The sequence below is a fragment of the Bos indicus x Bos taurus genome, chromosome X, assembly GCF_003369695.1.
Source record: "Bos indicus x Bos taurus breed Angus x Brahman F1 hybrid chromosome X, Bos_hybrid_MaternalHap_v2.0, whole genome shotgun sequence".
Classification (NCBI taxonomy): domain Eukaryota; kingdom Metazoa; phylum Chordata; class Mammalia; order Artiodactyla; family Bovidae; genus Bos; species Bos indicus x Bos taurus.
Window position 1 is genome coordinate 143080233 of NC_040105.1, and position 144179 is coordinate 143224411.

Genomic DNA, 144179 nt, shown 5'->3' on the forward strand with positions numbered 1-144179 from the left:
GGTGAGCTCCCAGCAGAAAGGAATAAATTAAGAGAAGAAAACAAGCAGCTTTTGGCTAGGCTCAAGAGGAAACAGCAACAGTTTCACCGTTCTTTTTCTGATACTGATGACTCAAAAGAGAGAGTCAGTTATTTCGATCAGGGACCCTCCGCCCAGACCTGAGAGGTATGCGGCTCTCAAAATGATAACGCAAACGAAAACCAAACAGATGAAAGCTCGAGGGAAAAAGAAACAGCCACACAGTTCCGAACTTCAGGTTCCATTGTACAGTCAAGATGTCTTCGAGGTGCCAGAGAGCCCTCAGGAGAAGATTTCCTCTAACAGCACTAAGACTATCACAATAAGCAGTGGCAGTCAGAAGTCATCTAGCACTGTTCCTTCAGCGTCTACACTCGGCCCTCAGACTGTGTATGGATTTCAAGATGACTCCAGCCTTCCTGATGCCAGGCTTGGCCATCCACAAAGCAAATCCATTTTCACACAGAGGACCTCCCCACAGAGGATCTCCACACCAAAGTGAGGAACTGAGGTTGATTTGCCTTGGAGCCTTTCCATTATTTCTCCAGGAGAAGACCTACCTACTGAAATATTACCTGAAACTTCAGAGGAAGGTATGATTGATTATACCAAAAGCATATTTTCTCCTTTTACATGGAGAGACGAAAATACCACTTTACATCTATTTCCTTTAGACTATACTTCAAGCTCTAATGTGAAAAGACCATCATTTGGTGTTTTTCGCATTTCAATGAGAGAGAGCAGTAGCCAGACACCTTGCAGAGACCAGTCCACAGCAAGGAAGGATACGAATGGAGCTACAGGTGCAGCCCATGATGCTGATAAGCCACAAGGTGAGTCTCAGGCTTGCACTCAGGGTCTTCAATAAAGAGAAAAGTCAAGATACAGTTAGAAAAAGGGGGAAGTAGCTATCGCTCCTGGAGAAGGCAATGGCACCCCACTCCAGTACTCTTGCCTGGAAAATCCCATGGATGGAGGAGCCTCATAGGCTGCAGTCCATGGGGTCGCTAGAGTCGGACACGACTGAGTGACTTCACTTTCACTTTTCACTTTCATGCATTGGAGAAGGAAATGGCAACCCACTCGTGTTCTTGCCTGGAGAATCCCAGAGACAGGGAAGCCCAGTGGGCTGCTGTCTATGGGGTCGCACAGAGTCGGACACGACTGAAGCGACTTAGCAGCAGCAGCAGCAGTAGCTATCGCTCCATCTCTCTCTTAAGGAGACTGCTTTTCTTTTCCAAGAGGACAGTCTTCCTATCAATTCAGACTATTTAACATTTGTATTCAGACTATGTAACTGATAATTCCTGACTTTGATTCTACTTCCCAGAATATAATATACAGGCAATAAAATGTTGGGCAAATGACTAAGACTTTGAAACAGTGACATATTGCCAGTTAATAAAATTCAGGTACAAAGAAAGAAACAGTTTTTAGAATCCCTCAACTTCTATATAAAAGTGTAGAGATGACCATCTTTTTGTTGAAATTAAGCTGCTAGTGTCTGTGAGTCAGTGTGTGCCATGCTGAGTTGGTTTAGTTGTGTCCTAGTTTTTGCAACACTGTGGACTGTAGCCTGCCAGGCGCCTCTGTCCGTGGGATTCTCTAGAAGAATATGGCAGTGGGTTGTCATGCCCTCCTCCTGGGGATCTTCCCATCCATCGAGTCTCTTAGACTCTTGCACTGGCAGCTGAGTTCTTTACTACTAGTGCCACCTGGGAAGCCCTTATGAGTCAATAAGAAGGCTTAAAAAAAAGAAAGCCAAGAGAACACCTAAAAGGCCTGGGCTGTAAGAGTTCAACCCTGAAATACATATAAAGTGAAGTATTTACTGGACTTGACAAGGTAACTACAATACTCACACTGAGAAAGATTCAGAAGCAGATATTTTTCAGAATAAAATGAGTATGACTTTACAGATACCATACAGCATGACTTAAATTACAAAAGAGAAGATGTGACACAGACTGTATACTAGTTATTAAAATCTGCTTTTAAAAATCAAAAAGCGAGAGCAGAAGAAGGAAAAACCTCATTAAGAAAGATCAACTATTTAGCAAGCAAGGACAACATTTACAAGAGGATACAAGAGGAGGAGACCTTTTCAAGAAACAAACCAGTTATGGTTTTATCCATAACATAAAGCAGCCAGTTGGTTGTCACTGGTTATCACAGTGTGTGTGTATGCATGTGTGTGTGCATGCATACATGGGCAAGAGTGTGCGCATGTATACTGAATGGAGGAGGGGAGAACTAGTCAGCAATGCATGTCCCTTTTCTTCCTTTCTTCTCTCCTCCCTCTACCACCCTCCTTACTTTCCCTGGGCCGTGGTGGTATTCAACTCCTTTTTTCTTTACAGTTTTTTTTCCATGTGTCCTTGGGCTTGTAGAAAAAAAAAAAGTTATTCAGTGAATTCATGTGCCACAAAACTCACCCTTTAAAATAGAGTACAATACAATAGTTTACATGGTATATTTAAAAACTTGTAAAACCATCACCACAGTTTTAGAATATCTTCATCACCCTTTAAAACAGCCCATATATAATAGCAGTCACTTTCTACATTCCCCCACTTTTTAGCTTGTGGGGAGACAAAAACAATAAGCTGTGGTTGTGGGTGTTAATTTGATTCAATATCTCTTGGAATGAAGTACCACCAGGGTTGAATATTATCTCCCTTTACATATTTCTTTCCCAAAACGTGGAAGCTTATAACATAGCATCAACAGGGGAGGAGCCAAGATGGCAGAGGAGTAGGACGGGGAGAACACTTTCTCCCCCACAAATTCATCAAAAGAGCATTTAAACGTCGAGTAAATTCCACAAAACAACTTCTGAATGCCGGCAGAGGACATCAGGCACCCAGAAAAGCAACCCAACTCTTCGAAAGGAGGTAGGAAAAAATATAAAAGACAAAAAAAGAGACAAAAGAGGGAGGGACAGAGTTCCGTCCCGGGAAGGGAGTCTTAAAAAGACAGAAGTTTCCAAACACCAGGAAACCGTCTCATTGCCGAATCTGTGCTGAGCTTTGGAAGCACAGAGGGCAACATAACAGGGAGAAAAAATAAATAGACAATTAAAACTCGCAGATTGCGAGCCCTACGGTAACTCCCCCAGCGGAGAAGCAGCACAGACGCCTGCACATGCCATTAGCAAGCGGGGGCTGGGCAGGGAGGCGCGGCGCGGGCTGCATCGCTGAGAGTAAGAATCTGGCCTGAATACCCTGAGCGCTATCTGAGCGAAATAACTTGGGCTAGCAAACCAGACTGTGGGATATCTACCACGCGAAAAGCCAGCCCTAACCTAAGACACGGAACGAAGAATAGCCGGCTGCAGACCTTCCCCCTCCCGTGACAGGCAGCCAGAGCCAGAAGGGGGCAATCGCAGCCCCAGAGAGACATTATCTATAAAACTGTAAGCAGGCTTCTTTGCTAACTAAAACTTCTTGGGGGTCTGGACGGTCAACATCTGCCTGAGAAGGTGTGCCGGTTTTACACCCAGATAACCGAGTGGCGGGGAGGCGATAAGTCGCAGCATTGGCGCTCCCCAAACTCCTCATCACCTGAGCTGCTCGGACCTGGGAAGAGCACAAAACGCAGGCCCAACTGAGTCTGCGCCTCTGAGGACTACCCGAGTGCCTGAACCTGAGCGGCTTGGACCTGGGAGGTGCAGGCAGCCCAGGGCCGGCCTCCGATTGTTCCCGGCAGAACAACCTAGAGCCCGAGCAGTGTGGGCAGGGAGGCTACACGCGCCGTGAGCGGGGGCAGACCCCGTGTGGCTGAGGCATTGCGAGCGCACGCCAGTGTTATTTGTTTGCAGCATCCCTCCCTCCCTCCCCACAGCGCGACTGAACAAGTGAGCCTAAAAAAAAAAAAAAAAAAGTGTCCTCCACCGTCCCCTTTGTGTCAGGGCGGAAACCAGACACTGAAGAAACCAGCAAACAGAAGAAGTTATAACAGAGGGAAATGCCTTGAAAGCTACAGGCAATAGATTAAAACCCTGTGGTTACTACGGACTACATAGGAAAGGGCCTGTAGATCTTGAGAAGTATAAGTCGGACCAAGGAACTAGCCAAAAATGAACTGAACCCACAATACTCACAACAAAACCAAAGAAAGTCCTAGATATATTTTTACTATTTTTACGATCATTCTTTCTTTTTTTAAAAATTTTTAAAAAGAATTTTAAGTCCTCTATTATTCCTTTAATTTTCACTTTTATAACCTATTACTTTGCAAAAAAAAAAAAGACTCTATTTTTTTCTTCTTCAGCAAACTTCATATATATATATTTTATAATTTTTTGACCTTGTTTTTTTTTTTTTTTTCTTCCTTTCTTTAACATTGTATTTTTGAAATTCCAAACTCTACTCTAGATTTTTAATTTTAGCTTTTTGGTATATGTTATCAATTTTGTACCTATAGTTTTTTTTATAATTTCTGTGACTTTTTTTTTCTCTCTTTCTTTCTCTTCTTCTTTTATATAACATTGTATATCTGAAATTTCAAACTCTACTCTAGATTTTTAATTTATGCTTTTTGGTATTTGATATCAATTTTGTACCTGTATTTTCTTTATAATTTTTGTGACATTGTTTGTTTTTGTTTGTTTGTTTTCTCTCTTTATTTTTCTTCTTTTTTTTTTAACATTGTATTTTTGAAATTCCAAACTCTACTCTAGATTTTTAATTTTTGCTTTTTGGTATTAGTTATCAATTTTGTACCTGTATTTTCTTTATAATTTTCACGACCTTGTTTGTTTTTGTTTGTTCGTTTTTTCTCTCTTTCTTTTCCTTCTTCTTTTCTTTAACATCGTATTTTTGAAATTCCAAACTCTACTCTAGGTTTTTAATTTTTGCTTTTATGTATTTGTTACCAATTTTGTACCTTTAAGAACCCAATCTTCAGGACCCATTTTTCACTAGGGAGCGAGATTACTGGCTTGACTGCTCTCTCTCCCTTTGGACTCTCCTTTTTCTCCACCAGGTTGCCTGTGTCTCCTCCCTAACCCCTCTCTACTCTACCCAACTCTGTGAATTTCTGTGTGTTCCAGACGGTGGAGAACACTTAGGGAACTGATTACTGGCTGGATCTGTCTCCCTCCTTTTCATTCCCCCCTTTTATCCTTCTGGCCACCTCTGTCACCTTCCTCCTTCTTCTCTTCTCTGTATAACTCCGTGAACATCTCTGAGTGGTCCAGGTGTGGAGTGCACATAAGGAAGTGACTACTGGCTAGCCCACTCTCTCCACTATTGATTCCACCTCATCTCATTTGGGTCACCTCTAACTCCCTCCTCCCTCTTCTCTTCTCCGTGTAACGCTGTGAACCTCTCTGAGTGACCCTCACAGTAGAGAAACTTTTCATCTTTAACGTAGATGTTTTATCAATGGTGCTGTATAGAAGGAGAAGTTTTGAAACTACTGTAAAAATAAGACCGATAACTGGAAGCAGGAGACTTAAGTCCAAACCCTGACTCCAGGGAACTCCTGACTCCAAGGAACATTAATTGACAGGAGCTCATCAAACGCCTCCATACCAACACTGAAACCAAGCACCACACAAGGGCCAACAAGTTCCAGGGCAAGACACACCAAGCAAATTCTCCAGAAATTTGGAACACAGCCCTGAGCTTCAAGATACAGGCTGCCCAAAGTCACCCCAAAACCATAGACATCTCATAACTCATTACTGGACATTTCATTGCACTCCAGAGAGAAGAAATACAACTTCACCCACCAGAACACTGACACAAGCTTTCCTAACCAGGAAACCTTGACAAGCCACCTGTACAAACCGACACACAGCAAGGAAACGCCACAATAAAGAGAACTCCACAAACTGCCAGAATACAGAAAGGACACCCCAAACTCAGCAATTTAAACATGATGAAGAGACAGAGGAATACCCAGCAGGTAAAGGAACAGGATAAATGCCCACCAAACCAAACAAAAGAGGAAGAGATAGGGAATCTACCTGATAAAGAATTCCGAATAATGATAGGGAAATTGATCCAAAATCTTGAAATTAAAATGGAATCACAGATAAATAGCCTGGAGACAAGGATTGAGAAGATGCAAGAAAGGTTTAACAAGGACCTAGAAGAAATAAAAAAGAGTCAATATATAATGAATAATGCAATAAATGAAACTAAAAACACTCTGGAGGCAACAAATAGTAGAATAACAGAGGCAGAAGATAGGATTAGTGAATTAGAAGATAGAATGGTAGAAATAAATGAATCAGAGAGGATAAAAGAAAAACGAATTAAAAGAAATGAAGACAATCTCAGAGACCTCCAGGACAATATTAAATGCTACAACATTCGAATCATAGGGGTTCCAGAAGAAGAAGACAAAAAGAAAAGACCATGAGAAAATACTTGAGGAGATAATAGTTGAAAACTTCCCTAAAATGGGGAAGGAAATAATCACCCAAGTCCAAGAAACCCAGAGAGTCCCAAACAGGATAAACCCAAGGTGAAACACCCCAAGACACATATTAATCAAATTAACAAAGATCAAACACAAAGAACAAATATTAAAAGCAACAAATAACATACAAGGGAATTCCCATAAGGATAACAGCTGATCTTTCAATAGAAACTCTTCAAGCCAGGGGGGAATGGCAAGACATACTTAAAATGATGAAAGAAAATAACCTACAGCCCAGATTATTGTACCCAGCAAGGATCTCATTCAAGTATGAAGGAGAAATCAAAAGCTTTTCAGACAAGCAAAAGCCGAGAGAATTCTGCACCACCAAACCAGCTCTCCAACAAATACTAAAGGATATTCTCTAGACAGTAAACACAAAAAGGATGTATAAATTTGAACCAAAAACAATAAAGTAAATGGCAATGGGATCATACTTATCAGTAATTACCTTAAACGTAAATGGGTTGAATGCCCCAACCAAAAGACAAAGACTGGCTGAATGGATAAAAAAACAAGACCCCTACATATATTGTCTACAAGAGACCCACCTCAAAACAGGGGACACATACAGACTGAAAGTGAAGGGCTGGAAAAAGATTTTCCATGCAAATAGGGACCAAAAGATAGCAGGAGTAGCAATACTCATATCAGATAAAATAGACTTTAAAACAAAGGCTGTGAAAAGAGACAAAGAAGGTCACTACATAATGATCAAAGGATCAATCCAAGAAGAAGATGTAACAATTATAAATATATATGCACCAAACACGGGAGCACCGCAGTATGTAAGACAAATGCTAACAAGTATGAAAGGAGAAATTAACAATAACACAATAATAGTGGGAGACTTTAATACCCCACTCAAACCTATGGATAGATCAACTAAACAGAAAATTAACAAGGAAACACAAACTTTAAATGATACAATAGACCAGTTAGACCTAAATGATATCTATAGGACATTTCATCCCAAAACAATGAATTTCACCTTTTTTCTCAAGCGCACATGGAACCTTCTCCAGGATAGATCACATCCTGGGCCATAAAGCTAGCCTTGGTAAATTCACAAAAATTGAAATCATTCCAAGCATCTTTTCTGACCACAATGCAGTAAGATTAGATCTCAATTACAGGAGAAAAACTATTAAAAATTCCAACACATGGAGGCTGAACAACACGCTGCTGAATAACCAACAAATCACAGAAGAAATCAAAAAAGAAATCAAAATTTGCATAGAAAAGAATGAAAATGAAAACACAACAACCCAAAACCTATGGGACATGGTAAAAGCAGTCGTAAGGGGAAAGTTCATAGCAAAACAGGCACACCTCAAGAAACAAGAAAAAAGTCAAATAAATAACCTAACTCTACACCTAAAGCAACTAGAAAAGGAAGAAATGAAGAAGCTCAGGGCTAGTAGAAGGAAAGAAATCTTAAAAATTAGAGCAGAAATAAATGCAAAAGAAATAAAAGAGACCATAGCAAAAATCAACAAAACCAAAAGCTGTTTCTTTGAAAGGATAAATAAAATTGACAAACCATTAGCCAGACTCATCAAGAAACAAAGGGAGAAAAATCAAATCAATAAAATTAGAAACGAAAATGGAGAGATCACAACAGACAACACAGAAATACAAAGGATCATAAGAGACTACTATCAACAATTATATGCCAATAAAATGGACAACGTGCAAGAAATGGACAAATTCTTAGAAAAGTACAACTTTCCAAAACTCGACCAGGAAGAAATAGAAAATCTTAACAGACCCATCACAAGCACGGAAATTGAAACTGTAATCAAAAATCTTCCAGCAAACAAAAGCCCAGGTCGACGGCTTCACAGCTGAATTCTACCAAAAATTTAGAGAAGAGCTAACACCTATCCTGCTCAAACTCTTCCAAAACATTGCAGAGGAAGGTAAACTTCCAAACTCATTCTATGAGGCCACCATCACCCTAATACCAAAACCTGACAAAGATGCCACAAAAAAAGAAAACTACAGGCCAATATCACTGATGAACATAGATGAAAAAATCCTTAACAAAATTCTAGCAATCAGAACCAACAACACATTAAAAAGATCATACACCATGACCAAGTGGGCTTTATCCCAGGGATGCAAGGATTCTTCAATATCCGCAAATCAATCAATGTTATACACCACATTAACAAATTGAAAAACAAAAACCATATCATTATCTCAATAGATGCAGAGAAAGCCTTTGACAAAATTCAACATCCATTTATGATAAGAACTCTCCAGAAAGCAGGAATAGAAGGAACATACCTCAACATAATAAAAGCTATATATGACAAACCCACAGCAAACATTATCCTCAATGGTGAAAAATTGAAAGCATTTCCTCTAAAGTCAGGAACAAGACAAGGGTGCCCACTTTCACCATTAGTATTCAACATAGTTTTGGAAGTATTGGCCACAGCAATCAGAGCAGAAAAAGAAATAAAAGGAATCCAAATTGGAAAAGAAGAAGTAAAACTCTCACTATTGGCAGATGACATGATCCTCTACATAGAAAACCCTAAAGACTCCACCAGAAAATTACTAGAAATAATTAATGACTATAGTAAAGTTGCAGGATATAAAATCAACACACAGAAATCCCTTGCATTCCTATACACTAATAATGAGAAAACAGAAAGAGAAATTAAGAAAACAATTCCATTCACCATTGCAACAAAAAGAATAAAATACTTAGGAATATATCTACCTAAAGAAACTAAAGACCTATATATAGAAAAATATAAAACACTGGTGAAAGAAATCAAAGAGGACACTAATAGATGGAGAAATATACCATGTTCATGGATTGGAAGAATCAATATAGTGAAAATGAGTGCACTACCCAAAGCAATTTATAGATTCAATGCAATCCCTATCAAGCTACCAACAGTATTCTTCACAGAGCTAGAACAAATAATTTCACAATTTGTATGGAAATACAAAAAACCTCGAATAGCCAAAGCGATCTTGAGAAAGAAGAATGGAACTGGAGGAATCAACCTACCTGACTTCAGGCTCTACTACAAAGCCACAGTTATCAAGACAGTATGGTACTGGCACAAAGACAGAAATATAGATCAAAGGAACAAAATAGAAAGCCCAGAGATAAATCCATGCACATATGGACACCTTATCTTTGACGAAGGAGGCAAGAATATACAATGGATTAAAGACACTCTCTTTAACAAGTGATGCTGGGAAATCTGGTCAACCACTTGTAAAAGAATGAAACTAGAACAATTTCTAACACCATACACAAAAATAAACTCAAAATGGATTAAAGATCTAAACGTAAGACCAGAAACTATAAAACTCCTAGAGGAGAACATAGGCAAAACACTCGCTGACATACATCACAGCAGGATCCTCTATGACCCACCTCCCAGAATATTGGAAATAAAAGCAAAAATAAACAAATGGGACCTAATTAACCTTAAAAGCTTCTGCACATCAAAGGAAACTATTAGCAAGGTGAAAAGACAGCCTTCAGAATGGGAGAAAATAATAGCAAACGAAGCAACTGACAAACAACTAATCTCAAAAATATACAAGCAACTCCTACAGCTCAACTCCAGAAAAATAAATGACCCAATCAAAAAATGGGCCAAAGAACTAAATAGACATTTCTCCAAAGAAGACATACAGATGGCTAACAAACTCATGAAAAGATGCTCAACATCACTCATTATCAGAGAAATGCAAATCAAAACCACTATGAGGTACCATTTCACACCAGTCAGAATGGCTGCGATCCAAAAGTCTACAAATAATAAATGCTGGAGAGGGTGTGGAGAAAAGGGAACCCTCTTACACTGTTGGTGGGAATGCAAACTAGTACAGCCACTATGGAGAACAGTGTGGAGATTCCTTAAAAAACTGGAAATAGACCTGCCTTATGATCCAGCAATCCCACTGCTGGGCATACACACTGAGGAAACCAGAAGGGAAAGAGACACGTGTACCCCAATGTTCATCGCAGCACTGTTTATAATAGCCAGGACATGGAAGCAACCTAGATGTCCATCAGCAGATGAATGGATAAGAAAGCAGTGGTACATATACACAATGGAGTATTAGCCATTAAAAAGAATATGTTTGAATCAGTTCTAATGAGGTGGATGAAACTGGAGCCTATTATACAGAGTGAAGTAAGCCAGAAGGAAAAACACCAATACAGTATACTAACGCACATATATGGAATTTAGAAAGATGGTAACAATAACCCTGTGTACGAGACAGCAAAAGAGACACTGATGTATAGAACAGTTTTATGGACTCTGTGGGAGAGGGAGAGGGTGGGAAGATTTGGGAGAATGGCATTGAAACATGTAAAATATCATGTAAGAAAGGAGTTGCCAGTCCAGGTTCAATGCACGATACTGGATGCTTGGGGCTAGTGCACTGGGACGACCCAGAGGGATGGTATGGGGAGGGAGGAGGGAGGAGGGTTCAGGATGGACCTGTGGCGGATTCATTTTGATATTTGGCAAAACTAATACAATTATGTAAAGTTTAAAAATAAAATAAAAATTTAAAAAAATAACATACCATCAACAATCTTTGACTTTTACTCTAAATCATACATTCTAAGTAGTTGAAGGTTGTAGTTATTTAAAACTTTTATTAATGTACTTTAGAATTCATATCTAGCTTTTGATGTGTTTCAATCTCTCTGGCAAGTTAACTATCAACTTATTTTATGTTTTTATATCCTGCATTATTACAAAAATATTTAATATAGTATTTACTAAAAACAAAATGGAAAAGAAGTAAAATTTACTGTATTATGATTTGACTTTTGCTGTAACTCATACATTCTAAGTACTTGATTCTAGTTATTTAAAGCTTTTATTAATGTACTTTAGAATTAGTTATTCATATCTAACATTTGATGTGTTTCAATCTCTGGCAAGTTAACTGTCAACTTATTTTATGTTTTTATAACCTGCATTATTAGAAAAAAATGTTAAATATTTACTAAAAACTAAATAGAAAATAAGTAAAATTTAACTACTGTATTATGCTGATCAAAACTGGTGCTTTTATGTTCTTCATGCTGTTTGCTTTTTTTTTAAGTATTTATTTATTTATTATTTGGCTTCCTGGGGGTCTTAGGTGCAGCCTGTGAGATCTGTTTCCCTGTCCAGAGATTGAACCCAGGACCTCTGCATTGCCAGTGCAGAATCATAGCCACAGGGAAGTTCCCAGGGATTTTGTTTGTTTTTTTCGTTTTTTGGGGGGGAGTTGTTTGTGTGTGTGTGTGTGTGTGTGTGTGTGTAGCAAAAGTAGAAAAAAGAAAGGGGAAGGAATTGTGTAAACAAGTGTGGTACTGGGAATGAGTTAACCTTCTGATTGTACTTCCAGAGGACATGCAGTTTACAAAAACCCTTTGCTTGTATTCTATCATATATAGTAAAGAGGAAATGGTAAATTGTAAATAATACAATTATACATCAAGGTAAAGAGAACAGAGTCTGGAAAAGAACCTGACATCATACAAAACTGTGTAATGGTCCTATGAAGATAGCAATAGCATTCCTTACTCTCAAAGAACCCTTCCTGTCTTTTTGTTTGCGTTTGATTTTCTAAATCCTGGGTCAAATAAAGGGTACAATGTTAAATATGACTTTTGGTTATTGTTATTTCCTTCTCTTTACCTTGGTCATTTAATGTATTCTATGCTCTGCATGAAAAAATACTTTAGCACTTCTAAAACTATTGCCTGACTTTAAAAACTATTTTTTTAAAATTCCTGTTATTAAAAAGAAAATTTGATAACCTTATTTCTTTTTACAAACACTTGTGTTGAGGGCTGACTTTCAACAGATCAAAACAAGAGAGCTGCTCTGCTACATTCAAAACCCCAACCCAGAAGCAGGTCATCTAGAAATGGTTTAGCACCGGGTTCCCCCAGGTTCCCCACAACTGAGTGGTGCAGTGTTGGGCGAGGGGGCTGCTGCCTTTCTGGTCACGCCCGTGTTCCAGGATGAAGAGTTCTCTGTACTGGACCCGGTGTCAACACGTGGAGGGGCGTGCCACGCCATTCCCCAAAGGACCTGGGCAGTGGCCCCATGGTGGGGACGGTTGGGGACTGGCTATCTGAGGCCAATCGAGGCTCCCGTCACATTGCCAGAAACTAATTTTTAAATAAAATTATTTCAAAGGCTCAAATCTGTATGACGGAAATGAATCTATTTTAAGTTAAAATATAGGAACATTCTAGGGTCAAAGTCTACCAGCTACTCTCCCCATGCCCAAGAAAAATCAGCGAGAGAGGAATGCTAAAACTTAAATCCTTGACACCTCCCTTCCCAGATCTAGCCTACGTAGTTTGCCCACTCCACCAATTAGCCATGCGGTCACTTAGATGCAGTCAATCATAAAGAAGGTCAGTCATGAATGCTGCTGCTGCTGCTGCTAAGTCGCTTCAGTCATGTCCGACTCTGTGTGACTCCCATAGACGGCAGCCCACCAGGCTCCCCCGTCCCTCGGATTCTCCAGGCAAGAACACTGGAGTGGGTTGCCATTTCCCTCTCCAATGCATGAAAGTGAAAAGTGAAAGTGAAGTCGCTCAGTCGTGTCCGACTCTTCTCGACCCCATGGACTGCAGCCTACCAGGCTCCTCCGCCCACGGGATTTTCCAGGCAAGAGTACTGGAGTGGGTTGCCATTGTCTTCTCCACAATCATGAATAGTCACTGCAAGGACTGATGCTAAACCTCAAACTCCAGTACTTTGGCCACCTAATACAAAGAACTGACTCATTGGAAAAGACCCTGATGCTGGGCAAGGTTGAAGGCAGGAGGAGAAGGGGACGTCAGAGGATGAGGTGGTTGGATGGCATCACCGACTCAATGGACATGAGTGGACATCCAGGAGATGATGATTGACAGGGAAGCCTGGCATGCTGCAGTCCCTTGGGTAGCAAAGAGTCAGACACAACTGAGCGACTGAACAACAACACTTAGTTGGGAAACCACCTCTCAGATCTACTCTTTCCCCATCCTCACCTCCAGTGTTCCATTCAGGTACTTATCGCCTTGCTCTTATAGGTCACGTCTGTGTGTGTGTGCTGTGTGCTAACTCGCTTCAGTCGTGTCTGACTCTGCAACCACTCAATTGAAGCCTGCCAGGCTTCTCTGTCCATGTGGATTCTCAGGCAAGGTACTCGAGTGGGTTGCCATGCACTCCTTCAGGGGATCTTTCTGACCCAGGGATTGAATCCTCTTCTCCTGGGTCTCTTGCTTTGGCAGGCAGGTTCTTTACCACTAGCGACACCTGGAAAGCCCTTGAGTACCCAAAGCACTTGACAGATGTCCTCTACTGTAGCAAATAATAAAGAGGTTTGTGGGCATGTCCATTTCTCCCACTGGACTCAGGTTTCTCTAGGCCAGAGACTGTTCAGGGTGATTCCAGGATTTCCACCTAGAAGGAGCGTAGGGCCAGCATTCTGAATGGAAGGGACAACAACCAGGGGCTTCTGGGTTTATTTGTGATGTCTGGAGGGAATACACCATGTGGCACCACAGAGCATATAAAGATGGATGTAGCCTGATCAGTATGGGTTTAATTGACTCACAGGTTCTTTGCTCTTCAGCAAGTGCTTTTCTTCTAGAAATTTTGTGGGGGTACACTCAAGGTAGTGCTGTTAACACAAGAGGCCTGTGATGGGATCCTCTGAATTTAACCTAAGGCAGAGGAGCAAGGTTCTGGGTGAGTCTCCATCTACATCTTCACACTTGACAGTAGTGGTTTAAATTGACTCTTTTTTAAAAAAATACTTTATTGGGTTATAATTTCCCATGCTGTCTTAGTTTCTGGAGAAGGCAATGGCACTCCACTCCAGTACTCTTGCCTGGAAAATCCCATGGGCGGAGGAGCCTGGTAGGCTGCAGTCCATGGGGTTGCTAGGAGTCGGACTCGACTGAACAACTTCACTTTCACTTTTCACTTTCATGCATTGGAGAAGGAAATGGCAACCCACTCCAGTGTTCTTGCCTGGAGAATCCCAGGGACGGGGGAGCCTGGTGGGCTGCCGTCTATGGGGTCGCACAGAGTCGGACATGACTGAAGTGACTTAGCAGCAGCAGTCTTAGTTTCAGGTGTACAGCAAAGTGAATCAGTTATACATATATGCACTCTTTTTTAGCTTCATTTCCCATATAGGCCATTACAGAGTATTGAGTAGAGTTCCATGTACTGTATAGTAGGTCCTTACTAGTTGTCTATTTTATATATAGTAGAGTATATTTGTCAATTCCAATTTTCAGTTTTATCCCTCCCCTTACCTCCCAGTAACCATGTCTGTAACTCTTTTTATTTTGTAGATAAGTTCATGTGTAGCCTTTTATTTTTTAGATACCACATATAAGCAATATTATACGATATTTTCTTTTCTCTTTATGACTTCCTTCACTCTGTATGACAGTCTTCAGGTCCATCCATGTCTCTGCAAATGGCACAGTTTCATTCCTTTTTATGGTTGAGTAATATTCCATTCTATACATATGTCACATCTTCTTTATCTATTCCTCTGTTGATGGACATTTAGGTTGCTTCCATATCTTGGCTATTGTGAGTAGTGCTGCAATAAATACTGGGATGTACGTATCTTTTTGAATTATGGTTTTATCCAGATATTTGCCCAGGAGTGGGATTGCTGGATCTCAGAAGCAATAAAGATACTTTCATGAGCCAGGTGGTAACATACATAATAAAAGTGGTGTTTAGAAGATCTGGTGGTCTAAGATGAATCATCAAGACTTCCTTCATTCTTGCCTAGAGGGAAGAAGGTGGAGGAAAGATGATTCGAGGTTTTGGCAGTCAGGGACAGAGTCAGCCTCTAGGCAAATTGCAGGCTCCACCATCAGATCCCAAGGGCCTGGAGGCTGATTTACCCCTGGGCTCTGCTATAAAGAGTACATGGCGGGGGTCCTGGCAACCCTAATCTCTCTTTCTCTCCCCTTGAGAGCATTCAATATCCCCTTCAGGGGCTCCATGGCCTTCTTCTATGGAACTGACTCTCTTCTGCTTTCTGACTCTTTGGAGGAAGGGCCTCTGTGCCTCGTTGTTAATCCAAGGCTCCTCCTTCGGCCTCAGATTGGGGTGCTGTCATTGGGGCCACTAGCCCAGGTCTCAGCCAGGAACGCTGCTACCTTCTCACTGTACTCTCCACCCTGGAGGTAAGCCCTGTTCAGGTCCTGTCTCCTTCCCGGGCCCAGCTATAACCAGTCTACACACCATCAAGCCCAGCCTTCCACAGCCCCATCTGTGCTGGTGCCTCAGGGCTCAGGACTTTTCAGTTTAAAGATTCAAATACATCATTTGCATGTTAGTTGCTTGCAGCTTCAGGCCCTGAAAAGTCTCCATTGTTTGTCTAGAATGTGTTGGATAGTTACTATTTACGTTTGGACACAGAAATTTCTAGTCCCTCATGCCTCTTTGTCTCTTCTCTGCCCCCTCTATCCAAGGTGCCTCCCTCTGGTGGGGGCTCTTTGCATAACTGTGACATTGCCCCCAGGCATCAGTGTGCTAATTTGCACTTCCCACAGGTCACTTTGCCTATCAGGCTGTTTGACACTTCCTTCAGCAAGCAAGGAATGGAAGTCTCACTATTCAAGTGGAAAACACCAGGCTTGGGGGAGGGCAGGGGAGCAGCAACACCTATCTTGGTTTGAAAGTGAAAGTGAAGTCCCTCAGTCATGTCCAACTCTTTGCAACCCCATGGACTGTAGCCTACCAGGCTCCTCTGTCCATGGAATTTTCCAGGCAAGGGTACTGGAGTGGGTTGCCATTCCCTTCTTCAGGGGATCTTCCTGACCCAGGGATAGAACCTGGGTCTCCTGCACTGCAGGCAGACACTTTACCACCTGAGCCACCAGGGAAGCTAGTTCCCCAAGGAAATGACACCATATCACCCACAGCTCCTTACCTGGATTGCCCTTTCTGACTCTGCTACTTAAAGCAGTCTGACTGCAGCTAGACCACTTGGTGGGTCGCATTCCTGGTGCTGGGCCATGGTTGTGGGCACTCTGGCCCAGCCTCCCCAATTCTCAGTCACAGAAACCAGGACCAGAACTTGACTCCTTTGCATCCTCACTTCTCAGGATGGTACCAAGCCTTGCAGATTTGATTAGGTTTGCTTTATGACACAATGCATAGCTGATATTTGTAAATGTTCCATGAGTGTTTGAGGAACAAGTCTCCAATTATGGAGCCCAGTGTTCCATGTGTTTTCATTATATCAAGTCTGTGGGTTGTGTTGGTCAAATCCATGCACTTGCTGAGTTTTTGTTTTTTTTTTTTTCTTATTGAACCTGCCAGTCACTGAGACATGTTAAAATCTCCCACAATGATACTCTGATGGTGGATCTATCAAGCTCGCCTTACAATTCTGTTCATTTTTGCTTTACAAAGATGTATTTTTGAAGCTATTTCATCAGAGGCATGCAAATCTAGAACTGTTATAGCTTCATAGTGAACCATCGAGGGCTTCCTCAATGGTAAAGAATCTGCCACTACTGGTAAAGAATCTGGCTGCCAATGCAGATTCATGGATTCGATCGCTGGGTTGGGAAGATCCCCTGGAGGAGGACATGGCAACTCACTCCAGTATTCTTGCCTGGAGAATCCCATGGACAGAGGAGCCTGGTGAGCTACAGTCCAAAGGGTTGCGAACAATTGGATATGACTGATGGATTGACCACGTAGAGAACCAAGTTATTAATCATTAAGATGTAATTTTCATTAATGTATGAATGATTTTGGCCTCAGGGTCTGTTTTGACTACTATTAGTCTAACTTCATAAGCTTTCTTTTGGTTAGTAGTGTGTACCTTGTATGTTTCCACACATCCTTACTTTCCTGTCTCTGCTATTATGTTTTAGATGTGCTCTTGGAAAAAATATACAGTACAAATTTCTTTCTTTTCTATCCCATAGGTAATCATTGTCTTTTAACTGTAGAGTTTAGTTCTAGTATATTTTAATTTATTTCTACCATCTGGTTTTGTGCTTTCTGTTTGTCCCATTTTTTTTTTTGTTTCTGTTTATCTCTTTTGATTTCTTTTAAATGTTGTGTGTGTGTGGCTGGGCGGGGGAGGGGGGCTCTTCATTGCAAGAGCATGTTTTATTTTTTGTAAAATATGCATACTGCAGGGTTTCTTGTCAGGATTAAATGAGATGAAGAAACTCATATGAAATATTTATCCAGTGCCTAACACAGAGTAAGCACAGCTAAATGGGAAGTATTATTAGAGGTTCTAGTACTCATTCATCTTTAGTTTTCCCTTGTCTCTTGCAGTTCCACTTCTGTTGTTCTCCTTTCTGCTGACAATATTCCATTTGTTTTCAGTCTGTTTTCTTTCATTTCCCCTTTCCAGGCATTTGATTTCCTGTTTCTGCTCACTCTTCAATCCCTAAGGCAGCTCCGTGGTGAAGCCCTTCAGGGAGAAGTCTGTGTGCTGTGGTTCTGTGGCACAGTAGGTGTGGGAGAAGACAGTGGCACCTTGACTGAATCCCATTCCACAAGGTGATGGAGGTCCTGCCCAACATAAGGGTGCATTTGCATGTCATTCTAGGCTGACCACGGTGCAACTGAATCTGCTGCAATCATCAGTTTCTATGAAATGGGTATAAGGCCACAAAACCCACCAGCCAAGAAACAGTTTAATTCCTTGTGTCTCTTCCTAGAGAGGATGGCCAGATCCTGGCTGACTACTCTTAAGTTGTCCCACTGTGAGGGTGTGGGTGTCACCACACTAAGAATTTGAATATGTACTAAGCAAAGCCTGGAAAGAGGAACCATTTGTACTCAAACAGATTGTGGTCAGAAGAAAACTTTGTCATCATTGTTGTGACAGACCGCAACTAAATTTAGCAAGCTACATATTTTGTGTGTGTGCATGTGCATGTGTGTGATGCCTGGAGAAAGTAACACATTATGTTTCCAAAAGTGAAAACTCCCCAGACTAAAAGGAAAACCTTTTTCTCACCTGGTATTTGATTGCCATGATGATTCCTCACTCCACTTACTTCATATCTCTGCTTTTTCTGTGTCCTGTGTTCAGTTCAGTTGTTCAGTCATGTCGGCTTCCCTGTCCATCACCAACTCCTGGAGCTTGCTCAAAGTCATGTCCATCAAGTCAGGGATGCCATCCAACCATTTCATCCTCTGTCATCCTCTTCTCCTCCTGCCTTCAATCTTCCCCAGTGTCAGACTCTTTTCCAATGAGTCAATTCTCATGTGGCCAAACTATTGAAGTTTCAGTTTCAGCATCAGTCCTTCCAAGGTATATTCAGGACTGATTTCCTTCAAGTTTGACTGATTTTATCTCCTTGCAGTCCAACGGACCCAAGAGTCTTCTCCAACACCACAGTTCAAAAGCATCAGTTCTTTGGCACTCAGCTTTCTTTATAGTCCAACTCTCACATCCACACATGACTGCTGGAAAAATCAAAGCTTTGACTAGAAGGACCTTTGTTGGCAAAGTAACGTCTCTGCTTTTTAATATGCTGTCTAGGTTGGTCATAGCTTTTCTTCCAAGGAGGAAGCACCTTTTAATTTCATGGCTGCAGTCACCATCTGCAGTGATTTTGGAGCCCCCCAAAATAAAGTCTCTCACTGTTTCCATAATTTCCCCATCTATTTGCCATGATCTGATGGGACTGGATGCCATGGTTTCAGTTTTCTCAATGTTGAGTTTTAAGCCAGCTTTTTCACTCTCCCCTTTCATTTTCATCAAGAGGCTATTTAGTTTTTCTTCACTTAGCATGATATTCTTTCAAGAGAAATTATGTCACTAGGGGAACACTGGAACTTGGTAGAGTTTTGGGTGTTTTTCTGTTCTCTGCTGGTTTCTATTCTTTGATTAAAATAAACTGAGGTGTTGAACATCCATATTTTGAATGAGCTTCCCACAAATATGAGTGTCTAATCTTTTTTCTTAATTAATTTATTTATTTTAATTGGAGGAAAATTATGATACTGTGATGGGTTTTGCCATACATCAACATGAATTGGCCATAGGTATTGCATTTCCCCCCCAATCCTGAACCCCCTTCCCACCTCCCTCCCTACCCTATCCCTCTGGGTTGTACCAGAGCACCGACTTTGGGTGCCCTGCTTCATGCATAGAACTTGCACTGGTCATCTATTTTACATATGGTAACGTACGTGTTTCAATGCTATTCTCTCAAATCATCCCATAATCTTTTGATAGCAATTTAAGAAATTAATTTATTTATTTTAATTGGAGGCTAATTATTTTACAATATTGTAGTGGTTTGTGCCATTTTGTATATACTTTTGTTCTTTATAATAAGCATTAAATAGATGCTGTCAGTAGTTTTTGAAATTTGTTCCAAAGGTGCAATATCAACTTACAATGTGAATGAGATACTATACATCCCTGTTAGCATGTACAGTAACAAAAGGCCTCTCTGGGATTCACAAGTTCTAAAAACACAAACTATATATAAAGTATTATAACTATCTTCACCAAAGAGAATGCTTCTGCCAGTGTGGAAAATAGGAGCAGTTTAATTTCTTGAAATCCACAGAAAAAATGTGGAGAAGAAGGTGAGATAAACATATGCTGGAGCTTCCCTGGTGGTCCAGTGGTTAAGAATCTTCCTTCCAATGCAGGGAACATGGTTTCCATCCCTGGTCGGGGAACCAAGATCCTATGTGCCCTTAGGCAACTAAACCCGCATGTTGCAATGAAGACCCAGTGCAGCCAAAAACAATAAAACCCCAAAATATGTGCTAGAGACCTGGTGCAGAGTGAAACACACCTAGAGACGTGAGACAGTCTTAGGAAAAAGTAGGAAAAGGAATAGAGGAGAGAGAGGGAGGAAATGGGAGAGTGGGTATTAGAATTTTTTATATTTTTAGGTGCATCAACTTTTAGTTGCACCCTTGGGATCTTTGACCGTCATTGTGGCATGCAGTTTTCTTGTTTTAGTTTTTTTATTTTAGTTGCACCAAGAGGATCTAGTTCCCTGATCCGGGATTGAACCCAGAGGCCCTGTATTGGGAGCATGGAATCCTAACCACTGAACCACCAGAAAAGTCCTGGGTCTTCCAGTTTTAGTAGTCAGGTAAGAATTTGATTTGAAGTGACTCTGAGGGGGTTTTACCTCCCCTAACATGTTCTAGGCCTGTAGCTCTCAAATTTTTTGATCTCAGGACTGCTTTAAACTCTTAAAAATTCATTGTTCATTGGAAGGACTGATGCTAAAACTGAAGCTCCAATACTTTGACCACCTCATGCGAAGAGCTGACTCATTAGAAAAGACCCTGCTCATGGGAAAGATTGAGGGCAGAAGGAGAAGGGGACGAGAGAGGACGAGATGGTTGGATGGCATCACCGACTCAATGGACATGAGTTTGAGCAAACTCCTGGAGATTGTGAAGTACAAGGAAGCCTGGCATGCTGCAATCAATGGGGTCGCAAAGAGTTGGACACAACTGAGTGACTGAACAACAACAATCACCTTAAAAATATTAAGCTAAGTGAGAGAAGTTAGTCACACACAAAAAAACACATATTGAAAGATGTCTGGAAGATGCAAGTACTTAGAGACAGAAACTAGTTTAGTGCTTGCCTAGGGCTGGGAGGAGATGTGGGAAGAAAAGAGGAAAGGCTGCAAAGTGGTGTTAATGGACACAGGGTTTTTTGAGGCAGAGTGATGATAAGGTTTTAAGTTGATTGTGGTGATGATCATACAACTCAATGGCAACACTGAAAATCATTAAATTCACTTTGTATCTCAATAATGCTTTTGTTAACAAAAAGATTAATGAAAACCAAAATCATAGAAAAGTCTCTTGAGGAATATCTTTCCTGATTGACCTAGGAAATTAACCTTTTATGCCTCCATGTGGAAAGGTTCATGGATTTTCTTGTATTTCCCGTCCACATTCAGTAAATATTTATTGCAAATTTTCTGTGGGCAAATAACACTATTGAATGACACAGTGATCTACAAAAAAATGTTTTCTTAAAACATGGTGTCTGCCTTTCAAAAGCTTTCTCTCTGATTAAGGAGACAAGCCATTCACACACGAAATGAAATTAAGGCAGTGCCACATCGGAGGTCAATTATTGACTCATGTCCATTTGCCACACACAACAAACTGAAAGCATTATTATTGTAAATTTAGCGATACTGAAAATAAGATTTCACAGTGGTTAAGAGCAAGGGCTCTGGAGCCAGACTGTCTGGTCTGAATCTTGGCTCCATCATTTACCAACTGTGTGACCTTGTGCAAGTTACTTAACTTGTCTGTGCCTCAGCGTCCTCCTGTTGAAAATAGGGATGATTATGATAATAATGGCACTACTTCAGAGAGTTGTTGTGATGATTAGATGTGCTAATACCGATAAAGTGCTCAGAACAGATCCTCGCACATAGTAAACACTCAAAGAAAGTATCAGTTACCATCATTTCCAGAAAACTGTGGGTGACCTCTTTGATGAATATTGAATATTTGTGCAGTGAAAAGCTTTAAACCTACATTTTAAAGATACGTCTTAACAGAGGTGTAACACTTTGCTGGACATTTTGGCAAAACGTATGATAGGGTACCATTCAGGATATTATGGTCTTATTGACTCCAGGCATCTATAATGTCCCGAATCCTGACTGAGCATGAAGTACAGGCTCAATAAGTATTGGAATTCAAAGAAAAAATTTAAATTAAAATGTTAACATTTTGGATGAGGCAATTATGTCATTTTCAGCCATTTTCTATTTTTTTTTCTCAAAATGACTGGACTACTTTTCAGTTCAATTCAGTTGCTCAGTAATGTCCAACTCTTTGTGACCCCATCGACTGCACCACGCCAGGCTTCCCTGTCCATCACCAATTCCTGGAGCTTGCTCAAACTCATGTCCATTGAGTCAGTGATGTCATCCAATCATCTCATCCTCTGTTGTCCCCTTCTCCTCCTGTCTTCAATATTTCCCAGCATCTGGGTCTTTTAAAATGAGTCAGTTCTTCACATCAGGGGCCAAAGTATTGAAGTTTCAGCTTCAGCATCAGTCCATCCAATGAATATTCAGGACTAATTTCCTTTAGGATGGACTGGTTGGATCTCCTTGCAGTACAAGGGACTCTCAAGAGTCTTCTCCAACACCACAGTTCAAAAGTATCAATTCTTCAGCACTCAACTTTATAGTCCAACTCACACATTCATATATGACTACTGGAAAAACCATGGCTTTGACTAGTTGGACCTTTGTCGATAATGTCTCTGGTTTTTAGTATGCTGTCTAGGCTGGACATCGCTTTTCTCCCAATGAGCAAGCGTCTTTTAATTTCATGGCTGCAGTCACCATCTGCAGTGATTTTCGAGCTCCCCAAAATAAGTCTCTCACTGTTACCATTGTTTCCCCATCTATTTGCCATGAAGCGATGGGACCAGATGCTATAATCTTAGTTTTTTGAATGTTGAGTTTTAAGCCAGCTTTTTCACTCTCCTCTTTCATTTTCATCAAAAGCCTCTTTAGTTCTTCTTCGCTTTCTGCCATAAGGGTGGTGTCATCTGCCTATCTGAGGTTATTGATATTTCTCCTGCCGATCTTGATTCCAGTTTGTGCTTCATCCAGCCCTGCATTTCGCATGATGTACTCTGCATATAAGTTAAATAAGCAGGGTGAAAATATACAGCCTTGATGTACTCCTTTCCCAATTAGAAACCAGTATGTTGTTCCATGTCCGGTTCTAACTGTTGCTTCTTGATCTCCATACAGATATCTCAGGAGGCATGTCAGGTGGTCTGATGTTCCCATCTCTTTCAGAATTTTCCACAGTTTGTTGTGATCCACACAGTCAAAGGCTTTGGCACAGTCAATAAAGCAGAAATTGATGTTTTTCTGGAATTATTTTGCTTTTTCTATGATCCAACAGATATTGGCAATTTGATCTCTGGTTCCTCTGCATTTTCTAAATCCAGCTTGAACATCTGGAAGTTCACGGTTCATGTACTGTTGAAGCCTGGCTTGGAGAATTTTGAGCAGTACTTTGCTAGCATGTGAGATGAGTGCAATTGTGCAGTAGTTTGAGCATTCTTTGAGATTGCTCTTCTTTGGGATTGGGATGAAAACTGACATTTCCAGTCCCGTGGCCACTGCTGAGTTTTCCAAATTTGCTGGCATATTGAGTGCAGCACTTTCACAGCACCATCTTTTAGTATTTGAAATAGCTCACCTGGAATTCCATCACCTCCACTAGCTTTGTTCCTAGTGATGCTTCCTAAGGCCCTGTTGACTTCACATTCCAGGATGTCTGGCTCTAGGTGAGTGATCACACCATCGTGGTTATCTGGGTCATGAAGGTCCGTTTTGTATAGTTCTTCTGTGTATTTTTCCTACCTCTTCTTAATATCTTCTGCTTCTGTTAGGTTCATACAATTTCCGTCCTTTATTGTGCCCATCTTTGCATAAAATATTCCTTTTGTATGTATCACTAGTTTTCTTGAAGAGATCTCTGGTCTTTCCCATTCTATTGTTTTCCTCTATTTCTTTTCATTGATCACTGAGGAAGGCTTTCTTATCTCTCCTTGCTATTCTTTGGAACTCTGCATACACATGGGTATATCTTTCCTTTTCTCCTTTGCCTTTCACTTCTCTTCTTTCTATAGCTATTTGTAAGGCATCCTCAGACTACCATTTTGCCTTCTAACATTTCTTTTTCATGGCGATAGTCTTGATCACTGCCTCCTGTACAATGTCACAAACCTTCATCCATGGTTCTTCAGGCACTCTGTCTGTCAGATCTAATCCCTTGAATCTGTCACTTCCACTGTAAGGGATTTGATTTATATAATACCTGGATGGTCTGATGGTTTTTCCTACTTTCTTCAATTTAAGTCTGAATTTGGCAATAAGGAGTTCATGGTCTGACCGACAGTCAGCTCCTGGTCTTGATTTTACTGACTGCATAGATGGTTTCCATTTTTGGCTTCAAAGAATATAATCAATTTGATTTAGGTATTGACCATCTGGTGATGTCCATGTGTAGAGTATTCACTTATGTTGTTGGAAGATGTTTTCTATGACCAGTGGGTTCTCTTGATAAAACTCTGTTACTGTTTGCCCTGCTTCATTTTGTATTCCAAGGCCAAATTAGCCTGTTACTCCAGGTATCTCTTGACTTCTTACTTTTGCATTCCAGTCCCCTATAATGAAAAAGGCATGTTGTTTGGGTGTTAGTTCTAGAAGGTCTTGTAGGTCTTCATAGAACCATTCAACTTCAGCTTCTTCAGCATTACTGGTCAGGGCATAGACTTGGATTACTATGATATTGAATGGTCTGCCTTGGAAATGAATAGAGATCATTCTGTCATTTTTGAGATTGCATCCAAGTACCACATTTCAGACTCTTTTGTTGACTATGAGGGCTATTCCATTTCTTCTAAGGGATTCTTGTCCACAGTAGTAGATATAATGGTCATCTGAATTAAATTTGCCCATTCTAGTCCATTTTAGTTCACTCCTAAAATGTCAGTGTTCACTCTTGCTATCTCCTGTTTGACCACTTCTAATTTACCTTGATTCATGGACTTAACATTCCAGGTTCTTATGCAATATTGCTCTTTTCAGTGTCAGACTTTACTTCCATCACCAGTCACATCCACAGTTGGGCATTGTTTTCACTTTGGCTCTGTCTCTTCTTTCTTTCTGGTGTTATTTCTCCATTCTTCTCCAGTAGCATATTGGGCACCTACTGACCGGGGGAGTTCATCGTTCAGTGTCATATCTTTTTGCCTTTTTGTACTGTTCATTGGGTTCTCATGTCAAGAATACTGAAGTGGTTTGCCATTCCCTTCGTCAATGGACCACGTTTGGTCAGAATCTCCACCATGACCTCTCCATCTTGAGCGGCCCTACACGGCATGGCTCATAGTTTCATTGAGTTAGACAAGGCTGTGGTCCATGATAAGTTTGATTAGTTTTCTCTGATTGTGGTTTTCATTCTGTCTTCCCTCTGTGGGATAAGGATAAGAGGCTTATGGAAGCTTCCTGATGGGAGAGACTGACTGTGGGCAAACTGGGTCTTGTTCTGATGAGGAGGGCCATGTTCAGTAAATCTTTAATCCAATTTTCTGTTGATGGGCGGTGTTGTGTTCCCCCCCCCCTGTTGTCTGATCTGAGACCAAACTGTGGTGGAGGTAATGAAGATAATGGCGATCTCCTTCAAAATGACCCATGCACACACTGGCCCACTCAGTGCCCCTGACCCTGCAGCAGGCCACTGCTGACCCACGCCTCTGCCGGAGACTCCTAGACCCTCACAGGCATGTCTGGGTCAGTGTCTTGTAGGGTCATGACTCCTTTCTCCTGGGTCCTGGTGCACACAAGGTTTTGTTTGTGCCCTCCAAGAGTCTGCTTCCCCAGTCCTGTGTAAGTTCTATAGTCAAATCCCTTCAAAGTCAAACTCTCTGGGGGTTCTCAATTGCTTTGCCAGATCCCCAGGTTGGGAAATCTGTAGTGGGTCCTAGGATTTTCTTAATAGTGTGAGAATTTCTTGGGTATATGTTGTGCAGTTTGTGGGTCATCTGCTCGGTGGCTCTATGGTGGGGTTAATGGCAATCTCCTCCAAGAGGGCTTATGCCTGTATGACCAAGGACTACTTTTATTTGTTTATATACTTTATTGTTAATATTTCAAGCCTATGGAAATATATAGAGATTAACATGGTGAGTGCACATATACCCATTACTTAGCTTTATTAAACTGTAATCCTAGGAACTTCCTCCGTGGTTCAGTGGCTAGGACTCTGTGCTCCCAGTGCAGGGAACCAGGGCTCAATCCCTGGTCAGGGAATTAGATTCCACATGCCAAAACTAAAAGTTCAAATGCCACAACTAAAAAATCACACATGCCACAACTCAGGATCCTACATTGCACAACTTAAACGAAAGAAAGAAAAAGATCCCTTCTCCTGCAATGAAGACCAGGCTCAGCCAAATAAATAAATTTGAAAATCTTTTTCAAATACAATAAAAAGCATGGCTGGAGCTTTTAAATAAAAGCAACTAATAAATAAAAGGTCACTTTAAATAAATACATAAAAATAAACTGTAACCCTGTGCCTTATTTACCTGAGTTTCCTTTCTTAAGAATTAAAACATTACAGATTTGACACCCTGTATGCATGTTTCCCAGTCTCTCAGACACCATCTCTTCCTAGAAGTGCTGTTATCTTGAGCACTTTTATATTACTACTACAGTGAGGGTATATAATATAGGGTTTTTTGCATATTTTAACTATATACACAGAGAATGAACTTATGCTTGGAAGGGATAGTTAAGGACTTTGGGATTGGTATGAACATACTGCTATATTTAAAATGAGTAACCAACAAGGACCTACTGTATACATGGAACACTGCTCAGTGTTATGTGGCAGCTTAGATGAGTGGGAGTAGAGTTTGGATACATGTGCACAAATGGCTGAGTCCCTTTGCTGTTCACCTGAAACTATCACAAAATAAACAGTTAAAAAAAACTATATACAAATGGTGATCTGTACATATATCATTCTGAAACACCTTTTTCATTCAGCACTTTCTGAGACTCCTTCATGTTGATACATGTGTCACGTTGATACATTTTTCTTGCTATAGAGAATTCCAGAGTGTGTATGTCTACTTATCCTTTCTCTTGATGAAGGACATTTATATCCTTTACATTTTTTCCCTATTCCAAATGGGGTTGCTCTGAAAATTCTTGGGCATCTGTATAGATTTCTTTAAATGTCCATCTAGAAGAGATATCTGCATCTTCAACTTGACCAGATATTGCCAAATTGCTCTATAAAGTACTTCTATTCTCACCAGCAATGCATGGAAGTTTCCATTGCTTCAATCCTTGCCAAAAGTTGATATCTGTTGTGCTTTTAAAAGTTTTACCAGTTTGATGGATGTGAAATGATATCTTATGGAAAGCATTTAGAATGTTGCCTGGCACATAGCAAGGTCTCAGTAAGGGTGAGTTACTATTTTAATGACCATATCCATAATCAGTACAATAATCAATATGGGTTGGGCACCTTTTCATTTGTTTGTTGGTCATTAAAAGTTTTCTGTAAGGTACCTCTTCATGTCTTTTTCCCATTGTTCTACTAGATTGCCTTTTTCTTATTGATTTATAGGATTCTTTATATTTTTCTTGCACTAATCTTTTGTTGCTTATGTATTCTGTGGCATGTCTTTAACTTCATTTATGGTTTTTTTAGTCATTCAGAATTATGTTTTTAAATTTAATATACTCAGATTTATCATTTCTCCCTTTGGGTTGTGCTTTTTATATGCTATTTAAAAAAATCCTTCCCTATTAGTGGGGCCTACCAGGTGGCAATAGTGGTAAAGAATCCACGTGCCACTGTGGGAGACACAAGAGAAGAGGCTTTGATACGTGGATCAGGAAGATCCCCTGGAGAAGGAAATGGCAGTTCACTCCAGTATTCTTCCCTATTAGTGGTTATGAATTCCCAAGGGAACTCTATTTTTCTGGACAGAACCCAGGCCTAGGTAGGCAATCCTTCATTTAGTCTCCTCTGCCAGTGGATACATGTTTTCCCCTAATTTTCCATTTCAATGAGGGAATGACTAGTTAATGCTCCGAGGCTAGTATGAGGGTCTTGGTCCCAAAGCCTTGACTCCTCTCTCTGTATGTACATTGAACTGATTACTATTAGGTTCAGATGAGAGCTGAATCTGATACTCCAAAATAATAGAGACATTGATAAGAGTAAAATTGTCTCATATACCAGTCCAGAGAAAGGCAGTCCATGCTGGCATAGAGTGTTTATCTTCACCATGTCCTCAGGTATCCAAGCTCTTTCTATCTTGTTGTTCCAGTCTATGTGGCCTCTGTATCTCAGGTCACTTCATAGTCCAAGAAGTCCCTAGCTTTCACGTTTACATTCCAGCCAGCAGAAAAGAGCAAGAGGTCAAGAAAAAGGGACATAGCAGCTATCTTTTAAGGAAGATTCTCAGTCACTTCCCAATGACATTTTCTTTAATATCCCATTGGTCAGAACTTAGTCATGGTTGTCTTTATTCTGGGTGACTGTGTCCAACTGAAAATTAAGGAGTTCAGATTTATATACAGAGGAGAATGGATATTGGGGACCTAAGTCTTGGCCACAGAGATCGAATCTCAAGTCATTAGATGACAAGTTGCCCATATACTACTCTAGTTTTTAGTTCTCTCATCCTTTCTGGTGCCTTATTTTCTTGTACTCTCAACTGTGCCTTTCAGACATTCAATAATTATTTATTGAGCATCTACTATGAAGCCAGGAACTGTTTTCAGAGCAGGACTTACACCAGTGAAGATGACAAGAGCCCTGCCTACATGAAGCTTACATTCTAATTGAGGGAGGCACACCACAGGCAAACCAGAAAATGCAATACTGTAATTCAGAGGGTATGAATTGGAGAAATGGAGAAAAGTAAAGCATGTTTACTAAGGGGATGAGGACTGTTGGGAGTGGAGCAAGCAGTTACTATTTCAGGGAAAACTGACATTTGGGTAGAAACCCTAATGAGATGAGGAAGAAAGCTATGGTGTTATTTTGGGTAAAAGCATTTCAGGCAGAGGTAAGGCGAAATGCCCTGAGGTGTAAGCGGACACTCTATGTTCAAGGAACAGCAAGAGGGCATGTGTGGCTAGAGCATGGTAGGAAAGTGGAGAGAGAGAGAGAGATCAGTGGTATACCAAAGATGCCAAAGCACCAGATCAGCCAGAGCATAGCAGGATTTTGCTTTTATTGGAGTAAGAAGAGAGATCATTGGAGGGTTTAAACAGAGGGGAATGCCATGATCTGACTGGCGTTTTATTTATTTATTTTGGCCTCACCACGCCTCATGTGGGATCTCAGTTTCCCAGCCAGGGATTGAACCTGCACCCCCTGCAATGAAAAAGTGGAGTCTTAACCACTGGGCAACCAGGGAAGACCTTGCCTTAAGTTTTATGAAGGCCACTTCAGCTGTAGAGTTGAGAATAGACTCTAACGTAGTAAACGGTGGAAGAGGGGAGATAAGTGAGAAGACTACTGTGGTTGGCCAGGCAGGAGATGAAAGTCACTCAGATTAGGATGGTAATAATGAGGTGGCAACCCTGGTGGCTCAGTGGTAAATAATCTGCCTGCAATGCAGGAGACAGGAGACCCAGGCTCAATCAGTGGGGTTGGGAAGATGCCCTGGCAGAGGCCATGGCAACTCACTCCAGTATTCTTGCTCAGAGAATCCCATGGGCAGAGGATCCTGGCAGGCTACAGTCTATTGGGTCGCAAAAAGTTGGACACGACTGAAGTGACTGAGGACAGCACAGCACAGCACAATGGAGGAGACAAGAAAGGGTAAAATTAGAGGTATATTGTGAAGGTTCAGCCAAAAGTATTTGCTGAAGTATCAAGACAATGTGTGTGAGACAGAGAGAGGTGGTAGAACCAAGTCTTAGGTTTCTGGCCTGAGCAAACATTGAGTGGTGATATCATTTACACAGAAGAAGAATTCTGGGAAACAAACAGGTTTGGGGGATGCAAATCAAGAGACCTGGTTAAATTTAAGATACACAAGGAGAGACATCATGATACAGTTGACCATAGGATTTGCAAGTTTAGAGATATCTAGGTTGGAGATACGCCAGTGGGAGTCACTGGCATATACATGGCCATGAGATATGAGCAGATCAGGAGGAAAGGCATAATGGAATTTGGGAGAGTTGGTAGTAGGAAGTATGGGGACATCCTCTTCTGATTCATATTTTTTCAGTGAAATCAGGAGAAAGATCATTTGCTGACAGTGGTAGAGAAGAAATTGGAGGTTTGAGGAGAGGGGAAAGTGAAAGTGAAAGTGAACGTGAAAGTCGCTCAGTTGTGTCCGATTCTTTGCGTCCATGGACTGTAGGCTGCCAGGCTCGTCTGTCCATAGAATTCTCCAGGCCAGAGTACTGGAGTGGGTAGGCATTCCCTTCTCCAGGGGATTTTCCCAGTGTGAGATATCTATGTATGATGTTATATTTTATACAACATTTCTAGATGTTTCTTGTGGGAGGGAGTTTTGTGTTATCCAAGGAGCAGTTTGCTGTCATAGCTCACTTTTATAAAAAGAAGAAAAGGTCATTAAAAAAGACATGTAGACACCTTAAAAGACATCCTAATCATCCTATCTATCCTTGGCAACATAGAAAAAAGAAACAATCAGAAATCGAAAATGTTTCTTACAGACATTCAGTTGCCAAGAGGGAGTAGGCTGGGGGAGGGAAGTTTGGGAATTAGTGATTAGCAGAGACAAACTATTATATATAGCACGGATACACAATAAATTCCCACTGCATAGCACAAAACTAATTTAAGTATCCCATGATAAACCATGTGGAAAAGAATATGAAAAAATATATATGTGTGTGTATAACTGAATCACTTTTCTATACAGCAGAAATTAACACAAAATTGCAAATCAATCACACTTCAATAAATAATTTTAATCTAAAATGCTTCTTAAATTCCAGCAAATGAATAAAATCAACCAAAACCAAGCTTCACCCAAGAGCCAACAAGATCCAGTACCAGATACACCATGCTAATTCTCCAGCAAAACAGGAACACAACCCTGAACATTAAAAGGTTGGTTGCCCAAAGCAATGCTAAACCCATAGACAGCCCAAAACTCACTACTGGGCACTTTATTGCACTCCAGAGAGAAGAGATCCAGTTCCACTCACCAGAACACAGACATAAGCTCCCCCAACCAGGAAACCTTGACAAGCCATTAGTCCAACCCCACCCACAGGGAGCAGACTCCACAATTAAGAGGAACCATGAACTTCCAGTCTGCAGAAAAGGCACCCCTAACACAGCAATTTAAACAAAATAAAAAGGCAGAGAAATAGTCAGTAGGTGAAGGAACATGATAAAAACCCACCAAACCAAACTAAAGAGGAGGAGATAGGGAGTTGACCTGAAAAAGAATTCAGGATAATGATGGTAAGATGATCCAAAAAATCTTGAAAACAAAATGGAGTTACAGATAAATAGACTTGAGACAGGACTGAGAAGATGCAAGAAATGTTTAAAAAAGGACCTAGAAGAAATAAAGAAGAATCAATCAATCATGAATAATGCAATAACTGATATCAAAAGCACTCTGGAGGGAATCAACAGTAGAATTACTGAGGCAGAAGAGAGGATAAGTGAGGTGGAAGATAGAATGGTGGAAATAAATGAAGCAGAGAAGAAAAGAGGAAAAAAAGAATTAAAAGAAATGAGTACAACCTTAGAGACCTCTGGAACAATATTAAATGCCCCAACATTTGAATCATAGGTATCCCAGAAGAAGACAAAAAGAAAGGGCATGAATAAATACTTAAGGAGATAATAGTTGAAAACTTCCCTAATATGGGGAAAGAAATAGCCACCCAAGTCCACGAAACTGAGAGAGTCCCAAACAGGATAATCCCAAAGCAAAACACCCCAAGACATATATTAATCAAACTAACAAAGATCAAACACAAAGAGCAAATATTAAAAGCAGCAAGGGAAAAGCAACAAATAACACACAAGGGGATCCCCATTAGGATAGCACCTGATCTTTCAATAGAAAATCTTCAGGCCAGAATGGAATGGCAGGACATACTTAAAGTGATGAAAGAGAAAAACCTACAACCAAGATTACTCTACCCAGCAAGGATCTCATTCAGATATGAAGGAGAAATCAAAAGCTTTACACAAGCAAAAGCTGAGAGAATTCAGTACCACCAAACCAGCTCTTTAACAAATGCTAAAAGATCTTTTCTAGACAGGAAACACAGTAACAGTTTATAAAAACAACCAAAAACAACAAAGTAAATGGTAATGGGATCATACTTATCAATAAGTACTTTAAATGTAAATGGGTTAAATGCTCCAACCAAAAGACAAAGACTGGCCGAATGGATACAAAAACAAGACCCCTATATATGCTGTCTACAAGAGACCCACCTCAAACCTAGGGACACATACAGACTGATAGTGAAGGGCTGGGAAAATGTATTAGATGCAAATGGGGACCAAAAGAAAGCAGGAGTAACAATACTCATAGCAGATAAAATAGACTTTGAAATAAAGACCGTGATAAGAGACAAAGAAGGACACTACATAATGATCAACGGATCAATGCAAGAAGATATAACATTATAAATATTTATGCACCCAACATAGGAGCACCTCAATGCATAAGGCAAATGCTAACAAGTATGAAAGGAGAAATTAACAGTAACACGATGATAGTGGGGGACTTTAATATCCCACACATACCAATGGCTAGATCAACCAAACAGAAAATTAGTAAGGAAACACAAGTTCTAAATGATACAATGGATCAGTTAGACCTAATTGATACCTATAGGGCATTTCACCCAAAAACAATGTCATTCACCTTTTTTTTCAAGTGCACACGGAACATTCTCCAGGGTTGATCACATTCTGAGCCATAAATCTAGCCTTGGTAAATTCAAAAAAGTTGAGATCATTTCAAGCATCTTTTCCTATCACAATGCAGTAAGATTAGATGTCAACTACAGGGGAAAAAAAACGATTAAAAATACAAAAATATGGAGGCTAAACAACACACTTCTGAATAACCAAAAGATCATGGAAGAAATCAAAAATGAAATAAAAATATGCATAGAAACAAATGAAAATTAAAACACAACAACCCAAAACCTATGGGATTCAGTAAAAGCAGTCCTAAGAGGGAGATTCATAGCATTACAAGTTGACCTCAAGAAACAAGAAAAACATCAAATTAACAACCTAACTTTACATCTACAGTAACTAGAAAAAGAAGAACCCCAAAGTTAGTAGAAGGAAAGAAATCATAAAAATCAGAGCTGAAATAAATTAAAAAAAAAAAAGGAGACTGTAGCAAAAATCAAGAAAACTAAAAGCTGGTTCTTTGAGAAGATAAATAAAATAAACAAACCATTAGCCAGACTCATCAAGAAAGAAAAGAGAGAAGAATCAAATCAATAAAATTAGAAATGAAAATGGAGAAATCACAACAGACAACACAGAAATACAAAAGATCATAAGAGACTACTATGAGTAAGTATATGCCAAAAAAAATGGACAATTTGGAAGAAATGGACAAATTCTTAGAAAAGTATAACCTTCCAAAACTGAATCAGGAAGAAATAGAAAATCTTAACAGACCCATCACAAGCACGGAAATTGAAGCTGCAATCAAAAATCTTCCAACAAACAAAACCCCAGGAAGATGTGCTCAGGGGTGAATTCTACCAGAAATTTAGGGAAGAACTAACACCTATCCACCAGGGCTTCCCAGGTGGCTCAGACAGTAGAGTCTGCCTGTAGTATGGGAGACTGAGGTTCAATCCCTGGGTTGGGAAGATCCTCTGGAGAAGGAAATGGCAAGCCACTCCAGGATCCTTCCCTGGAAAAGTCAAGTCACAAAGAGTTGGACAAGACTGAGCGACTTCACTTCACTTAACTTCAACACCTACCCTACTCAAACTTTTCCAGAAAATTGCAGAGGAAGGTAAACTCCCAAACTCATTTGATGAGGCCACCGTCAACCTAATACCAAAACCAGACTAAGATGCCACAAAAAAGAAACCTACAGGCCAATATCACTGATGAAGAACATAGATGCAAAAATCCTCAACAAAATTCTAGCAAACAGAATCCAACAATATATTAAAAACAGCACACAACATGACCAAGTGGGTTTTATCCAAGGGATGCAAGGATTCTTCAATATTTGCAAATCAATCAATGTGATACACCATATTAAAAAATTGAAAGATAAAAACCATATTATTATCTCAATCAGATCAGATCAGATCAGTCACTCAGTCATGTCCGACTCTTTGCAACCCCATGAATCGCAGCACGCCAGGCCTCCCTGTCCATCACCAACTCCCGGAGTTCACTCAGACTCACGTCCATCGAGTCAGTGATGCTATCCAGCCATCTCATCCCCTGTCGTCCCCTTCTCCTCTTGCCCCCAATCCCTTCCAGCATCAGAGTCTTTTCCAATGAGTCAACTCTTCGCATGAGGTGGCCAAAGTACTGGAGTTTCAGCTTTAGCATCAGTCCTTCCAAAGAAATCCCAGGGCTGATCTCCTTCAGAATGGACTGGTTGGATCTCCTTGCAGTCCAAGGGACTCTCAAGAGTCTTCTCCAACACCACAGTTCAAAAGCATCAATTCTTTGGTGCTCAGCCTTCTTCACAGTCCAAGTCTCACATCATACATGACCACAGGAAAAACCATAGCCTTGACTAGATGAACCTTGGTTGGCAAAGTAATGTCTCTGCTTTTTAATATGCTATCTAGATTGGTCATAATTTTCCTTCCAAGAAGTAAGCATCTTTTAATTTCATGGCTGCAGTCACCATCTGCAGTGATTTTCGAGCCCAGAAAAATAAAGTCTGATACTGTTTCCACTGTTTCCCCATCTATTTCCCATGAAGTGATGGGACCGGATGCCATGATCTTCATTTTCTGAATGTTGACGTTGAAGCCAACTTTTTCACTCTCCACTTTCACTTTCATCAAGAGGCTTTTGAGTTCCTCTTGACTTTCTGCCATAAGGGTGGTGTCATCTGCATATCTGAGGTTATTGATATTTCTCCCGGCAATCTTGATTCCAGCTTGTGTTTCTTCCAGTCCAGCATTTCTCATGATGTACTCTGCATATAAGTTAAATAAACAGGGTGACAATATACAGCCTTGACATACTCCTTTTACTATTTGGAACCAGTCTGTTGTTCCATGTCCAGTTCTAACTGTTGCTTCCTTACCTGCATACAGATTTCTCAAGAGGCAGATCAGGTGGTCTGGTATTCCCATCTCTTTCAGAATTTTCCACAGTTGATTGTGATCTACACAGTCAAAGGCTTTGGCATAGTCAATAAAGCAGAAATAGATGTTTTTCTGGAACTCTCTTGCTTTTTCCATGATCCAGCGGATGTTGGCAATTTGATCTCTGGTTCCTCTGCCTTTTCTAAAGACAGCTTGAACATTAGGAAGTTCATGGTTCCCGTATTGCTGAAGCCTGGCTTGGAGAATTTTGAGCATTACTTTAGTAGCGTGTGAGATGAGTGCAATCGTGTGGTATTTTGAGCATTCTTTGGCATTGCCTTTCTTTGGGATTGGAATGAAAACTGACCTTTTCCAGTCCTGTGGCCACTGCTGAGTTTTCCAAATTTGTTGGCATATTGAGTGCAGCACTTTCACAGCATCATCTTTTCAGGATTTGAAATAGCTCAACTGGAATTCCATCACCTCCACTAGCTTTGTTCGTGGTAATGCTTTCTAAGGTCCACTTGACTTCACATTCCAGGATGTCTGGCTCTAGGTGAGTGATCACACCATCGTGATTATCTTGGTCATGAAAATCTTTTTTCTACAGTTTTTCTGTGTATTCTTGCCACCTCTTCTTAATATCTTCTGCTTCTGTTAGGTCCATACCATTTCTGTCCTTTATCGAGCCCATCTTTGCATGAAATGCTCCCTTGGTATCTCTGATTTTCTTGAAGAGATCTCTAGTCTTTCCCATTCTGTTGTTTTCCTCTATTTCTTTGCATTGCTCACTGAGGAAGGCTTTCTTATCTCTTCTTGCTATTCTTTGGAACTCTGCATTCAGATGCCTATATCTTTCCTTTTCTCCTTTGCTTTTTGCTTCTCTTCTTTTCACAGCTATTTGTAAGGCCTCCCCAGACAGCCATTTTGCTTTTTTGCATTTCTTTTCCATGGGGATGGTCTTGATCCCTGTCTCCTGTACAATGTCATGAACCTCATTCCATAGTTCATCAGGCACATCTATCAGATCTGGGCCCTTAAATCTATTTCTCACTTCCACTGTATAATCATAAGGGATTTGATTTAGGTCTTGCTGACCTATTTAGTTTGTTAATTAACCAGTGAGTCATCTCTAGTTCTACGATATGTTGGTCATGTTTCCAAGGCTGTTGCTACCACTGCTGCTGTTTCATTTTTGAAAAGATACTGTATTTATATATGCAGTCAATTCATATAAATATGGTAACAATAACAATACCATCTATGGACATGATGCCATTGGTGCACTGGTTACTCAGAAAATCTGCATGGAATTGCTTACTTTCTCTATGGGTTATCATTCTTGTGATAAGCTAACACTACTATGATGACTTTATTCACAGTTTACAAGCTGTTCAAAGACTATCAAAACAGTAGTTTCCAGGGAACCTGGAGTCAAGTTTAATTGCAAAAATAATCAGTATAGCAGAAATGTATTCTTGATGTGAATTCATCTGTAGAGGCCAAATCACTTAATGAAATCATTAAACTATATAAACAGTAATACCTAACATATGCAATGTTTCAAGGCATACTTAGTGGCTTTCTCTAGTCTAACCCACTGTGTTCTCTCTATATACATTTCTACCCTCAGTTTGGAAGCTGGTGAAAATAATCCTGTAAAATTTTGCTGTGATCTGGAGAACTCATTGGCCACAGGACACAAAATTATCTTTACCTTTTCCTTTTTTCTCCGTAGCCATCAATAAGTCATGGCCAGTCTTTCCACATAGTATCTCTTGCACTTGTCCTTTCTTCTCCATTCTTGTTCATATCTATGGGCTTATGGACTCATAATTAGATTACTGCAATAACTATCTAACTGGTTTCCATATGTCCATCTATCTCGGACTCAAAGGCATCTGGCAGAAATATAAAGGATTACATTCATAAAAATAATATTTAGTCAAGTAATCTCTCCATTCAAAAACCTTGACTGGTTTCCTCCTGTTCATTGAGTAAAGTCAAAATACTATTATCCTGGTATTCAAGGCTTTCCAATATCTAGGTCTAAATAGTCTTTCTAGATTTAGCATCCACTACTCCCTTGAACAAAACTGGTCCTTTCACCATTACCCTGAACTTTTACAAAATCTTTCTACACCTTTGTGCGTGATGGTCCTCCTGCCTAGAATAGCTTCTCATCTTTGAAAGCCTGTTTAAGGCTTTCTTTTCTCCATGAAGTCATCCCTGAACATTAACACTCACAGCAGCTTCTCATCCCTTGAATATGATATGAGTTATGGACAGCATCATTCATTTGGCAGTCCTCAGAGACAACTTATCTTATATTGTTAATTCTTGTATTATTTAATTTCATGTCTATCTTGCCTCTTCAACTAGACTGCAACTTCCTTGAGGGCAGGGGTCATTTGCTACACTTTTTAAAATGACCCACAGGGCACAGTATATACTGGGGGATAGGATAGGGACTGGTCACTGACAAAAGAGCACTCAAGTTTCCTTAAGATGCCTCATTCTCAGAAGGCAGCACTCTCTTTGGGTGACAGTTTTTTTTTTTTTTTTTTACATAAATGCGCCACATATAATTGGAGAGGCGATGGCACCCCACTCCAGTACTCTTGCCTGGAAAATCCCATGGACGGAGGAGCCTGGTAGGCTGCAGTCCATGGGGTCATGAAGAGTCGGACACGACTGAGCGGCTTCACTTTCACTTTTCACTTTCATACATTGAAGAAGGAAATGGCAACCCATTCCAGTGTTCTTGCCTGGAGAATCCCAGGGACGGGGGAGCCTGGTGGGCTGCTGTCTATGGGGTCACACAGAGTCGGACACAACTGAAGCGACTTAGCAGCAGCCACATATAATAGTTTTAAAGGTGAAACTAACTCGTCACGTGACTCCAAGATATTAAGGAATAACCGACTGCCTCTGAAATTTCTGAATCCCTTATTAAAATACAAAATTAACCTTTTATAAGTAATTTCATGTTCCCTTGAAAGCTTAAAAATGACATGTAAAGAAATATGCCCAAGCCAGGTGCATAATAATCTCTAAGATTTACTTAATCACAGAGTATTTAAAAAGCCAAAGCTCCACGCAATTCACTTATATTTTGGTGTCTGTTTTCCCTTTTTTGTCTATCAGTTCAGTTCAGTTGTTCAGTCGTGTCCGACTCTTTGCAACCCCATAGGCTAAACTACATAAGAAAAATAAATCTAGGACTTAATGTTTACATGAAAGGCAGCCAAAATTTTATGGATAGTTCAAGATAAAAATGTCCTTCACATCTTGGTTTCTCCTGAATTATTTAGTTAATCTGAGGTTTTTTCATGGTTAGAAATGTAATCCTTAGCCAGCAGCTGCTAAATATGTGGTGGTTATGTATACTGACCAAAGAAATGCTGTGATCATCAAGTTCTATCAAAATCCTTATTAACCTTGTAAACTGAAGAAAATCATCATTAAAAAATCCCTGCCCTCAGATTCTGCTGCTAAAATTTTCAAGTAACTGCAAATCTCAGAGATGTTTGTTTAGCTTTATGGACAGCCTCAGCTGATGAAGCTTAGGCAACAAAGGCTGCTTGCTAGGCAAACACAGGCCACAAAGGAATCCCTTGCCTCGTATGTAGAGAGACCACTGACTGGAATACCTAGCATCACTGGATCAAAACTTGAAGGACTGGTAAGCCTGGTATTTCTATGTATATCCTTTCTTTGTGAAATTTTCCTTTTCACATAATGCTTCTGTTTCCTTTAGCCCAGTCTAGACCACTGGAAGGCAAGGTTTCAAATTATCTCCTCAGTTGGAAGTATCCATGTTTTGTGAAAATTTTATCAATTTATTCTCCAAGGGTTAGTATGATAATGAATTTAGCTTCCTGTCAAGTTCAAAGTATTATCTCCTTCACTTCTAATTACGAAGAAGTTTTACCTTTTATTGTGTTCCATTATACAATTTTACACAGTACCATTAATATTTTAAGTAACAATTAAGCAAATCGAATTAAAGTTTTTGAACTCTACTTCTCAGTATATAGATTTACCTTAAAAAGTACAAACTAAGCACAGTGGTGCAGTTTTCCAGGCACTTTCAAGTTGCTTAAATATTTACAAATATGTAAGCACCCTGTATGAAAGCATGAAAGTTTTGGTGTCAGGAGGAAACACTCTGTATAACAAATCCTTAAATTTTTAACATTTGCACAGCTCCGAATATTACTGAGAAAGTTCAGTCTTGTTGTCCCTTGACACATGTCCTCATATTTCAGCAGTGTATCTTGGGGAACCATAACTTCGGTCACTCGACGTACCACTAATTGCACAAAATACATGTAATGTGTTGCTCATCCAGGGAGAATGCATTGGGTCTTCTTGTATTATCTAAAACGAAAGAAATGGCATGTTTATCACAAAGCAAAATAGCCATGGCCAAAAAAGGTATGTGTATACGAAATCACAGGCATATTCCAATTTATCACTGACACTTAGCTATTTAAAACAATATAAAGCAGAAAGAGCAAAGAAAAACATTACCGACTCAAATCTTCAAAGCTGTATTACAAAGGCAGCGTATCAAAAAAGCAGAAAAGATCTGGTTACTCATTAAGAAAAACCAAAGGTTGTAAATGTAAAATTCAACAGAAATTGAGAGGTAACACAGTCTTTAAAAATTTTTTTACCAGATGGTCATAACAAGAGCCTAAACAATGAACTTCTTGATATGAGTTTATAGATCATCTTCTAAGAGTGGTTCTCAAGTTCACTGGGGGGCTTTTCAAACATCCTGAAACCCATGCCCTTTCCCAGGAGACTTGGGAAATAATTTTAAGTGAAGAGAAAATAAGTCAAATTTTCAAATGTATACCATAATTATGTAAACTAATTGATGCAAAAGATTTTTCTTGGAAATGAAGAACTTTATAAATATATACATATAATCATATTAGTATATATGTTTTAAAAATTATCCATTTTGTGTGATCAAAATCAAGTGATATCTCATGCCCAGACTAGATGAAAGAACAGCATACACATCACATCTAACCTCTTTACTGTACAGTCCCAACTTAGGCTTCAAGCTTTCAATACTAGGTTCTCAAGTTAGCTTTGAAACTTTAGTATTAAGCCTGCAAATTGGCTTCTGGTGGCAGAAATGGGTCATATCATTTGTGCTGCTGCAAATCATGTCTTATATAAAATCCATAATAGAAAAATTTTCTCTTAGAAAGAACTTCATATTTTGGTATAGTGTAACAGATAACACTGAAAAGGGCCAAGGAATAGCCAGGCCATATCTTTTTGTCAAGTCATCATTTATGGAGCTAAACAGATAACTCACATTTCAGTACACAGCTATATTTTATCTTCTTTTGTATTATATTTGCCTTTGGGAAATAATATATCTCAAAGCGTCTGACTAAAAAAAAAAAAAAAAGCTCTCTTTTATATGGAAATATTGGAAATACTGATTTACAAAAATTCACTAAAAAGTCAACATTTGCCCAAACCAAGGTACACCTAAATAGGATACATCATGACAATACAGATTTCATAAATATAAACCAATAGAAAGTAAGACTTTTCTTGGTTACCTATCAATATAGAATATAGAAGAATTTAAACTACAGGAGAATATATAATATCAAGGGTCTAAAATTTGGTCTCTAGAACTGAACATAATAGCCATGGTTTATAGAAATTAAATGAGAAAGACAGGTGGAAAATATGACAGCAGATTCATAAAACCCAAATTTCAGGGTGTTAAAGAGACAAGGGACTTCCCTGGTGGTCCAGAGGATGGGACTCCACGCTCCCAGTGCAGGGGGCCTGGGTTCAGTCTCTGCTCGGGGAGCTGGATCCCACATGCCGCAGCTAAGACATGGTGCAGCCAAATAAATTAAAAAAAAAAAAGAGAGAGAGAGAGACAGAGGCAAGATGCCCAAAATGGAGTCACTTGTGCTAAACCCACATCACCTGAGAATTACTATCAACCTAACTGCAGTTTCAGTCTTTTCCAGGCAGGTAATCTGAACTAGTCAAAAAAGTACATGCATTACTTTCAAGTTTGAAATTTCCTGGTCAGCACTAGTGAGGTACTTCACTGGACAGACCCTTGCTGTGCCCCAGAGGAAGGTGACCTTGCTTGAAACAATCAGGTCTCTTTTAGAATAACTTCCTTGACCAGACTCCTTCTACCTGTAAAAGGCTTCCATTTTCTACAGCTCTTCAGAGCTCCTTTCTCTCTGACAGATGGGATGCTGCCAGACTCATGAATCACTGAATAAAGCCAAAATCTTTTAAACTGACTTGGCTGACTCTGAATAAAAAGCAGAGACATTACTTTGCCAACAAAGGTCCATCTAGTCAAAGCTATGGTTTTTCCAGTAGTCATGTATGGATGTGAGAGTTGGACCATAAAGAAGGCTGAATGCCGAAGAATGAATTCTTTCAAACTGTGGTGTTGGAGAAGACTCTTGAGAGTCCCTTGGACTGCAAGCAGATCAAACCAATCATAAGGGAAATCACCCCTGAATATTCATTGGAAAGACTGATTCTGAAGCTGAAGTTCCAATACTTTGGCCACTTGATGTGAAGAGCTGAGTAACGGGAAAATACTGATGCTGGGAAAGATTGAAGGCAGGAGGAGAAAGGGACAACAGAGGATGAGATGATTGGATGTAATCACCAAATCAATGGATGAGAGTTTGAGCAAACTCCGGGAGGTGTTGAAGGACAGGGAAGCCTGGTGTGTTGCAGTGCATGGGGTTGCAGAGTCAGACATGACCGAGTAACTGAACAACGACATCAGTTCAATTTTGATTTTTAGCAAGGAAAAAAGAACTGTATAGGATGACTGCTCTAAATATCTTGATCATCATACTAGCAGTAAATTGAATAATTTGCTTTCAATTTGAATAATTTAGAGTTCAAGGCTAGGTCATACAGTTGCATGCAAATCCTTTAACTGTAATATACCAGTGAAGTTGCTCAGTCGTGTCCAAATGTTTGCAATCCCATGGACTATAGGCTACCAGGCTCCTCTATGCATGGAATTTTCCAGGCAAGAGTACTGGAGTGCATTGCCATTTCTTTCTCCAGGGGATCTTCCTGACCCTGGGATCGATCCCAGGTCTCCCACACTGCAGGCAGATGCTTTACCATCTGAGCCACCAGGGAAGCCCCTATAACTGTAATATATATTGGCTTAAAATGCTATAATTGTTTTATATTTTTGTAAAGGAGGAGTTTTGCTGTTTTTCCCTATAGACAATGGAGAACAGAACCCCGTAAACTGGACAGTTTCTAGGAACAAATTATGTAGTCTATTTGATTAAAGTATTCCCCAGATGGCTCAGATGGTAAAGAATTCACCTACAATGCAGGAGACCCGAGTTTGATCCCTGGGTTCAGAAGATCCCCTGGAGAAGGAAATAGCAACCCACTCCATTCTTGCCTGGAGAATTCCACAGACAAAAGAGCCTGGGGAGCTACAGTCCATGGGGTCACAAAGAGTTGGACATGACTGAGTGACTAACACTTCAACATACCCCAGAACAGTGAAGGTGAAGAGAGGCATATCCCCACCGTACTCAGGGGCTGAACCTGAGATACAGACAATAAAGGAAGTGGAATGATTCCCTGCCTGCCTAGTCCTGATCACCAGCCTGCTTTAGGAAGGAGACAAAAAAGGACCTCGGAAAACTGAGCAGCAAAGGTATGCCTTGGGATGGTTTACACTCACTCCTAAGTGGGCTAACAGAAGTCAAGATGACAGAAAGAGGAAACAGATCACTGAGTCCAGACTCCTCAGGCCGGCGAGATTCCCTGCCATGAGAATAGGAGAGCAGGAGACTGGGATGACTCATCTCACTGCAAGATGGATGATGAAAGTCTAGCTGCCTGGCTTCTCCATACTGAGAAGATGACCATGGTTAGAAAATTGGACTCCTGGTCACGCAGTGCAACTCTGGACTAATTATAACAAATTTCCCAAAGTCCTTTCTAAGAGAAAGCATACAAGATACCATAAGAGATAGCTAGCTCTTCTAGCTAGAGGAGAGACAGTCAAGTAGCTCCTATAGCAGAGATAGTCAACTAGCTCCTGTTTTCCTTGAAATCTCTCTTCTGCCCCTCCCCACCATTACACTGCAGTGCTTTGGCACTAACCATGGTCAGTCTATTTGTAAGGACACCCTCCATGTGATGGTCTCACCCAGGGGAGTGTCTTCAGGCAAGCAGTGAAATGCTCATACCAGGACAGAGGAGGTTCTCCTTTCTGGAACCAGCAATAAGAATGTGTTCTCTAAAGGGCTGTAGTTATCCTTGTTTCTTTTAAGGGGTCTGAATTTCATAAAAAATTGAGAGTCTGAAGAGTTTCTGAAGCAAATATTGATCTTATTGGCTGTTTTCCTTCTTAAGGAAAGCAAAGAGACATTATGTAAGCTCAATAGGGCTCAGGCACTGAGAACCAGACCATCAGGCCATGACTTTTACATCTGTGGTGAAGACGTTAAAATAGTTCAGTGACAATCCATGTATAGAGTGGTTGCAAACACAGATTTCAGGAGCCTAATATAGGAATGACGTTTACAAGGACAATTCAGGAGTACTCTGGTTTTAAGGCAAGTAGATGTATAAAAGTCTTAACTGCTTAATTATGACAGAATTTGGCTGTCAGTGGTGAGCAGATCTTTGCCTCTATATGTTTCAGATTGTGTTTTACTAAGTTAGCTATAATTGACATTAACAGGCAAATATTACAATGCTAGGTATTATAAAAAGAGTTTTGCAGGCTATATGGGTATTAAGACAATTCTTGAATTTTGGAACTCACTCAGGATCTCACCTAAACGATAGTACAGTTGTCACTCGGTATCCTCAGAGGATTAGTTCCAGGACCACTGCCCCCCTTCTCCCATGGTTATTAAACTGAGGATGCTCAAGTCCCTTATATAAAATCACACAGTATTTTCATATAACTCATGCATATCCTCCCCTGTACTTTAAAATCATCTCCAGATTATTTATAATAGTTAATACAATGTAAATGCTATGTAAATAGCTGCCTACATACAGGAAACTAAAGTTTTGCTTTTTTGGAACTTTCTGGAAATTTTTCTTCAAATATTTTTGATCTGAAGTTGGTTGAATCCAAGGATGTGGAAGCTGCGAATATGGAAGGACAACTGTATGCAGTTTTCTACATCTAAGACAGGGGTATTCATTTAGGGATCTGGCACTTCTCTAGGATCCTTCTTGAGAGACCTTAGCCATGCTCACAGTAGATTAATTCACACTTGCCCAACTATTCACTTCTAATGGCACTGTGGCACAAAGAACAAAATAGTTTAACATCTGAAACACCTGCTAAAGCAATTGTCAGTGATTGTTTCAAATCTGATTTGCATTATATCATTTATATGGGTAAAGAATATAAGAACAGATTTTAAAATAAGAGACTAAGTAATTTCAAGGTAATACTATTTCAAACTAATAGGTTTGCTAAGTAACACTTTAGGGACCCAGATCATGTTTTCCTTTTCAATCACCCTAATACTTGCCTGTTCATGAATAATGTCAGACAATTCTTTCACCATGTCTCTGAAATTTGACTTGAGCCCTTCATGGTATTCAATCTGATCCTCTTTAATTAACCGTTCATTTAGTTCCAGTGCAATGCTGCATGCTTGGATGAACTTCCTATAGATGAAGATCAAAGATAAAGTTTTTGTTACTTATTACTCAAAAGTCTCTCTGACAATTTAATATTTACTTTAACCACAGCTTGCCTAGAAGGAAGATTAGAACCCCATATTTTCTCACTGTGTTTTTGCTAATGCCATCTCCTAAGTCTGAAATATCTTTCCTTTTCTATCTTTGTCTTCTGGTTTCTTATCTCCTTCCAAACCTGGCTTGAAATATATACCCTCTGGGAAGCCTGCCTGCTCAATCACTTGATATGATCTCAGCTATGCTTGCACTTGCATTAATTAACATCTATAGACAATGTCAGTTATTGAAAAATAATTTATTTGGGGCTATGTACCCAGTACACTGCTGGGTGCTTATAGGCATGAAGTATCTGCCCTGGGCTGGTAAGAGTGGCGACAGAGAGATTATAATGTATCATAAAAACTTTTTTTATCATTATTTCATATGTTTATGTTTCATGTCCATAATTAGAACGCAAATCTTAGGGGACAAAGTACCTCACTGACCATTTGTGCTGTATCCCTGTCATAGCAAAGAGCAGAATCTTTTTGTACATGCCAGGCATTAATAAACATTGAATGAATGAGTACTAAGTAAGTAAGGAAGTGTTAGATGCTCAGTCATGCCTGACTCTTTGCGACCCTGTGGACTACAGCCCACCAGGCTCCTCTGTCCATGAGATTTTGCAGGCAAGGATACTGGAGTGGGTTGCCATTTCCTTCTCCAGGGGGTCTTCCCAACCCAGGGATCAAACCCAGGTCTCCTGCACTGCAGGCAGATTCTTTACCGACTGAGCTACAAGGGAATGAGTAGTGGTTACTCTGTAACCTGAAACAGCTGATAATACAGAGATAGGAAAAGTAAATGAAATAAGGCAGGAGCAAATGAGTGGAAATTATCTTTCTACTCAGTCTGTTTAAATCATCTTTCTCTCTTATTCTGAATCTAAGTTCTTTTATATAAGAAACAGATTTTTCTACTGTGCAACCATTCAGACATGCATTGGCTTAGAGGGATGCTCAGTCCAGAAAAGATTATCGTATGCCCTAGAATAGCAGAATCCAAGTGGAACTAAGGATACAGGATAGAAGCAAACCTATCCAACCTTTCCTAGCCTAAATGGTCTGGAAAAGCTGTGACATGAGCTCAATCAGGCAAAGGAGGAAATCACATAATGAATGTGGGCTTGTGTTTGTGTCACAATATCCACAGCAATGAAGTCGTTGTCATATTTAACGCCTTGGGTCACTAGGATACTGTTACAGTTCTGCAGCAAGAAAGAGATCACACATTTCCTGACTACCTAAAATACCACTAGAAGGTAACTTAAACGTTATAAAAGGGAACAGATAATTTTTTTAGAAGGACATTATTTGGTGAATATTTTGATTTCACTTAAGAAGACAATGGAGTAAAAGAAAACTAGAGGTCTGATCTGAAAACTGCAAAGCACTTACCTAAACATGTCTTTCAACTCATTTACTTTTTTGGCTGGATACTTGCTAGCTTGACTGTCATTTAAGAAAGCCCTTGCATATGCTAACGGACCTGCATTTACCTAAATTACAAAAGGAGAAAAATGAGGGTTGTTAGGATGTAATCAAAAAGTAATTTTTTCATTTCTCTTTTTAAAAAGAATACAATATACAAAAATCCATACCTGAGAAACATATTTACTATTCTTACTATAAATTTATTTGAAAAAGATTAAAGCAAATCATCTGCCAAAATTATACTCTAACAAGTTACTTAACAATTTCTGCTATCTAAATATAGGGCTTAGCTATAGTCAGAGGGATTTATGTTAAAGCTATCTGACATAACAAAAAATTTACAGAAACTGAACATAATGTCTTTATTAAATTAATAAATAATGTAGAGATTTTTGCACCCAGTCAGAGTATAAGACAATTATAATTAGTGTTTGTTCTGTGCCCTTATGAAAGCAAGAGGAACAACAAGAAACATTTAATACATGGTTAGCAACCAACATACCTGCACTGAAACACAGCCCTGCAATTTAAGTTGGAGCTGAATCATGTCCACATCAGCAGAGGAGCAAAGCTTTTGCAGCTCTGCAGTTTTATCTTTTATTTCATCAGTGGCAACATCAATTGGCTTTAAATGAATCTGCTGCTCATAGTTTATAGCAATCCTCTTCTTCACATATGGAAACGAGTTTGAAGCTATTACAGATTAAGATTGACAGATGAGTTTTTAAGACAGCACATCAAATAGCCAAACTAAAACAAAAATCTATTGTGCTTAATTCTCCCCATATTTAATCTGGAAAAATCCCTTAGAGACCAAATATTGCCTTATTACTTCAGGACTGAAGGAGAAATTCTCTCTGAGACGACTCAGACTAATCATGAATTACATATGGGAAAGGAATGGTTTATAACATAGCCATGTTTGTGTAAGTGAGTGACTGAACAGAAGGACAATAAATGATTAAAATTTTAGTTACATTTTCCTGCTGACCAGCTGCTACTTGTATGTATCAAAAAAGATCATGTCAAACAAAGAAGTTACGCCAAGTCCTACTTACTAGTCAAGATTGTACGGCGTTTGCACTGTTCCTCTATACAGCCTTGCTTTTTGCCTGACAATGTATAAGGAGCCTCAAAAACAAATCTGTTGATATTATGGTTTCTTTCAAACTCAGTTTTTCTTTCTGTGAGTTCTTTATCATCAAAGTAGGGCTTCACATAAGTGACTTGGATATGAGCATATTTGGGATCAAGCTCTTTGACATTTACCTGGAAAGTAAGAAAGTTTTGTGTTTTATTAAACAGGAGGGAAAATGGGGTACAGGTAAGCTACTAACGCCTCTGAGATCAACTGTGGAACAGTGTCATTGAATACACTGCGAGATGAATATACACTTGGAAGAGGTCTTTGCTCTTTCTTCAAGGATTGTTTCCTTCTGATTATTAAGAAGTTACAGAAGCTATTTGGAGATTACAGAAATGTAGACAGAAAAAACTGCAATGCTACCACTCAGCAATGACCATCATTCACATTCTCATATATTTCCTTGTAATCTTTTTTTCTATGCATATATATTTATTTACAAACTGGAGATCATGCTGAGCATTGCTTTATCATTTGCTTTTTTGAAATGTTTATTTAGTTTTATTTGCTTTTATGTTACATTCAACTTCTTTTTTAATTTTTATTTTTTAATATAAATTTATTTATTTTAATTGGAGGCTAATTACTTTACAATATTGTATTGGTTTTGCCACACGTTGACTTGAATCCAGCACGGGTGTACATGTGCTCCCCATGTATTAAAATGGCTAACTGCACATCTGAGTTCCACCTCAAAAAATACCTATTACAGAGAGGATTCTCAGAAGATGGCAGAGCACCAGACGTCTATCTTCTTATAGAGACAATACTTACACCGTCATTACCTATCTGATGGAACAATTTTGGAACTCTGGAGTCTGTTGAAGACTTGCAACTTCCAGGGGAAGACTTGGACAGAAAATTGCCTTAAATTTGATTTTGTTCAATTTTAACCCTGGGCACAATGGCAGCCACCCATACCTCATCCCTCAAGTACTACGGCAGATAGCTGTGTGCATATTCCTAGAGCAGCTTGTAGGAGCCAGAATGAACAATGACCCTGTCTTCCAAATATTGTGAATCTGTGCTATGACTGCTGATTGCTGCTTCTGGTCACAGGGGGACAGTCAAAGAGGCTGTGGCCATTTTTATACCACCTCTTCCCTTTGTTGCAATGCCCTCCCCCTCTGCCTAAAGTGACTTTCAGGGTATTTAACAGACCAGCACCTTTCCTCTCTCTTTCATTTTCCTCTCCATCCCCTCTTAGGAGCCAGACATCCAATACTAGACTGTTCAAAGGTAACTGCATAAATGAGGGTGACTAGAAAGTCACTGCGCATGCTCAGGGGAAGGCACAGGCTCAGAAAAGACTTGAGAAGATCCCAAATTTACACCTCAGGTGGATTCTTGGGACAGACACAGCTTACAACAATTAAAAACAACAACAAAACACAGGAAACTCTGCGACAGGGAGAGAATCTGATTTTCAGAGGGATCACAATATTAAATACAAATGTCCAGTTTTCAACACCAAAAAAAATTGCAAGGCATACAAAGAAATAGGACAGTATGGCCCACTCAAAAAAGAAAAATAAACCAATAGACATTATCACTGAAAAAAAAGTGATAGCAGATCTCCTAGAAAAAGACATTAAAACAGCAGTATTCATGATCAAAGAACTGTGGAAAAAGTCAAGAAAACTATTTATCAACAAATGTCAATATCAATGAATAGCTAGAAAATCTAAAAGGAAATCAAAAAACCTTTTTTTCAGAGGTGAACAATACAATAACTGAAATGAAAAGTCACCAGAGGGAATTAAAGGTAAACTGCAGCAGGTGTAAGAAATAGTGAGCCTACTTGAAGATAAGATCAATGATCCATCAGAGGAACACAAAGGAAAAAAATTAAAGACGAACAGAGGCTACGGAACCTGTGGAACATTATCCAGCAGGTGAAAATACACACCACAGGAGTACTTGAAGCAGAAAAGTGAGAGAAAGGGGCAGGGAGACTATCTGAAGAAATAATGGGTCAACTCTCAAATCTGATGAAAGACACAAAGCTCAACAAACTCCAAGCAGGGTAACTCTAAGAGACCCACGGTGAGACACATTAAAATCAAATGTCAAAAGCCAAAGCCAAAGAGAGAATTTTGCAACAATCAAGAGACAAATGGCACGTCACATACAAGGAATCCTGAATAAGATGGTCAGATTTCCCATCAGAAACTTAGGAGGCCAGAAGGCAGTGGGCTGCTATATTCAAAGTGCTAAAAAAAAAAAAAAATCTATTAATCAAGAATCCTATATCTGACAAAGCTAGTGGAGGTGATGGAATTCCAGTTGAGCTATTTCAAATCCTGAAAGATGATGCTGTGAAAGTGCTGCACTCAATATGCCAGCACATTTGGAAAACTCAGCAGTGGCCACGGGACTGGAAAAGGTCAATTTTCGTTCCTATCCCAAAGAAAGGCAGTGCCAAAGAATGCTCAAACTACAGCACAATTGCACTCATCTCACACGCTACTAAAGTAATGCTTAAAATTCCCCATGCCAGGCTTCAGCAATACGGGAACCGTGAACTTCCAGATGTTGAAGCTGGTTTTAGAAAAGGCAGAGGAACCAGAGATCAAACTGCTGCCAACATTTGCTGGATCATCGAAAAAGCAAGAGAGTTCCAGAAAAACATCTCTTTCTGCTTTATTGACTGTGCGAAAGCGTTTGACTGTGTGGATCACAATAAACTGTGGAAAATTCTTAAAGAGATGGGAATACCAGAGCACCTGACCTACCTCCTGAGAAATCTGTATGCAGGTCAGGAAGCAACAGTTAGAACTGGACATGGAATAACAGACTGGTTCCAAATAGGAAAAGGAGTACATCAAGGCTGTATATTGTCACCCTGCTTATTTAACTTATATGCAGAGTACATCATGAGAAACGCTGGGCTGGAGGAAGTACAAGCTGGAATCAAGACTGGCAGGAGAAATATCAATAACCTCAGATAGGCAGATGACACCACCCTTATGGCAGGAAGTGAACTAAAGAGCCTCTTGATGAAAGTGAAAGAGGAGAGTGAAAAAGTTGGTTTAAAGCTCAACATTCAGAAAACGAAGATCATGGCATTTGGTCCCATCACTTCCTGGCAAATAGATGGGGAAACAGTGGAAACAGTGGCTGACTTTATTTTTCTGGGGCTCCAAAATCACTGCAGATGGTGACTGCAGCCATGAAATTAAAAGACTCTTACTCCTTAGAACGAAAGTTATGACCAACCTAGACATCATATTAAAAAGCAGAGACATTGCCAACAAAGGTCCGTCCAGTCAATGCTATGGTTTTTCCACTAGTTTTGTATGGATGTGACAGTTGGACTATAAAGAGAGCTGAGCGCCGAAGAATTGATGCTTTTGAACTGTGGTGTTGGAGAAGACTCTCGAGAGTCCCTTGGACTGCAAGGAGATCCAACCAGTCCAACCTAAAGGAGACCAGTCCTGGGTGTTCATTGGAAGGACTGATGCTAAAGCTGAAACTCCAATACTTTGGCCACGTCATGCAAAGAGCTGACTCATTGGAAAAGACCCTGATGCTGGGAAGATTGAGGGCAGGAGGAGAAGGGGACGACAGAGGATGAGATGGTTGGATGGCATAACCAACTCGATGGACATGGGTTTGGGTGAACTCCGGGAGTTGGTGATGGACAGGGAGGCCTGGCGTGCTGCGGTTCATGGTGTCACAAAAGAGTCGGACACGACTGAGAGGCTGAACTGAACAGAACTGATATCTGGCAAAACTGTCCTCAAAAGTGAGGAAAAATTAAGGCACTCCCAGATAAAGAAAAGCTGAAGGAGCTTGTCACCACTAGACCTGCCCCATGTGAAATGCCACAGGGAGTCCTGCTGGTCACAATGAAAGAACATCAGACAGGAATTCAAACCTGTATGAAGGTCTCAGTAAAGATAAATACATGGGTAATTATAAAATCTAGTATTAACATAACAATAGTAACAATTCGTTTTTATTTCTCCATGATGTAAAAGATTAATACATTATAAAATTATTACTATAGGGGACTTTCCTGGTGGTGCAGTGGTTAAGGATCCTTCATCCAGTGCAGGGGAGAATACACTGCATTAACAGAATGAAGGAAAAAACACACACACACACACAATCATCTAAATCAATACAGAAAACACATTCGATTATAAAATTCAATACCCTTTCATAATGAAAACACTCAACAAATTAGGAATAGAAAGAAATGACTACAATCCTATCAAGGGCCACTGTGAAAAACCCACAGCAAACACCATATTCAATGCTGTGACAAGAGATAGAAACTTTCTTAGTAGCTTTTAAAACTTTTCCAAAAAGCCTATATTCAAAACTTCTTTATTTTTTTTCCCATTAAATATCTAGATTTCTCCAGAGAAACTTAGGAAATAGTTGAAGCTAATTATCTAAATAACACAAAGCATAGAAGAAAAATAAAAAGAGATCAAGACGGATTTTAACGTTATAAAAATGAACTAAGCATATGGTAAAACATTCAAAAAGTACACTTGAAAAGTAAAAAATGGTTTTTTTCTCCATAAGACTCTAGACTCTCTCCTTTGAGATACCATGGTTAACACTTGTATCATTCCATCTATGGCCGATTCATATTGATGTATGGCAAAAACCATCACAATACTGTAATTATCCTCCAATTAAAATAAATAAATTTATATAAAAAGAATATATTTTGATTGGATTACATCCAAACTTATAAATATTTTAAGTAGTTTAGTTAGATCCTTTATGAAGGCAGTACCACGTCCTTAACCGTATGGACATTAGATTGTTTTGAGTTTTGTGCTATATAAACTTAAGAGCAATAAACATCTTAAACATACATCTTTATGTGTGTACATCTACAAGATAAAATCTTAAATGTGAAATTATTGGGTCCAGGAAACGTACATTTAAAATACTGGAAAATATTGCCCACTGTTCTTTAAACTGTTTGTGCCCTTAGGCAGATTTTATTCTTTGGCAAGTAAAAGAGTGTTTAAAATTCTTAATTCCACACATTAAGAAAGAAGAAGGATTTTGAAAGTAGCAACTGCTTCTTTTATCTGTTGCCTATGAAGAGTGACTAAAATATTGTGTTTACAAAGAGGGTCAGGAGTCCAGCTGCCTGATGGTGGTTTGTCATTAGTGCCTGTTGGCCAGGTTTTCAGAGGCAGCATAACGTAGAAAACTGCATGTTTTTCTGCAAGCCTGGCTTTCTAATAACTTTCCATTTATAGTATCAGAAGTGTGCTAGCAAGCCTAAAACTTGCTGGCTACAAAAGAGAAAACTTCTGTGGTCTTAAGAAGACTGAAACTGATAAGAAGCAGAGAGGTTTTGCCAAATGTTAATGAATTTTGGACCTGCAAGCATACCTGTTTTTAAATGTCTAAGGCATATGTTCAAGATAAAATCATTTCCATAAGATACAGCTAAATTTACAAAGTGAAGAGATCATTTTCATGGGGGAAAATGAAGTGTCTTTACCATTGCCAAGGGCCTTTCACTCTGGCAATGCTGCCTGTTAGCTATCAAGTGTTTTGCAGAGCACCATGCACATCACAGTCACTCGGTACGTATTTCTGGGGCCTGCAGATCTTACACTGTGTTAAAGGGCTTTCCTACGGTAAAAATCAGCTCTCATCCTGAACATGCCCATGGTGACTAAGGACAATCAGTCATTCCCATTGTGCTCTTCTGCAATTCTGTCTATAAGGAACTATGCATTTCTAAGAAACAGCCTCTCTTGCTGGAACCTTTCTCATCCTTGCCTTGGCAGGGTCTAGTGGGATGGATCATCTTTAGATCAAGGCATCTCTCCTAAACCTACATCACTGCAAATATAGCTACTGAACTAAGGCTATCTTAAGAGTGAAATGTGTGTCATAAGATGATTTTTTTTTTAAATCTCATTTATTTTTATTTTTGGCTCCACTTGATCTTCTTTGCTGTGGCTTGCGGAGTTTCTCAGGTTGCAATGAGCAGTGAGTACTGTCTAGTTGTGGTGTGTGGGGTTTAGAGCGCCAGTGCAGTGGCTGTGGTGCACAGGTTTAGTTTCCCCACAGCACGTGGAATCCTCCTGGACCAGGGATCGCACCTGTGTCTCCTGCGTTGGCAGGCAGACTTTTACCCACTGGACCACTAGGGATGTCCCACCTAAGATGATTTATTCATACAGTATGAAATTGACAATCACGAGGCACAACAGCAGTAACAATAATGGCTGACATTGGTTGAGCATGCTAGCTTCTATGCTGTTATTGAAGGCGTTTTTATGCAACAAGAACTCAATCACTTTGCATACCTTAACTAATTTAATCCCAACAACAACTCTATGAGGAAGGCACTACTATTAAGTTCATTTTACTAACGAGAACGATGAGGCACAGAGAGGTAAAGTAAATTCCCCATGGTTACACAGCTAGCAAGTGGCAGAGAATGGAGATCTGAATCCTTCTCTCTGATTCCAAAGCCCCTGTCCTTTCTTTCGGGATCTGGAAAGACTCTATTTCCCATGCCTCTCCTCTACCAGCTAAAAAAGGAAAAAGTCAGAAGCAATGTGCCACATTTGGAACTAATAAATAATGATTTCAAAATGCAGGGCATGTTACCTTGTCTGAATCCTGAATTATTTTGACATTCTCTGTACCAAATTTTTCACCATAAAGTTTAGCTTTGGCTCTTTATAGATGTACTCCTTTCCATCCTCTTCTTCAAGAAAAAAGACTATTATAAAGTTAAACACACAATACTTTATAAGCATTATGAGCAAATGCAGCATTTAGAGAACATCTACTAAGTAATCAGTAATGATGTAGTTGAAATAGATTTTAAATAATAGTTCTAAAAGGCACATGTATATATTGTAGCTGAAATAAATGAGAACGTTCAAACTCACAGTCATATGAGCACATCATTGGCCTGAATGTTTTTACACTAGATGTTTTATCACTTGCATACTTATCACTTGCATACTTACCTGACTTTTATTTGAAAACTTTCAGTACTGCGTATTAAATTAACATTTAAGAAGCCTGACTGAAAATGAAACTGAAGGAAACTTCAAATCTTATATGCTGTCCTCTGACCTAGTGGATTTAGATCTGGAGACCAAAGTGAACATTACACTGAGAAAGTGTCACACCTGCTCTTGTGACAGGTGCTTTATCTAGACAGAATCCTAGGGCCAGTAACTGCTGCTATGGTACTCTAATAACTCAAAGGTGAATGTTTAAAAAGGAAAACAACTTGATGAACTAAAGAATACTTACTTGGCCATAAAAGGCAACTCTGAAGAAAGTGCCTAAAAGTCTTTTCTTTGTGTGCATAACCTCCAAAATTTTTGGGTAAGCTCCATGAAGAGTTCTGTAAACTTGAGTAAGGTCTCAAAATATGAGAATCAGCAAATTAGCTTTATCTTTTGGTTAGTTATGAAATGTCTACAATAAATGCATAAGGGGAAAAAAGCAACACCATTTCCTGTTCAAAATGGTTTTGGTGGGGTCATTTGCATTCCCTTCTCCCATGGTCACAGAAAAAGTGCCTTAACAACTTTAGGTGAGAGGGTAGACCTTTAAATGGTCAAATAACACTGTAACTGTATATACCGTGCTTCATGTCATTCATATCTCAATGGTAGTATATACATTAAAAGTACTGTGTTATTGACTACTTTTTTCCTTATGTCTGAATTATTATAACTGAAAAAGAAGCAAAATGCTTTGCTTGAGCCCTAAGGTGGAAAGATGGGAATAAACGATCATGCAAACACTTTAGGAGAGGAAAGTAAAATGAAGACACAAAAATAACAGTATAAGCCAGAGAGAGGAATGCTTTTATAACAAGTTCACAGACACAAAGAATATATTCTTCTACACACTCAGAAAAGGGAACATACTATGCAAAGAACATTATCTAGAATGTGAAAAGACACCATACAGAACAGGAGAAAATATTTGCAAGTCACATATCTGATGTTTTCTTATCCAAAACATATAAGGAACTCTCATAGTTCAACAACAAAATGAAAAACCACCCAATTTAAAAGTGAGCAAAGGACTTGGATAGACATCTCTCCAGAGACTATATAAAAACGGCCAACAAAGACATGAAAAGCTGTTCAAAATCGTTAGTCATTGAGGAAACAGAAAGCAAAACCACAATGTGACACCATTTCACATTCACTAGGATGGCACATTCACTAGGTTCTAATAAGAACCCCAGAACACAAGTGCCAACCAGATGTGCTGGTGGGAAGGTAAAAGGGACAACAATTTGGTGGTTCCTCAGAAGTTAATAGAATTACGCTGCGACTCAGCAATTCCCCTCTTAGGTGTCTATCCAAGATAAACAAAAACACGCCCACACAGAAACTTACTCATATCTGTTTACAACAGCACTCTTTATAATAGCCAAAATCTGGAAACAACCCAAACATACAAACAAATTTTGGCGTAGCCATACCATGGAATATCATTCAGCCATGAAAAAGGAATGAAGTTCTGATATAGGTTACGACTTGAATGAACCTCTAAATATTATGCTAAGTAAAAGAAGCCAGACACAAAAGGTCACATCTTATATTCATCTTTTTTATGACACATCCAGAACAGGCAAATCCACAGACAGAAAGCAGATTAGTGGTCACCAGTGGGGTGAGGGAGGGGGTGAAGAGTGATTCCTTGAAGGAGATGGAGCTTTTCCTGGGATGAGAAAAACGTTTTGAACATAGAGGTGGTGGGAGCATAATATTAAGAATGCGCTAAATGCCACTAAACTGCAAACTAGAAAACGGTTCACTGTATGGTTGTGAATTTCATTTCAATGCTAAAAGGGGAGCCGGGAAGCAGATGTTCTTTCTTTCACATTCTTTCCATACTATTTTCTGCAGTTGAAATCAATTGAGGGAAGTTTTCCTTCCTTAATGGCTACTGTGGCTGACACTTTTCAGCCCATCCCATAAAGAACACTGAAAAGTTACTTCATCCCATGCAGGATGCTTCAGAATCTATTCAGACCCTTGACTCTTTACAAGGAAATAGGAGTAGTTCCCCAATAGAACATATTGCTTCCTTTAATGTGTAGGGAAGATATATTTTTCTTTTTTCCCTATTAGTCCATTGAGTAGCAATATGTTCTCTGGGTTTCTAATAACCTGGTCTACAACTTAAGAGTAAGAGAGTAGGTACTTTGGCACTTTTATGAAGGTTCTTAGGATGCAATGCTTTGACAGAAAGAGCAATGCCGATTCTTGTCTTGTCTCATAGGCTAACCTTTGTCATCCATATAACATAGATTTAATTACTTAACTCTCACTTTTTAATATAATCACTTGAGCTGCACTATGATTTTTTAGGCATGTCCCCGTATACAGCAAAAGCAGGGCAAAGAGTAGGAAGACCCAGAACCCAGGAAGAAAGAGTGAGTTTGATAAGAGCCAATTTGGAGAGGAGATTAGAACACTACACAGATGACATTAAATGTATGTTTTCACTCTGGGACACTTCAACAATGAAAGGCTACTTGTTATATATGTTTAAGGATAGACTGCTTTGCTTTTAAAAATGGCTTGAGTCCTAAGCACCCCTTTCCAGCATAGCAGGGACAGAAAATTATGCTATGGACTCAGATTCTTGAATATAAAAAGTCCTGTTGAGTGCTGGTGGCAATAGCTATACTATGATTATTTTACTAATTCTCCTTGATCAAAGATTTATGTGGCAGACAAAACTGGAAAAGCTCCTCATAAAAGGGTAATTCCTAGTAACTTATTATCCCCCAACTATCATCTGTTAGCAACTTTAGCCTCACCATCAAATTGAAAAGAAGTGATTCACACCTATATCTCTCCCCTGACCACATGGAAATCGAGTAACTGTTTTTTGTGTGTGTGAGGGACAACATGGATTGTTCTCTGCTATGAGTGGAGAGGGAAGACTGATAGATAAAACTGCTGTGAGAAAAACTGGCATAATGTTAATTTTAATTTATATTTTAAACATTGCATCCTTCATTTCATTTGTAAAAATGAATATAAGGTAGGAATGGAATTTTAGGACTTTTCAGAATTTTTTAAGGATAGTAATTTAAGAACAAAATAAAATATATACGTGAATGATGCAAATGTTTCAGTTACTTACTTCAGACTCTTGACATTTCTCATGAATTGGAATGATCAACTTGGAAATTTCAGAAATTACTTCATAACGCTCTGCTTTCCATAAGCCATCCACACATTGTTCTAGCAATTCCAGCAAAACTTCCTGCATTGAGAAAAAATGCAATCAATAATTAGAGATATGTGAGCTCTGCACAAATATCGTTTCAACTATTTCAAATGAATAAGAAACAGAACGTACTAAATTTAAGGAAATGCACAGGAGTACAGTTGTGTAACTATATATTCTAAATGACATGCTTGAAACACTTGAAATTGAAACCACATTCTTAAAAGTATGAAATTAATATTGACAATAGAAAACTACTATTTACTTTGTTTCAGTTCAGTTCAGTCACTCAGTCATGTCCAACTTTTTGCGACCCCATGAATCACAGCACGCTAGGCCTCCCTGTCCATCACCAACTCCTGGAGTTCACTCAGACTCACGTCCATCGAGTCGGTGATGCCATCCAGCCATCTCATCCTCTGTCGTCCCCTTCTCCTCCTGCCCCCAATCCCTCCCAGCATCAGAGTCTTTTCCAATGAGTCAACTCTTTGCATGTGGTGGCCGAAGTATTGGAGTTTCAGCTTTAGTATCATTCCTTCCAAAGAAATCCCAGGGCTGATCTCCTAAAGGAATGGACTGGTTGGACCTCCTTGCAGTCCAAGGGACTCTTAAGAGTCTTCTCCAACACCACAGTTGAAAAGCATCAGTAGTTCGGTGCTCAGCTTTCTTCGCAGTCCAACGCTCACATCCATACATGACCACAGGAAAAACCATAGCCTTGACTAGACGAACCTTTGTTGGCAAAGTAATGTCTCTGCTTTTCAATATGCTATCTAGGTCGGTCATAACTTTCCTTCCAAGGAGTAACCGTCTTTTAATTTCATGGCTGCAGTCACCATCTGCAGTGATTTTGGAGCCCAGAAAAATAAAGTCTGACACTGTTTCCACTGTTTCCCCAGCTATTTCCCATGAAGTGACAGGACCAGATGCCATGATCTTCGTTTTCTGAATGTTGAGCTTTAAGCCAACTTTTTCACTCTCCTCTTTCACTTTCATTAAGAGGCTTTTGAGTTCCTCTTCACTTTCTGCCATAAGGGTGGTGCATCTGCATATTTGAGGTTACTGATATTTCTCCCACCAATCCTGATTCCAGCTTGTGCTTCTTCCAGCCCAGGGTTTCTCATGATCTACTCTGCGTATAAGTTAAATAAGCAGGGTGACAATATACAGCCTTGACGTACTCCTTCTCCTATTTGGAACCAGCCTGTTCTTCCATGTCCAGTTCTAACTGTTGCTTCCTGACCTGCAAACAGATTTCTCAAGAGGCAGGTCAGCTGGTCTGGTATTCCCATCTCTTTCAGAATTTTCCACAGTTTACTGTGATCCACACAGTCAAAGGCTTTGGCATAGTCAATAAAGCAGAAATAGACGTTTTTCTGGAACTCCCTTTCTTTTTCCATGATCCAGTAGGTGTTGCCAATTTGATCACTGGCTCCTCTGCCTTTGCTAAAATCAGCTTGAACATCTGGAAGTTCACGCTTCATGTATTGTTGAAGCCTGGCTTTGAGAATTTTGAGCATTACTTTACTAGCGTGTGAGATGAGTGCAATTGTGTGGTAGTTTGAGCATTCTTTGGCATTGCCTTTGGGATTGGAATGAAAACTGACCTTTTCAAGTCCCATGGCCACTGCTGAGTTTTCCAAATTTGCTGGCATACTGAGTGCAGCACTTTCACAGCATCATCTTTCAGGATTTGAAATAGCTCAACTGGAATTCCATCACCTCCACTAGCTCTGTTCGTAGTGATGCTTTCTAGGGCCCACTTGACTTCACATTCCAGGACATCTGGCTGTAGGTGAGTGATCACACCATGGTGATTATCTTGGTCATGAAGATCTTTTTAGTACAGCTCTTCTGTGTATTCTTGCCACCTCTTCTTAATATCGTCTGCTTCTATTAGGTCCATACCATTTCTGTCCTTTATAGAGCCCATCTTTGAATGAAATGTCCCCTTGATATCTCTAATTTTCTTGAAGAGATCTCTAGTCTTTCCCAATCTGTTGTTTTCCTCTATTTCTTTGCATTGATTGCTGAGGAAGGCTTTCTTATCTCTTCTTGTTATTCTTTGGAACTCTGCATTCAGATGCTTATATCTTTCCTTTTCTCCTTTGCTTTTCACTTCTCTTCTTTTCATAGCTATTTGTAAGGCCTCCCCAGACAGCCATTTTGCTTTTTTGCATTTCTTTTCCATGGAGACAGTCTTGATCCCTGTCTCCTGTACAATGTCAAGAACCTCCATCCATAGTTCATCAGGCACTCTATCTATCAGATCTAGTCCCTTAAATCTATTTCTCACTTCCAGTGTATAATCATAAGGGATTTGATTTAGGTCATACCTGAATGGTCTAGTGGTTTTCCCTACTTTCTTCAATTTAGGTCTGAATTTGGCAATAAGGAGTTCATGATCTGAGCCACAGTCAGCTCCCGGTCTTGTTTTTGCTGACTGTATAGAGCTTCTCCATCTTTGGCTGCAGAGAATATAATCAATATGATTTCGGTGTTGACCATCTGGTGATGTCCATGTGTAGAGTCTTCTCTTGTGTTGTTGGAATAGGGTGTTTGCTATGACCAGTGTGTTCTCTTGGCAAAATTCTTTTAGCCTTTGCCCTGCTTCATTCTGTATTCCAAGGCCAAATTTGCCTGTTACCTCAGGTGTTTCGTGACTTCCTATTTTTGCATTCCAGTCCCCTATAACGAAAAGCACATCTTTTTTGGGTGTTAGTTCTAAAAGGTCTTGTAGGTCTTCATAGAACCGTTCAACTTCAGCTTCTTCAGCATTACTGGTTGGGGCATAGGCTTGGATTACTGTGATATTGAATGGTTTGCCTTGGAAATGAAAAGAGTTCATACTGTCACTTTTGAGATTGCAAGTACTGCATTTTGGATTCTTTTGTTGACTATGATGGCTAATCCATTTCTTCTAAGGGATTCCTGCCCACAGTAGTAGATATAATGGTCATCTGAGTTAAATTCACCCATTCCAGTCCATTTTAGTTCGCTGATTCCTAGAATGTTGACATTCACTCTCGCCATCTCCTGTTTGACCACTTCCAATTTGCCTTCATTCATGGACCTAACATTCCAGGTTCCTATGTAATATTGCTCTTTACAGCATCGGACCTTGCTTTTATCACCAGTCACATCCACAACTGGGTATTGTTTTTGCTTTGGCTCCATCCCTTCATTCTTTCTGGAGTTATTTCTCCACTGATCTCCAGTAGCATATTGGGCACCTACCAACCTGGGGAGTTCCTCTTTCAGTATCCTATCATTTTGCCTTTTCATACTGTTCATGGGGTTCTCAAGGCAAGAATACTGAAGTGGTTTGCCATTCCCTTCTCCAGTGCACCACATTCTGTCAGACCTCTCCACCATGACCCGCCTGTCCTGGTTGGCCCCACATGGCATGGCTTAGTTTCACTGAGTTAGACAAGGCTGTGGTCCATGTGATTATATTGACTAGTTTTCTGTGATTATGGTTTCAGTGTGTCTGCCCTCTGATGCCCTCTCGCAACACCTCCTGTCTTACTTGGGTTTCTCTTACGTTGGATGTGGGGTATCTCTTCACAGCTGCTCCAGCAATGAAATACAAATGAAAAACACAGTGAGATACTACTTCATGTCTAATAGGATGGAAAAATATGAAAAGATTAGCAACAGCTAGTGTTAGTGAGGAAGTGAAGCATCTGGAACTCTCATCCATTGTTGGTGGGATATAAAATGGTCCAACCACTTTTAAAAACTCTGACAATTTCATATAAAGTTACATATAAAACTTCCCGAGGAAGTACCAGGGTATTTACTCAAGAAAAATTAAAGTATACATCCATAAAAGGTCACATATAAGAATGTTTAAAGCAGCCTTATTCATAACAATCCTAAACTGGAAGCAATCCAAAATCCATCCACAGGAGAATGGGTTTTAAAATGTTATATCAAGAGAATAGAATATTTAGCCATAAAGAAGAACTTATGATTTACTCCACAATATGGATGTATCTCAAAAAATTCCTGCCAACCAAAAGAGGCAGATACAAAAAGTAGATACTGAATGATTTCATTTTTATGACACCAAATACTGTTAAAACTAATCTATATCAGATATTGGGGCTGGGCAGACTGGAAATGGGCACAATGGAACTTTCTGGAGTAATGCACATGTTCTACTTTATTATTTCTTGTGGTTACCATGTGTTATAAGGGTGTAGACAACTGTCAAAATTCATCAAGTCGTCCACCTAATATGTGTGCATTTTATTGTACGTTAATTTATCTTTAAAACTATTTCAAATCAGAAGTCAGAAATGCAGTCTTAAAAACAAATTCACTTACTTAAAGAAGCCACTAAATGAACACTAGTTTGTATCTTTCATTTCAATAAAACCTGTAAGTCAGTGGCAGTTATTTTCCATTGGCTAGGGCATGAGGAAGAAGCCGTATTATATAAACTGAAACATAAAATGGCACTATGGAGAATATGATTCTATCTGTATACCTTAAATGAAAGGCACATATAAATTATTACTGTAGAACACAAAAGAGTTCCAACAAATGTGTTTACATAGGAAACTGATTATAGTTCTTGACTAATAAGAAATATTACTACTTTCCCTTGGAGTACAAAAAGGGTCAGGCTTAAGGCCACTTCTATGACTAAGCTGAAGCTGCTGTTTGGAAAAAAGGACATAACTGCAGTTGTGCTAATCCATTTATCTCCCATGAACTCCCTGGAATCTTTCTGCTGTGAGCCCACACAAACTGGAGATCTTACATGAAAATCATCTAAGTCTAACTAAAACCCAAAAATGAATTAATTTACCCCAGGCTTCACAGTCAAGCAATGAACTTGGATTAAAATTCAAGTGTCTGACTCTCTGTTATGATTAGTTAATCCAGCAAACACGTTTCTAACTATCAACTCTTCTAAGTTCTGGGAGTAAAAGCCAAGTTTACTATCCAGTTGGTCAGTGATAAAGCCTGACATTTATGTAGCACCTAATGACTTACAAAGAACCTTCATGTTTATTGTGAAGTGACCAGGATACTATTATTTTCTTTATTTTATTATTTTTCACTTCAGTCCAGTTCAGCCACTCAGTCGTGTCTGACTCTTTGTGACCCCGTGAATCACGGCACACCAGGCCTCTCTGTCCATCACCAACTCCAGGAGTTCACTCACACTCACGTCCATCGAGTCAGTGATGCAATCCAGCAATCTCATCCTCTGTCGTCCCCTTCTCCTCCTGCCCCTAAAACCTCCCAGCATCAGAGTCTTTGCCAATGAGTCAACTGTTCACATGAGGTGGCGAAAGTACTGGAGTTTCAGCTTTAGCATCATTCCTTCCAAAGAAATCCCAGGGCTGATCTCCTTCAGAATGGACTAGTTGGATCTCCTTGCCGTCCAAGGGACTCTCAAGAGTCTTCTCCAACACCACAGTTCAAAAGCATCAATTCTTCTGCGCTCAGCTTTCTTTATAGTCCAACTATCACACCATAAATGACTACTGGACAAACCATAGCATTGACTAGATGGACCTTTGTTGACAAAGTAATGTCTCTGTTTTTTAATATGGTGTCTAGGTTGGTCATAACTTTCCTTCCAAGGAGTAATCGTCTTTTAATTTCATGGCTGTAGTCACCACCTGCAGTGATTTTGGAGCCCAGAAAAATGAAGTCTGACACTGTTTCCACTGTTTCCCCATCTATTCCCCATGAAGTGATGGGACCGGATGCCATGATCTTCGTTTTCTGAATGTTGAGCTTTAAGCCAACTTTTTCACTCTCCACTTTCACTTTCATCAAGAGGGTTTTTAGTTCCTCCTCACTTTCTGCCATAAGGGTGGTGTCATTTGCATATTTTTCACTTAAGAAATATTTATTGATTTCATACTATGTGCTAATCATTTGGGGCTTCCCTGGTGGTGCAGACGCTGAAGAATCTGCCTGTAATGCAGGAGACCCAGGTTTGATCCTGGGTCAGGAAGAGGCCCTGGAGAAGGAAATGGCAACCCCCACCAGCATTTTTGATGCTAGACGGGCTCCTACTGTTATGAAACTTTTTTCTTTTTAATTGGAGGATAATTACTTTACAATGTTGTGTTCATTTCTGCCACACAACATGAGTCAGTCATTAAGTGTGTGTGTGTGTGTGTGTGTGTGTGTGTGTGTGTGTGTGTATACCCTCTCTCTTGAGCCTCCCTCCTACCCCCAGATCCTAGCCCTCTAGGTCATCACGGAGCACCGGGTTCAGCTCCCTGTGTATACAGCAACTTCCCACTAGCTATGTGTTTTATATATGGTCATGTACACGTTTTAATGCTACTCTCTCAGTTCATCCCACCCTCTTTCCGCTGACTGTGTCCACAAGTCCAGTCTCTACATCCATGCCTCTAGTTATACTGCTGAGGAGAGACTCACAGAGAAGTAGTGGGCAAAAAAAAGAGGTAGGAGGTAAAGCTTCTAGGCATAGATCATTTTAGCTAAATGAACAAGAGCTAGCTTGAAATTGCTTATATGTAAAAAATACAGTTCATAGAGTACAAAGTGTGTCTCTGTCACTTTAAATTGCTGCATTTTATGTTTCTTAATACAACCTTAAAAAAATTCATTTCTGTGGGCCTGCAAACACTTCAGTCTCCCCCCTTTTGTTGTTTCTTTTTTTGGTCTTCACATTCCTTAAATGTGAACGTCACTGTGATTCAGTTCTTGGTTCTCTGGTCTTCACTTGCTATGTTATCTCCCATTATCAGTGTGCTTTGCTTCTCACACAGCTATGACTTCCAGATGTAGCTCCACAACCCTGATCTCTCTCCTTAGATTCAGTTCTTAATGTCTAATGACCTGATGTTGTTTCCATTTCAATAACCTTCCACTGATACTTCAAATTCAATACTCATCAAAAAATGGACTTCATCACCTTCCCTATAAAATCGTCCATCCATCATTTTTCTATAAATATCCAAACCTGAAATCTCAGTGTTACATTTGACTCTTCTCCTACGTAGCCAGCAAGTCTCCTCTTTTCCTCAGTGGTCCCTGAACCTGTCACAAGCTGGGTTTAGGCCTGGCTGCTTCACAACTGGACACTCAGGGCAGCCCACATTCCAGCCTCTGCCCCCAGCCGCCATCCATCGACCTCCAATACATTTCCCACATTACCACCTATTTAACCTTTCCTCCTGCTTCATTTCATCTTGTTATCATTCTGTTCAAAAACCTTTGACAGCAATTCAACATTCTAATCAATAAAGTCCAGACATTCAAAGCTTCTCAAATTCCACTACTACTCTTCCCTATGCAAACCCAATGGCTTAGCCAGAGTGATCCATTCACTGTGCCCCCTAAAATACGCCTTACACTTTCCCACCTCTTAACTTTTATCCCAGCTATTCTCCGCTGCTGCTGAAATGACTTCAGGGTATCCTCATTCTTTAAAGCTCTCTCTAGTCCTAACTCTCCTCAGCCCACAGGTATCTCTCACCTTTGACTGCCTATTGTCTGTATTATTCAAATGACACTGTCTTGCTTTTCTCCATTTTGTGTAGGTGGGTTGTCTCTTTAGGTAGACTCTGGAGGTCAGGGATCAGCCGTATCTAATTATTTTATATCTCTTCTATCACCAAGTCCAAAGCCTTATTGAGTGAGTGACAACAGCAGCTGTTTACCATCCATATGAAGCTCAGAGCAGAAATTTTCCATCTTTAAAACACCTGGAAGCCTCCTCTCTTTAGCTGTTACATTGTTAACTCTATTTTTTATGGAGATGTGTTCTAAGTATGGTACCTGTGACCTGGTTACTGAAAGGTGATTGGATGATGATACATGGTACATTTCTAAAGCCAGACAGTAAGAACTGTTGCAGAGATAGGGCTCCACATTCCACAAAGGCACATCTGATCCCTGGGTAGTTTTAGTCCTTATAGTTCATCAACCCTTAGTTACCTTTCAAATTAAGTTAGCTGTAATAATTTCTTAACGTAAATATATTTAAAGAAGTTACATTTATCTAACTGACAATGCAGGCCCTGGAGTCTTACTTCACTATAATGGACATCCATCATTCCAGCATCCTCCTTCATTGCTCCTTCTTCATCTATGTTGGGAGTAATTTTCTTGAAGGCTGAACATCCATTAGGGAATAATTCTGTATAAATAAAAAGCAGTGATGTAAATTTACTTTTTAAAAGTGTTTTGTAAATGAAAGACAGACTTACATGCATTTCCTATCCTTAAAAATAAACGCATAGTTTTGGTAAGGAACAAAGTCATAAGTGTAATTTTCTGTTATTAAAAAAAAAAAAACTTTTTAACCAATTATATCTATATACTATATATCCTACCAGTCTTTTCCCCAAATGATGAGCTCAATATACTTACAAATAAGTTTCATTCTCTGATTATCCCTCATCTGCAATGCTTGGTATGTAAAAGTTTCCTGATATGATCTATTTATTGACTATGCCAAAGCCTTTGACTGTGTGGATCACAATAAACTGTGGAAAATTCTGAAAGAGATGGGAATACCAGACCACCTGACCTGCCTCTTGAGAAACCTGTATGCAGGTCAGGAAGCAACAGTTAGAACTGGACATGGAACAACACACTGGTTCCAAATAGGAAAAGGAGTACCTCAAGGCTGTATATTGTCACCCTGCTGACATCATGAGAAACGCTGGGCTGGAGGAAGCACAAGCTGGAAGCAAGATTGCTGGGATGGCACCTGGTCCATCATCTCATGGCAAATAGATGGGGAAATAGTGGCTGACTTTATTTGGGTGGGGCTCCAAAATCACTGCAGATGGTGATTGCAGCCATGAAATTAAAAGAGGCTTACTCCTTGGAAGGAAAGTTATGACCAACCTAGACACCATATTAAAAAGCAGAGACATTACTTTGTCAACAAGGGTCCATCTAGAAAATGCTATGGTTTGTCCAGTAGTCATTTATGGTGTGAGAGTTGGACTATAAAGAAAACTGAGCGCAGAAGAATTGATGCTTTTAAACTGTGGTGTTAGAGAAGACTCTTGAGAGTCCCGTGGACTGCAAGGAGATCCAACCAGTCCATCCTAAAGGAGATCAGTCCTGGGTGTCCATTGGAAGGACTGGTGTTGAAGCTGAAACTCCAATACTCTGGCCACCTGATGCAAAGAGCTGACTCATTTGAAAAGACCCCGATGTTGCAAAAGATTGAAGGCAAGAGAAGGGGACAACAGAGGATGAGATGGTTAGATGGCATCACCGACTCAATGGACATTGAGTTTGGGTAAGCTCCGGGAGTTGGTGACGGACAGGGAGGCCTGAGGGGTTGCAGTTCATGGGGTCGCAAAGAGTCAGACACGAATGAGCGACTGAACTGAACTGAATATGGTCTAAAAATTATTAACACTTTGATCCTGTGTATGTTTATCATCTGTCACCTAAACAAAGAGGGCATGTACTTTTCAGGTAAACACTGAACGAGCTTTTGTAAGCATCTCTAGTTCCTTGTTTTACTGGAGAATTGGGAAAGTGGCCTAGGACTTGTAAAGAGAGGCAGGAAATAAAATAGATGCCAGGGATAGGGAATCCTTAGAGAAATAGGATGGGGCACTGGAAGAACCAGAGCTTTTGAAGTTAGACAGACCCAGTTTTATCATTAACTGTGTGATTTTAGACATTTTTAATCTCTCTAGGACTGTATCTGTAAAACAGAAGACAATTACTTATAAAACTCAATGAAATGTAAAGTGTTTAGAGCGGTACCTAACATACAACAAGTGTTTAATAAATTTGTTTTACCAAAGCTACCAATAAGTAAACTAGGTTTCTGAAGATAAAATTAAATAATTGAGGTTGCGGCTGCTAAGTCACTTCAGTCATGTCCAACTCTGTGCAACCCCATCGATCACAGCCCACCAGGCTCCCCCATCCCCGGGATTCTCCAGGCAAGAACACTGGAGTGGGTTGCCGTCTCCTTCTCCAATGCATGAAAGTGAAAAATGAAAGTGAAGTCATTCAGTCGTGTCCAACTCCTAACGACCCCATGGACTGCAGCCCACCAGGCTCCTCCATCCACAGGATTTTCCAGGCAAGAGTACTGGAGTGGGGTGCCATTGCCTTTTCCGAAATAATTGCTAGCAGTTGGTATAGTGACTGCAGTTGGACCACTGGGAGGGTAAGTACTGAGCCCCAGCTGAAAACTTTGTGGACCAAATTGTTACCATCAAACAAGAGTCTGGGGATAGAAGGCCACATGGTTGCCCTACAGATTTTGCACTTAGGAACATGTCCCAACACTCTTGCTGTGGTTGTATTTACCCCTATATAAGTGGGTTGTCACTTTAAAGGAAAATTCAGTCTCCTTATAATAGAATCTGCTAGTCAGTGGTCGCAAAGGGGACAAACAGCTTTTGCCATCTACTGTTCTACAATCTAATAGTGATGCTTAGAAATGATGATGTTCTCATCACTAAATATTTGGTAAGCTTCCTGGTGTTAAAGGCTGGAGAAGGAAGAAGGAAGGTTTAAGAAAGCCAAACCTCATACTGAGATTTCTCAGCATTCTGATGGAAAAAGGGTCATGTATCATGGCTTGGTCTATGGGACACTCGTTGAGTAGTAGTGCATTGTGAGAACTTTTTGAAATTTAGGAGAAAACATCCCACTTGATTCATAAAGTGAAGGGTTAGTTAGGCAGTTAAGGAAGAGGGCCCCAAAACTTGAGAACAGGTAAAGAATGTAACCCTTAACAAAGAAAAGAGTCAACCCCCTGAAGGGCTCATGCAGCTACATCCATGACTGGGGGAAAAATTCTGTCTACTCTGAGGATATTATTATTTTAAATGATTCCCACATCCAGGGTTTTTAGAAAAGGCCGGGATTCAGGAGAGGATAAAAAGGGGTCAAAGCATCTCAGGAAAGGGTGTTTCGGTGTGTATCTCAAATACAGGGAGGGTAAATTACGGTTCCTGTCAGAAACAAACAGGTTAAGAGCTATTTTAGACTCTGTGGTCTACATCATCTTGTGTAAAGACTACTCTTAAGGATTTTTTCAGCTTCAGAGTCCATTCTTCTTGCTAAATGCATTACCTTGATTCCTATGCCTGATGATGCATCTCCAATTAGAGAAGCACATATATATACACATACACACATATCCATATATATAAATATATATGTCCTTGTTTAAGTTATCAACACCCACCAAACTATCCAATGATAAGAGGACTCTTTTTTGTGGGTCTTCAAAATGCTTAGGGAAAACTTTGATTCCCTTTAGTCTTGTTTTGTTTAGTCTTGTTTCAGATGAAACAAGTCACTAAATCTAGGCCAGTGTACATCTGTGTGAGGGCTCTTCTGTGGCCCTATGTAGCATTATGTCACATGGTCTTGAAGGGTCTGCTTTAAAAATTTCTGGTATGTGACCTGGATTCCTGATTCCGCCCTTCAGAGCTGTGGCTTCTGTTTTCCTGATGTTATCCTAGGGTAAGCAAGATGCAAACTGTCCAACTAGACCACTACCTTGAGCACGAATGGTCCTGTGGACAAAGGGGAGGAGAGTCTGGAGGGTGGGAATGCTACCCTTGCTAAAATAAGACTGCTAGTTAGAAGAGGATTAGGAGATAAGCCTCAAGTGGAGGGCTAAAGGGGAAAGGCTGTAGCTGGGAAGGAATTGAGGAAAGGAAAAGCTACACAGAACGGAAGCTGTCAGATCCCGGGTATAGAGACTTGGGAAAGGGGCCAACATTGCCCTAAAAGGCATGACAAGAACAGACTCTATGGGAAAGGAAATTCCTTTTCCTGGGGTGATGGAGGAGCTCTATAGGCCTGAAGCTTTGCTGAATCTTGGATGCTCTGTGGTGGTGGAAGAATGCACACTTGATTCTTGTCTACCCTGGGAGAAAACAGCTGTGCACTGTGTCAGGAAGAGAAGAGGAAGAGGTGCAGGAGTCTAGTCTCCAGAGAATGACACCTAGAGCATGTTGAGGTTTGCAGACAAAGTGAAGTAAGGAAATTTAGATCTGTTTTTTGATTATGTATTTTTGGGACTGGGAGTAACTAAGACCTTGTATCACCACTTAGAGGTAACTTAGAAAAAGGGAAGAAAGTGAGATCCTTGAGACCTCTGATACAAAGAGCAAGAGCTCTGGCTGAAAGAAGTTTGCTGATGGGGGTGAGGCAGGGAGCACTGTACCTCTCTCTCCACTTTCCCTTTCCATTCAGTGCCTGAAGCATGAAAAGCATGATCTAGAAATGGCCCCTCTCTGGTCTTCTGTGGTCACTTCAGGATGCCTCGGGACCAAGTCTTTGCTCACTCAGGCAACCACCCAATGGAACAAACTGTTTTTGTTTTTGTTTTTTTCTTAAAAACTCTAAACGGGAGAACATCTGTCTCCAATCCATCAGTTGTAGCATTTTATTCCATCTTGATGAAAAAGAAAGCTTTATGATGACTTCAAGAGAAATGGCATACAACTTTGAGAAAACTGAAAAATTTTGGCAATTTATATGTCAGAGATTTTGTCTTAATCATAAAAGGATATTTGATAGAAAGCAAAGGGTTCTACAATTTCTCTATTATTTTTGATAAATAAGTTTGTCTTAAGTGTAAATGGAAAGTTTTCTTTCGCTTCTGCACTCAAATGTACTTTTATTTACTCTGTGAATATCCAGGTCTTACCTAGGTTATGGATTTCTCAGACTGGAAGACAGGTTAACAGATTAAGATTTTAACTTGTGTTTTAACACTAGTGGTTTAGCTTGGCATGACTATCATATTTTAATCACAAAATTAACAAAATCAGGTGTTTTGGATATCGGAATGAAAGAGGCTAAGGGAGGGAAACCCTAAGGATTTTACTACTGCCACAATTTCAGAATAAGATTTTCTAGTTTAAGTGAGTAGAATTTTCCAGGCTTAAAAATGGATGGTACCTATAAATAAACATGTAAACTTCTCCTAAATTTAACATTACTTTTATTAAAACACAAAACATCCTTTTTTCCTACACAGAGAAAGGCTCTTTGATTTCTAGGAAGGTTAAATTTGGAAACAGTAAAAAAAAGCCAACAACCCTTGAAAGTTTTGTAAAATAACTATTTAAATGATCGGTTAAAAGCACTGTTTCCACTTCTTGAAACATGTCACATTGTTTGCTGTTCAGGCTGGCTGCCTCAAGCTAATGTCCAAAAAAATTCACAGCAAATTTATATATTTCAGTTCCTATTTTCTCCAATCCTATAGTTATAATTATAAAGCTTAAGAACTGGTAATGGAGAGAAATAATTCTTGATTTTTGCTTAGTTTTTAGGTCTTTGCCCCTCTGAAAAAATTCTAAGGAAATACTTTAATATAGTTAACTATTTTCAGTATCTAATGGGTGTAGGTTGATACTTAGTAGACATAAAACTCTTATTTCAAATTTCTACTAATTGAAAAGAGGAGATAATATTAACCTTATATATCTGAAAGACACACCTAAAACCTTAATTAGTTGTGTTTAGGGGTTTCATATTTGTTAGTTTATTTTTAACTGCAGGTGTGCAATTTCAATATTTGTTTTTATGGCAATTTCACAGGCATACCAGTGATGTAGGGAAAAGAAGCCTCAAACAAGGCCTTCTTTTGATACTTAATCTTGTTCTCCACTTTAAAAGCACATACGTACTAAAAAGAAAATACTAGAGCATGTCAATTTCAAATATATGATTGTTGAAATTCAGGTCCAGACAGAAGGTGGTTAATTTCATATGCAAGTAAAATGAATCATTTTAGTTATGCCATTTTGTTTGTGGAAAAAAAAATACCTAGTTAACTATAGAAATTCTGGAATTAAAAAATAAACCATAGTTGTGTTCTCATAGCCAAAACCAGAGTGATGTGACTCCCACAAGATGGTTTCATTTTGCAGTAATGTTACTCATTTGACTGCCTTCAAGGAAATACTGAGTTGGCCAAAAAAGTTCCTTTGGGGTTTTCCATATGACATTATAAGAAACCCAAATGAAGTTTTTGGCCAACCCAATAGCTTGCAATTATGATCAACAGTGGGAGATTTCTTTGCAGTGCCCAATGCCAATCAACTTTTTAAAAACTTTTTATTTTTTTTACTTTAATTTTATTTTTTAACTTTACAATATTGTATTGGTTTTGCCATATATCAAAATGAATCCACCACAGGTATACACGTGTTCCCCATCCTGAACCCTCCTCCCTCCTCCCTCCCCATACCATCCCTCTGGGTCGTCCCAGTACAACAGCTCCAAGCATCCAGTATCGTGCATCAAACCTGGACTGGTGACTCGTTTCATATATGATATTATACATATTTCAATGCCATTCTCCCAAATCATCCCACCCTCTCCCTCTCCCACAGAGTCCAAAAGACTGTTCTATACATCAGTGTCTCTTTTGCTGTCTCGTATACAGGGTTATTGTTACCATCTTTCTTGGTGTTTTTCTTTCTGGCTTATTTCACTCTGTATAATAGGCTCCAGTTTCATCCACCTCATTAGAACTGATTCAAATGTATTCTTTTTAATGGCTGAGTAATACTCCATTATGTACATGTACCACTGCTTTCTTATCCATTCGTCTGCTGATGGACATCTAGGTTGCTTCCATGTCCTGGCTATTATAAACAGTGCTGTGATGAACATTGGGGTACACGTGCCTCTTTCAATTCTGGTTTCCTCAGTGTGTATGCCTAGCAGTGGGATTGCTGGATCATAAGGCAGTTCTAGTTCCAGTTTTTTAAGGAATCTCCACACTGTTCTCCATAGTGGCTGTACTAGTTTGCCTTCCCACCAATAGTGTAAGAGGGTTCCCTTTTCTCCACACCCTCTCCAGCATTTATTGCTTGTAGACTTTTGGATCGAAGCCATTCTGACTGGCGTGAAATGGTACCTCATAGTGGTTTTGATTTGCATTTCTCTGATAATGAGTGATATTGAGCATCTTTTCATGTGTCTGTTACCCATCTGTATGTCTTCTTTGGAGAAATTTCTATTTAGTTCTTTGGCCCATTTTTTGATTGGGTCATTTATTTTTCTGGAATTGAGCTGTAGGAGTTGCTTGTATATTTTTGAGATTAGTTGTTTGTCAGTTGCTTCATTTGCTATTATTTTCTCCCATTCTGAAGGCTGTCTTTTCACCTTGCTTATAGTTTCCTTTGTTGTGCAGAAGCTTTTAAGTTTAATTAAGTCCCATTTGTTTATTTTTTGCTTTTATTTCCAATATTCTGGGAGGTGGGTCATAGAGGATCCTGCTGTGATGTATGTCGGAGAGTGTTTTGCCTATGTTCTCCTCTAGGAGTTTTATAGTTTCTGGTCTTACATTTAGATCTTTAATCCATTTTGAGTTTATTTTTGTGTATGGTGTTAGAAAATGCTCTAGTTTCATTTTTTTACAAGTGGTTGGCCAGTTTTCCCAGCACCACTTGATAAAGAGATTGTCTTTAATCCATTGTATATTCTTGCCTCCTTTGTCAAAGATAAGGTGTCCATATGTGCGTGGATTTATCTCTGGGCTTTCTATTTTGTTCCCTTGGTCTATATTTCTGTCTTTGTGCCAGTAACATACTGTCTTGATGACTGTGGCTTTGTAGTAGAGCCTGAAGTCAGGCAGGTTGATTCCTCCAGTTCCATTCTTCTTTCTCAAGATAGTTTTGGCTATTCGAGGTTTTTTGTATTTCCATACAAATTGTGAAATTATTTGTTCTAGCTCTGTGAAGAATACCGTTGGTAGCTTGATAGGGATTGCATTGAATCTATAAATTGCTTTGGGTAGTATACTCATTTTCACTATATTGATTCTTCCAATCCATGAACATGGTATATTTCTCCATCTATTAGTGTCCTCTTTGATTTCTTTCACCAGTGTTTTATATTTTTCTATATATAGGTCTTTAGTTTCTTTAGGTAGATATATTCCTAAGTATGTTATTCTTTTCGTTGCAATGGTGAATGGAATTGTATATGACAAACCCACAGCAAACATTATCCTCAATGATGAAAAATTGAAAGCATTTCCTCTAAAGTCAGGAACAAGGCAAGGGTGCCCACTTTAACCATTACTATTCAACATAGTTTTGAAAGTTTTGGCCACAGCAATCAGAGCAGAAAAAGAAATAAAAGGAATCCAAATTGAAAAAGAAGAAGTAAAACTCTCACTGTTTGCAGATGACATGATCCTCTACATAGAAAACCCTAAAGACACCACCAGAAAATCACTAGAACTAATCAATGAATATAGTAAAGTTGCAGGATATAAAATCAACACACAGAAATCCCTTGCATTCCTATACACTAGTAATGAGAAAATAGAAAACTTTTTATTTCGTATTGGAGTAGAGCCAAATAATAATGCTGTGACAGTTTCAGGTGGACAGCAAAGGGCTCAGCCATACATATATGTGTATCTGTTCTCTTAGATCAACTGATTTACTATTTAAGTAGTTGTTACAGTAGTCAACAATACTAATTTTGGAAAGAGAAGCTTTCAGGCAGATTCCTGAATTAGACTTGTGGAATCCTGAGCCCTTTAAGACCATGACTCCTTTTGTGGATGCCCCCCTGCCAGCCCTATACCAGCCCCAGCTCTATTGAGACACAATTGTTATTGATCACTGTGTACATTTAAGGTGTATGTGTTGATTTGATACATGTATATATTGTGAAGTGATTACCACACTAGAGTTCATCACCACACATAATTACCATTTTGGACAGAGGAAAAACATTTAAGACCTACTTTCTTAGCAACGTTCAAATATATAACAAAATCTACTTCACTGTAATCACTAAATACATTAGATATCCAGAACATATTCATCCTGTAAGTGGAAATTTGTACCCTTTGACCAAAATCACCCTATTTTTGGCATCCCTCTGGTTACCACCATTCTACTTTCTGTGGCTACAAGTTTGGCTTAAGATTTCATGTATAAGTAAGATTGTACACTATTTGTCTTTCTCTTTCTCAGATTTATTTCACTTAGCATAATATCCTCAAGGTCCAGCCGTGTTGTCACAAATGGGAGGATTCCCTTCTTTCCATTGACTACATGTGCCATGTCTTCTTCATCCATTCATATGGATCCATTTCATGTTTCCATAATACTAAATGGCATCATTTCACTTCAACAGGAAGAACTTTTCTCAGCATTTCTTGGAAGACAGGTCTAGTGGTGATGGACTCCCTCAACTTTTGTTTGCCTGGAAAAGTGCTCATCTGTCCATTTCTAGGACAACTTTGCTGGATGAAGTATTCTTGGTTGGCAGGTATTTTTTTCTTTCAGAACTTGAAAAATATCATTCTACCCTCTATTAGCCTTTAAGGTTTCTGCTGATAGCATCCCATAAATCATATAGGCTTTCTTCACTCTTTTTCATTTTTCTTATTTCTCCTCTGACTCGATAATTTCAAAATATTTAAGATCTACTATCTTGGCAACTTTCAAGTATGTAACACAATCTTGTTCACTATAATCACTATATACATTAGATATCTGGAACATATTCATATTGTAAGTAGAAATGTGTACCCTTTGGCCAAAATTTAATTCAGACTATTTCTTCCACTTGATCCATTCTGTGTTTAATACTCTCTATTCCAGTTTTAACTTCATTCATTGTATTCATAAGCACCAGAAAATATTTGGTTCTTTTTTTGAGATTTCCATCTCTGTTGACTTCTCATTTTGTCTGTGTATTATCTTCCTGACTTTACTAAATGTTCTCTTTTATTGTAGTTCATTGAGCTTCCTTAGAAAAGCTATTTTGAATTATTTATTGGATAAATTGCAGATCTCCATGTCTTTCTTACCACAAGATTATTGTGATCCTTTGGTAGTTTCATAGTTCCTTCATTTTTCATGTTCCTTGAAATTTTACATTGTTATCTTCACATTTGAAATAGCAGCCACCTTCAACCAATTTTGCTGACTGATTTTGGGTGAGAAATACTTTCCATCTGTCCTGCTAGGGATTCTGAGGCTTTCACCGACCTTGTATGGATACACCTGCTCTGTGATTCTGGCTCCCACATATGACAGAATTCATGAGCACATATGTCTTTTCTCCATCATGTAACATACCAGGGCAGGTGCTAACAGACTCCCATTTGATTTCCCAAGGGTGGTGCTACTTGTGGTCTCTCCCTGGACCACAAACTCTGGCTGGCTTTCTGCACATGCTCAGTATCCATCTGCCAGAGCTGGCTCTCACTGCCTTCAGCAGAAAGCACATACATCCAGCTACAGGATGGAGGACAGTGTGGTTGAGGCACATGGAGCACAGGGGGTGCCTGTGGGCCAGTGGGGGATCCACAGACTAAATATCTCTAGGGATGTGTTGGCAGGCTTTTTCATGGAGTCCATGATGTGGTTAGTAGGGTCTGTTTGCGTGTAGTGCCCTCTCAGAATCCTATCTGCTCATCCCTCAGCCTCTTCCTGCCTCCGTCATTCAGTTCACAACTAAGTACTCTGGATAGAGCAAGAGAGAAATGGGCCTCTTTGGGAGCATCCTGTGCTGCTGGGAAACACAGTACATCATCATATGCTCTCACTTTTCCCTGCATTAGAAATCAAGGGTGAGAAAGTCTCTCTTGGCACTGAGCTGTGCCACCTTGTGGAAGGTGACATGAATAAATCAAACTATTCCTCTTACCCTCTTCAATGCATTCAAACTTGTATAATTTTTGTTCCAATAGCATGCTGGAACTTCTCCACTGGACTTCTGGACTTCCCCCAAGGCTTTTTTGTCTGTGGGTGATTATCTAAAACAAGTGTTCTCCAGGGGATCCTAGACTGCAGCTGACAGGGGCTGGAGCCAGCTCATAGGCCACTGCAAGGTCCACAGACAGAACACAGGTCTGTCTGCCCATTACCTGACACATGGGTGGGTAAAATTCCTCCCAGGTCCCTTGGTATGTGAGGCTGGATCCCACAGCTCCCACAAAGGCACTTCATCCATGTATGGATGCCAAATTGTTCTTGAGATGGGTATACAAACAAACGACATATTATAGGGCCATCTAGCTGATGTGTGAACTCCCTTTCTTGTCTTTTTAGCATTTTTAAAAATCTATTTCTTTCTTTCTTTGCCTGCACTGGGTCTTAGTTGTAGCAGGTGAGACCTTTAGGTGCGGCATACACGATCTGATTCCCTGACCAGGGACAGAACATGAGAACTGGGAGTGCAGGGAAGTCCTCTCAACTCCCTGTTAATACCAAGATACTGTTATACTAAAATGGCTGTAGAGATATAATACGTGGACAGTTGTTGGTAAAGTTGGGGCAGACAGGGGAAAATAAGTGATGTATGTTATCCAGAGCTTCCCATAAGCCCTGAGAAGAATTTAATCTGTGGCAGTCTTCCAGGGAGACATTCTTGGAAAACAAACATTGAGCATCAGGCCTGGCCCTGTACTATTTAACTTATTCTTGTACTCTTAATGAAAGCAGAAGGCAAATGAACAATCCAGTTTTCTTTTAGAACAACTTCTGTTCAACAGTGAGTCAGATGAAAGGTGAGCATATATTTCAGAGCTCAATCATATCCCATTCATAGCTGCAAGCTACAGGCTGCAAGCTCCTTGGGCTAACTTAAGTTCTCCCCATTCCTAAGAATAGAAATATCTCACGTTTTCGATGAAGAAACTGCAACCAAAGCTGCTATGTGGACATAACACATTGCTGCCTGAAAAAGGAGACAAAGAAGGAACCGTGAGATTGTGCTCCAGGGGTTTGGGAGGGCTTGTGTTTCGAACAAAGTCATAATTAGTCACCTCTGAAAAATCTCCATTTTTTATATGAATTTTGGCCATGCTATCAAGCCAGGTTTTCCTGAGCTCTGAGATACTTGTGTAAGACTTGGCTAAGCTATACTGGAGATCAATTAGCATTTCGGGGTCCTTCACCTTCTCCTTCATTTGAGCTGTTGCCATAAGAACAGTATGGATTCTCTTGGTCAAGTCTTTGACTTCTGAGGGAAAAGCAGTTGCCCAATATCAAAACAAACAAAAAAGACGTATTTATCAATATTATTGGTGTGCTCTAAGCCTAAGCAGCCCATCTTGGGAATAACATAGAACTTATACCCCTTGTCAGAGATCACGGTATTCATTCTTGGTTCTTGGCATGTGGGCATGCCTAAAGAGTTTTACACTAATTCTTTAAAAAAAATAGTCTATTATCTCAGGCTTCAAAAGCAGTGAGTTTGGTGGCAGTATATTCCTAACACATAAAAGCACAAACTCTGGAGCCAGACTACCTGATTTTGGACCCCACCTCCTCTGCTGTCAATTCGATTGCCATGATGGTAATCCATATTCGCCATTATTGTTTAATTTTAGTTACAATAGTAACTAAAAATTGATATCATACTATGCGCCAAGCAGTGGCCTGGGCACTTTACATGTTTTAAACTTTATAACAACAGTATGAATTAAGTACAATTATAATTCATTTTACCAATGGGAAAACCAATGTACACAGCAGTTATGTAGTTTGGCCAAAGTTGTGACGTTGGTAGGTGATAGAGTCAGGACTGACACTCAGGCAGTGGGGCTACAGAGCTCATGACCTTAGTCACTCTTCCATCTCCCAACTGCCATATGCTTTAATGTGAAAACCATACTCTAGACATTTCCAATTATGCAAATCAGAGTTTATGAATCACAGAACACTCTGAAGAGGTTAAAGAGATCATTACTTTCTCTTAAAGCATTGCTTTGGTCCTCAAAAGCACAAAGTTAGAGTTTCCTCCTTATCAGTCCTATGGCTTCCTATTCACTCCACCAGAGTAATCACAATTATATGTAGGGTTCTGAGAAGAGGAGTAGGGACAGCTACAGGCCTTAGGGAGCTTTCAATGTGAATACCACCAAAGGTGGAGAAAATTATATTCAAAAGTGTCTTCTTTAAAGATGACTTTTAAAAATGATTATCCATATGTGTGTGTGCATGCGCATGTGTGTGTGTATGTGTATATATATATATATACACATACACACACACTAATAGAGATTCTTCTTCTCTTCTTATACATTAGTAGAGATTTCATTTACTGGGAGAAAGCTATACCTTCATTGTAATAGAGTTTATTGGTAATGATTGCCCTACCAGAATAAAACTGTCATCTCACCAATGAGTCATGAAAAAGATTTCCTATGAAGGAGGTCTAAAACAGACCCCATTTACTTTGAAAAAGTTGGTAGTCTAACTTTTATATAACGTGGAATTAAGGATGGTAAAAAACTAGGAAAATAAACTGTTAGGGTATGAGTAAAAGATGCTAAATGACTTTAGCTATTTCTGTGCTCTTGGGATTAGTTGGAGCATATACTGATTTCTTAGGGAACCAGTAGAGCTGGCTGAAAAGCAAACTATCCCAGCCTGAGAATGGCTGGTACTATTCAGTGTTGTTTTTGTTGTTGGTGGTGGTGGTTTTTCAGTCTAAGCAACATTCCTATGGGGATATGTTTTGGTACAAAGATGCAACACGTCCCAAACGTCAAGTATGCTTTGACTGTGAACTTTTTTTTTTTTTTTCCAGATTTTACACAAATTTTCAAATTATGCTGGAAGATGATCTTTCCCAAGAGTGGGGATGATTCCTCTGGGAGGAAACGTTCTCTGTTGGCAAGGGAATCTTCTTCCCTTGTACACATACATCACTGAAGAACAGAACCTACTTTCCATGCAACAAAACAACATGAACTTTTACAACGTTTTAGGTTTTAAGTATATAGGTAGGAAAGACTGATGGTGTTCAGGGTCGTGGGTTTGGCCTCAGCCAACTGTTGCCCAAGAACGACAGCCTTGGACGTAGGTTTGCCAATAAGTATCTGTGGCTGCTGCTACTGCTAAGTCACTTCAGGCATATCCGACTTTGCGCAACCCCATAGACGGCAGCCCATCAGGCTCCCCTGTCCCTGGGATTCTCCAGGCAAGAACACTGGAGTTGGGTGCCATTGCCTTCTCCGAGTATCTCTGGCAGGCCCCAGTTAACAGATGATTCTTTAAGCTCAGAAAATCATCAAGTAATGAATCCCTTCGGTGCCATTCCTCATCTGCTGGCAAAGGATCAGGCAGCTGTTACCTACTCTAGTAAGTGAAGTTTTCTGATATTTCCAACTCACTACTTAATTAGCCAATCTTATAAATGGGAACAACAGTTGAGGAAAAAAAAAAAAAACATTTCTTTTCTAAGTACGTTTAACTATCAAGCCCAGAGAAAATTCAAATTATATCATAATTATGTATACATAGTATAGTCATTCATTCACCCATTCAACTAATACTGAATATTTACTGTGTACCTTGCAGTCTTCTAGGTGCTAGAGGTACAGGGATGAACTAGACAAAGCCTTGACCTTTGAAGCTCACATTCTGTACACTTGATACTATATAAAAGTTGTGAATCCAATGCACAGCTTAACTTGAGGACTGAAATGGCCCTGACAGTGAACATGGTTCTAATTTTTCACTTAAAGTGAGAACATACCTTCCTAGGTCTGCCACTGTTTGCAAAGTAATTGATAATGAATAAACTCCTAAAATCTTGATCCTCCACTTAGTGCTACATCCACTATCAACTGGCTTACAGCAATTATCATCTGTGGAAAGAAGAAACGTCTTTTTTTCAATGTCATTTTTCAAATGTCTTTTTAATAGATGCTGCTTGTTTTCTTCAATGTACAAACCCATAAGCACTCATACAAAATGCTTCTTTTAAAGATTTTACAGAGTTCCATCAAAATCCAGTTTCTTCCTACATGAGTGGTTTAAATTCTTCTATTGAAACAGAAACTTTAGGGGCTTGCCTGGGGGCTCAGTGGTAAAGAATCTGCCTGCCAATGCAGGAGATATGGGTTGAATCCCTGGTCCGGGAAGATCCCACATGCCGCAGATCAAGTAAATCTGTGTCTCAACTATTGAGCCTGCACTCTAAAGCCCATGAGCTACAACCACTGAGCCCACATGCCGCGGCTACTGAAGCCTGAGCATCATAGAGCCCACGCCCTGCAACAAGAGAAGCCAATGCAATGAGAAGCTGGCACAACAACGAAGAATAGCCCCTGCTTGCCACAACTAGAGAAAGCCTGCACAGCAATGAAGAACCCAGCACGGGCAAAAATAAAGAAAAAAAATTGTCAAAAGCTAACAACATCGCAAACGAAGCAACTGACAAAGAATTAATCTCAAAAATATACAAGCTGCTCATGCAGCTCAATTGCAGAAAATTAAACGACCCAATCAAAAAATGGGCTGAAGAACTAAACAAACATTTCTCCAAAGAAGACATACCAGATGGCTAACACATGAAAAGATGTTCAACATCACTCATTATCAGAGAAATGCAAATCAAAACCACAATGAGGTACCATCTCAATGCCAGTGAGAATGGCAGCTATCAAAATCACAAACAATAAATGCTGGAGAGGGTGCAGAGAAAAGGGAACCTTCTTACAGTGTTGGTGGGAATGCAAATGAGTACAGCCACATGGAGAACAGTGTGGAGATTCCTTAAAAGACTGGAAATAGAACTGCCATATGACACAGCAATCCCACTGCTGGGCATATACACCGAGGAAACCAGAATTGAAAGAGACATGTGTCCCCCAGTGTTCATCGCAGCACTGTTTACAATAGCTAGGACATGGAAGCAATCTAGATGTCCATCGGCAGACAAATGGATAAGAGAGCTGTGGTACATATACACAATGGAATATTACTCAGCCATTAAAAATAATGCATTTAGATCAGTTCTAATGAGGTGGATGAACCTGGAGCCTATTATACAGAGTGAAATAAGTCAGAAAGAAAAACAGCAATACATTATACTAATGCATATATATGGAATTTACAAAGATGGTACCAATGACCCTATGTGCAAGATAGCAGAAGAGACACAGATGTAAAGAACAGTCTTTTGGACTCTGTGGGAGAAGGCGAGTGTAGGATGCTTTGAGAGAATAGCACTGAAACATGTATATTGTCATATGTGAAACAGATCACCAGTCCAGGTTCGATACATGAGACAGGGTGTTCAGGGCTGGTGTCCTGGGATGACCCAGAGGGATGGGATGGGGAGGGAGTTTGGAGGGGGGTTCAAGATGGGGAACACTTGTACACCCATGGCTGATTCATGTCAGGTATGGCAAAAACCACTACAATATTGTAAAGTAATTAGCCTCCAATTAAAATAAAGCAATTAATTTTTAAAAAGCTAATGACAAAGTGCTATCATAAAAAAAAAAAGAAATAGCAACTTTAGTAAAGTTGCAGGATAAAAATTAATACACAGAAATCCCTTGCATTCCTATACACTAACAAAGAAAAATCAGAAAGAGAATTTAAGGAGAAACTCCAATCACTACTTCAACAAAAAGAATAAAATACCTAGGAATCAACCTACCTAATGAGACAAAAGACTAAAATGAAGAATACACTAAGACACTGATGAAAAAATCAAAATACAAATAGATGGAGAGATATACCATGTTCTTGGATCACAAGAATCAATATTATGAAAATGACCATACTACCAGAGGCAATCTACAGATTCAGTGCAATCCCTATCAAATTACCAATGGCAGTTTTCACAGAACTAGAAGAAAAAAATTTACAATATGTATGGAAACACAACAGACCCCAAATAGCCAAAGCAACCTTGAAAAAGAAAAACGGAGCTAGAGGAATCAACCTTGCCGACTTCAGACTATACTACAAAGCTACAGTAATCAAGACAGTATGGTATTGGCACAAAACCAGAATTATAGATCAATGGAGGTTCCTAATTTCAAATTTTATTGGGACTTTTCTTGGTTTGATGTGTAAAACTTTTGAAACACACAGCACATCTAGATTTGAAACCATTTTCATAATTAGTGAACTGATACAATGGTGGTCAGGTATTTATCTTCAATATGTTTGCTAGCAAGTAGTTTTAGCAAAGTTGGGAATAAAGGACATTTCTTTGATGGTTTCTCATTTCTTTTCACTAGTGTATCTCAATGTGCGGACTTCCAAGTCCAGTACCTCAGCCCCTTTGTTTGTTTCTGACTAGGGTCTATCTAAACAGTTTAGACAGTAGTATATGTTACAGCATATACACTACATAATAACAGTATAATGCCATGTAATGGTGCTTTCAGGCTTCACCGTTGGCTCAGCAATAAAGAATCTGCCTGCAATGCAGCACATGCAGGAGATGTGAGTTTGATCCCTGGGTTGGGGAAAAAACCCTGGGGGAAGGCATGGCAACTCCTTTGGCTAGAGAATCCCATGGAGACAGGAGCCTGGCATTCTACAGTCCATAGGATCGCAAAGAGCCCAAACACGACTGAAGCAATTGAGCATGTGTGCATGGTGCTTTTTAATCTCTCAGGCTCCTTTTAATGAATGCTTACATGATTCAGGCTAAAGTGTTCACGGCCAGAAGCTTTACCCCTGATCTGAGAAGCAAGATACTATAGGAGTTGTGTGCAAGCTCTTGAGTCCAAGTGCCCTAGATGCAAACTTTGACTTTATCAATTCTTCACTGAATGGCCTTGAGAAAGTGAATTAACCCTCCTGTGTCTCACTTTTCTTAAAGGCAACATAGGGATAATAACAATACCTACATTAGAGCTGTTATGAGGATTAAAAAGATCATACAATATTACTACTTAACCAGGTTATTGAGCACTTAGACATGATTCTAAGTCTAATGAATTTATTAATTCATTTTATGTGAATATTAGATGTGAGAGAAATTGATGTTTTACCCCAGAAGGATGGACCGTAATGGGGAAGTTCAAAAAAATTAGCACACTCATTGCAGAAATGCTTTGGAGGAAGGTGGTATTCAAGCGACATCTCTATGAAAGCAAATATTAGATACTCTCACATACAATGTTAGACCTAGTATCCAAAAAACTATTAGATCAAATATTTTTACAGAAAACATATACTTCTATCAGATTTTCACATCACTGATGACATTTCTAAAAAGCTACTGATGGCTGTTTCCTCATTTATAACCCAGTCTCCAATAAACAACTGCAATGGGACTGACCATGGCAGTAAGGATAAAAATATGACCAAGCATTTCTCATATTACAGCTGAGGGCAACTGAGCCAAGAACTCCCAACTGTGTTTTAGTTCAGATCTGTCTCATCACAAAGGCAAAAAATTATGGAGATGTTGAATAACAACTGCCACATACTAAGTGTCTATTATGAGCTAGGCATTTTGTGCCTGGCACTACATACACTTTATTTTTAACCCTCATGACAAACCCTGAAAGCTGAAACATAGTTGGCCTCAGTTTACAGATGAGGCAAATAGTTAAGATGAACTGAGTAAAATCCCCAGGGTCACATATTAAGTAAGTAGCTAAGCTATGATTTAAATCCAGGTAGGTCTGATTCCAAAGTCCATGTTTTCCACTAAACCTTGAGACTTCGCTCATTATTTTTAACTAACTGGGCATGCTGGAGATGAAAAACACAAGTACTTCATCTGTTACTTAATCATCTTGTTTAATCCTCTCCAAAACCATATGAAGTGGGTAGGAATATTTACCAGTATTTTACTTACGAAGCATCTGAGGTATTAAGAGACTAAAGAAGTTCTCGCTAAGGTCACACAGTGTGTGATACTCGTGCAATCTGGAGTCGATGCCCTTAACACCTATGTTCTCAAGCAGTGTTGTCCAGTAGAAATAGGATATGAGTCCCATGTGTAATATTGAATTGTCTAGCAGCCACATTAAAAAGTAAAATGACACAAGTGAATTTTGATTTATTTTACTTAAACCAATATATCCAAACTATCATTTCAACATGTAGTCAATATAAAGCAATTGAGATATTTTACTTTTTGCACTTAATCTTCAAAAGTCAATGTGTCCTGAATTCAGACTAGCTAAATTTCACGTGCCAGATGGCCACCTGTGGGTAATAGCTTTGTATTAGACTGGGGAGCTCTAGATCTTAATGTAGAGAGGCTAAAGTTTGAACAGAAGAAAGAGAAGCTTCAGTTCTCACTGACCTGCAGATGTGTCCTTAAAAGGTTTTCCTTTTGGTGTACTCAAAATTGTTTCTCATCAGAAGATACAAAAGTGCAGAGGCTTCATTCCTGGTTGAGCCAATTTGTGACAGCACTTTAAAACCTCGTAGCAAAATGCAGCACACATGTTTACCCTTCCTTTGAAAAAGGCCGAGGGAAACTAAACAATAGGAAAAACATAAAGAATTATCTGAAAAACCATAAAATAGAAATCAGTCAACTATCAAGTGCCTACAGTATTCTCCCTAAAACTAAGCTGGGTGCGTTGAGGATACACAATCAACATAAGATTAGGGCACCGCTCTGGAGAACCCAAGCTAGATAAAAACATACAGACCAGCATGTATTAATGAACGACTGAAATGATGACTCATTTCATGATGATGGTCTCAATTTGGGCCATAAAAATGGGAAGGCCAATCTGCATGACTTACTCTTTTGCTTTATATTTAAACAGTTCCTTACGTTGTAAACTTCCAAATGCTGGGGAAATTATATCTATTCAGCAAAGGAAGTTGATCTTTTAACAAAATGGAGTACAGATGAAGTGTAGACATACAAACATAAACACGTGCATCCTCTGCTCATAAACAGTGCTGAGTAAAATACAGGTTGGCATAGAAAAAGTACACAAGTGACTATCTAATGCTCAAAACAGGCAAGGGACTGCTACTTTTGGAATGTATTGAGTCTGCTTTGTGGAATATAAGCTGTACATAGAACATAGGCTTATTGCAAACTTCCATGCTGACATGTCTCGGCAAGTGAGTACTTAGCTGCTCCAGGGTACACAGTGCATTTTTTCAGGGAGTGTGAAGCTAGATTCTTTCAAAATCATTCTCAGGAATATTGGATTTAAACCCATATTATAGGAATCAACATAAGGCTAGGGCCTAATTTCAATATTATTTCTCAGAAATATTGAATTTAAGCCCATATTATAGGAATCTATCTTCTTTTTATCACCTTAACACTAAGTACGATGCTTCTTACTTTTTATGCATCTTCATCTATTAATGAACATTTAATAAATGTTTTCTGGCTGGCACTGAAAAAAAATCTCATCAGTGGTTTCACCAGATCAAATAAACCTTGTTGGGCAAGATACTCCTGTATGAAAATACAGGAAGGGAAGGCACAGCAGTAGAGTAGTTAATCTGCTATAGGAAGTCTTCTATCTGTCACTTCTCTGAGTGGGCAATGACCAAAATTATCAATGACCTTGTAATTCCAATTCCAATGGACTCCCTTTCCACCTTATCTTGTTAGGCCATTCTGTATTGCATAATAATGCTGATACTCTCTTCTCTTTTGCTTCTTTCTTGCCTTTCTTCCTATTTCTGTGACTGCTCTCTTTCATCTCCTCCATAGACTCCTCTTCCAATCCCTTCTATGTTGCTTTTCTCCAACATACTGCTCTTAACTTTTTGTTGTTGTTCTTGCTCTTCCAGGGGAACTTAAACCACTCCCAGGGCTCCAACTGCCACTGGTATGCTGATGAGCTCCTTAACTCACTCCGTTTCAGCTAAACTGAACTTTCAGTTCCTAGAATTTCAAGCTCTATCCCTTCTCCCTAGAATGTTTTTCCTTGAGCTTTTCAAAAGGCTGGCCCCTTTTCATATTTCAGGTCTCATTTTATTTTATTTTTTTTTAATTTTATTTTATTTTTAAACTTTACATAATTGTATTAGTTTTGCCAAATATCAAAATGAATATGCCACAGGTATACATGTGTTCCCCATCCTGAACCCTCCTCCCTCCTCCCTCCCCATACCATCCCTCTGGGTCGTCCCAGTGCACTAGCCCCAAGCATCCAGTATCGTGTATCGAACCTGGACTGGCAACTCGTTTCTACAAACCCAGATACCAACTATATGACATTCTGGAAAAGCAAGACTGGGGAGGCAGTATAAAGACTGTAGATTTCCAGGGGGTGGTGGGGAGGGGAGTGGTGAATTGATGGAGATTTTTAGGGCACTTAAAATACTTTGTTTGATACTAAGATGGGTACATGCCACTTGTCCAAACCCATGGGATATGCACCAAGAACGAGCCTTAATGTGCACTGTGCACCTTGTTGTTTAGCTGCTAAGTCGTGTCTGACTCTTTTGTGACCACATGAGCTTTAGCCTGCCAGGGTCCTTTTCCATGGGCTTTCCCAGGCAAGAATACAGGAGTCGGTAGCCATTTCCTTCTCCAGGGGATCTTCCAAGCCCAGGGATTGAACCTGCATCTCCTGCATTGGCAGGCGAGTTCTTTTTACCACGGAGCCACCAGGGAAGCCCACGTGCAAGATTATTATGTGTCGATGTAAGTTCATCAGTTGTAATGAACACAGCACTCTGCTGGCAGATGTTGATAATGGGGGAGACTGCATGTATCTATGTGAGGGGGGGAATATATAGGAAATTACTGAATTTCCCATTGGATTTTGCTATGAAGTTAAAACTGGTTTCAAAACATAAAGTCTTAATTTAAAAAGTTAAAATATACAAATAAGTGACAAACCCATCAAAAGTAGCTCCCACAAATCATTATCTTCTATCTCAGCACCTGGTTTCCTTCCAAGAACTTGTTCCAATTACTGTTTTATTTAGTTACTTTCTATCCCCCTCTCACCCACTGATAGCTTCATAAGAACAGAGATTATGCTTCTGAACTACATTTAAGGAGATTTTCTCCTCCCTGCAACAATTTTCTTAATAAAAATCTAATTATGTTGCTTTCGTGCTCCCTGACACCTAAAACATGAAATCCAACTCCTAGACATGAGGACACAATCATCTGGTCCCCAGTGACCTCTTCAAGTCTATCTCAGTTGCTGAGTCCAAACTAAATCCTAACTTGAGTGCTGCAGAGAAATGTTGCTCAATTACTGTTTCCTGTCCTTCCATTTCCCCTCAGTTCTCTGTAGGCTTCCTTTATCCTAATGGTATTTCTGATGCGCATCAATGTGTGCTTTCCTCTACTGGACAATAAGTCTTCACACTGTATCCTTGACACAAAGTCTGACACCAGGAATTGCCCATCCAGTCACTGTTCGTTAAATGAGTTATTTCTGAATCACTTTCTCTTAGTTTCTTGTCATATGTTTCCACTGAACTCAGTTTTTCATTTATTTCTTTATTCACAAAATTGCGTTAAAGAATGGCAATTTAAAAATAAACCTTCAAAATCAACTACTTTCTCTGTCAATTTACGACAATAAGTTGCCATACAAATAATGACAAAAAATTTGCTCAGCTAGCCTATTCCACAAATCAGTTAACTGCATTTCTCTTGCTGGAGTTATACATACCAGGGTGGAGGCCTAGACTGTGCCTTTCCATAATTTTAACTTCATCTTGGTTTCTGATGCTTTTAATTCTTTTTAAAAATCTATCAAAAATAGACCAGAAATAAATCTTTGCTATCTGTTTGAGTCATATTTATTCTGAAAAGCCTAGTCTGAAGTTTTAGTTTACATGAGGTAAATGGCCTGAAAATTTGGAGTCCCCAGATACAATTAGCCCTGAAAAGAAGGATTTATTCATCTGAACATGTATTGAGTATCTACCACTTGCAACAGATCACACAAGGCCCTGGGACTTTATAAGTGGTCTCTGCTTTCAAAGTGCTTATACATGACCTCACTCACAGCTTACATATCTTCAGCATGATAATACTTTAAGTACTTTAAAAAGAAGCCAAAGAGAAGAAAGATTGGCAGTTGGTAATTTTAAAATGATACTCCTCAAAGCAGCCTACTGGGAAAAAAAAAAAAAAAAGGTATACCAAGATGAAATTAAAAGCACATGCTGATTTTAGGGAATCAGTGGTCAGGCCCTCTTTTTGTATTTTGCTGTTCTGTATTAATGTTTACGAAGGCAAGATTTACTGGCTTCATCATATGAGGTCTGGAGATCCTATTCCCCTGATCTTTCTTACCATGAAGCAAGACCACTTGGAGCCACAAAGATTTGTTCCCTACCTTACTAATGAATGCTCACAGTGAGGCAAAGATGTTTCAGCAACACTTCAGACTGCCCATTTTTAAGAAAAGCAAGATGAATATCAAATAGTTTTTTCATTAATGGGTTGTGGCCTCCATTATTTAAAAGTTGACTCTACAAAACATAAAAAAAAAAATGTTTTTTGCAGAAACAGTTTATGCTGCTCCCCCTAAAATGAGAGAACAGGTTTACCAATACCTGTTGATCAAACCACTGCTTGAAAAATAACAATAAGTAGCTTAACATAATCTAAAAGCATTTGTGCCATCTTTCAACTTGGAAATCACAAAACACTATATAAACTACATCCATACTTAACTGCATAATTTTACATAGAAGAAAAAATTTCTTTTTTCAGTATAACACAGCAAATGCAGAACTAGTATGGTAAGTATATTTTCTATTGACCTAATCCTATTGCTTCTCAATTAAGAAATCAGTAAATTAAAAATGGATACAAGATAACTACTTTTTGTATTTCTCTGACAGAAACGATGTAAGAAACAAAGTAATGTAAGAATTAAGGAAAACATTAATTCTGTTTTAAAAGTCTATTATCTAATTTGCTTTTAATGTATGTTTAGTACATGTTTAGCCACTGGTGACAAATTAAACCCTCTATGAATAGAGAAAATAACAGGTATCACAATTGAAAGACTACACAAACTGCTTGAAGGTTCCTTAGATACTAATCAGAAATAGGCTGCAGAATCTCTTTATGAAGTATTAAATATGTTCGGACTAATGTGCAACCCCAATTCATTTTTTATTATGCCAGTAAATAAGATATTTGATTTCAAAGTTTGCACTGTATTCCTTCCTCCTATTCAGATACTCTTTTTTATTTAACACACAACTCTTGGTAGATGACAGGTACTATCCTAAGTGCTTTACAAATATTAACTCACTTTTTTATTGTGGGACTGGACGAGGAAAGGGGGACTGCAGATGGGCACCAAAGATCTTTTGGAGATGATGGGATGACTGGATCGTAATGATTGCACAGCTTTGTAAACTTACTAAAATAGAGCTATAAAAGAAGCTAGGATTTGTAGAGAAATATCCATTGGTTTGTGATCCTTTGTGTTTAGAAAAAAATGCATTGTTAATGTCTCCAGCCTTGCTCTCCTACACCTTAAGAAACAAATTAGCAGGTTACAACTTGGCCATAAGTAAAAACAAACACCAAAATAGAAGATGGTTATTTTGAGGCACTATCCTGCTATCTTTTTGTCTGTTGGCTTCCCAATTAAAGTATTTTCCTTGCCTCAACACATCATTTTTCAGATTCACTGACCTGTCTTGTGGCAAGCAGAGTGAGCTTGGACTCGATTATCAAGCAGACCCAAAACGTGCTGGCTACCAATGGACTCTTCCCACAGTGCTTCTTCATCCCATATGGACTCCTACAAAGGCAATGAGCATCAGGACATCCTCTGAACCTGATCTGGTCAGCTTCAAAACAACCAAAGAAATCTTCCCCTAGCCATGTGTATGAAGAATCTCAAGCTCACTATCATCATCATCATCATCATATCAGTTGAATAGCCATTACATTTTAAGAAATGATAGTTCGAGTGGAGAACAAGATGGCGGAGGAGTAGGTGGACTAGGAGTACATCTCCCTCCATGGATACATCAGGAATACACCTTCAGATACAGAAGTGCATGCAGAACACCAGCTCAGAGTCAACAGGAGTACCTGACCAGCAGAAAAGAATATATAGAACCATGCAAAAACTCAGTAGGACGAAGGAACTAGGGGGAGAAACAGGAATGTTACTAAGACTGGACATGCCCTTGGCAGATGGGGGGAACTGAAGCAGGGGTCTGATCCCCACATCGGGGCAATTGTCTGAGTCAGAGGAGAAACATTTCATGCTGAGGGTGAAACAGCTAATGTATGACAGCCTAAATGGAATGAGAATCAGACAGTCCTTGCTGCAGCCATACGTACCCCGGACAAGGACGCAGTCCCCTAGAAGGCTAAGCAGCTGGGAGCTGGAGCGTAGAGATTATGGAGCATTCCCAGGGTGAGGGCTGCTGTTGACTGCAGAGAGATGGACCAAGGGGATGTGAGCGAGGAGACTGTGGTGTGAAATGCCTGTGGAGGAAAGCCAGGGAGCCATGGAAGCAAGGTGATACTGCTGAGTCATGCATAGTGGGTGGAGCCATCAAATAGCCTCTCTCCCTACAGGCCCGGATCAGCTGCGGAACAATAGAGAGGCTGGCCCATCAGGTGCCTGATGCACAGAACTACAGAGTAGGACCCCACCCAGGGTGCCCCTTTAAGTGCCTGACACACCAATCTATAGAATAAGACCCCAGCCAGGGGGGCCCTCTATGTGCTGATGTGTGGAACAACAGAGAAGGACCACAGGCAAGGGGGCCCTCTAAGTGCCTGAATGGGCAGATCTATGGAGAAAGAAGAGCCAAAGAGGCCTTCTGATCACTAGCTACCAGAGGCTTGAAAAAAAGACTCTGATAGGGCCATAAATTCTGCGGCTGAGACAGTCCATGTCCTTGCACCCTTGGCGCCACCAGGGTCCCCGCAACCCAAGTAGCTGCATTTCCTTCACGCTCAACCCTCACTGGGGCAGATCTACCACAAGCAAAAAAAAAAAAGTCTTCCGTCTATGCATGTGGGATCACTTCAGTTGTTTCCAGCTCTTTGCAACCCTGTGGTAGGTGGCCTACCAGGCTTCTCTGTCGGGGGATTCTCCAGACAAGAATATTGGAGTGTATTGGCTAATACTGGTTGCCATATCCTTCTAGAGCACTATATTTCCTGCTGCCCTAGCCACCAACTCCCCTGAGTACCTGGTGCTTCCAGAACCCCTGCAACCCAAGCAGCTGTACTACCTCCACAACTGGCCATCACTGGGGCAGAACCCAAATCCTCCAGGGCAGCCTCAGGAGCAAACCCCAGTGGATGACCCACAGGCAGAGGTGGAAATAAAATCACAATTGAAACCCCGGGCTGAGCCAAAACCTTCCCACCAGCTCTACAAGCTGCAGACTAAATCCACACAATCAACTTGGCAGACTCTGTGTCTACAGAATATATAAAAGGAAAATAAGAGCTCCCGCAAAAAAAAAAAAAAAAAATGCACTAGTTCTGATAGCTGTGTACACTGGAGGCAAGAACACACAGGAGTAGGACCAGATTAGAATCTGAGCTACCTCCACAGCAGGTCCAGAGACCAGCACGGTGTTGGGGGCACCCTAGGGAGGTGAGGTGGACTGTGACTCCCAGCAAGGAAAAGGACTCTGACAGCAGTGGCTCAAGAGAAACATTTATTATTCTTATGTTTTGAATTGTTCTGGAGTTTCTTTTGGATTTTTTTCTTTTCTTTTCCTTTTTTATTCCTTCCCCCAATGTTGTAGTTATTGATTTTATTGGCACTATGAAATCTAATTAAACGTTTGAGGTTTGTTTTTTTTTTTTTTTTTTTAATAACACCTTTTGTTGTTATAAAACACCTTTGCTTCTATGTTGGGCTTTTGCAGTCCTGTGAAGTTTTCCTTTTTTTTTTTTCCCTTTCCTCTTCCTTTTCTCTTCTTTATTCTTTAATTTTAATTTTTTAAACCTATTATTGTTTTTCCTAAAATTATTCCTTTATTTGCTTTTCCTAAAGTTCTTCTCCCTTTGCAGTTAATCTTTAATGTATATAAAACTTCTTTATTTACCTCTATTTAATTTTGTATATCTAGTCTTTCATTCCTTCCCTCTCAACATATGTGTTAGTTTTGTTTTCATTGGTTATTCCCCACTTGGAAGCTTGCTTTAGTTTTGTTTTGCAGTTTTTGCTTTAGTTAGTATTTTCTTTTTAATTTTTTAAAGCTATTTTTATTTATTTATTTTTAAAATTTATTTATTTCACTTGGAGGCTAATTACTTTAAAATATTGTAGTTGTTTTGCCATACATTAACATGAATCAGCCAAGGGTGTACATGTGCTCCAGTTTTTTTCTTCACTGGTACATAAATTTTTGATTTCCTTTGTTGGACGGGTCAATCTATTGTACTTTGTTTTCGTTGGACTGTTTTGATTTTGCTTATGGGTATATATGTGTATATTCCATTGTTTTAATTAATATTTGCCTCATTTTGTAACTGCAATTTGTCTGAGTTTCATCTTTGGTTGCTCATTCTTGGATATTTGTTTTATCTCACTTAATTCCATAACCTGCTTATTTAACTTCTATGCAGAGTACATCATGAGAAACGCTGGGCTGGAAGAAGCACAAGCAGGAATCAAGATTGCTGGGAGAAATATCAATAACCTCATATATGCAGATGACACCACCCTTATGGCAGAAAGTGAAGAGGAACTAAAAAGCCTCTTGATGAAAGTGAAAGAGGAGAGTGAAAATGTAGGCTTAAAGCTCAACATTCAGGAAACGAAGATCATGGCATCTGGTCCCATCACTTCATGGGAAATAGATGGGGAAACAGTGGGAACAGTGTCAGACTTTATTTTTTGGGGCTCCAAAATCACTGCAGATGGTGACTGCAGCCATGAAATTAAAAGACGCTTACTCCTTGGAAGAAAAGTTATGACCAACCTAGACAGCATATTGAAAAGCAGAGACATTACTTTGCCAACAAAGGTTCGTCTAGTCAAGGCTATGGTCTTTCCAGTGGTCATGTATGGCTGTGAGAGTTAGACTGTGAAGGAAGCTGAGTGCCGAAGAATTGATGCTTTTGAACTGTGGTGTTGGAGAAGACTCTTGAGAGTCCCTTGAGCTGCAAGGAGATCCAACCAGTCCATTCTGAAGGAGATCAGCCCTGGGATTTCTTTGGAAGGAATGATGCTAAAGCTGAAACTCCAGTACTTTGGCCACCTCATGCGAAGAGTTGACTCAATGGAAAAGACTCTGATGCTGGGAGGGGTTGGGGGCAGGAGGAGAAGGGGATGACAGAGGATGAGATGGCTGGATGGCATCACTAAATCAATGGACGTGAGTCTGAGTGAACTCCGGGAGTTGGTGATGGACAGGGAAGCCTTGTGTGCTGGGATTCATGGGGTTGCAAAGAGTCGGACACGACTGAGCGACTGAACTGAACTGAATGCCATAACAAATCACTTGTGAAATCTTCACTCCTTACCAGACATCAAGTCCTGAGCCTTTGGAGTGGGAGCAGTGACTCCAAGGCCCTAGACGACCAGAGAACTAACCCTAGGTAGTATCAAATGGTGAGAAATCCCACAAAGGAAAGCACTTGAATACAAGACCCAGCATCACCCAACACTAGTAACACCCTGTGCAGGGTGCTTCATCCCCACAAACAAAACAAAACTACAAACCAAATCAGCAGCAGCAGGATTCCAACCTCATTCAGCCTTGCCCAAGAAAGGAAAAACAAACAAACAAACAAAAAAATACTCAGCACAAATTTCAACCTATATGAAGATTACACAAACCACTGGACCAACTTTAGGAGGGCAGACCAAAAGGAAGAAAGAACTCAACCTTGAAGCCTGGGAAAAGGAGACCTCAAACACCATAAGGTGAAGAGAAAATAATGAAAAGGCAGAGAAAAAATGCACAGATGAAGGAACAAACTAGAAACACAGAAAGTCCAAATAAACGAAGAGGAAATAGGCAAACTACCTGAAAAAGAATTCAGAATAATGATACTAAAGATGATCAAAAACCTTGAGAATAGAATGGAGAAAATGCAAGAATCAACTAACAAAGACCTAGAAGAATTAAAGAATAAATATACAAAGACAAACGACACAATTACTGAAATTAAAAATACTCTAGAAGGAATTAATAGCAGAATATCTGAAGCAGAAGAAGGGATCAGTTAGCTGGAAGATAAAGAGGTGGAAATAACTGATGAAGAGCAGATTAAAGTAAAAAGAATGAAAAGAACTGAGGATAGTCTCAGAGACCTCTGGGACAATATTAAATGCACCAACATTAGAATTATGGGGGTCCCAGAAGAAGAGAAAAAGAAAGGGTATGAGAAAAGTTGTTAAAAGATTATAATTGAAACTTTCCACAACATGGAAAAGGAAATGGCCAATCAAGTCCAAGAGGTGCAAAGAGTCCCATACAGGATAAACCCAAGGAGAAACATGCCAAGACACATACGAATCAAACTAACAAAGACTAAACACAAAGAAAGAATATTAAAAGCAGCAAGGGAGAAGCAACAAGTAACATACAGGGAAACTCCATAAGTTTAACAGCTGATCTTTCAGCAGAAACTGTGCAGGCCAGAAGGGAATGGCACAATATATTTAAAGTACTGTGCCGGGAGCCACCACGGGAGATCCCACCCAGGACAAAGGCCATGTGGAGAGGACCTGGCAGGCAAAGGCAGAACAGGACTTGAGGGACTCCCTGGACCTGCTCGAGCATCGACCCCGAAACCAAAATCTGTCTGTCTACTGTTTGTTATATTATGCCTTTCACCAACTCTTATGACATTTACAGGGGGCTATCCCTGACCACCTTTCTCTGAGAAAAAAAAAAAATCAACTTAGGGCTCTAGTTAATAAGTCTCCTGGACTTGAAAGGAGCATTTTTACTTTAACCCCTCTGTTACGGCAGGTTTATCCACACTGTTGCAACTAACACACATGATTGTTCACAACACCCCAAGCATAACCTTCGAGCAATAAAAAAGCTTTATTAGAATAATACTGCATTGTTGAGCCAATGTTTGCTACCGAGTTTCCTTGTCCTTTACCCAATGTGCGTCTGGGAGTGCATTAGCAAGTATAGTTGGTATGCAAGAAAAACAAGCAGTAGCCTTGGCATTAGCAACATAAAACCCTTGAGTTAGTAAGTTCTTTCTTTGTTGTAACCCACTGCACCCTTGATCCATAAGAATGTAGCTCTGTTTCCTGAGGCAGACTGCAGACTGGAAAGATAAAGGGAAAGCAGGTTTTCTGGGTGACCAACCTTTATCAAGAAAGACTTACAAAATGTTAACAGGCCACAGGGCCAGAAGATGATGTACACAACATAAGACCCTTGTTTATGAAAAGCTATGCAGAAAATGTCCTGGTTTTGATAAAGGTGAAACTGATGTAATGTTGAGCTGACTCTGCATGACTTTGTATCTTTCACTTCTGGAAATGTGTAACTTAGGGTATAAAAGCTGCTTTTCAAAATAAAACTGCAGACCCGGCTTCATCAGAGCTTGGTCTCCCCATGTCATTCTTTTTGTCCTTTTCTCTCCTTTTCTCTCTCTGTTCTTCTTTCCGGATGACTACTTGGAGCACAAGGGCTCTCTGTTCACTTTTTCGCCTGGGCTTCTAAGACCCGATCGGGAAGGCGCCCTGTGTCTTCACCAGGGAGAGGGCATCCTGCATCCTCACCCCTCTGAAAGGGCACCTGCGGCCTCTGTGAACAGAGCAAGTTCCATGTCAGGAACTTTATTGGCTTTCTGTGTAAACCAAAGAAGATCAAGCCTCTTTCTCTCTTTACTTTCCTTATTGCCAATGCCATCATCCTGAGAGAATCCCTGGATCCAATGGGGGCTGGACCCCGGTAGTAATGAAATGGAAAAATCTACAACCAAGATTACTCTACCTGGCAAGGATCTCATTCAAAATTAATGGAGAAATCAAAAACTTTTCAAACAAGCAAAAGTTAAGAGAATTCAGTACCATCAAACCAGCTTTACAACAAATGTTACAGGGACTATATACTCAGGAAATACACGAGAAGAAAAAGATCTACAAAAACAAACCCCAAACAATTAAGACAACGGCGTTAGGAATATATCAATAATTACTTTAAGTGCAAACGATTTAAATGCTCCAACCAAAAGACAGACTAGCCGAATGGATACAAAAACAAGACTCATGTATATGCTGTCTACAAGAAACCCACTTCACACCTAAAGACACATATAGACTGAAAGTGAGAGGATGGAAAAATATATTCCATGGAAATGGAAAGCAAAAGAAAGCTGGGGTAGCAATCCTCATATTAGACAAAGTAGACCTTAGGATAAAGAATATTACAAGAGATAAGGAAGGACACTACATAATGATCAAGGGATCAATCCAACAGGAAGACATAACAATTGTAAACATCTATGCACCCAACATAGGAGCACCTCAATACATAAGATAAGCACTAACGGACAGAAAAGGAGAATTTGACAGTAACACAATAATAGTAGGAGACTAACACCCCACTCACACCAATGGACAGATCATCAAAACAGAAAATTAATAATGAAACACAAGTCTTAAATGATACATTAGATGAAATGGGTCTCATTGATATCTTCAGGACATTCCATCCAAATGCAGAATACACCTTTTTCTCAAGTGCACATGGAATATTCTCCAGGATTTGACCACATCTCGGGTCACAAATGAAACCTCAGTAAATTTAAGAAAATTGAAATAATATCAAGCATCTTTTCTGACCACGCTATGAGATGAGATGAGGTTATTTCACAAGAAAAAAACTGTAAGAAACACAAACAGCTGGAGATTGAACAACATGTTTCTAAAGAACCAACAGGTTACTGAAGAAATCAAAAGGGAAATCAAAAAATTTCAGAAAAAAATGACAATGAAAACACGACAACTCAAAACGGGATGCAGCAAAAGCAGTTCTAAGAGGGAAGTTGATAACAATACAATCCTACCTCAAGAAACAAGAAAAACATTGAACAGACAACCTAACTTTACACCTAAAACAACTGGAAAAAGAACAAAAAAACTGAAAATTAGTAGAAGGAAAGAAATCAAAAGATCTGAGCAGAAATAAATGAAAAAGAAAGGAAAGAAACAATAATAAGGATTAATAAAACGAAAAGCTGGTTCTTTGAGAAGATCAACAAAATTGACAAACCCTTAGCCAGACTCATTAAGAAAAAAAGAGAGAAGAATCAAATCAACAAAGTTATAAATGCAGAGGTTACAACACATGATGCAGAAATACAAAGGATTATAAGAGACTATTACAAACAAGTATATGGCAATAAAATGGATAAACTGGAAGAAAAGGACAGATTCATAGAAAAGTTCAGTCTTCCATGACTGAACCAGGAAGAAAGAGATATTATGAACAGCCCAATTACAAGCACTGAAATTGAAAATGTGATCAAAAATCTCCCAAAAAACAAAAGCCCAGGACCTGATGGCTTCACAGGAGAACTCTATCAAACATTTAGAGAAGAGCTAATGTTTATCTTTGTAAAACTCTTTCAAAAACTTGCAGAGAAAAAAAACAAAAAAAACACTTGCAGAAAAGGAACACTTCCAAACTCATTCTATGAGGCCACCATCACCATGATACCAAAACCAAAGACAACACCAAAAAAGAAAACGACAGGCCAATAACACTGATGAACATAGATTCAAAAATCCTCAACAAAATTTTAGCAAACAGAATTCAATAACACATTAAAAAGCTCATAGACCATGATGAAGTTGGGTTTATTCCAGGGATGCAAGGATTCATCAACATAGGCAAATGAATTAATGTGATACGCCATATTAACCAATGGAAAGATAGAAACTGTATAATCTGAATAGATGCAGAAAAACCCTTTGACAAAATTCAGCACCCATTTATGATTAAAACTCTTAGAAAAATGGGCATAGAATGAACCTACCTCAACATCAAATCAGATCAGATCAGAGAGTCGCTCAGTCGTGTCCGACTCTTTGCGACCCCATGAATCGCAGCACGCCAGGCCTCCCTGTCCATCACCAACTCCCGGAGTTCACTCAGACTCACGTCCATTGATTTAGTGATGCCATCCAGCCATCTCATCCTCTGTCATCCCCTTCTCCTCTTGCCCCCAATCCCTCCCAGCATCAGAGTCTTTTCCAGTGAGTCAACTCTTCACATGAGGTGGCCAAAGTACTGGAGTTTCAGCTTTAGCATCATTCCTTCCAAAGAAATCCCAGGGCTGATCTCCTTCAGAATGGACTGGTTGGATCTCCTTGCAGTCCAAGGGACTCTCAAGAGTCTTCTCCAACAGTTCAAAAGCATCAATTCTTTGGCGCTCAGCCTTCTTCACAGTCCAACTCTCACATCCATACATGACCACAGGAAAAACCATAGCCTTGACTAGATTTGTTGGCAAAATAATTTCTCTGCTTTTTAATATGCTATCTAGGTTGGTCATAACTTGCCTTCCAAGGAGTAAGCGTCTTTTAATTTCATGGCTGCAGTCACCATCTGCAGTGATTTTGGAGCCCAGAAAAATGAAGTCTGACACTGTTTCCACTGTTTCCCCATCTATTTCCCATGAAGTGGTGGGACTGGATGCCATGATCTTCGTTTCCTGAATGTTGAGCTTTAAGCCTACATTTTCACTCTCCTCTTTCACTTTTATCAAGAGGCTTTTTAGTTTCTCTTCACTTTCTGCCATAAGGGTGGTGTCATCTGCACATCTGAGGTTATTGATATTTCTCCCGGCAATCTTGATTCCAGCTTGTGTTTCTTCCAGTCCAGTGTTTCTCATGATGTACGCTGCATATAAGTTAAATAAGCAGGGTGACAATATACAGCCTTGACGTACTCCTTTTCCTATTTGGAACCAGTCTGTAGTTCCATGTCCAGTTCTAACTGTTGCTTCCTGACCTGCATACAAATTTCTCAAGAAGCAGATCAGGTGGTCTGCTATTTCCATCTCTTTCAGAATTTTCCACAGTTTATTGTGATCCACACAGTCAAAGGCTTTGGCATAGTCAATAATGCAGAAATAGATGCTTTTCTGGAACTCTCTTGCTTTTTCCATGATCCAGCAGATGTTGGCAATTTGATCTCTGGTTCCTCTGCCTTTTCTAAAACCAGCTTGAACATCAGGAAGTTCACGTTTCACGTATTGCTGAAGCCTGGCTTGGAGAATTTTGAGCATTACTTTACTAGCGTGTGAGATGAGTGCAATTGTGCAGTAGTTTGAGCATTCTTTGGCATTGCTTTTCTTTGGGATTGGAATGAAAACTGACCTTTTCCAGTCCTGTGGCCACTGCTGAGTTTTCCAAATTTGCTGGCATATTGAGTGTAGCACTTTCACAGCATCATCTTTCAGAATTTGGAATAGCTCAACTGGAATTCTGTCACCTCCACTAGCTTTGTTCGTAGTGATGCTTTCTAAGGCCCACTTGACTTCACATTCCAGGATGTCTGGTGCTAAGTCAGTGATCACACCATCGTGATTATCTGGGTCATGAAGATCTTTTTTGTACAGTTCTTCTGTGTATTCTTGCCATCTCTTCTTAATATCTTCTGCTTCTGTTAGGTCCATATCGTTTATGTCCTTTATCGAGCCCATCTTTGCATGAAATATTCCTTTGGTATCTCTGATTTTCTTGAAGAGATCTCTAGTCTTTCCCATTCTGTTGTTTTCCTCTATTTCTTTGCATTGATCGCTGAAGAAGCCTTTCTTATCTCTTCTTGCTATTCTTTGGAACTCTGCATTCAGAAGTTTATATCTTTCCTTTTCTCCTTTGTTTTTCACTTCTCTTCTTTTCAAGGTCATATAAGATAAAACTACAGTAAACATCATTCTCAATGGTGAAAAACTGAAAACATTCCCCCTAAGATGAGGAACAAATTCACCACTAGTCAACATAGTTTTGGAAGTCGTAGCTACAGCAGTCACAGAAGAAAAAGAAATAAAAGGAATCCAGATGGAAAAGAAGAAGTAAAGCTCTCACTGTTTGCAGATGACATGATAATGTAGATAGAAAACCCGAAAGATACTATCAGAAAATTAATAGACCTAATAAGTGAATTTAGCAAAGTTGCAGGATACAAAATCAGTACTCAGAAATCACTTGCATTTCTATATACTAACAACGAAAAATCAGAAAAAGAAATTAAGGAATTAATCCCATTCACCATTGCAACAGAAAGAATTAAATATCTAGGAATAAACTACCTAAGGAAGCAAAAGAACTGTACACAGAAAATTATAAGACACTGATGAAAGAAATCAAAGACGACATAAACAGATGGAAGGATATTCCATGTTCCTGGGAAGGAGGAATCAATATTGTGAAAATGACTATACTACCAAATGCAATCTATAGATTCAGTGTGATCCCTATCAAATGACCAATGGCACTTTTCACAGAACTAGAACAAAATATTTCACCATTCCTATGGAAACACATAACACCCTGAATAGCCAAAGCAATACTGAGAAAGAAGAACAGAATTGGAGGCATCAACTTTCCTGATTTCAAATTATATTACAAAGCTGCAGTCATCGAGACAGTATGTTACTGGTAGAAAAACAGAAATATAGACCAATGGAACAAGATAGAAATCCCAGAAATAAACCCATGCACCTATGGGTATCTTATTTCTGACAAAGGAGGCAAGAATATACAATGGCAGAGACAGCCTCTTCAATGAATGGTGCTGGGAAAATTGAACAGCTACATGTAAAAGAATGAAATTAGAACACTTCCTAACAGCACACACAAAGATAAACTCAAAATGGATTAAAGACCTAAATGTAAGGCCAGAAACTATACAACTCTTAGAGGAAAACATAGGCAGAACACTCGATGACATAAATCAAAGCCAGATCCTTTATGACCCACCTCCTAGAGTACTGGAAATAAAAACAAAAGTAAACAAGTGGGACCTGATTAAACTTAAAAGCCTTTGCACAGCAAAGGGTACTATAAGGAAGGTGAAAAGACAACCCTCAGAATGGGAGAAAAAAATAGCAAATAAAACAACAGACACAGGATTAATTTCCAAAATATACAAGTAGCGCATACAACTCAATACCAGAAAAACAAACAACCCAATCAAAAAGTGGGGAAAAGAGCAAAACAGACATTTCTCCAAAGAAGACATACAGATGGCTAACAAACACATGAAAAGATACTCAACATTGCTCATTATTAGAGAAATGCAAATCAAAACTACAATGAGGTATCACCTCATACCGGTCAGAATGGCCATCATCAAAAAGTCTACAAACAATGAATGCCGGAGAGCATGTGGAGAAAAGGGAATGCCCTTGCACTGTTGGCGGGAATGTAGATTGATACAGCCACTATGGCAGACGATATGGAGATTCCTTTAAAAACTAGAAATAAAACTGCCATATGACCCAGCAGTCCCACTCTTAGGCATATACCCTGAGGAAACCAAAACTGAAAAAAATGCATGTATCCCATTGTCCACTGCAGCACTCTTTACAATACCTAGAACATGGAAGCAACCTAGATGTCCATCGACAGATGAATGGATAAAGAAGTTGTCGTACATATACACAATGGAATATTACTCAGCCATAAAAAGCAACACATTTGAGTCAGCTCTGATGAGGTGGATGAACCTAGACCCTATTACACAGAGTGAAGTAAGTCAAAAAAAGAAAGATAAATATCGTATACTGACACATATATACAGAATCTAGAAAAATGATACTGAAAAATTTATTTGCAGGGCAGCATGGAGAAACAGACAAGGAGAATAGACTTATGGATCTGGGAGGAGGGGAGGATAGGGTGAGATGTATGAGAGTAACACGGAAACGTACATTACCATATCTAAAGAAGACAGCCAACAGGAATTTGCTGTTGTCTCAGGAAACTCAAACAGGGGCTCTGTATCAACCTAGAGGGGTGGGATGGGGTGGGAAATGGGAGGGAGTTTCTAAAGGGAGGGGATATATGTATACCTATGGCTGATTCATGTTGAAGTTTGATAGAAAATGACAAAAATCTGTAAAGCCGCTGCTGCTGCTAGGTTGCTTCAGTCGTGTCCAACTCTGTGTGACTCCATAGACGGCAGCCCACCAAGCTCCCCCATCCCTGGGATTCTCCAGGCAAGAAAACTGGAGTGGGTTGCCATTTCCTCATCCAATGCATGAAAGTGAATACTGAAAGTGAAGTCCTTCAGTCGTCACTGACTTTTAGCGGCCCCATGGACTGCAGCCTACCAGGCTCCTCCATCCATGGGATTTTCCAGGCAAGAGTATTGGAGTGGGGTGCCATTGCCTTCTCTGTCTGTAAAGCAATTATCCTTTAATTAAAAAAAAAATTAGAATGAGATCTAAAAAAAAAAAAAAAACAAAACAATATGCAACTTGTAACAGATTTATTGGTAACGATGATAGACAGAATCCCGGAATGGTGCTCCATCTTTCTGGCTATTTTCATAGTCTACTTTTTTTTAAAAATGGGATAGTGTTTAGAAGCATGGGCTCATGATAATTGGCAAGATCTGAATCCTGATCTGCTACCATCTAGCTATATGACATTAAGCTCCCTGTGAGCTTCACTTCTCTGACTTTAAAATGGGAAAAACAGAGACTTCCCTGGCGGTCCATTGGTTAAGACTCCGCACTGGCATTGTGAGGGGCCTAGGTTCAAACCATAGTCAAGCAACTAGATCCCACATGCTGCAACTAAGAGTTTGCATGCCACAGTGAAAAGATCCTGCATCCCGAGAAGATCAAAGACCCTGTGCTGCAACTAAGACCCATGGAGCTACGTAAGTAAAAAAAAAAATTTTAATGGGAAAAATAACAGCATCTACATCGCGAAGCTAGTGTGAGAATTAAAGGTCAGTTCTCATTTGTACTTTTATTCTGATTGAGGTTTAATTTACATACAACAAGATTTACCTATTTTAAATTTATCATTCAATTACTTCTAGTAAATTTACGGAGTTGTCCATTTATTACAATCTAGTCATTCCCATCATCTCAAAAAGATCTGTGGTGCCCATCTGCAGTTCCCTTTTCTACCTCCAGTCCACAATAAAAAATGAGCTAATATTTCTAAATCACTTAGGATAGTGCCTGTCATCTACCAAGAGATGTATGTTACATAAATAAAAAATGTCTGAACAGGAGGAAGAAATACAATGCAAACCATGAAACCAAATGTCTGATTTACTGGCATAATAAAAAATGAATTTGGGTTGCATTTTAATCAGAACAAAGTTAATACTTCATATAAAGATACTGTAGCTTATTTCTGATTAGTATCTAATTTAGTTTTCCCTTATAAGCCTCTTTGAAAGCACAGTCCTGGTTTCCATAGTAAATCTGGAGGCCTGAGCAATTAACTGAATTACTTTGAGAAGGGGAAAGAAAAGAAAAAAATATCTGTGTAACTCAGATGAAAAGCCAGCAAGAGTTTTCACTTTTGACTTCTCCTGCTACTGTTACCTCACATTATGATTATATGGGCTCCCCTGGTAGCTCAGCGAGTAAAGAAACCTCCTGCAATTCAGGAAACCTGGGTTCAACCTCTCAGTTGAGAAGATCCCCTGGAGGAGGAAATGGCAACCCACTGCAGCATTCTTGCCTGGAGAATCCCAGGGACAGAGGAGCCTGTTGGGCTACAGTCTATGTGGTCCCAAAGAATCAGACACGACTGAGCAACTAAGCAATGCACATAGTTATATAGTGTTTATTCAAAGCTCTCTAACATCCATGATCTCATTGTACACCTTCAACAATCCTGCAAGATAACTGCTTTCAATTTCTTCTTCTATTTTTTAGTCATAGCAATGATGATTTCTACTGAGAGGCAAGCATCTGAGTAAAACCAATAAGCACCTGACAAGGGAAGCCAGCCAGCCAGCCTGCCTGGACATCTTCTGGCTTCACAAGACACCTATTTCACCAGGTATTTGGATAAACGGACTCAATCATAATTTGGGCTAAAAATGACTGGATATTTTCATAAAAGTATGAAAAAAACCCTGTTTTTAAACACAAAAATAACAGAGAAGGAGAATAAGGAACAAATTATTAACAGTCCAACTCTCTCATTTTAAGGATGAGTCTCGATAATTTCTTGAGGTCACACTAGGTCTGCCACCCAAGTTTCCTGACTTCTTACTGGGGGCTCTTCTACTGTACTAAGCTTCATCTGCCTAGTTAATTTTTGTGTATTTTCTTTGCAATGATACTGACTAAATTCTAACTTTTCATTTTTACCTTGAAACACTGAGTGAAAAATGATATGGTATCTATACTGTTAGGGAAACTTCCATAGCAGTATTTCCTTCAAGAAGTGCCTGATGGAAAATGTTTGCTTCAGTTGTTGTAGAACCTGAGATTTAAAAAAAAAAAAAAAAAAAGGAAATTAAAACTGTATGACACAGGGATTCACATAACAGTTTTGAATGATTTTCTCTCCCAAAGACTCAGAGAGAGAGACAAGCAAAAAGACACCAGGCTCTCAGTACCTGCAGACTTAATGAGTTTTGCTGTATTTACTCCTTAATCAAATACCATCTGGGTTAATCAATTCTGCTATTTTTTACTTCAGCTCTGTATCAGCAGCTCTGTAACAAATAAATAGGTGCCTACTTCCTTGTAAACAAGATGTGAGTGATGATCTAGGTATGTACCTAAGAAATAACGTGGGAGGCATTTTAGGCTGTGCTGCTAATTATATGGGCAAAAATGAGAAACTCATAGAAAAGCAGCTATGTTATGTACAGGGGTTCCCTATGGCCTGATGTTTTCGATGACGCCAATGGTGTGAGACTTGTTTCTAAATCAGAAGGAAAACAAAGCATCTGGGCCAACTGAAAGACACAGCTTCAATACATTGTTACAAGAGACAAAGAGCAAAGCTGAAGGCTGTACCACTCCCATTTTTTTTGAAAGGTCCTGAGTCTAGCAGCTCAGCATCCATCTGCTCAAGACATTTGTGTTTATGATTAGTCCTCATGGCAGAGCCAGTTCTGCATGCTTCCTCTTATGCAACCTCTAAAGGACTGTCTGGTAATGAACATTGTCTCACTCTTTGACTTTTTATTAAGATTTGCTTTCAGAGAATAGCTTTCATGTATATAACCCTCTAGCTTCCTACTGAACTTGTCAATATTTCAACCTGTGTGAAATACGTCTTTGTCAAAATAGTATTTACAGTGCTCTGACCTCTGCAGACAGCTCAGCATGGGCAATCCCTTAATAATCACTGAATGAACAACAGTCACTCTAAACAAATATTATATATACTATTATATTCAAATGTCATTATTTACATTAAAGTATGGATAAAAGATATTGAATGTAAAATAATACAAGAATAATAATTCAATGAGAAAATTAATTTCCTTCATATTAAACTAAGAACTCACTATTAACTAAAATTGCTAAAAACAATGCATGCATATTTGATATTATATTCACATATGATGAAATGACTGTACAGAAACTGAGATGTGAAATGATGTCCAGCTGTACTGGTGATTTAGGTTAAATAGTATTAACATCTGTTTCAAATGGGTACCCTACCCACATTCTGCACTTACTGTGATTAAGTGTAAATGAACTTTCCAGGCTACTAAGATGCTGAAGCCGGGCCTGCATTATTCCTGATCTGTTTCGGAGAGCTGGCATGGTTTGTGATTTTCGGTCTACTCCAAAGTGTTTTGACAGCCAGGCATCATGCACCCTAAAATAAATGTTAAAGTTAGGAAATGGATTACTCTAATACTGTATCTCAATGTTACATTTTTTAAACTAATAAATGACTAGGTTTTCACATAAACACTGTGCTACGCTCAGTATTCTACCAATTATTATGTGGCTTAAATGAGACGTCACTGAGAATTGTATAATGCTTACGGTATATTTAAAATACCTTATACTACAAGAATGCAAGTAAGGAATTTAGAGAGAGTTTCTTACTTCCCTTCCTCTCCTCAAAAATATCAGAGAGTGGATAATATATCAGAGTGGACAATACTGCAATAAGATTCCATCTTTATCTCAGGAGATAAGGAAGGGCAAGAGTCAGAGAAAACAATGAGAGGGACACTCAAGAGTTGACATGGCAGGGGGTGGTTTCCTGGAGTCAGATATTTAAGAATGAGCACCTGTTCCTGGATTGGAGTTAAACTTGGATCAGAATTTTTTACTCTACAAAGATGTCTATTTGCACATTTTTTATTTTGTTTTCCTTTAATTTTAGGGTTTCATTAAAAAAATTAACAACTAGGTAATGCAGGGACTGAGAAAGAAGTTTTTCCATCCTCTAGTAAACACAGAAGGCAGGTCACCAGCATCTTAGAGGTTAAGGTTCATGATGGTAGTTACCATACCAGTTCCCAACCAGCTCCCAGTGCTGGGAAGACAACAAAAATCGTCACCTGAATTATTAGTATGTCCCAGAGTCTCAGCAATAAACCTAATCCAAACCACCTCCTTGGGCTTCCCTCATAGCTCAGTTGGTAAAGAATATGCCTGCAATGCAGGAGATCCTGGTTCAATTCCTGGGTCAGGAAGATGCCCTGGAGAAGGGACAGGCTACCCATTCCAGTATTCTGGCCTAGAGAATGCCATGGACTGCAAAGAGTTGGATATGACTGAGTGACTTTCACTTTCTTTCAAACTGCCTCTTTAGTTTTTGGAAGTGCCATGAAATTTACTTTCATAAGGAAAATAATTCTATTTAAGATCCTTTAATGTCTAACTCTACCTCTGAAATATATCTTATCAAAATAAGCAAGTAATCTTTTCCTTAGGGTCCCACAAACATTTTCTAAAGTATTTATTTCACTAAGACTTACACAGCAAAAAGAAGAAAGAAATAATATATAATGCATGTTGCAATTACTGTTTGGGATTTCTGTTTACATTACTAACTGAGGTGAATATTGATAGGTTGTAGACAAAAGGACACAACTGACAGTTGTCCTCACTTGACAATTTCCTGCCTTCCCCTGGATCTAGTCTTTTCTCACATCCTTCAGAAGAGACAAGCATCTGTTCTAGGATTAGACCGGAAACGGTGCACATCAGTCTAACCATTACCCTTTGGGAAACTTAAAAAAATGTTACACTTCACATCAGGTTAATTTCAACTTTAAGTTGAGAAGCATTAAATAAATCATGCGTATCTTCAGGCTAGCTCAAAAGGAAGCATCTAGGTTTTGCATGGCATGATTAAGACTGCCCTCTGTTGGAAGAGAAGAAAAAAAGAGGGAATTGCACTGCTATGGGAATTACCTTGCTATGTTTCTTTTCCCCATGTATCTAAAGTGAAACAAACATACTCTAGAAAGAAAAACAGTAGCATGTTAGTACTATATTACCATACTTTGCATTTTAACAAATAATATTTAAAAATTCATGTGTTACAAAGAATGACCTATTTAAAATCATATTACAAGAATATGTTTTGGTATACACAAATAAATATACAACCACCAGCCATATTATATCACTCTACATTCATTTGCTACAGTTACTTCAGCACCAACAAGTCTCAGGTCTTCATATACAATTATAATGACATATTTTTTAAAAACGTATCAATGCAAATCATCCTTCGAGCTTTATAGTGTGTGTCATAGCAAAGGTCTCTAAAAAGTCATTCACACCTAAAAAGGTTCTTAAGCCCTAAAAATTGTGGCAATTGCTATATTTTTTTATAATGGCATTAAACCACTTTCTAGTATAGAAAATCCCAAACATACAAAAGTAGAGAGGACAGCAAACTAAACCCCACATACCCAGCACCCACGAGCTTCAACAATTATCAACTCATGGCCACTCCTGTTTAACTTCTACCCCAAACAGGTCCTCCCCACTCCCTCCACACTTACTACCTCCTCCATAATTTTAAAGTAAATCCCCAACAATATCATCTATTTTCATTAGTGAATATTTCATTTTTAGAGTGTTTTTTTTTTTTTTAATCCTGCTTTGTTTGCAAATATTTTCTCCAAATGTTTTGCTGGACATGCACATACACTATCATATATGTTATGTGTACTATTTATTTTAAAATGTATTTAGAAATTACACATCACTCTAATTTCTCTCTTACCTTTCAACAAAATAGCTCAGCAAACAATATAGGACAACTTCCCCCCTCCACTTAGGAAAAAATCAAGTACCTTGGAATATATATACATGTACACACAAACACACATTTCTGAAGTGGGTAGAATTACTTGGCTCTATCTAAGGATACACATTCTAAACTCCAACATTTAAGGGGCTCCATTAAGCCAGCATCTGCTCTAAATGAATGATTAGGACAGCTGGTGCCACTTCCAGTTTTCCAGGTCACACAAAGATTCCTGATGGTCTGCAAAGATGGGCTATTATCAGCTAGAGTTTTCTATAATACCACAAGTATTTCATTTACATGTTTTTCTTCTATGTGTGAAGAAGCTATATGTCAACCTATAAACTACGAAAATAGTTTAACATTCCCTACATTATGTACAAACATGCTGATGAAAACAAAAAAGGAGTAATATTTCATTTACTATAAACATTAAGCTCCCCAAAATAAGAGGAAATTTCATGAAAATAAGACAATTTACTCTAGAAGTATGAGAATGTTTATGAGCTTCTGGGGAGATACCTTGTTCCAGTAAGTTAAGAACGTATCTGAAAATGGAATAAAGTGTTACAGCTTGAAATAGCAGAGACCATAACAGCAAATATTAATAGCACAGTGAATTCCAAAGACCCAATAACTTTAGTTTCAATAACCATCAACTCATAACCCGTTCTGTCTCATCTGAATCCTGCCCTCCTATCTCATCTCACTGCCCAATACCCACACTACACTCTATTGAATTAATTCCAAATATACTGCTAAATCTGTAAGTATTTTCAACTTTAACAATTATTTTTATTTACTTTATAAATGTTCTTTTTGATGGCTTATCATCCCTGAAGACAGGAAGCGAAGTAGACCTGGGGTTTTTCTTAAAATTTTATGCAAAATGGTGCATGTATGTGCATTGTTCCAAAGGCAGGGTCAAGCACCTTTGCCTGCTACTCAAAGGACTCAGAGAACCACAAAGTTTGAAAACTTGAGAGGAAAAGTGATAACTTATTTTCCTCTTTCTCTTTGGATTATTAACCCTGAAGTTCTAGCAATATACATACATACCACACAGATTCATGCAACAACTATTTTAGATATAAAAGCCCCTAAACCTATCACATATACTTCTCTTTTGAGTTGTTCTTTATTTTAACTTCCAACACACTCACTGAAACTTTTTTAAAAGAAAAATACTACCCCCACTTAACCTTCCATTCCGTTTTGTAACCTATTCAGATATAGCTAATGGTGTCAGCAGTTTCACGTCTAAAATTTAAAAACCTAGTGAAAGTGTTACTCAGTCGTGTCCAACTCTTTGTGACCACATGGACAGTAGCCTCATTGGGCTCTTCTGTCCATGGAATTCTCCAGGCAGGAATACCGGAGTGGGTTGCCATTTCCTTCTCCAGGGGATCTTCCCGATCCAGAGTCTGAACCTGGCTCTCCCGCATTGCCGGCAGACTCGTTACCTACTGCTGCTGCTGCTAAGTTGCTTCAGTCGTGTCCGACTCTGTGCGACCCGTAGGCGGCAGCCCACCAGGCTTCCCATCCCTGGGGTTCTCCAGGCAAGAACACTGGAGTGGGTTGCCATTTCCTTCTCCAGTGCATGAAAGTGAAAAATGAAAGTGAAGTCACTCAGTCGTGTCCCACTCTAGTGACCCCATGGACTGCTCCTCCGTCCATGGGATTTTCTAGGCAAAAGTACTGGAGCAGGGTGCCATTGCCTTCTCCGCATTACCTACTGAGCCACCAGCAAAGCTCTAGCATGGCAATTCTGTAACTGATTACTGTTGCGATCCATGCTAGAGCTTAGCAAAGCTTAGCAAAGCTCTAGCATGGATCGCAACAGTAACACCACCAGCAAAGCTCTAGCATGGATCGCAACAGTAATCAGTTACAGAATGGCCAGTCTCCCGAGAGCCTCTAAATCTAGGAATGGACCACTAAGCAATGTTGCCTAAACGGAGGGGTGACAGGGAGGAAAGAGTGCATGGCTTTTGACTTTATGTCCAACTTACTAATGACCATGGGTATTTGTGGTTTTCAATGATTATAAAATATTGACTGTCCAGAATAAAGATGCAAAAATCGGGTCAAATTAATTTGTTTCAAAAATAAAGCAAGGATAAGTTCCAACCCCCCTCCCCCCTCTTTTGTGACGCACTTCAGCTCAGCGGGGCTTTCCCAGAAGTCACTGCGTTTCCACTCTCTCTAGTTTTCTGTTGGAACAGGGTCGCTTGAAGCCGCCGTCTTCCCTGCCTTGTGCCTTCGCTCTTCTCGGCAAAGGAGGCTGGTGTCTCCTTCCAGCCCCCCACCTACGTCCTGCTGTCCACCCCTGAGCCATCTTTGATCCATCTTCTCCCCCACCGGGTGCCCTGAGACGACTTCACAGGTCTGTAAAAGTGGTGAAACTCTCGATCGGTCCGCAGCCCAGTTCTAGTTGACGGCCCTTCTGCCATTTTCTGGAGGTGCCTGTCTCCACTATTTGACAATCCCAGTCAGAGAATCAAGATGGAGGTGGGGGACGTGGGTGAAGAAGACAGGGAAAGTGGGCGGAGCTCTTCTGAAGAAGATACAATGCAGAACGTTAGCCTCTGTGATGTGTCTTCTGAAGATTTTAAAAAAACCTGGAGAACACTAAAAGAGCTCCATGACAGAGAGCTACGCCGACTTCAGGGGAAAGTAAACAGTTTGAGAAAAGAGCGATTGTCAGACAGGAGGAGGACAGGCTCCATATCCAGAATTAAAGAGTTGACGGAGCAAAAGAGAGCCCTGAATGACACTATCCATGACCTGCGAGGTCAGTTAAACGCGAAAGTATGCGATCACTGTACAGTAAATGAAACATACAGAAATACACTACAGCAAGAATTTTATGATATCCAACAACAAAATCTGAAGTTTATTTGTGAGTTTACAGCAGAAAGGAATAAATTAAGAGAAGAAAACAAGCAACTTTTGGCTAGGCTCAAGAGGAAACAGCCACAGTCTCGCCGTTCTTCTTCTGATAGTGATGACGACTTCATCCCTGGGTCTCAAAAGAGCGAGTCATTTATTTCGATTGGGGACCCTCCACCTGGACCTGAGAGGTATGCGGCTCTCAAAATGATAACGCAAACGAAAACCAAACAGATGAAAGCTCGAGGGAAAAAGAAACAGCCACACAGTTCCGAACTTCAGGTTCCGTTGTACAGGCAGGATGTCTTTGAGGTGCCAGAGAGCCCTCAAGAGATTTCCTCTAACAGCACTAAGACTATCAAAATAAGCAGTGGCAGTCAGAAGTCATCTAGCACTGTTCCTTCAGCGTCTACACTCGGCCCTCAGACTGTGTGTGAATTTCAAGATGACTCCAGCCTTCCTGATGCCAGGCTTGGCCGTCCACAAAGCAAATACATTTTCACACAGAGGACTGAGATTGATTTCCCTTGGAGCCTTTCCATTATTTCTCCAGAAGAAGACCTACCTACTGAAATATTATCTGCAACTTCAGAGGAAAGTATGATTGACTACAGCAAAAGCATATTTTCTCCTATTACACGGAGAGACGAAAACACCACTTTACATCTATTTCCTTTAGACTATACTTCGAGACCATCATTTGGTGTTTTTCGCGTTTCAATGAGAGAGAGCAGTAGCCAGACACCTTGCAGAGAACAGTCCACAGCAAGGAAGGATACGAATGGAGCTACAGGTGCAGCCCATGATGCTGATAAGCCACAAGATGAGACTCAGGCTTGCACTCAGGGTCTTCAATAAAGAGAAAAACCAAGATATAGTTAGAAAAAGGGGGGAAGTAGCTATCACTCCATCTCTGTCTTAAGGAGACTACTTTTCTGGTCCAAGAGGACAGTCTTCCTATCAATTCAGACTATTTAACATTTGTATTCAGACTATGTAACTGATAATTCCTGACTTTGATTCTATTTCCCAGAATATAATATACAGGCAATAAAATGTTGGGCAAATGACTAAGACTTTGAAATAGTGACTTATTGCCAGTTAATAAAATTCAGCTACAAAGAAAGAAACTTAGTTTTCAGAATCCCTCTACTTCTATATAAAAGTGTAGAGATGACCATCTTTTTGTTGAAATTAAGCTGCTAGTGTCTGTGAGTCAGTGTGTGCCATGCTGAGTTGGTTTAGTTGTGTCCTAGTTTTTGCAACACTGTGGACTGTAGCCTGCCAGGCGCCTCTGTCCGTGGGATTCTCTAGAAGAATATGGCAGTGGGTTGTCATGCCCTCCTCCTGGGGATCTTCCCATCCATCGAGTCTCTTAGACTCTTGCACTGGCAGCTGAGTTCTTTATTACTAGTGCCACCTGGGAAGCCCTTATGAGTCAATAAGAAGGCTTAAAAAAAAAAGAAAAGAAAGCCAAGAGAACACCTAAAAGGCCTGGACTGTAAGAGTTCAACCCTGTAATACTTGTGAAATACTTACTTGGCTTGACAAGGTAACTACAATACTTACACTGAGAAAGATTCAGAAGCAGATATTTTTCAGAATAAAGTGAGTATGACTTTCCAGATACCATACAGCATGACTTAAATTACAAAAGAGAAGATGTGACACAGGCTGCATACTAGTTATGAAGATTTGCTTTTAAAAATCAAAAAGCAAGAGCATAAGAAGGAAAAACCTCATTAACAAAGACCAACTATTTAGCAAGCAAGGGCAACATTTACAAGAGCAGGAGACCTTTTCAGGAAACAAAGCAGTTATGGTTTTATCTGTAACAAAAAGCAGCCAGTTGCTTGTCACTGGTTATCACAGTGTGTGTGTGTGCATGTGTGTGTGTGTGCTTGTGTTTGCACGTGTGTACGTGTGCAAGTGTGTGCACATGTATACTGAATGGAGGAGGGGAGAACTAGTCAGCAATGCATGTCCCTCTCCTTCCTTTCTTCTGTCCTCCCCCTACCACCCTCCTTACTTTCCCTGGGCCGTGGTAGTATTCAACTCCTTTTTTCTTTGCGTTTTTTTTTTTTTTTCCATGTGTCCTTGGCGTGTAGAAAAAAAAAAAGTTATTGACTGAATTGATGTGCCATAAAACTCACCCTTTAAAATAGAGTACAATACATTAGTTTATATGGTATATTTAAAAACTTGTAAAACCATCACCACAGTTTTAGAATATCTTCATCACCCTTTAAAACAGCCCATATATAATAGCAGTCACTTTCTACATTCCCCCACTTTTTAGCTTGTGGGGAGACAAAAACAATAAGCTGTGGTTGTGGGTGTTAATTTGATTCAATATCTCTTGGAATGAAGTACCACCAGGGTTGAATATTATCTCCCTTTACATTTCTCTTTCCCAAAACATGGAAGCTTATAACATAGCATCAATAATCTTTGACTTTTACTCTAAATCATACATTCTAAGTAGTTGAAGGTTGTAGTTGTTTAAAACTGTTTTATTAATGTACTTTACATTTCATATCTAGCTTTTGATGTGTTTCAATCTCTCTGGCAAGTTAACTATCAACTTATTTTATGTTTTTATATTCTGCATTATTACAAAAATATTTAAAATAATATTTACTAAAAACAAAATGGAAAAGGAGTAAAATTTACTGTATTATGATTTGACTTTTGCTGTAACTCATACATTCTAAGTACTTGATTCTAGTTATTGCCGGTGCCAGCCGGCAAAGTCGATCAGGTCCCGAGAACGTGCACGGTGGGGCTCAGAAAGAAACTAAAGCAAGAGACTACAACAAAGATGGGTTCGAGAGGTTCAGACACGTCTCCACGAAGGGACGCAGTCTGACACCAACTTCATTCAGCATCTTATATTTATACAGAAAAGCGTGAGAAAGACAAGACAGTTGACATTTCTTCTTGGTTGACGTATACATCTTACAAACAGTCACAAGAAACCTTGAGAGCATGGGAATGGCACCCTGTTATTATTTCTTACACCAGATAACCTTTCTCTGTGCGTGAGAAGTTTGCACAGAACTCCAGGTGTCTGCAGTAAATAAGCGCCTAATCTCTGGGGTGGCAGGACAGAGAGCTTTGTTTGCAAGCAAACCCTCAAGGACTGAGGCAGCTCCCAGAGCTTGTGTCCTTTGGACAGAGGACCCCGTTCTCACGGGCAGCTCCCCGCAAGTTATTCAAAACTTTTATTCATTTACTTTAGAATTAGTTATTCATATCTAACATTTGATGTGTTTCAATCTCTGGCAAGTTAACTGTCAACTTATTTTATGTTTTTATATCCTGCATTATTAGAAAAACAATGTTTAATATTTACTCAAAACTAAATAGAAAATAAGTAACATTTAACTACTGTATTGTGCTGATCAAAACCAAGGTGCTTTTATGTTCTTCATTGCTGTTTGCTTTTTTCTTTTAAGTATTTATTTATTATTTGGCTTCCTGGGGGTCTTAGGTGCAGCATGTGGGATCTGTATCCCTGTCCAGAGATTGAACCCAGGACCTCTGCATTGCCAGTGCAGAGTCTTAGCCACAGGGACGTTCCCAGGGATTTTGTTTGTTTGTTTTGTTTTCGGGGGGGGGGAGTAGGTGTGTGTGTGTGTGTGTGTGTGTGTGTGTTTAGCAAAAGTAGAAAAAAGAAAGGGGAAGAAATTGTGTAAACAAGTGTGGTACTGGGAATGAGTTAACCTTCTGATTGTACTTCCAAAGGACATGCAGTTTACAAAAACCTTTTGCTTGTATTCTATCATATATAGTAAAGAGGGAATGGTAAATTGTAAATAATACAATTATACATCAAGGTAAAGAGAACAGAGTCTGGAAAAGAACCTGACAGCATACAAAACTGGGTAATGGTCCTGTGAAGATAGCAACAGCATTCCTTACTCTCAAAGAACCCTTCCTGTCTTTTTGTTTGCGTTTGATTTTCTAAATCCTGGGTCAAATAAAAGCTACAATGTTAAATATGACTTTTGGTTATTGTTATTTTCTTCTGTTTAACTTAGTCATTTAATGTACTCTATGTTCTGCATGAAAAAATACTTTAGCACTTCTAAAACTATTGCCTGACCTTTGAAACTAATTTTTTTATCTTTAAAAAAAAATATCCTGTTACTAAACAGAAATTTTGATAACCTTATTTCTTTTTCCAAACCTTTGTGTCGAGGGCTGACTTTCAATAGATCGAAGTGAGAGAGCTGCTCTGCTACAGGCAAATCCCCAACCCAGAAGCAGGTCATCTAGAAATGGTTTAGCACCAGGTTCCCCCAGGTTCCCCACAATTGAGTGGTGCAGTGTTGGGTGAGGGGGCTGCTGCTTTTCTGGTTGTGCCCGTGTTCCAGGATGAAGAGTTCTCTGTACTGGACCCAGTCCCAACACGTGGAGGGACGTGCCACACGATGCCCCAAAGGACCTGGGCAGTGGCCCCATGGTGGGGACGGTGGGGGACTGGCTATCTGAGGCCAACCGAGGCTCTCGTGGCATTGCCAGAAACTAATTTTTAAATAAAATTATTTCAAAGGCTCAAATCTGTATGATGGACATAAATCTATTTTAAGTTAAAATATAGGAATATTCTAAGGTCAAAGTCTACCAGCTACTGTCCCCATGCCCAACAAAAATCAGTGAGAGAGGAATGCTAAAACTTAAATCCTAGACACCTCCCTTCCCGGATCTAGCCTATGTAGTTTGCCCACTCCACCGATTAGCCATGCGGTCACTTAGATGCAGTCAAGCACAAAGGAAGTCAATCATGAATAGTCACTGCAAGGACTGATGCTAAACCTCAAACTCCAGTATTTTGGCCAACTAATGCAAAGAACTGACTCATTGGAAAAGACCCTGATGCTGGGCAAGGTTGAAGGCAGGAGGAGAAGGGGACATCAGAGGATGAGGTGGTTGGATGGCATCACTGACTCAATGGACATGAGTGTGAGCAAGCTCCAGGAGCTGATGATTGACAGGGAAGCCTGGCTTGCTGCAGTCCCTTGGGTGGCAAAGAGTCAGACACAACTGAGCGACTGAACAACAACACTTAGTTGGGAAACCACCTCTCAGATCTACTCTTCCCCCATCCTTACCTCCAGTGTTCTGTTCAGGTCCTTATGGCCTCGCTCTTATAGGTCACGTCTGTGTGTGTGCTGTGTGCTAACTCGCTTCAGTCGTGTCTGACTCTGCAACCACTCAATTGAAGCCTGCCAGGCTTCTCTGTCCATGTGGATTCTCAGGCAAGGTACTCGAGTGGGTTGCCATGCACTCCTTCAGGGGATCTTTCTGACCCAGGGATTGAACCCTCTTCTCCTGGGTCTCTTGCTTTGGCAGGCAGGTTCTTTACCACTAGCGACACCTGGAAAGCCCTTGAGTACCCAAAGCACTTGACAGATGTCCTCTACTGTAGCAAATAATAAAGAGGTTTGTGGGCATGTCCATTTCTCCCACTGGACTCAGGTTTCTCTAGGCCAGAGACTGTTCAGGGTGATTCCAGGATTTCTACCTAGAAGGAGCTTAGGGCCAGCATTCTGAATGGAAGGGACAACAACCAGGGGCTTCTGGGTTTATTTGTGATGTCTGGAGGGAATACACCATGTGGCACCACAGAGAATATAAAGATGGATGTAGCCTGATCAGTCTGGGTTTAACTGACTCACAGGTTCTTTGCTCTTCAGCAAGTGCTTTTCTTCTAGAAATTTTGTGGGAGTGCACTCAAGGTAGTGCTGTTAACACAAGAGGCCTGGGATGGGATCCTCTGAATTTAACCTAAGGCAGAGGAGCAAGGTTCTGGGTGAGTTTCCATCAATGTCCTGAAACCCACTGACCGCTACATCTTCAACTTCTAGGCAAGATCCCATTCTAATTTCGATTGAATACAATCAATGCTGTCTCTAATAATAAGGCTTAACTCAAAGCTTGTGCTGTCTCCTTCAGTCACAGGAGCTGGCAGAAGCATGCATATGTCGGGAAAAGTCAAGGAAATCACAGGTCATCCGTGAGTCATCCATCTCCTTCCTTTACATCTTAACCATCAACCTCTTTCAGTGCTTTCCTTGCAACACCTCTCTTATTATCCTGATCATACTCAGGTGCTCTGCTGGGTCCCATGAGGCAGGCAGACATACAGCAGTTAGGCCCGAGCCTGGACAGAAGGCGTGCATAACCTATCTTTCCAGGGGCCACCTCTAATCTTAGATTCCTGCGGAGCTTTGCACTCTGGTGAGTCCCGTCTCCCTCCAGCCCCACACTCAGTCAAGTCTCCCTGTTGACTTCTCTTCCAGTGTCATTTCCCTCCCTCTGCACCCCAACTCAGCCTCAAGGGCAAATGAAGCCCTTCTGCCTTGATTGGTTTGGCCAATACACCCTCCTGCCAAGCCGGACTCCTCGTTGAGCCCACAGGGGCACCACCACCGTTACTTCTGGGCCTGTGCTCCTGCTCGCCTCCCAAACTGGGAGTAACTTCTCCTCCACCAACTCAAATGTCACCCACCCTAAAAGTCTAGCTCAAATTTCAGTTCTTCCTCAGAATTCCCAGCCCTCAGTTTCCCCTCTTCTGAATGCCTGTGGTACCTATTGTTTGGACTACACAGTCTGGCAATCATAAAGCAAGTCTCCAATACATGATCATTCGCTTTTTACCAATGGCCTGTACATACTTGCGTGAATGCCCACCAGTCCTGCCCTGCTGCTCTGGGAGAGGCCCAGCTCCCCTCCCAGCCAAGGACTCTCCTCATTTCTGCAGAGAGAGGCAATGAGTGCAGTGGTTAGGGGCATGGTCTCTGGAAGCCACTGCTGGGGTCAGCAGCCTAGCTCCCTCCTGCAGTCTACCACCTACGAGACTCTGGGCAAGCCTCTGGGCCTTGCGGTGCCTGTTTCCTCCTATACAAAACAAGAATGGTAACAGCACCAACAGGAGAGGTTCTGTGGAAAGCTGAAATAGGTCACGTGGAAAACTTAGAGCGCTGCCCGGCATAGAGTAAACACTATAGAAATGCTAGTTGTTATTAAGAATGCCACAATGTGGGCTTACCAATCTACACAGACTAAAACTAAGCTGGGAACCTCATCATTTTTATACACACTCAAACCATTAGAGCTGGAGGAGCCCTTAAAACTTATGGAGTTCAACCTCCTTTCACAGAGAACACTGTTGCACGAGGGAGGGAAATGACCAGTCCTGAAGTCCCACAGCTGGGTAAGGTCAGACCATTATAACAGCCAAGTCCCCTGTTTTGTTTTGCCTTTTTTCCCCCCTCCATATCTTAATGCAATTGTATCAATATTTCCAATGGGAAAAAGTTTCTGTATTTCTAAGTAACCAAGTCGCCAATGAACCTCTGTGACAAAACTGATTAGTTGGGGATTGCCAGTATCAGCTAGAGTCAGCTGTTTGTTGTTCCAGGTGTGAGGTGTGTGGGAGAGGAGTCTGGAGGAGGGAGGGGACTGGAGTGGCACAGTGACAATCAGGAGACTAAAGAGATGGGTGGCTTCCCTGCTGGCTCAGCAGTAAAGAACCCACCTGCAATACAACGCAATGCAGGAGATGCGGGTTTGATCCCTGGGTCGGGAAGATCCCCTGGAGAAGGATATGGCAACCCACTCCAATATTCTTGCCTGGGAAATTCCCATGGTCAGAGGGGCCTGGAGGGCTACAGTCCATGGGGTCGGAAAAGAGTTGGACGTGACTGAGTAACTCAGTGACAACAACCGAAGGGAAAGGTGACCCCCCTCCCTTCTCTGCACTGTAGCTGCCCCATGATATGGAAATCAGATCCCCCCAAGTGAACTAGGAACACAAGATTACACAATATACTCTAAGGCTCTAAGCCAATGCACAACACCTGGCTCAGTACTAAAGAAGGCAGGCACTTGAATGAATGACTGGCAAACTACAAACTTCCCTCAAGTCTCTCCTCAAATGCTGCCTTTTCAGTGGCAGTCTACGTAGTCCACCCTATTTACAATGGCAAACCCCTAGATTGCCTTGTTTTTCGCCATAGTACTTACTGCCCTCTAACAGACCTTATAATTTACCGCCCCCCCCGCCCCCCGCTTAAGCTGACTCTACCAATAGCATACCAGCTCCAAAGGGCAAGGACTTGCTCTGTTTTGCTCACCACTGTATTCTCTGCCCCTAGAACACTGCCTGGCACAAGGCACGCAGAGTGGGCATAGGTTTTGTTGACTGAATCAATAGAGGGCATCCAAGTTTCCTAATCACCATTTCAGCTGGGGTTTCAAAGCCCAAGGCACTGGCTGAAAAAGCAATAAACAAATTGCGGGTGTTTGTGTCAACGTGACAATAAAACCTATCAACTTCGGAGCTACTATCTTCACCAAAAAAACGTCCAGAAGGTCGCTCAGGCCAAAAGCTGTCCCTCAGGAATTCATTAGTGCCCCTCCCCCCAAGTTTCCACAGTAACTGGTTGGTTCATTTAAATGGCCGCACCAGGTGAGGAGTATGCATCTGTGCAACTTTTCTGTAAATCGACAATTATTCCAAAATACAAAGGTTACTAAAGAAAAAGGCTTCCACGCGGATGGTGCCCCGGATTTCCCGTGGATTTCTTGTACGCCAGAGGAGACCCGTCCTTTGCTACAGGGACTAGGCGCTTCAGAGGTTCCCTTCGACTGCCGCCACCTCGCTGGACCCGCCGCGCAAGGAGCCTCGGCGCGTCACCCGCACTCCCGGACCTTGGTCGCCGTCCCCGCGGGCTCGCAGCCCCTCATCCCCGCTCCGGGCCACGGGCGACACTCCCGGCCCGACCCCGCGAACTCCTTTCGGGCCCCAGGCCTTAGCGCCAGGCTCCTCGGCGCTGCCCGACGACCAAGGGAAGTGCGGCGACAAGTCGTCGTCCTCCCGCCCCGCCGCCCCCGCCGCCCGGGATCCGGGAAAGCCCGGTCGCCCCGGGTCCCCCAAGCTCCAGCCGGGCGCGGGAGGCGCCTGCCGCCGCGGCCGCGGGCTGTCCCGGAGCGGGCCCTCGACCCCGACTCCGCCGCGGCCCTCGGCCCCAGGCGCCCCGGCGGGCCTCTCGGCCGCGATTCCCGCTGCCCCGGCTGGGGGACCGAACTCACCCGCGGGCGCAGCCACGCCGCCGCGGCCGGCGTAGAGCAGCAGCACCCACAGCCCGCAGAGCCGCGCCGGCCGCTCCATGCAGCCCCCCGCTCGCTCGGAGCCCGGCCGGGCTGCAGCCGCCGCAGTCTCCGCCTCTTTCGCTCCCTCTCCCACTTCCCGGCTCCGCCGCCCTGGAGGCAGGGGGGGCCGGCGCAGACGGGAAGGGCCGCCCCGCCCACCGGCCGCAGGTAACCCCGCGGCCAGCGCCGGCGGAGGGGCGGGGCGCCCGCGGCTCCAGCAGCGGCTTCCGAGGCGCGACACCTGGCCCCGCGGCAGCCGAGCCTCCGTCGCGCCCCGGGAGTTCGATCGCCGGCCAGGCAGAGCGGCCCCGGCCTCGTCGCGGCCAGGCCTCTGCGCCGCCCGGCTCGGTGCGAATGGTGTGCAGCCCGGAGGAACCTCGGACGTGTCCAGCCGAGCACCCGGGCAGGGCAGGGCAGGGCGGCCTCCGGAAGGAGCCTTGACCTGGACTTCTGGAGTCTCAGCTTGCAGTCGTTGGCCTCTGAGCCCTTGTTTCCTAAAACTCTGACTCCAGGGTTAGAAATCCCAGGCCTGACTTCACAGGGTGCACTTGGAAGACCAAAGAGGGCACTTGGTGGGAGCATGCTTTGTGAACGGGACGGAAGGTATATTTGAAAGCTGGTGATACATAATGCGAAGTTGAACATAGAAAGAAAGAAAAAAGCTAAATGTTAAATATGAGAGACTGCCATATTGGGCTTCCCTGGTGGCTCAGTTGGTAAGAATCCCTCTGGAATGCAGGAGACCCAGGTTCGATTCCTAGGTGAGAAGATCCTCTGGAGGAGGTCATGGCAACCCACGCCAGTATTCTTGCCTGGAGAATCCCATGGACAGAGAAGCCTGGCGGGCTACAATTCATGGGGTCGCAAAGAGTCAGGCAGGACTGAGCATCTGAGCACAACAGAGTACCATGCTATGTACTTGGATTTTTCAAAACTCACAGCCAACTTTCTATACACTTCTTTTTTACAGATATATATTGGGAGATGGAAGGTGAGCTGGAAAAGTACGCACTGAATACGTTGAAAGTGGGTGATTGTGAGGATTAAGGATGATGAGGATGGAGGAAGAACCCTTTAGTTTTCCTGTGGCTGCTGTAACAAATTATCACAAATTTAGTGGCTTTAAACCACCCAGTTTTATGATATTCATATTAGAATCCTGTAGGTCAGAAGTCTCATCGGACTCCAGTCAAGCTGTAGGCAGACCTGTGTTCACTTCTGGAGGGTGTGAGGGTGAATCTATTTCCCTGCCTTTCCCAGCTTCTAGAGACTGCTACATTCCTTGACTGCTTCCTGCACCACTCAGACCTCTGCTTCCCTTGTCACATCTCTTTCTCTGACTCTGACCCTCCTGCCTTCCTTTTTCATTTATAAAATCCTGGTGATTTGATTGGACCCACCAGCTCTAGAGAAGCTGGTGGTTGGGGTAGGGGAATGGGAGGTACCAACTACTGGGTGTTAGGTAGGGAGCGAGGACGTATTCTACACCACAAGGAATATAGCCAATGTTTTGTGATAACTGTAAATGGAGGGTAATCTTTTAAAATCTGTGTACAAAATTTTTTTAGTGTAAAAGGGAAAAAATATATAGGACCTCCTAGATAATCCATGATCATCTTCCTATCTCAAAATCCTTGATTTCTATTAATAAAAAGCTACTGTATAGCCCAGGAAACTCTACTCAGTACTCTGTAGTGACCTATATGGGAATAGAATCTTAAAAAGAGTGGATCTATGTATATGTATAACTGACTCACTTTGCTGTGCAGTAGAAACTAAACCAACATTTTAAATCAACTATGTGTCAATAAAAACTAGTTTTTGAAACTCATTGATATAATCACACCTGCAAAGTCACTTTTGCCATATAAGGTAACAAACATATGCACAGTTGTCTGGGATAAGGTCATGGACACCACTGGGAGGGGATTATTTTGTCATTGTGTGCTAGGTGCTTAGTTGTGTTCAACTCTGTGACCTCATGGACTGTAGCCAGCCAGCCAGGCTCCTCTGTCTATGGGATTTTCCAGGCAAGAATACTGGAGAGGGTTGCCATTTTCTTCCCCAGGGGATCTTCCTGACCCAGGGATCAGACCCCTTGCTATTCTTTGGAACTCTGCATTCAAATGGGTAAATCTTCTTTCCTTTTCTCCTTTGCCTTTAGCTTCTCTTCTTTTCTCGGCTATTTTTCTCTCAGATTTTCTCTCTTTTCTCAGGGATTCTGTGCCTCATTGTTCAGAGAAGGCAGTGGCAACCCACTCCAGTACTCTTGTCTGAAAAATCAATCCCATGGGTGGAGGAGCCTGGTAGGCTGCAGTCCAAGGGGTCGCTTGGAGTCAGACACGACTGAGCGACTTCGCTTTCACTTTTCACTTTCATGCATTGGAGAAGGAAATGGCAACCCACTCCAGTGTTCTTGCCTGGAGAATGCCAGGGACGGGGGAGCCTGGTGGGCTGCCATTGATGGGGTCACACAGAGTCGGACATGACTGAAGCGACTTAGCAGCAGCAGCACCTGTGCCTCATTGTTAGTCCAGGGCTTGTCTTTTGGCCTCAGATTGGGGTGCTGTCATTAGAGCCACTAGCCCAGGTCTCAGCCAGGACCCCTGCCACCTTCTCTCTACACTCTCCACCCTGGCTGCTGCTGCTGCTGCTAAGTCGCTTCAGTCGTGTCCGTCTGTGCGACCCCATAGACGGCAGCCCACCAGGCTTCCCCGTCCCTGGGATTCTCCAGGCAAGAACACTGGAGTGGGGTGCCATTTCCTCCTCCAATGCATGAAAGTAAAAAGTGAAAGTGAGGTCACTCTGTCGTGTCTGACTCGTAGCGACCCCATGGACTGCAGCCCAACAGGCTCCTCCGTCCATGGAATTTTCCAGGCAAGAGTACTGGAGTGGGGTGCCATTGCCTTCTCCGCTCCACCCTGGAGGAAAGCCCTATTCAGGTCCTGCCCCTTCCCTGACCCAGGCAGGGCCAGTCTGTACACACCATCAGGTCTTCAACAGCCCCATCTGTGCTGGTGCCTCAGGACTCAGGACTCTTCACTTTAAAGATGCAAATACATCATTTGCATGTTAGTTTCCTGCAGCTTCTGGCCCTGAAAAGCCTCCATTGTTTGTCTAGAATGTGTTATGATTTACATCTGAACACCAAATCTACAGTCCCTCCTGCCTCTTCTCCATCCCCTCTATCCAAGGTGTTTCTCTGAGGAGGGGGCTCTTTGCATAGCTGTGAACTGCTCTGGGCACCAGGGTGCTAGCGTGCACTTCCAAAGAACAGAAGGAAAAGGCAAAGGAGAAAAGGAAGGATATACCCTTTTGAATGCAGAGTTCCAAAGAATAGCAAGGAGAGATAAGAAAGCCTTTCTCAGGGATCAATGCAAAGAAAGAGAGGAAAACAATAGAATGGGAAAGACTAGAGATCTCTTCAAGAAAATTAGACATAGCAAGGGAACATTTCATGCAAAGATGGGCACAATAAAGGACAGAAATGATATGGACCTAACAGAAGCAAACGATATTAAGAGGTGGCAAGAATACATAGAAACGATACAAAAAAGATCTTCATGACCCAGATGATGGAGATGGTGTGATCACTCACCTAGAGCCACATCCTGGAATGCGAAGTCAAGTGGGCCTTGGGAAGCATCACAATGAACAAAGCTAGTGGAGGTGATGAAATTCCAGTTGAGCTACTTCAAATCGTAAAAGATGATGCTGTGAAAAGGCTGCACTCAATATGCCAGCAAATTGGGGAAACTCAGCAGTGGCCACAGGACTGGAAAAGGTCCGCTTTCATTTCAGTCCCAAAGAAAGGCAATGCCAAAGAATGTGCAAACTACCACACAATTGCATTCATCTCACAGGCTAGCAAAGTAATGGTCAAAATTCTCCAAGCCAGGCTTTCACAGTACATGAACCGTGAACTTCCAGATGATCAAGCTGGATTTAGACAAGGGAGAGGAACAAGAGATCGAATTGCAAACATCCCTTGGATCATCAACAAAGTGACAGAGTGCCAGAAAATCATCTACTTATGTTTTACTGACTATGCCAAAGTCTTGACTGTGTGGATCACAACAAACTGGAAAGTTCTTCAAGAGATGGGAATACCAGACCACCTGACTTGCCTCCTGAGAAATCTGTATGCAGGTCAAGAAGCAACAGTTAGAACTGGACATGGAACAACCTACTGTCTCCAAATCGGGAAAGGAGCACCTGAAGGCTGTATATTGTCACCCTGCTTATTTAACTTATATGCAGAGTACATCATGAGAAATGCTGGACTGGATGAAACACAAGCTGGAATCAAGATTGCCAGGAGAAATATCAATAACCTCAGATATGCAGATGACACCACCCTTTTATCAGAAAATGAAGAACTAAACAGCCTCTTGATGAAACTGAAAGAGGAGAGTGAAAAAGTTGGCTTAAAAGTCAGCATTCAGAAAACGAAGATCATGGCATGTGGTCCCATCACTTCACGGGAAAAAGATGAGGAAACAATGGAAACAGTGACAGACTTTCTTTTCTTGGGCTCCAAAATGACTGCAGATGGTGACTGCAGCCATGAAATTAAAAGAAGAAAAGCTCCTTGGAAGAAAAGTTATGACCAACCTAGACAGCATATTAAAAAGCAGAGACATTGCTTTGCCAACAAAGGTCCTTCTAGTCAAAGCTTCGGTTTTTCCAGTAGTCATGTATGGGTGTGAGAACTGGACTATAAAGAAAGCTGAGTGCCAAAGAATTGATGCCTTTGAACTGTGGTGTTGGAGAAGACTCTTGAGTGTCCCTTGGTCTGCAGGGAGATCCAACCAGTCCATCCTAAAGGAAATCAGTCCTGAATATTCATTGTAAGGACTGATGTTGCATCTGAAAGTCCAAATCTTTGGCCACCTGATGCAAAGAACTGACTCTTTTGAAAAGACCCTGATGCTGGGAATGATTGAAGGTAGGAGGAGAAGGGGATGAGAGAGGATTAAATGGTTGGATGGCATCACCGATTCAATGGACATGAACTTGGGCAAACTCCAGGAGTTGGTGCTGGACAGGGAAGCCTGGCATGCTGCAGTCCATGCGGTCGCAAAGAGTCAGAGCGACTGAACTGAGCTGAACTTAGAGGTCACTTTGCTTATCAGGCTGTTGGACATTTGCTTCAGCAAGCAAGGAATGGAAGTCTCACTATTCACTTGGAAAACACCAGGCTTGGGGGAGGGCGGGGGAGCAGCAACACCTGTCTTGATTTAGTTCCCCAACGAAATGACACCATATCGACCACAGCTCCTTACCTGGATTGCTCTTTCTAACTCTCTGCTACTTAAAGAAGCACGACTGCAGCTAGACCACGTTGTGGGTCACATTCCTGGTGCTGGGCCATGGCCTTGGGCTCTCTGGACCAGCCTCCCCACTTCTAAGTCACAGAAGCCAAGGCCAGCACTTAACTCCTCTGCATCCTCACTTCCCAGGGTGGTACCAAGCCTTGCAGATTTGTTAAGTTTGCTTTATGACACAATGCATAGCTGATATTTGTAAGTGTTCCATGAGTATTTGAGGAACAATTCTCCAATTATGGAGCCCAGTGTTCTGTGTGTTTACATTATATCAAGTCTGTGGGTTGTGTTGGTCAAATCCATGCACTTGCTGAGTTTTTCCTTTTCTTATTGAACCTGCCAGTCACTGAGACATGGTAAAATCTCCCACTATGATACTCTGGTGGTGGATCTATCAAGCTCTCCTTATAATTCTGTTCATTTTTGCTTTACAAAGATGTATTTTTGAAGCTATTTCATCAGAGGCATGCAAATCTAGAACTGTTATAGCTTCATAGTGAACCATCGATGGCTTCCCCAATAGCTTAGTGATAAAGAATCTGCCTGCCAATACAGCAGATACGGGTTCGACCCCAGGGTTGGGAAGATCCCCTGGAGGAGGGCATGGCAACTCACTCCACTATTCTTCTCTGGAGAATCCCATGGACAGAGGAGCCTGGTGAGCTACAGTCCAAAGGGTCACAAACAACTGGATATGACTGATGGATTGAGCACTTAGAAAACTGAGTTATTAATCACTAAGAAGTAGGTTTCACTAATCTGTGAATGTTATTGGCCTCAGGTTCTGTTTTGACTAATATTAGTCTCACTTCATAAGCTTTCTTTTGGTTAGTAGTGTGTACCTTGTACCTTTCCACACATCCTTACTCGCCTGTCTCTGCTATGTTTTAGGTATGCTCTTGGAAACAGCATAGAGTGCAAATCTCTTTGTTTTCTATCCTATAGGCAATCATTGTCTTTTAACTGTAGAGTTTAGTTCTAGTATGTTTCAGCTTATTTCTACCATCTGGTTTTGTGCTTTCTGTTTGTCCCATTTTTCCTGTTTCTTTTTATCACCTCCTCTTTCGATTTCTTTTAAATGTGTGTGTGTGGCTGGGGGGCTCTTCATTGCAAGAGCATGTTTTATTTTTTGTAAAATATACATACCACAGGGTTTGTTGTCGGTATTGAATGAGATGAACAAACTCACATGAAATGCTTATCCAGTGCCTAACACACGGTAAGCACTCCTAACTGGGAACTATTACCGGAAGTTCTAGTACTCTTTCATCTTTAGCGTTCCCTTGTATCTTGCGGTTCCGCTTCTGTTGTTCTCCTTTCTGCTGACAATATCCCATTTGTTTTCAGTCCCTTTTCTTTCATTTCTCCTTTATGCCATTTGATTTCCTGTTTGCGCTCAGCCCTCCATCCCCAAGGCAGCTCGGTGGTGAAGCCCTTCGGGGAGGAGTCTGTGTGCTGCGGCTCTGTGGCGCAGTAGGTGCGGGAGAAGACAGTGGCACCTTGACTGAATCCCATTCCACAAGGTGATGGCGGTCCCCCCCAACACGGGGCTTCATTTGCGTGTCATTCTAGGCTGGCCACGGTGAAAGTGAATCAGCTGCGATTATCAGTTTCTGTGAAATGGGTCTAACGCTGCAGAACCCACCAGCTACGAAACAGTTTAATTCCTTGTGTCTCTTCCTAGAGAGGATGGCCGGATCCTGGCTGTCTGCTCTCAAGAAGTTGTCCCGCTGTGAGAGTGTGGGGGTCACCATACTAGGAATGTGTGTATGGACTAAGCAGAGCCTGGAAAGAGGAACCATTTGTAGGCAAACACATTGTGGTCAGAAGGAAACTTTGTCATTGTTGTGACAGAACCACAGCTAAATTTAGCAGCTACGTACTTTGTGTGTGTGCAGTGCACATGTGTGATGCCTGGAGAAAGTAACACTTTATGTTTCCAAAAGCAAAATCTCCCCAGACCAAAAAGGAAAACTTCTTCTTACCTCAAATAAATGGTATTTGATTGCCATGACGATTCCTCACCCCACTTACTTCATATCTTCGCTTTTTCTGTGTCCTGGGTAGCATGACATTCTTTCAAAAGACATTATATCACTAGAGGAACACTGGAACTTGGTGGAGTTTTGGGTGTTTTTCTGTTCTCTGGTGCTTTCTGTGCTTGGATTGAAATAAACTGAGGTGTTGAACATCTGTATTTTGAATGGGCTTCACACAAATATGAGAGTCTAATCTCTTTTAAATTAATTAATTTCTTTTAATTGGATGATAATTACAATACTGTGATGGGTTTTGCCACACATCAACATGAATCAGAACCCCCTTACCACCTCCCTCCCCACCCTATCCCTCTGGGTTGTCCCCGAGCACCGGCTTTGGGTGCCCTGCTTCATGCATGGAACTTGTACTGGTCATCTATTTTACATATGGTAATGTACATGTTTCAATACCATTCTCTCAAATCATCCCATAATCTTTTGATGGCAATTTTGTATATACTTTTATTCTTCACAGTAAACAGTAAATAGATGCTCTCCGTATTTTTTGAACTTTGTTCCAAAAGTCCAGTATCAACTTACAATGTGAATGAGATGCTATACATCCCTGTTAGCATGTACAGTAACAAAAGGCCTCTCTGGGATTCACAAGTTCTAAAAATACAAACTATATATAATGTATTATAACTGTCTTCACCAAAGTGAATGCTTCTGCCAGTGTGGAAAATAGGAGCAGTTTAATGTCTTGAAATCCACAGAAAAGATGTGGAGAAGAAGGTGAGATAAACATATGCTGGAGGGGACTTCCCTGGTGGTCCAGTGGTTAAGAATCTTCCTTCCAATGCAGGGAACATGGTTTCCATCCCTGGTCAGGGAACCAAGATCCTATGTGCCCTTAGGCAACTAAACCTGCATGTTGCAATGAAGACCCAGTGCAGCCAAAAACAATAAAACCCCAAAATATATGCCGGAGACCTGGTGCAGAGTGAAACACACCTAGAGACGTGAGACAGTCTTAGGAAAAAGCAGGAAAAGGAATAGAGGAGAGAGAGGGAGGAAATCGGAGAGTGGGTATTAGAATTTTTTATATTTTTAGGTGCATCAAGTTTTAGTTGCTCACTTGGGATCTTTGACCATTATTGTGACATGCATTTTTTTTTACAAATTTCATTTTAGTTGCAGCATGAAGGATCTAGTTCCCTGACCCAGGATCGAGCCCAGAGCCCCTGTATTGGGAACATGGAATCTTAACCACTGAACCACCAGGGAAGTCCTGGGCCTTCCAGTTGTAGTAGTCAGGTAAGAATTTGATTTGAAGTGACACTGAGCTGGTTTCACTTCCCCTAATACGTTCTAGGCCTGTGGCTCTCAAATTTTTTGATCTCAGGACAACTTTAAACTCTTAAAACTTTTGGGAATCGCAATTCAACTTTGTTTCCCTGTCTCCCACAGGTGTTCATCCCAAGGGCGCTCCTTCCTTAACATCCTGCACTCTGAACTTCCTCAGAGTTCACTTCCTGGGAAGATTAACCTATGACAAGTGTCCAGCCCAGGAACTTCCATATTCATGCAATTTACTTTCCACAGTAAGGGATATACTTGACTTCAAATAAGTAAATTTAATAATATGTGTGAGGATTATTTGTTTTGTAAACAAATTTTTTTTTAATATCATAAGGTAGTTCTTGGATAATATAGCTAAGGAAAATATGGCATAATCATTAGGGAAATGCAAATCAGAATGACAATGAGGTACCACTTCCCACTCATCAGAATGACTATTATTTTAAAAAGAAGGGAAAAGAACAAGTTTTGATGAGGATCTAGAGAAGTTGGAATGCTGGGTCACTGCTGGTAGGAATATAAAATGATGACGCTACTGTGGAAAACTGGCTACTGTGAAAAGTCTGGCAGTTCCTCCAAAAGTTGAACAGGGCTTTCATATGATCCATGCATTCTACTTCTAGATATGTATCTAAAAGAATTGAAAGCAGTGACTTTAACAGGCATTTGTACATCCATGTTCATACCAGCATTTTTCACAACAGCTGAAACGTGGATGCAGCCTAAACATCCCTTGATGGATGGATGATCAAAATGTAGTGGAATATTATTCATTCTTAAAAAGGAAGGAAATTCTGACAATGCTAAAACAATGATGAACACTGAAGACTTTATGCTAAATGAAATAAGCCAGTAACGAATGGACAAATAGTGTATTATTCCTCTTGTCTCAGTTATCTAGAAGAGTTAGATTCATAGAAACAGAAAGAACAGTGGTGATTGCCAGAGGCTGGAGGGGAGGGAAGAGTGGAGAGCTACTACTTAATTCACACAGCATTTCAGATTGGGATGATGAAAAAGTTCTGGAGATGGATATTAGTGATGGGTGCACAGCAATGTGAATATTCTTAATGTCACTGAATTGTACACTTAAAATGGAAAAAATTTGTGTTATGAATATTTTACTACCAAATACTTTTTTAAAACTAACTATAAATAGGTCTGGAATCTTGCAATACATTAGTAAGTTGGTTGCATAAAATAGTTAATGAGTCATTCCCTTTGATTGCCAAATAATAGTTCATTGTAGGGATATTCATTGGAAGGAATGATGCTGAAACTGAAGGTCCAATACTTTGACCACCTCACGTGAAGAACTGACTAATTGGAAAAGACCCTGTTCCTGGGAAAGATTGAGGGCAGAAGGAGAAGGGGACGAGAGAGGATGAGATGGTTGGATGGCATCACCGACTCAATGGACATGAGTTTGAGCAAACTCCTGGACATTGTGAACTACAGGGAAGCCTGGCATGCTGCAATCAATAGGATCGCAAAGAGTCAGACACAACTGAGTGACTGAACAACAACCACCGCCCTAAAAACATTAGCTAAGTGAGAGAAGTTAGTCACACTAAAAACACGTATTGAAAGATGTCTGGAAGATGCAGGTCCTTAGAGACAGAAACTAGTTTAGAGCTTGCCTAGGGCTGGGCAGAGATGTGGGAAGAAAAGAGGAAAGGCTGCAAAGTGGTGTTAATGGACACAGGGTTTTTTGAGGCAGAGTGATGATAAGGTTTAAAGTTGATTGTGGTGATGATCATACAACTCAATGGCAATACTGAAAATCATTAAATTCTCTTTATATCTCAAAAGTGCTTTTGTTAACAAAAAGATTAATGAAAACCAAAATCACAGAAAAGTCTCTTGAGGAATATATTTCCTGATTGACCTAAGAATTAACCTTTTATGCCTCTGTGTGGAAAGGTTCATGAATTTTCTTGTATTTCACTTCAATCATTCAGTAAATATTGCAAATTTTCCATGGGCAAAAAACGCTATTGAATGACACAGTGATCTACAAAAAAATATTGTCTTAAAACATGGTGTCTGCCTTTCAAAAGCTTTCTCTCTGATTGAGACAAGCCATTCACACACAAAATTAAATTAATTGAGGCAGTGCCACATTGGAGGTCAATTATTGACTCATGTCCATTTGCCACACACAACAAACTGAAAGCATTATTATTGTAAATTTAGCGATACTGGAAATAAGATTTCACAGTGGTTAAGAGCAAGGGCTCTGGAGCCAGACTGTCTGGTCTGAATCTTGGCTCCATCATTTACCAACTGTGTGACCTTGTGCAAGTTACTTTATTTTGGGGGGCTCCAAAATCACTGCAGATGGTGACTGCAGCCATGAAATTAAAAGACGCTTACTCCTTGGAAGAAAAGTTATGACCAACCTAGACAGCATATTAAAAAGCAGAGACATTACTTTGCCAACAAAGGTCCATATAGTCAAGGCTATGGTTTTTCCCGTGGTCGTGTGTGGATGGGAGAGTTGTACTGTAAAGAAAGCTGAGTGCTGAAGAATTGATGCCTTTGAACTGTGGTGTTGGAGAAGACTCTTGAGTGTCCCTTGGACTGCAAGGAGATCCAACCAGTCCATTCTAAAAGAAATCAATCCTGAATGTTCATTGGAAGGACTGATGCTGAAGCTGAAACTCCAATACTTTGGCCACCTGATACGAAGAACTGACTCATTTGAAAAGATCCTGATGCTGGGAAAGATTGAAGGCGAGAGGAGAAGGGGATGAGAGAGGATGAGCTGTTTGGATGGCATCACCGACTCAATGGACATGAGTTTGAATAAGCTCCTGGACTTGGTGATGGACAGGGAGGCCTGGCATGCTACAGTCTATGGGGTCGCAAAGTGTCAGACAGCACTGAGCAACTGAACTGAACTGAACTGAACATGCTGAGCACACATATACCCGTTACTTAGCTTTGTTAAACTGCAACCCTAGGAACTTCCCTGGTGGTCCAGTGACTAGGATTCTGTGCTTCCAGTGCAGGGATTCAGGGTTCGATCCCTGGTCGGGGAATTAGATCCCACATGCCCCAACTAAAAGTTCGAATGCTACAAGTAAAAAATCCCACATGCCACAGCTGAGGATCCTACATTGCACAGCTTAAAAGAAAAGATAGGAAAAGATCCCTTGTGCCACAATGAAGACCAGGCTCAGGCCAATAAATACATTCAAAGAATTTTTGAAATATAATAAAAAGTATACCTGGAGCTTTTAAATAAATAAAAGCAACTAGTAAATAAAAGTTCACTTTAAAACATAGGTAAAAATAAACTGTAACCCTAAGCCTTGTGTACCTGGGTTTCCTTTCTTAAGATTTAAAACGTTACAGAGTGGACACCCTGTATGCACCTTTCTCAGTCTCTCAGACACCACCTCTCCCTAGAAGTGCCCTTATCTTGAGTATTTTTATACTACTACCAGAGTGAGGGTATTCATAAATAATACAGGGTTTTTGCATATTTTGAAACTATATACACAGAGAACAAACTTGTGGTTGGAAGGGATAGTTAGGGAGTTTGGAATGGGCATGTACACACTGCTATATTTAGAAAGAATAACCAACAAGAACCTACTATATAGCACATAGAACTCTGATCAGTGTTACGTGGCAGCTTAGATGCTGGAGGCAGGTGGGGGAAGTTTGTATACATATGGCCGAGTCCCTTTGCTGTTCACCTGGAACTGTCACAACATTGTTCACTGACTATACCCCAATACAAAATAAAAAGTTAAAAAAATTATGTACAAATGGTAATCTGTACATGTGTCATTCTGAAACACCATTTTCATTTAGCACTTTCTGAGACTCCTTCATGTTGCTACATGTAGCTCTAGTTCATTTTCGCTGTTGTAGAGAATTCCAGAAGGTCTATGTTTATTTATCCTTTCTTTTGATGGAGAACATTTATATCCTTTCCAATTTTCCCTATTACAAATGGGGTTCCTCTGAAAATTCTTGGGTATATGTATACATTTCTCTAAATGTCCATCTGCAAACTAGTACAGCCACTATGGAGAACAGTGTGGAGATTCCTTAAAAAACTGGAAATAGAACTGCCTTATGATCCAGCAATCCCACTGCTGGGCATACACACTGAGGAAACCAGAAGGGAAAGAGACACGTGTACCCCAATGTTCATCGCAGCACTGTTTATAATAGCCAGGACATGGAAGCAACCTAGATGTCCATCAGCAGATGAATGGATAAGAAAGCTGTGGTACATATACACAATGGAGTATTACTCAGCCATTAAAAAGAATACATTTGAATCAGTTCTAATGAGATGGATGAAACTGGACCCTATTATACAGAGTGAAGTAAGCCAGAAAGAAAAACACCAATACAGTATACTAACGCATATATATGGAATTTAGAAAGATGGTAACAATAACCCGGTGTACGAGACAGCAAAAGAGACACTGATGTATAGAACAGTCTTATGGACTCTGTGGGAGAGGGTGAGGGTGGGAAGATTTGGGAGAATGACATTGAAACATGTAAAATATCATGTAAGAAACGAGCTGCCAGTCCAGGTTCGATACACAATACTGGATGCTTGGGGCTAGTGCACTGGGACGACCCAGAGGGATGGTATGGGGAGGGAGGAGGGAGGAGGGTTCAGGATGGGGAACACATGTATACCTGTGGCAGATTCATTTTGATATTTGGCAAAACTAATACAATTATGTAAAGTTTAAAAATAAAATAAAATTTAAAAAAAAGTATACAAACCGAAAAAAAATAAATAAATAAAAGAGATATTTGCATCTTCAACTTGACCAGATATTGCCAAATTGCTCTGTAAAGTACTTCTATTCTCACCAGCAGTGCCAGGAAGTTTCCATTTCTTTACATCCTTGCCAAAAGTTGATATGTGTTGTGCTTTTAAAAGTTTTGCCAGTTTGATGGATGTGAAATGATATCTTATGGAAAGCACACAGAAGTTTGCCTGGCACATAGTAGGGTCTGAGTAAGGGTGAGTTACTATTTTAATGACCATATCCATAATCAGTATGATAATCAATATGGGTTGGGCACCTTTTCATTTGTTTGTTGGTCATGAAAAGTTTTCTGTAAGGTACCTCTTCAGGTCTTTTCCCCAGTGTTCTACTACATTGCCTCTTTCTTAGTGATTTATGGGATTCTTTATATTTTCTTGCACTATTGCTTGGCTTCTTATGTATTCTTGGGCATGTCTTTAACTTCATTTATGGTGTCTTTTGTCCTTCAGAATTATGTTTTTTAATTCAATATACTCAGATTTATCATTTCACCCTGTGGGTTGTGCTTTTTATATCTTATTTTAAAAAGTCCTTCCCTATTAGTGGGGCTTCCCAGGTGGTGACAGTGGTAAAGAATCCACCTGCCAATGTAGGAGACATGAGATGCAGATCTGATTCCTGGATCAGGAAGATCCCTTGGAGAAGGAAATAGCAGTTCACTCCAGTATTCTTCCCTGTTAGTGATTATGAATTCCCAAGGGAACTCTGTTTTTCTGGACAGAACCCAGGCCTAGGTAGGCAATCTTTCATTTAGTCTCCTCTGCCAGTGGACACATGGTTTTCCCTAATTTTCCATTTCACTGAGGGAATAACGAATTAATGGCTCATGATTAAATATGAGGGTCTTGATCTCAAAGCCTTGGCTCCTCTCTCTGTTTGTACATTGAACTGATTAGTATTAGGCTCAGCTGAGAGCTGAACCTGATACTCCAAAATAATAGAGACATTGATAGGAGCAAACTGTCTCATGTACCAGTCCAGAGAAAGGCAGCCCATGCTGGCATAGAGTGTTTATCTTCACCGTGTCCTCAGGTACCCAAGCTCTTCTTATCTTGTTGTTCCAGTCTATGTGGCCTCTGTATCTCAGGTCACTTCATAGTCCAAGAAGTCCCTAGCTTTCACGTTTACATTCCAGCCAGCAGAAAAGAGCAAGAGGTCAAGAAAAAGGGACATAGCAGCTATCTTTTAAGGAAGATTCTCAGTCACTTCCCAATGACATTTTCTTTAATATCCCATTGGTCAGAACTTAGTCATGGTCGTCTTTATTCCGGGTGACTGTCCCACTGAAAGTTAGGAGTTTGGTTTTAGATACACAGGAGAATATATATTGGGGGCTAACAGTCATGGCCACAGAGATCAAATCTCATCAAATCCCAAGTTGCCCATATACTAGTCTAGTTTTTAGTTCTCTCATCCTTTCTGGTACCTTATTTTCTTGTACTCTCAACTGTGCCTTTCAGACAGTCATTCAATAATTATTTATTGAGCATGTACTATGAAGCCAGATACTGTTTTCAGAGCAGGACTTACACCAGTGAAGAAGACAAAAGCCGTGCCCGCATGAAGCTTACATTCTAATTGAGGGAGGCAGACCACAAGCAAACCAGAAAATGCAATACTGTAATGTCAGAGGGTATGAATTGGGATGGAGAAAAGTAAAGCATGTTTACTAAGGGGATGAGGACTGCTGGGAGCGGAGCGAGTGGTTACCAACATTTGGGTGTGAGCATTTGAGGCAGAAGTAAGACCAAGTGCCCTGAGGTGGAAGTGCACACTGAATGTTCAAGGAAAAACAATAGGGTGTGTGTCGCTGGAGCATGGTGGGAAAGTGGAGAGAGAGAAAGAGATCGGGGGCACACCAAAGATCCCAAGCACCAGATCAGCCAGAGCGTAGCAGGCTTTTGCTTTTATTGGAGTGAGAAGAGATCCACTGGAGGGCTTGAACAGAGGGGCATGCCACAGTCTGACTGACGTTTCATTTATGTATTTGACCTCACCATGCTGCGTGTGGGATCTTATTTTCCCAACCAGGGATCAAACCTGTGCCCCTGCAGCAGAAGAATGGACTCTGAACCACTGGACCACCAGGGACGTCCTTGTCTTAAGTTTTATGAAGCCCACTTCAGCTGTAGAGGTGAGAATAGACTCTAAGGTAGGAAACGGTGGATGGGGGGAGATAGGTGAGGAGACTACTGTGGCTGGCCAGGCAGGAGAGGAAAGTCACTCAGATTAGGATGGTAGTAATGGAGGTGGCTTCCCCAGTGGCTCAGTGGTAAAGAGTCTGCCTGCAGTGCAGGAGACTCAGGAGACCCAGGTTCGATCCCTGGGTCAGTAAGGTCCCCTGGAGGAGGGCACGGCAACCCACTCCAGTATTCTTGCTTGAGGAATCCCAGACAGAGGAGCCTGGCTGGCCACAATCTACTGGGTTGCAAAGAGTCAGGCATGACTGAAGTGACTTGGCACAGGACAGCACAATGGGGGTGACAAGAAAGGGTAAAATTACAGGTATATTGTGAAGGTTCAGCCAAAAGTATATGCTGAAGGATCAAGACAAGTTGTGTGAGACAGAGAGAGGTGATAGAACCAAGTCTTGGTTTCTGGCCTGAGCAAACATTGAGTGGTGATGTCATTTACACAGATGAGGAATTCTGGGAAACAAGCAGGCTTGGGGGATGGAAATCAAGAGACCTGGTTAAATATGAGATATGCAAGGGGAGACATGATACAGTTGGGCATAGAATTTGCAAGTTCAGAGATATTTGGGTTGGAGATATGCCTGTGGGAGTCATCAGCATATATGTGGTCATGAGATGAGGGGAGATCAGGAGGAAAGGCAGCATAGAGTTTGGGAGAGTTGGCAATAGGGAAGATCGGGACATCCTCTTCTGAGTCCTATTTTTTGAGTGAAATCAGAAGAAAGATCATTTGCTGAGAGTGACATGGTAGAGGAGAAACTGGAGGTTTGAGGAGAGGGGACACAGTGTGAAGTATCTGTGTGTTGTTGCATTTTATACAACATTTCTAGGTGTTTGTTTTGGAACAGAGTTTTGTGTTATTCAAGGAGCAGTTTGCTGTGGTAGTTCACTTTTACAGAAAGGAAAAGGTCATTTTAAAAGACATGTAGTTACTTCTAATCATCCTATCCTTGGCAACATAGAAAAAAGAAACAATCAGAAATCGAAAATATTTCTTACAGATTTCCAGTTGCCATGAGGAAGTGGGGTGTGGGAGGGAAGTATTGGGAGTTTGGGATTAGCAGATGCAAACTATTATATATAGCATGAATACACAACAAGGCCCTATACATAGCACAAAAAGCCATTTTCAGCATCCCATGATAAACTGTGTGGAAAAGAATATGAAAAAATATATGTGTGTGTGTACACTGAATCACTTTACTATACACAGAAATTAACACAATATTGGAGATCAGTCACACTTCCATAATATTTTAAAAAATCTAAAATGCTTCTTAAATTCCAGCAAATGAATAAAATCGAAATGGAATTGGCTTTCCCCTTTCTTTACATGGGAGGCATGACATCAGAGAGTGATTTGCCTAACGTCTCTTGCTCCCACCAGGACTACGTGACTGTCATCCTACAGACAGGGTGAACTCCAGGGATGTTTGGCCACTGGTCCCCTTTCCAGGGAAGAACGCTGCTGCTCTACAATGCTGCACTGAAAGTGTAGACAGGACAGAGGACTAGAAACTGAGAAGCAATGCCTCAGCTCTCTTGGGCAGATTAGCTGAGTTCTAGCCTCCTGAAGATGTCATGGCCCCTAACCGAAGCAGATCTGAGTGTCTCACTCTGGAGATCACTGGAGGTAAGGGCCTGACCTTGGCCAGGCAGTCCCTGAGGTTAGACGGAGCCAGCATGTACTCAGGAGCTCTCTCCCATTCTCTGATTCATAGTCCCTTTCACATGGACTAGATTACAGAGCATCGTTTCCCCTCTCCTCCCAGGCCACCTCATGAAACACTGGCAGTCATGAACAGATTTTTTCTGCAGTGCCAGATGTAGGAAGAAGCAAACTCTTCTTTAGCTTATCCTTCACACTCTGAGGAGCTTAACCTGGGAGGGACATGTACTTCTGCTTTACCATAGTCATAGAGGATCTTTCTTTGCAGTCTTCAATTTTGTTTAACTGTCCATGTCAGGAAGCCATGTGGACAAGTGGTGTAGATATGGACAAAGATCTCACGTGGTGTATGTATGGATGAAGAAGTGGGACAGATCCAAGACGTGTTCAGGAAGTGAGTTCTGTAGGACTTGTCTGATTAGATGTGAGAAGGAAGGAGCGTGAGGATTCTAGACCAACGAAACCCGGCCCATTTATTTCTGTATGACCCATGACCTAAGAATGGATTTTACATTTTTAAATAGCTGGGAAAAAATCAAAAGGAATCTATCATTTTGGAACCTATGAAAATTATGTGAAAATGTTTTAGTGCACCTAACTGAAGACTCATTGGAACACAGCCCCACCCACTTGCTACATGCTGTCTAATGACTGCTTTCATTCTGCAATGGCAGGGCTGACTAGTTGCAACAGAGACCGTATGGCTGGCCAAGCCTCATATATTTCCCATTTGGGTTTTATGGAAAATGTATGCTGACCTAGGTGACTAGTGGGTTCCTGGCCTGGGTAACTGGAAGGGAGATATTGTCATCACTGAGACGGGGAACACAGGAAGAGGAGCAGGTGTTCAGGGAAGAGCAGGAGGTCAGGTACGGGCATGGTGATCCTCAAGTACCCATGGGTCCCCAAGGGGAGAAGCCCAGCAAGCAGCTGGGTATAGGCTCTAGAACATAGGAGAGAGGCTGGAGCTGGACACCAAGCCATGGAATATTGACACCCTTCTGGTTCTACCTACCAAAGTCAACACGCCAAACCCCGTAGTCTTCTTGCCACTCTGGGTAAGGAGCTGAGAGTTCCAGGTTTGTTCTCAGGGCCAGTGTTTGCTTTAGCCATAAAGCTCTCATTTCTTTTGGAACCCTAAAGATGTGGCAAGGTGCAGGTGAAGGTGAGAGGACTTTTGAGAATTTACTTGAGAATTGGAATGATCTTCAGTTTAGTCTCCAATCTTCCTAGGCTCTTAAGGCCTGTTGTTGTTTAAATAGGGCTTCCCAGATGGCTCAGTGGGTAAAGAATTCACCTGCAATGCAGGAGACACAAGAGACACAGGTTCAGTTCCTGGAGGAGGGCAGGGCAACCTACTCCAGTATTCTTGCCTGGAGAATCCCATGGACAGAGGAGCCTGGTGGGCTACAGTGCATGGGGTCGCAAAGTATCGGACACGACTGATGATACTTGGCAAGCACACATGCACACACTTGTTGAAATTACAGCTGTGTGGTGAGGGAGGACATAAGTGGATCTTTTGATTTTGTTGTCCTAGGTTGTGCTTTGGCAGAGAGGTGAAAAGCAAAGCCAAAATGTAGCATTTTTTTATTCCTGAATTCAGATTCCTTCGGAAAACCATTGCTTTATTTACTATATAGAAATAACAGTAGAATGTTAGTGAAAGTGAAACTGAAGTCGCTCAGTCGTGTCCAACTCTTTGCGACCCCGTGGACTGTAGCACACTAGGCTCCTCCGCCCATGGGATTCTCCAGGCAAGAATACTGGAGTGGGTTGCCATTACTCAGCTATAAAAAAGAAGAAAATAATGCTATTTGCAGGAACATGAAGGGACCTAGAGATTGTCATATTGAGTGATATAAGGAAGACAAACATCATATGATACTGCTTATATGTGAAATCAAAAACAAAAATGGTACAAATGAATTCATTTGCAAAACAGAAATAGGGTCACATAGCAAAAGAGACACAGATGTATAGAACAGTCTTTGGCCAATGTGGGAGAGGGAGAGGGTGGGATGATTTAGGAAAATGTCATTGAAACATGTATAATACCATATATGAAATGAATTGCCAGTACAGGTTCAATGCATGATACAGGATGCTTGGGGCTGGTGCACTGGGATGACCCTGAGGGATGGTAAGGGGAGAGAGGAAGGTTCAGGATGGGGAACACGTGTACACCCGTGGCAGATTCATGTTGATGTATGGTAAAACCAATACAATATTGTAAAGTAATTAGCCTCCAATTAAAATAAATAAATTTATATTTTAAAAAGTGTGAAAAAAAAAAGAAATAGAGTCACAGATATAGAAAACAGATTTCTGGTTACTAGGGGGGAAACTGGTGTTGAGGAGGGATAAATTTGGAACATTGGGATTGACACGTATACATGACTATGTATAACTAATGAGAACCTACTGTATAGCACAGGGAACTCTACTCAGTGCTCTGTGATGACCTAAATGGGAAGGAAATCCAAAAAAGAAGGGATATATGTATACATAGAGCTGATCCACTTTGCTGTACACCAGAAATTGACAAAACATTATAAAGCAACTGTACTCCAATAAAAAAATTGTAATGAAAGTAAACGTTGATTCCTCTGGACACCATTTATTTCATTGATTTGAACTCTTGCCTAAGTCCAATGTACTTAGGAAGCTTTGGGAACAGAGACAGAAGTCGGTGATCCACGGGCCTGGAAAAGGAGGCTGGGTACCGTCCAGCAACTGCCTTCCGATGTCAGGGAACGGAAGCTTTCCTCCTCCTTCCTTCCTTCCTCATCATTTTATTCTCCTGCATCTGTCCTCTTTTTTCCTTGATTCATCTCCATGTGGTGGTTCAGAGTGTGAATTTCTACACTAGATTCCCTGGGTTCAGATTCTAGCTCACTACTTACTGTGTGCTCTCAAACAACTTATCTAGCTTCACTGTGCCTCAGCTTCCCCAGTCATAAGGTGGTGGGTGATATTAGTAATTGCCTCACAAAGTTGCAGTGAGTATAAAATGAGCTCGTGTATGCAGAGCCCACCTGTAGACCAAGTGCCAGGTTAGAAATGAGGGTCAGGAGGCCCGCTCCCGCTTGTGGTATGCGGGTACGTGTGTGTGCACGTGCTAAGTCACTTCCGTTGTGTCTCACTCTTTGTGACCCTATGGACTGTAGCCTGCCAGGCTCCTCTGTCCACGGGGTTCTACAGGCAAGAAAACTGGAGTGGGTTGCCACGCCCTCCTCTAGGGGATCTTCCCGACCCAGGAATGGAAGCCGCGACCCTTATGTCTCCTGCATTGGCAGGCGGGTTCTTTGCCACTACCGCCTCCTGGGAAGCCCGGTACACAGGAACACAAGAGGGTAACAGTTGCAGTTGAGGGTAAAAAAGTCCCTAGTAGGAAAGAGATCTCCCAGTGAATTTACTGATGGGATGGCCAGCAAAAGGGTCCTTGAGGACAAACCAGCCGGTGGAGCAGCTTTCACGGAGTTCACTGAGGCAGCTGGCAGTGGTACTCCGCTCTCCTGACCTTAGAGCCAGGTACATTTGTGTTGTGGGTGGCTGCCTGTGCACCGTAGGGTGTTGAGCAGCACCCCCGTGCTCTACCCCACTTCCCAAAATGTCTCCAGTCATTGCCAAATGTCTTGGCATTGATCCTGCCCAATGATCAATCCCAATTAAGAACCACTCTTCTAAGATCTAAGGGACCAGGGAACAAAGGAATAACCAAAGAAGTGAGCATGTGTGAGGTTGGCCAGCAGGTGATGGTGGGGAAGGTCAGGATCTATATACACATACCTGCATACCACAAGCAGGAGCGGGCAGCCTGACCCTCATTTCTAACCTGGCAGTTGGTCTACAGGCAGGCTATGTTTAGGAATCTGAGGATGCTCAAGGTCTGCCTCACCATCCCTGTAGCTGTCCTTTCCACTTCCTGGTGAAGTCTTTCTCACTACTAGCGACCTCCAACTTGTTAACTTGAACAAACAATTTCAGTTCTATTACTGCTGCCAACTATAAAGCAGTTTAATTCCTCTAATAAGACCCAAGACTTCTAAGATATTAGCCCTGAAGGAAAAAAGCATTAGCTGGAGAAGACTATCTACTGAAAGATATAAAAAATAAAGTCCTGAATCAATGGAGGTGGGTGTGTGTATCTTGTCACAATTACAAAGATGTGGTGGCCTGTTGGCCTCCTGGAAAGAGGACGTGTAAGATACCCACCCCACTCTGCTACCTACTGGAAGAGGGGGTGGGATGATGAGGTAGCTGACTTCCTAGGGATGTCCCAGCATCGGATCAGGAAGAAGAAGCAGAGCAGGGCCAGGGACTGATTTGCTGAGAGCCACCCAAAGGAAGAAATCCGTGCTGCAGAATACCTGGCAGGGAGGGAGCCTGAGGGTAGAGAGGTATCCATCTGCGAGATAAATTTCAGATTTGGGGTGAAGAGAGGGAAACTATAGCCAGTTCCATCTCAAGACATTTCCCTACTGCAGGCTTGTCAGATCCTGACTAACTAAATGTCAGTTTCCCCCAAGTTGCAGTGGCTGCAGAAACTTGCTGAAATGCCCTTCAGTGACATGAGCTGGAGTTATAGGTCACGGTTGTGGGAACTGATTCATCCAGACAGCGAGCACTGAGCAGCTAGTGTGAGGAGAGCACACAGCACAGAGGGGTGGGGAGCTCTTGGAGAGAAGAAGAGACTGAGCAGAGGAGGACAGGACCTAGGACGCACTGGGAGGGAGGGGCCAGCACTTGACTTCTAGACACAGAAAGTGTAGACCTCACTCCAGGTCCCATCACCCAAAGTGAGGATGAAATGTCTTTAAACAAGATTGGTTGGGCAAATTTTCCCCTACAGGATTTCGAAATGGGTAGGAAATGGGGAGGGGAAACTGAAAAGTTTTTCATCTTTTTTAAGAGAGCTGGTTATCTGTGAACGTTGACAGAACAAATCCAAATGAGAAACATACATTAAATTCAACTGAAGGAGGCTATGGCTTTAGAGACTCTCTAGAGAGGAAATACTGAGGGAGTAACTCATATCAGTTCAATTGCAAACCAAAAACCACTTCTGTGTAATTCTGATAGTGGAAGGAAGCCAAAGGAGATAAGCAGAGACGCCCAAGAGTTTGGGGGCATAAGGGACGGGTGGTTGATGCTCAGATGTGTGTGGAAGCTACAACGATCAGTAACTGGCTACCGTTCAGGAAGACAGACACAGGGCAGGGTTCCTGTGCAGTCACCGTGTGCCAGTATGGCAGCATTGATTGCTATCAGCCAGCGTCTTTGTATGTTTTGTCGGTGGGCTTCCGTGGTGGCTCAGATAGGCAAAGAATCTGCCTGCAATGCAGGAGAGCCTGGTTTGATCCCTGGGTAGGGAATGTCCCCTGGAGGAGGGCATGGCAACCCACTCCAGTATTCTTGCCTTGAAAATCCTATGGACAGAGGAGCCTGGTGGGCTACAGTCCATTGGGTCACAAAGAGTCGGACATGACTGAGTGACTTTCACTTTCTGTAACAAAGGAGGATGTGGTGGTGGTGGTGGGGGGGGGGATTATCTTATTTTCAAAACCAAAACATTCTGTGTAAATACCCCAGATTACCTCTTTGAACATAATTTCTCTTGCATGTGACCTTAATTGTATTCAGCTGACCTGGTGCCTACTTGGGGTTCCGGTGGAACCAAGTGCAGCCTAGTTTCCTCCCAGAAGCCTTTCACTTTCACTGTACTTGTTCTGGTAGGGATCATTCTGCCAGATCAGCCCTTTCCCTTCACTCAACCTCTTAGTTTGGGCTATGGAGGGAAGATCTAGTACTATCTCCATGTTACATTGCTTCTGGAAGCATCTCAAATCTTGACTATGGCAAGGAAGAATTATGAAATAATTCAGTGCATGAGCACTATAGGACCTGGTCAGCTTTGCACTGAACAGAACTCCACATCTACATTAGCTCTGCTTTTGCTTCTCAGTATCAAACATCCAGATATAACAGTGCTAGGCACTATTACTTACATCTCTCAAACAGATGCAGAATCCAGAAGACCCAGTCCAGTTAATGACAGAAAAAGGCCACCCTTGGAATAAC

The 144179-nt window shown here is 40.7% G+C and overlaps 1 protein-coding gene and 1 long non-coding RNA gene across 2 annotated transcripts; both read right to left on the reverse strand.

Moving 5' to 3' along the window:
- Positions 1–39202: 39202 nt before the first annotated feature.
- On the reverse strand, positions 39203–121260 carry LOC113887663 (dedicator of cytokinesis protein 11-like). Its single transcript, XM_027534832.1, has 8 exons — positions 120690–121260; positions 65908–66014; positions 57785–57907; positions 47565–47775; positions 47009–47199; positions 46471–46571; positions 44863–45001; positions 39203–39682 (listed from the first exon to the last, which is right to left on the reverse strand). The coding sequence occupies exons 1-8, from the start codon at positions 120766–120768 to the stop codon at positions 39560–39562; spliced, it is 1074 nt and encodes a 357-aa protein (XP_027390633.1). The 5' UTR covers positions 120769–121260; the 3' UTR covers positions 39203–39559.
- On the reverse strand, positions 102837–106236 carry LOC113887664. Its single transcript, XR_003509787.1, has 3 exons — positions 106150–106236; positions 104822–104936; positions 102837–102875 (listed from the first exon to the last, which is right to left on the reverse strand). It is a non-coding gene; the product is annotated as an uncharacterized LOC113887664 (long non-coding RNA).
- Positions 121261–144179: the final 22919 nt, after the last annotated feature.

What these genes read in the sequence shown, in the direction of transcription:
- LOC113887663 (XM_027534832.1), bottom strand. Translation starts at nt 120,768, where the DNA reads ATGGAGCGGCCGGCGCGGCTCTGCGGGCTGTGGGTGCTGCTGCTCTAC. An exon ending in CGGCGTGGCTGCGCCCGCGG is followed by an intron (nt 66,015 to 120,689) that starts GTGAGTTCGGTC and finishes TTATTTATACAG; the next exon opens with AATTATTCCCTAATGGATGT. An exon ending in CTGACATTATTCATGAACAG is followed by an intron (nt 39,683 to 44,862) that starts GCAAGTATTAGG and finishes CTTTCGTTTTAG; the next exon opens with ATAATACAAGAAGACCCAAT.